At 38.1% G+C, this 144,179-nt stretch overlaps 7 protein-coding genes across 7 annotated transcripts in view; 4 read left to right on the plus strand and 3 right to left on the minus strand.

The window, feature by feature from the left end:
• The first annotated feature begins 13,487 nt into the window (after positions 1 to 13,487).
• On the plus strand, positions 13,488 to 26,438 carry LOC139715604 (uncharacterized). Its single transcript, XM_071627165.1, has 7 exons — positions 13,488 to 13,669; positions 18,274 to 18,493; positions 20,795 to 20,848; positions 21,347 to 21,499; positions 23,862 to 24,041; positions 24,638 to 24,716; positions 25,581 to 26,438. The coding sequence occupies exons 2-7, from the start codon at positions 18,302 to 18,304 to the stop codon at positions 25,586 to 25,588; spliced, it is 666 nt and encodes a 221-aa protein (XP_071483266.1). The 5' UTR covers positions 13,488 to 13,669; positions 18,274 to 18,301; the 3' UTR covers positions 25,589 to 26,438.
• A 9,484-nt stretch (positions 26,439 to 35,922) lies between these two features.
• Positions 35,923 to 45,902, minus strand: LOC139715605 (DNA-(apurinic or apyrimidinic site) endonuclease 2-like). The gene is made up of 9 exons (XM_071627166.1): positions 45,700 to 45,902; positions 42,923 to 42,931; positions 40,667 to 40,750; positions 40,047 to 40,242; positions 39,395 to 39,541; positions 38,500 to 38,572; positions 37,071 to 37,182; positions 36,374 to 36,980; positions 35,923 to 36,328 (listed from the first exon to the last, which is right to left on the minus strand). Exons 1-9 carry the CDS (start codon positions 45,812 to 45,814, stop codon positions 35,923 to 35,925), a joined length of 1,749 nt encoding a protein of 582 aa, XP_071483267.1. The 5' UTR covers positions 45,815 to 45,902.
• Positions 45,903 to 46,237: 335 nt separating this feature from the next.
• LOC139715620 (uncharacterized) lies at positions 46,238 to 65,619 on the plus strand. The gene is made up of 4 exons (XM_071627177.1): positions 46,238 to 46,597; positions 62,128 to 62,245; positions 64,981 to 65,177; positions 65,605 to 65,619. The coding sequence occupies exons 1-4, from the start codon at positions 46,346 to 46,348 to the stop codon at positions 65,617 to 65,619; spliced, it is 582 nt and encodes a 193-aa protein (XP_071483278.1). The 5' UTR covers positions 46,238 to 46,345.
• A 15,955-nt stretch (positions 65,620 to 81,574) lies between these two features.
• LOC139715606 (N-acylglucosamine 2-epimerase-like) lies at positions 81,575 to 90,040 on the minus strand. Its single transcript, XM_071627167.1, has 8 exons — positions 89,970 to 90,040; positions 89,017 to 89,092; positions 86,610 to 86,779; positions 85,473 to 85,697; positions 84,704 to 84,785; positions 83,465 to 83,772; positions 82,613 to 82,700; positions 81,575 to 81,756 (listed from the first exon to the last, which is right to left on the minus strand). The coding sequence occupies exons 2-8, from the start codon at positions 89,072 to 89,074 to the stop codon at positions 81,689 to 81,691; spliced, it is 999 nt and encodes a 332-aa protein (XP_071483268.1). The 5' UTR covers positions 89,075 to 89,092; positions 89,970 to 90,040; the 3' UTR covers positions 81,575 to 81,688.
• Positions 90,041 to 93,176: 3,136 nt separating this feature from the next.
• LOC139715621 (DCC-interacting protein 13-alpha-like) lies at positions 93,177 to 124,195 on the plus strand (the record flags this gene model as incomplete). The annotated part of the gene is made up of 16 exons (XM_071627178.1): positions 93,177 to 93,231; positions 101,761 to 101,859; positions 103,245 to 103,304; positions 107,135 to 107,206; positions 108,307 to 108,436; positions 111,680 to 111,795; positions 113,060 to 113,235; positions 114,359 to 114,529; positions 115,068 to 115,149; positions 117,853 to 117,959; positions 119,544 to 119,643; positions 120,252 to 120,382; positions 120,862 to 121,109; positions 122,228 to 122,414; positions 123,159 to 123,245; positions 123,994 to 124,195. Coding segments are annotated over exons 1-16 (2,022 nt in total), but the record flags the coding sequence as incomplete, so codon positions are not given.
• Positions 124,196 to 135,500: 11,305 nt separating this feature from the next.
• On the plus strand, positions 135,501 to 136,382 carry LOC139715622 (uncharacterized). The gene has a single exon (XM_071627180.1). The coding sequence runs from the start codon at positions 135,501 to 135,503 to the stop codon at positions 136,380 to 136,382; it is 882 nt and encodes a 293-aa protein (XP_071483281.1).
• Positions 136,383 to 141,842: 5,460 nt separating this feature from the next.
• Positions 141,843 to 144,179, minus strand: part of LOC139715607 (cytosolic Fe-S cluster assembly factor NUBP2-like) — an 8,229-nt gene continuing 5,892 nt past the window's right edge. The window contains exons 8-9 of the mRNA XM_071627168.1: positions 143,001 to 143,090; positions 141,843 to 142,018 (exon numbers count right to left, since the gene is read on the minus strand). Coding sequence (XP_071483269.1) covers positions 141,902 to 142,018; positions 143,001 to 143,090 — 207 coding nt within the window. The 3' untranslated portion in view covers positions 141,843 to 141,901. The remainder of the gene's footprint in view (positions 142,019 to 143,000; positions 143,091 to 144,179) is intronic.

A 144,179-nucleotide genomic window follows, 5' to 3' on the forward strand; every position in this document is an offset into this window, starting at 1 on the left:
AAAATGGCAAAAACCAAAGACTTTGTAAAAGATGAAGACAGTAATCCTCATGCATCAACAGTATGAATGCGTGATCGGCTTAAAAAAGACATTTTTGGCTATAACTCAGCTATTTTTTGGTCTATTGTGATGGTTTTGGTGTCTATCCCCATGTTCTAGGGTTCAAGGAAGTGGATTATAATGATAATTTTGGTGTAAAACTTAATCTTCCACATGATACTGACCTTTTTCCCATATTTAGGGTTAAATTTTTCTTGTCCTTTATCCCTACCCCACCCGCCATTTTTTGCACTTTTTTCTGTATTTTTTTAAAGTCATGTTATCTACCATACTCTTAATAGCAAGTATTATATCCCTCACAAATTGCTTCTCATCCTCTGATTGGTCGAGAGCACTGTAAACAACAAAACATAATTCTACCATACAAATGACTATACTCCCTTGGGAAATGGTAAAAACTATACCACGCTGGTGATTTTCGCGCCTTTTTTGCTTCGCATCGCGACGCGAAATATTTCACGTGTAAATGAATGGGTATCGCAGCATCTCTGCTTCGCGAGAGATTTCATGTACAAATGAATGGGTATCGCGACGCCTTAGATCACTGCACTTCTCGAGAACCACAAGGCACGCATACACTCAATGCGACACGGTTTACGTCAGAGAGACTCAGAGAGACTCTTATAAAGCCCTCATTCTACCTAAAAGAAAAAATTGTATTACGTTACAACAGAGTAGGCGATATCGTAGATCTATAATTAGACAACAATAAATAAGCAAGCTAGGGTTCTTCGACGTACCGTAGGCCTTTGGGGAGTTCATGCTTCGCCGTTTGAAAGTTGGTCTCGCAGTTCACTAACTCGAGCGACCCACCCAGAAGATGTTGACAAACGAAACTGCAGTAGATAGTAGTGTAGGCCTGCTTTAACGTTAGCGCTAGTTAAGCCTAACGTTAGTTCTACCTGTCTAACAGTAGGCCCTATTTCCCGTAATCTCATTCCTAATAATTATTTTTTACAGTGTCTAACGAGTTAGTTAGAGTCTAACTTGTTCACTGTTTACGTTAGAACACCGTACGAATCACACGAATTTACAGTGGCACTCGATGCTTTAATTGCTAGAATTTTTCCAGTGCCTAATCTAACCTAGCTTATACGCTGTTACTGAATGCTACCCAAATTTACAATGTATACTTGCATTTTAACAGGAAATGATAGTCCATATTCATGTACAGACAGCTAGGTAGAAAGACGACAGAAAACACAATCAACTGCAGCTCACAGTCACATCGTTGATCAGCTCGAGCACGCACATCACCGCACTGGCAACCGAATTAACGAACTTGTTGACAGATCGGATAGGCGTATTGCATGTATGAAGCGCGTAGGTGAGTTTGCAGTTTGCGCATGTTTACCAGTACGTTGTACAGCAATAATGCACCGAGTACACTTCAGCGGCTGAGCGCGCAGTTGTCTCTTCATAGTACGCGTACGCACTGCCCTCCTGCTGAGCTGCTTTCCCGAGTGTGAATGATTATAGTCAATCTTCTTGAAAAGTAAAGCAAGATGCCCTTAAAAAAGAGGTAAATTACAGAATACCAGTAGTCGAATACTCTTAAATTCATTGGGAGGGATATAAAACAAATATACCAGGCCAATTTTTCGAGGCACCGGTTGAAACTATGTGCCTTCGGTGACTTCAGTAGCACTATTTTCTTCGGGGCTACACCCCTCAGAAAATAGTGCTTCTGAAGTCACCTCATGCGCATAGTTTCAACCAGAGCCTCTCAGGCCTGGTATATTTGTATACTAGCTATCAATCTGGTGTTTTCTATTGACGATTCAACAAGATAGCTTACGCTATATGTATGTGTCATGCAGATACTGGTACAGCCGTATATGTGGCTGGTGCATTCAGGATGCATGGTAACTGTGAAGCCAGTGCTTATACTGTATCTGCTTTGTAGTGCTAATTAGCATTTGGTCATTAGACATGTAATCATACACTACAGTTCTACTGTAGGTGCACAAACTGAATTTTAAAATGACTTGAATAAGCCTTCTGTGATATGCCAATATTGTCCAGCACAAAGGTAATGTTTCAGCTGGATGATGCATCCCATGAGTCATAGTATAAAAACTGTGTGTATCGCAGCATGAATTGCCTTTTCTCCAGTGTAGTGTGCGCTTACATTGCTTTAAAACTCGTATGAAGATGTACATAGCGATCTAGGTTCAGCTAAGTTGATATTTGATTTTGCTGACCCCATTCAGATGCATCTTTTGTGTAAAACAAAAGAGTTTGTGAGTCCACCAGCGCATGCTCTATTCACATACTTCACGCTCTATCAATGGAATCATTGTTTGATGGAACATGATGTAGTTGACCATGGAAAGGGACCGGGGTACATGTACCACTTGACTGGTTTCGCACAGGTGGATATACCAACCTGTCTGTTCTCTGTCAACCTGCAAAAAGAATCTCGTTTGGGGGCATTGGAGGCTCTCAGAGACTTGTGTGGGAGGCACAGGTTAATCAAGGTCAAAAGATTCAAAACTTAATTGTTTGTTTCAATTTTCATCAGATAACACTTCAAAGGTCCTAGCTGAGCCGTAACTGTTAGTTAAGTCGTAAAGAGTGTTGTTGCTTGATGTAGATATGTATAATTCCAGGGTCTACATAGAAGTGAGGTAGTATGTATCACCTATGGAATAATATACTCACTGATCTGCACTCTATTACACTCTCACAGCAAACGAAGACACCCATCATTGATCATTGAATGTGATTCTGGAGTGTGGTTGTCTAGATCCCAACACCTTTTGTGTGGACCCACATTCAAATCAATAAGACAAGGTCTGTCTTTGAGTACCGGCTGGTAGATCCTATGGCTATATAGACCTACTAACTCAATAACTGTTAGTGTTATAGTTATTGAGGATGGGGTAGATCCTTCCCACCCACATCGCTTGGTCAGTGTAACATTAGTAGTGTTGTACAGGAATAGTAACGTTTAAAAATTATATACTAACGTTTTATAGACAGTGTTAGACGTCTCGCTAGATGTTGATAAATCCAACTCAGCTCAGCGGGCGCGGGCAACTGCATGTGATAGCCAAATGCTAACTAAATTTGAACTAGATAATCTACAAGAACTGACATCCATGAGAAGGCCCTAGATTTAACCATAGACCTACGACTGGATTTAATGTTCACTGGTCGTGTGTCTACCTGAACGAACCGAACGCCCTTCCATCCTGCGAATACTTACTGCGTCGCTGATGAATGAGGCCCCATGGTTCCCGTTGGTTTCTTATGCCCACTCCTGTCGTCTCCCTTCTGCCGATGCTTCGGCGGCTTACGTTTCTTCCTCGCTTGGATCGCCATGACTGAAATAGACAATGCGAAGAGACAATTGTATGGGTTTATTCTATATACCTTGCTAACTAGACCCTCGGTATGGTTATGATAGCCTTAAATCCTTGATTTCCACCCACCTTTTCTCGAACTCATTGTTTCACCTGCACACTTGTATTCCGCAACGATCCGAATTCGTAGCAAGAAATTGAAGATCCCACCACACTAGAACAGCGGTAACTGCGCCTCCTGGCAGCGAAATATTTAGCGATCAATTTAGTGTACGTACGGTACAACGTACCCGTATACAGCACGTTTTACACAGCACGCATGCGTGAACGTAGTTGACCTTTATATGAGCGGGATAATTGATTGAATTTTCCATGTGAATTATAAGTGCTGCGATGAAAATAATTTTTGATAGATTGTAAGAGGGGTCTGCTCACTATACCACGATGCGCAATAGTCCCGAAAGTACTATAATGTTTCCATATAATTTTCCTTTCTCCCGATTTGTACGCTGCCTGAGTTTCATTACTTCTATATTGTACATGTTCGCTATTCTATTTTACAGTAAATTTTAATATGAAAATGGGGAGACTAGAACTGATAGAAACAAATCATATATAATTTTGAATTTTTCCTTTTTACAAAACGCACTGCAATGCAATATCCTGAATATCTAAACATCCATTGCAACCTGCCACACTGTAGCTTCACACACAAACATACATACAACACACACTCACGCACACATATATGATATATGCATATATAATATTATAATTTTTATGCATGTTTATATGTGGGTGCGTTTGTGTTGTATGTGTGCGTTTATGGACCTGATGTGTAGCTTTTTTACGCTTCGATTTCTTAATTAATTGGCCTTTGGAAACTTCGTGGAATATACTTTCCTCATAATTGTAATAGAAAACAAATCATTGTGCATATATTTCAGTTTCATCTAAAACTGATAAAATGTCGTCATGGGATTGGATACTCAAACCAATAATATATGTATATATATATATATATATATATATATATATATATATATTATTGGTTTCCCCTTCTTTGTTTCAATATATATTGAATTAGCTGCATTGTTTCGGCGATCCCTTGCATTTATCCCAAAGTTGATATCCATCCTTTGGGTTCATGTCAGGTTAATGTGTGTGTGTGTGGTACACATACACACACTGTAGCTTCCGTGACCACACGAGCAAAGAGAATTATGGGTTATTGGACGAACACCGAAATAGGGCTTTCTGTTGGTCACCGGTCTATACGATATAGCAATCCGGAGGTCTCTGGTTCGAATCCCGATGGAAACCCATTTTCTTTGCTTAAAGTTTTCACTATTTATCATTTGTTTCTGGTCAATGTCCCCTTCTTTTCCTTCATATATATTATATATATATATATATATATATATGTATATATATATATATATATATATATATATAAGTATATATATGTATATAAGTATATATATATATATATATATATAATCATATATATGTATTATATATCAAACATACGCACATACAAACACACACACACGTACACACAACAAAGAAAACGAAAACTGTATTTATTTTATAGGCCTAGTCGTAGCGGGGATGCATTGCTTGGATAATTATTTCCATGCATTGCACACTTTTCCCTCAATATTTGTTCAATTCCATTGATATGTGTGAGATTTTTTTTTATGATTCTTTTTTGTTGGGGGGGGGGGAGTGGCATGTCAGTGTAGGCCTATCATATTTTGTGAGAACACAGTGAGAACACAGTGAGAAATGTGAAAATACATACTAAACTAAAAACTAAAACTTAAACTTGAATGATACCAGACAGTTTTTATAACTGGTATTACAGTCCGAATTTTTTTTTTAAAAGCAAATATTTGTCACAATAGACAAAATATTTGTGTTTCTTCGCAATATTTAATTTGATTTACTTTAATTCAATTCCGCCTTCAATCAAATATAAATTGAGTACATATTTCACAAGCATACAGACAAGAATAACAAGTGCAGTGATTTAAACGATAATATAACAATACACAAATAGATACACAAAAGCAATATTGCATTGAGCATTATACATTAACAGAAATATAGAATAATGTATATAATATTTTTCAGTAAATAACAAAGATAATTGAATGCCAGGGGCCACCATCGTGAGCGACTAAGCTTGAAATGGATGGAGCCTCGTAATATTTTTGCAGAGTAGAGGCATAAATCAAAAGAGATCTATGACTGAAACACACATTTGTTTTTCGTTGATAACAAATATAATAGACAAAATAGGGGGAAAACTATTTTTTGTGCAATGTTTTTGCGGAGAATAGAGGTTGTTTTCAATGTGTTTGTTTGTTTGTTTGTTTGTTTGGTTTTTGTTTTTGTTTTGTTTTGTTTTTGGTGTGTGTGTTGTTGTTGTTGTTTTTTTGTTTTTTTTGGGGGGGGGGCGGGGGATGTTACAAATTTTGAATATCAAACAAAATAAAACACCCCTCTAAAAAAAGGAGGGATTAGTAGACCCCTATAAGCCACGACAATAGTGATAACAATTACAACATCCAGGCAGAATAGAAATTTAGAAGAAGAATGATGGTACTGATTAATTTTCATAGTTTTATTTTAAAAGCTGGAGCAAACTGCATAATGGTGAACAAAAGATCTTACGCAACCCTGATGACTTGTTTGACATTGGAATCGATGATGTTGATTACGGTGATTTCAAACTTCATGTTCTTGCCTGAGAAAGCACATTAACACTGTCTTTTTACTAAGAATACACATATGTTAACATGGCCGATAACCCTCCCATTGACCACGAAAGTAATCTGAATGTTAAATCATACCGTTTAACTGCTAATAATTTTGATAATGTTTTACAGGGACATATGGCAAAATCTTTTTTCAGTAACACATGTTAATATTCGTTCTTTAAATAAAAATGTTGATGAGCTAAGAAACTTGTATGAATGTAGTTTAAGTTCAAATTTTGATATTATTGGTTTATCAGAAGTGTGGAATGTGAGTAACATATCTTTGCTGGGCATAAAGGGCTATAATCTTGAGACTGAATGCCGCCACGGAAATGTTAGGGGTGGAGGTGTAGGGGCTTACATTCACTCATCATTGAAATACAAACGGCTTGGTTTCACTGAAATAGCACATGCAGAATCCCTGTGGCTTGAACTTTTATGTGATAAAAAGAAGGTCATTGTTGGTGTTGTTTATCGTAAACCCAATACCAACATTACAGAATTCCAAGAATCTTTCTTGAATGTATTGCATTCTTTGAAATTGGATAGATATAATTGTTTGATTATGGGTGATTTTAACATCGATCTTATTGATATTGGAAAAGATTCAGAAAACTTTCTAACTGTCATGCATTGTATTGGATTGTCTCAAGTAATCTCTTTTCCAACTAGATTAACCCGAAATTCTGCTTCCTTGATTGATCATTTGTATACAAATATGGACATGTTTAATATACATGCAGGTGTTATTGAGGCTGACGTTTCAGACCATCTTCCAATCTTTACTGTCTTTGAAAGTATGTTTTGTTTTAAAAGTATCATTCAAACTTTGGGGAAAGTTGTACGATCGTATAAACATTATGATGTCGATTTATATTGTTTAGATTTAGCGAATGCAAGGTGGGATTATGTGTATAAGTGCAAAGATGTGAATGATGCATATTCTGTATTTTATGGTATATTTCGGGAAATATGTGATAAACATGCTCCATTAAGAAAGAACAATAGTACTAGTCATTCAAAATGCTTCCCTAAGAATCCATGGGTAACAAAGGCGATTTTAAAATCGATTAAAAAGAAATACAAATTGTATAAAAGGTATAGGTCATCAAATTTTGATCAAAAATATGAAAGGGAGTACAAGGTATATCGAAATATCTTAACTACTGTTTTGAAAAATGCCAAACGGGTTTATTATAGTAATATGTTTAATGATAATAAGCAAGATTCGGGTAAAACATGGAAAATAGTCAATGAGTTGTTAAATCCTGGTAAAGAACACACTGCAAGTTTAGAAATTGAAGAGTTGGTGGTGAGTAAAGTTGATGAAGTCAAATCTATTTTTTCTGCAAAAGAAATAGCAGAAGAGCTTAATGACTATTTTGTTACTGTAGGACCAAAGTTGGCCACTAAGATTCCTGAAACACAAATTAATCTAAAAGAATTCTTGGGGGGAAAGAATAATAAATCGTTATTTTGGAGGCCAGTTACAGAGCAAGAAGTGTTCGATATTTTATTCGCATTAGACTCTAAGAAATCACATGGATATGATAATTTACCAGGAAAATTATTAAAGGATGCAGCAAGTTTTGTTTGTAAGCCATTGCTTTACATTTTTAATTTGTCCTTAGAAACTGGAATCTACCCCCAAGCTTTAAAGATGGCCAAAGTAACACCAATATATAAAAAAGGACCGAAATCGGACCCTGGAAATTACCGACCTATCTCCGTTCTACCAATAATTGGGAAGGTTTTAGAGAAAATTGTTAATGATCGACTGGTTGATTTTTTTGAGTCCAATGATATTTTTTATAAACACCAGTATGGCTTTCGTAAAAGATACAGTACGAAATTGTCTTTAATTGATCTTGTAAATACACTAATGACATCACTTGATGAAGGAAAAGTAACACTTGGTATCTTTATAGATTTTAAAAAGGCTTTTGATACGATAAATCATGATATTCTTCTATGTAAACTGGGCCATTATGGTATTCGTGGAATTCCACTTCAATGGTTTGCTGATTATCTGTCCAACAGATCTCAACTGCTATCCTATAGAGGAATGGTCTCGACACCAAAGACTATAACTTGTGGTGTCCCTCAAGGGTCAGTTTTGGGGACTACACTCTTCTTGATATTTATAAATGATTTGCCACGCTCTTCCTCTTTCTTTAAATTCAGATTGTTTGCCGACGACTCAAATATTTTTCATACTTATGCTGCTCGCCAAAAAGAAATAGATGTGAATGAAGTAAATGAAAACCTGCACAAAGTTCAAACTTGGTGCAATGCCAATAAAATTACAATCAATTTAAATAAAACAAATTATATGGTAATAAGAAGAAAACGCCAGATAGTTGCAATGAGGGGTGCAATAAAACTATCTGACACAGACATTGATGAAGTGAGTGCTGCATCCTTCATCGGAACTCAGATTGACTGTCATCTTACTTGGAAACCTCACATTCAATTGGTAAATAAATGTGTTCGAAGAAAAGTAGGTGTATTGTATAAATTAAGACAGTATGTTCCGCAGCGCATTCTTGTGCTTTTGTATAAATCTTTTATACAACCACACATATTATATGGTATTGAGGTATGGGGCAGTACTTATAAATCTCACCTAAATTGTATACATATTTCTCAAAAAATGGCTCTGAGAGCTATAACATTTTCGACTTTACGAACGCATTCAGAGCCATTGTTCCAACGATTCAAACTTCTAGATGTTGTTAGGTTACATAAGTTTTCAGTTTTAACATTTATGTACGATCTCTGCAATGGAACTTTTCCGCACCCACTGTATGAATATTGCCAAATTGTGCATCATACTTACAGGACAAGAACAAATGAAAAAAGAATGTTGTACTTACCAAAATTTAGAACCACACAGGGACAATTTTCGATTTCTTACTTAGGACCAAAACTTTGGAACACATTGCCACGAGAAATGCGTGAACAAAGCAAAAGATCTACATTTCGTAAATGCCTTGTAGATTTCCTACTCTGATAGATATTATACTGTAACAAGTATGATTAGTTTTCTATGTTAGAAAATGAATGATGTACATTGTATAAATATTAACAGCCATTTCAACTAACCATGCAATAATTTTTTCTTTTGTGTTTAGCTTTTTAGTATGAAGATCAAGGTGACCAATCTCGACTAGCACTTGTGCTAACTTTTGGTTCCCTTGTTAACAACAACTTTGTAGAATTATGCTACACGTATCATATCTAAACATAAATCTCAAATGTCATCCTTTAATTATGTATTGTAAAGGAGTAATAGATAAGTATTTTTTTCACATATGTATGTAATTATACAATAATGTTATGATTGAAAATGTACATGCTCAATTGTTGTTGCTAATAAAAACTTCAAACTTCAAACTTCAAACTTCAAACTTCAAAATCTACTCCTGGGGGGGGGGGGGGGGGGGGCGGGGGATGTTACAAATTTTGAATATCAAACAAAATAAAACACCCCTCTAAAAAAGAAGGGATTAGTAGACCCCTATAAGCCACGACAATAGTGATAACAATTACAACATCCAGGCAGAATAGAAATTTAGAAGAAGAATGATGGTATTGATTAATTTTCATAGTTTTATTTTAAAAGCTGGAGCAAAATCTACTCCTGCAACGGAAAAGAAATAAGGAAGTAGCAAAGAACATTGATTCATCGCCTTTGTTGGTGACGCGAGAAATAATGTGGTCGGGTGTATATGGGTTACAGCAGATCGAGTAATTTGGTTCAGTGATTGGTGAAAGCAAATATGAGATAATTGTTTTTAGATTGATATTTCCCTCGAGAAAAAAAAAATTGAAAAGTAAGGAGCCTGAGGAAAAATATGGTTTAAGGTGATATATTATTAAGGTTGACATAGAAAATGTGTTCATAATGATTATTATTCGTCCCCGGAGCACATGAATATTTCCATCAGTGCACAGTGCGGATTTTGACGATTACATTACTTGGCTGTATAAAATGCAATCATATATACTCAGGGGCGGATCTATAGGAATTCCGTAAAGGGGCGGTGCCTTTACAAAATTAAATGGGGGTGCACGCACCCCCCCCATTTTTTTTCTTTTTATTTCTTTTGTTTCAACAAAAAATAAAGAGGGGGCGCGCACCCGGTGGACCCTCTCTGGATCCGCCACTAATACTTACCCACGATAGAATAATAAGGTTGCAGTTCGTTTTTCCAAAGATTCGTTATTCCGTATGGCGTATCGAACCTTCGCAGTACGAGTAATGAACCTATGATACGGAGTAACGAACATTATTGTTTCCACCTTTTTCCGAATAGCGAACCTTATGTTATTTTCGAATTAATGAATTAACCTTCTGAATAACAAACTTTTCCATTTTCGCCATTAAGAACCCTCGGAATAACGAACCTTCGGAACAACGCCACAAGTTAATGCTGGGGATTAACAAACCTTCATTTTCGGATTAACGAACCTTCGGAATAACGCACAGTATCATATCACTCGCTATATGCCAGAACTATTGATTGTATGTTTGTGTTTATTTATTACATAGCAGCTTAAAAGGTAATCAATGAGTGAACCGAAGTCGAATGTTTAACATTGAGCCATTGTTGTCAGATATCGTGAAAGGTATACAGACCGTATACAGGATTCATAAGTACTTTACGTATAATGTATGTATATTGAGGAGGAAATTAGGAGTTTTAAATTTCATTTTATAGTTAGACATTATATCATACTATAATGAACATGCTCGATCAACATAGATGATTTTGATTTTGATTTCAATTTATTATTTCTCACATCTACTGAGACGAAAGGAACAAAACAAGAATACAAAATTCTTGTATTTTTCTATCTATCATTATCCATAGCAATACAAGTATAGGATCATCCATATCATTAGTAAATGGCACTGGTAGTAATAGTGTGACATAATTTGAATAGGAATGGTGCATGCCCTACGGGATTATTTTGTCTGCTACTTTCATTGCTTATGCGTCTGTATTACAACTATACTTCCTTATGTTATACAGGTGACGTTAATGCCACTAGAAAAAAATACCACTGAGCAAGAAACAACAAGAACAACAACAACAACAACAACAACAAATTTTCAAGTTTTGCACATCTTCATATTAGCAATAATGATAAAGATCGTTACCAATAATTATGCCAGTTACTAATCCTGCAGTCATGTTGATGTGATGATAATCATAATTTATTCTTTTATTTCGAAATGAATATTGGTTCTGAAATTTTGCTTGAAGGTCATGAAGAGACTTATATGTGATCTTATCTACATATTTTCTAAAGTAACGTCATTTGTGAAAGTTAATATGAATGCATCGTGATACTACGAAATTTGAAGATTTCGTGACTTTCTCACAAATCATGCAATTCAATCAACTTTTACCGTTCACTGGGACATTGCTAGTAGTTGACTGTTACCGAATTTCCTATCACTTTGCTACAGATGGCGCTATACAAAATGAAATACATCACTGGTCACTGAATTTGAACGATGGTAAAGATTTCCCACTTGAATAGTCAATACCATGTGGTGCTACCGAACTGAGAACAAACAAACCCGAAAAAAATGATCACACACACACACACACACACACACACACACACACACACACACACATGCACACACACATGATGTATATAATTATGTATTGTCTATGCATGCATAAACCATGTGCGTTTACTTCTCATTTTTTCCCCACCCAACGTATTAAACGTACATCGTATTGACCATGAATGTGATTTGTTTTGTTTTTTTCACATCAAGTATGTTTATCATCTGATTATGGACCCTGATAGACGTTTAAATTTCATACGTTGTGTACTCCCGACCAATAGGCCTATACTAGTCTTGTAAAGGTTTGTGAATGATCAATGGGTCTGAGAACCGTGTAACGATGATGGTTCGGCTTCTACGAACTTTAGTCAGGAGATGGCGCTATAGTGTCATTTTTATTATCAGTAGGACAAAGTGAACGTGCCCGAAGTTTTCTATACATTCTTCTATTGCAATGTGTTTTTGAACGTCAATGCTTGCCTCATTATCTTCACCCTATATATTACCAAGAGTACAAGCAAAAAAATTAACGAGCCTTGAAATTAGGACTCAATTCAATGAGAGCGACACCCAAGAATGGGCTATATAGGTCCTGGGGTGTCGGTTTTAAAACATTGTAACTTATCCCGTCGGCTATATAATGCTATAATGAAGGGGGGGGGGTGTCTTCAAAATCAAGAAGAAAAGACGTATAAGCGGGTTGTGCAATTCTATAAGTCAGGTGTATTGCTATGCCAGTGCATAAAGCCCCCAGTCGGGCTGGAATGGACATTGAAGGCATTATATGCCATTTGATGAAACAAAAACCCAGCTTTAGTGCTTCAAAACAGTTCTAAAATTAATGTGAGTTATAGGGATTGAAACGATCAATGTAAAATGTTGATCAGTTTGATCAATGTTAAGTATTGCTAAACAAACAGAATGTAAACAATAGTTATAATAAAACTGTTTTTCACTAAACCGTCTTCAGTTATGGTTTGTTGAGAAAAATGGTGATTTATCTCCTTGTATTTTAGTCTTTATTTCAAAATTATGGTATAAAGGATGTTCTGTGATACAACTGACCTATATACATAATATGCATGAAATGTGATAACTCAAACATTTTTTTTTAAATCACTGCTCCAAATGGTAAATAGTACCTTTAACATAAAAAAGCAACATCCTAACCGATTGATTCTAGCCCTATGTGAATCTCCCTCTCTCATTCACCACCTCCTTTCTGTCTCTCTATATTGATGCTGCAGTAAAATAAAGAAAATAACGGAAGACGGGATAGACCAATACAAAACATCCATTCGCTCATCCACATACATACACGTGCGTGGCGACTAGATCAGTTTTTATACACACACACACACACACACACACACACACACACACACACACACACAAACGAGTATAGACACACACAGGCACCCTCATATCTTACACACAAAGCTCTTGCAGAGATTACGCCTTACAGACACTAGGAATAACAAACAATCTAACAAAAAACAACCACCACACTGACTTTATTCCTTTTGTCTTGTTCCGATGGCCTAAATCGGAACACACGTCGGCGTGCGGAACTTCCGTCAAGCACGAAGCACTGCAGAGGATGATACGCTTTGTTCACGTCGGACGTACGAACAGCCCAGAACGTACGCCAAAGTGAAAGGTACACTCATCAAAGGAGGCAGGCGGAAGATAAAGGACACGGATGGTATACTGGTAGCAGACTATAATTTCACACCAAGCTCAACACGCGCGAGAATACCGGCATATTCGAGACGATGTATACGGACATAAATTAGCTCAAACGAGTCACTACGTCCAAGGATTGGTAACCAGACACTTCATATTGCTGGATAAGTCTTATATCAACTTAGGAGTTCCAAGTTGAATTCTACAAGGAAACGGCCAAGGATCAGACACTCTCAGTAAAGGTTCATAACGCTGTGAAGGTAAGAAAATTGACATGATTAAATACCTGTGCGTGGTTGATGATAACAAATTGTGTACTAAGTATCCGTTTTGAAAGCGTTAATCAAAACTCCCTGACGATGTTGTATACGTTTGGATACATTATGTTAGTGCGAGAGAAATAAAAAAATACCAAAGGAATATTGATTACTATAATTGTCTTCTTATTACGTATATTCGTGTATATATTATACTTATATAAAATATAGTCATGTACCACACAAACCATCTATAGATTGTGAAAAAAAAGAACATACTGAGATGTATATTGTTGGCTTTTGCATTATCATTATTATATATTATAGTATCCACACGTTTTATTCGAAACACACAGGCCGTAAGAAAGGAGGCATGTTTGTGGAATATGCTGACTAAAATGAAATGACTAAACCCGGAACCCCAGAACCAGACTATATTATAGAAGTTTTTACTTGCACCCTACATGTATTGTGTATGTGAATAGGAAAACCTGCAAACCTATTCTGGCAGAATCTTCACGAATAAAAGAAACAAATTATGAAGAAGAAGGATACTACTTAACCACTTAAACTACTATATTACTCAAAGCGAAAATGAAAATGTGTGCCCTGTCCTTAGTCTTCCCTGTTTTGGTGATGTGCCTCTCCCTACAATAAAGATAAACACATTTCTTATAAACATAAATTATGTATATTTTTCTATCTCGTCGTGTTAGATTGATGTACATGTACTGCATTTATTGTGTTAAACCAAATACGTAAAGCGAAACTTCGCGATCATTTTCACTTTATAAAATGCGTGATAGTCCTGAATTAAAATCAGTTTACCACACTGAGTTCAGTCTTTTTTTTAAAAACTCGAATATAATCCCGAAGACGCTTTATGTCATCACCGTCTCTGTTAGTCATCAGTGTCTTCTCTTCAAGCTGCTGATTTCGTAAGACTACCAATTCTTCGGCTTTTCTTATATTATAACAGCCGCTTTTGTCATGACACAAATTCAGCCAATAACAATCATGTCAGGATTTTCCGTCACCATTATACAGAATTGGTATCAAATTAAGAAAGGGGGACGCAAGGGATGGGAAGGCTTTGCGCAAATTAGGATAAAACCACGGAGGTGAGCCTCACCTACTCCCCTATAAACGTTCAAACCCCGTTATATACTTCTGTCATCTCTTTCTCGAAACTGCTATAAATACCGTTCCTTAAGTTCAATGAAATCGACGGTATATTGATCAGCTGGAACACCGAGGACAGAAGCTTAGGAAAGACCATGGATTAGAGCAGATACAGTCGCCAGCCTGTTGTAGTGGTCTGTGCGGCCGTGATGCGTTTGATAACTCTACTCATCCTTTGTTATCATGCTCAGCTGATCCGTCCAGCATCCTTTGTTGTTGAATAAAGAAATCGCTGCCCGCATCACACAGCCGTATATAGCGCTATGCATACAAAACTGGAGATTCACACTCGTCTCAGACATCCCATACACTTTTGTACAACGTATATCTCCAGGCATACCCAAATGATATTCACTGGTATTCTGTGACTTGATCCTGTATACCACTTGAAATGACAGATAACACTCAGCTGTATACTCGTAAACCGGATTGAGGAGTTCCACCGTATAGCTGCATGCTTTTGTCAGTTGCATTTTATGTTTCTCGTGTATATATTGGTCTGGAGAATAATCCTATAGCTTATACATGTAATAGGACACAAACGTACATTATAATATATACCTTTACAATATTGTTGTTGAATAGAAGTGACAATGATGATAGTGATATCAGTAGTACTGGCAGTAATACGTAAGTACAGACAAATATATTATAATCAGATGCACATAATCATGGTTGGTTAGGCCTTCGCACGTGCATGCGTTTTTGCTTTAGATTATTGTATAAGAAGCAATTAGTTGACATCGAGGAAAAAAGAGAGAGAGATAAGTTAAAGGGAAGGAAGTCGTCAATACCAGTTTGAACTCACGTCTTGGGGTCATAGATAAGACCAGGCTATTCCAGGATATATAATTATACCACTTATCGTACTCTGAAAGGGGAGCCATGCATTCCCAGTGAGGTCTTGTTCACATCCCGCAACGTGAATTTGCCTGTGGTATAGATACTCGCAGATAATTTGGAACTTGGGAATATCCATTGCATTGTGGCTGCTATGTGTTTTGCTCAGATTTAGTGTGAAAAGATTCGTGCATACACAATGGCTCGATATGAAGACACTGACTTTGCTTGTAGCATCGCATTCGCGCAAACAAATTCGGAGCATTTGATGCATTCAAGCGTCTTTTCACCAAGGAAGTCTGACCAGGCCTCGACCATTAGCCGTCCCCGGGCCATTAAAATAGACGTCGGGCCATCCAATTCCAAAAAAGGCTATCTTTTGGTGGCCCGATTGAGACTCAAATTAGATTGTTCTGTTTCCCTTTATTTCTGGCCTCTTCATTTTTTTCTCGAATCAAAATTTCATATTTACAGATTTTATTGGTCCGCATGGGTCATAAAAATGAAAATGATAAAAAGGAAAGTTAGTGTCGAGTCGTGTCTTATTCCATATTATCCTTCCTTCCTTTCTTCTCTCCCTATCTTCATATTCCATCTATGTCTCTCCTTTTGCCTTTCTGTCGGTTCTTCTCGTATTTCTCTCTTTTATCCGGGACGTGCTATACTTTCGGGTTTTTTCCCTTCTGCATGGGTGAATGTTTCAATATTGTGAGAATCGACTATACGAATTTAACTGACTTCATCGTCAAATTCTCTTTGTTGATGTTGATGTCGATCTGACCCTAACATGAGGATCATCAATTTGTAATCACGTCTGTGTGAACCTGTACAAACATTTTCCCCTAAAAAATAGATATAGAAACTACAGGTTATGTACACAGTACTTTGACCATCAAGAATAATAATACTATGATGTAGGATACCGTTTTGTTGCAGTGGCATGATTTTCTATTTTTGAAAAATCACCTGCTGTATTTCATTGGTTTCGAATTAACCTTTGAATGCACACAATGAAGTAAGGTTATATTCATGTACTGTAGAGAGATTAGTAAATCATAACGATCATTAATATACACAATCGCGCTCTCACAATACGTTTATCCTTTACAACTTTGTATAATGTTATATTTACTGCAGCATATTTTCGCACGCTGAATCCCAGCACTCCACCGCGAGAACTTTTGTGACGGAACTTGCAATTGTGTAATATTTACTCAGGGACAGCTATAAAAATACATGAGGATCCGAAGGCAATATAGAAGATCACTACCCACCATAATACTGCGAATGAAAATACCATCAGATCCACTGCGAAAGCAATGCTGAGTGTTCTGCAAACAGACCACTCAAGACACGATCTCAAGTTTCCATACAAGTCATTTTTTTATCAGTCATGTGCGGGTATACACTTGTAATGTAAGCTTACAAGTTGTGAAGTGAATTAGGCTACCAAGTATGATATCACGGAAGAAACATACAAACGTAGAAAGGGGGGGGGGGAGGAGGTATGGACAGAGAGGGGGAGAGAACAAGGAATAGACAAAGATTTTGCCATTATACCATAAAAAAAGTACACCTGTATATAGAAAATATCCATGCATCACAACTCGTATACGTGTACATATATGCATGTGTACGATAGGATATACAATCATGTACTTTTACATCATAAAACTAGAAAATATGCTGGTTTAATTTAACGAATTAAGATATTATCACCTTCTCTATGTGTACACTGAAAAGTGTTACGACTTAAAGATGATAATATAAAAAGGAAACGTAAAGTTTATACTTTAAATCTAGATTGTATCCCTTTGCTTTGCGAAAAAATGCCCCGAATGGGCTCTTGAAACTCAGTCCTTTCTTACAAGCTTGCAATGACCTGCGTAGTTTTCGCATTGTTTGACCTTTTATTATTATCATTTTTTACATCTACATGTATACATTGTACATTCGAACCGGGTTGATCCCCGAGTAAAACATCTACTCACTGAAGTGAGTCCTGTGCAGTAATGTAATGTCAGCATCAACCAGGAAACTGAGGGCGAATAAACATGATAAAGGTTAATCGTAAAAGCTCCAACGAATGAAGGCGATAGTTTTTCTGCGATAGTCCATGTCAGCGGTGCCTCGCTCTCTACCAAATCGCGCAATGACCTACATTGTACAATGTAATTTGTATGTTGATTGGGATAATACAGTTTCACAGAAAAAACACACAATAAAGATTTGGGATCTTAAGAACTCACCGGAAGAGACAAATTAATGTAATGGTCATCAGGACAGCTCGAAGCGGAAATGAGTATCTTGGGCTGATTACGCGAGCAAAATGTTCTGATTACGAAGAACTTGAGAGGAACATTGACATTAAGAGGATCAAAACGAATGAAAAGCAATGATTACGAATGCTGTTTCACAGTAAGTGTTGATCGGGACAATAAAATACTGTCGTTTGTCAAGTTCAGATGGGAACTGCAACCCCACTTTTGAAATGACGATACCAGTTGTCTATTAATATTCTGATATCTTTTGATCCATACTCGTAAATGCATTGATTATTTTTGTTTTATCTTGTCTAAAACAAGGAATATCGCATTTCACCTGAAAGAAAACATGGGGGATGAATCTTGCTGCCGATTAGCCAGACAGCGGCGGAGTGAGTCTTATAACAATGCCGGCGCCTGTGCGGTCAGCCTGCTGCAGCTCCTCGGGGCGGCGGCCGTGGTGGGGCTTGGCGTCGCCGCGTACGTCTTGGAGGAACGGCGTCTGAAATACCACGGGATACCCATCTGGATCGGTAACCTGGTAGGATGAACTGGAAGAAGATGATGATGATGAGATGATGATGAAGATGATGATGGTGATGATGGTGGTGGTGGTGGTGGTGCATGGTGGTGATGGTGATGATGATGGTGGTGATGATAATGGGGAGGAGGAGGAAGGGGGGAAGGATAGATAGAGTTGTTATTCAGTTGAAGATAGTGGTAATGTTGATAAAAACAACAGTAATGATAATGATGATATTGAGAAGACATCTTAAGTGCATATCCAAAAAGGTAATCCAACTTTGGAGGGCTACTGTTTCATAATTTTCAGCAATGGAGAGTCACAATGTTAGTTGTGAGGAAAGAAGAACCACTCTTTCTCTATACTGTCTTTTGAAGAAAGTGCAGTTTGTCATTGTTGTCTTTGAAGTTCATGTGCTCAGTCATGCACGTCATTTTGTCAACATAATTATGCATCAATGGAAAGTGGAAGAGTTCTTCTTCCCTCACAACTAACATTGCGCTCTCCATTGCTGGCAATTATGAAATATAGTAGCCCTCCAAAGGTGGATTACCTTTTTATTTTATTTTATTTTATTATACGCACTGTATAGTGATAAGCGCTATCATTATTGTAACGGTGATAAAACGAATACTGACAAAAATAATGATAACGACAAGGACGATACCAACGGTCTTATTTACCGAAGCATAAATCATCTTCAGTGTCGTCAAATTATCTGTATTTAGCATTATCATCGCCCTCCTACATGACAAAAGCTGCGATGATTACGATGGAAACGACCTAAAAATGTTCACTTGCTCTGGAATTGGAAAGAAAACATGAATTCGGATGTGAGGTCATGACGTAGTAAACCTCCACGTCCTTCTTAAAATATTGAGCCATATTTCAGAATGATTGGTAATGGTTAAATAACGTTTATACCGACATGTACATTAACATCACCCAGCTCTGCATGGTCAGTACTGAGAAAACAAACAAATAAACGGAACATGTTGGCACTCGTGACACTTACAATAATACATCTGATCATCTCATTTTCATTATATTCAGAGTTACTTCCGTGTTTACTATTTCAATGCTATGTACGCCACGATCGAGTGCCGCACGCATGAGTGTTAAAGAGGCTGTACAGTACTGGTTGAGGTGGGGATTCATGTTGTTTACATTCCTAAGTGAGATAATGAGTTACCTCTTATGAAATAGGAAAGAGCATGTAATTTTAAGAAGGATTCAACGTTTATTTGATGAAAATTGGTTTTCAAATGGCTGAGATATCCAAAAAAGTGATAATGATAAAAGACTACAGGCCACAACTTTATTAGGATCTCTTTGTTTCACCTTGTTTTTGGATATCTCGGCCACTTCAAAACCGATTTTCATCAAATAAACTTTTTATACCCCTTAGAATATGCATGCTCTATGACAATATCTCATAGAATGGTTTCTGAATATCTCGCAAAATATCAAAAGCTAAATCCTCACCTCAACCACAACTGTACACACCCTTTAAGGAACTCTTCGACAACTGGAAAGTTACCGTTGTCGTTCTACATCGTTCTAAGCCTGTGATATCTTGATAAATCGTCTAAAATGTCACATAACAAGCTCCAGAATACTGCCTTTTGTACTTTTGCTACCAAATCATACTGTAAAGAGTGATGTCCTCTACAGACACAGGCTTGTTTTATGGGCACAAAAATATTGCTGTTACCTTGCACTATAAGTATTTTACCTCACCTATGGCGGTCTTCCCGTTGTAAAAAGTGCTTTTATTGATTTTATTTTATCAGACACTCCTCCTCTCATACGGGTTGGCTAGAACCATAACAGCGTGCAGACATTAATTTTACATTGTTTTCTTTTTTCATTTAGCATGCAGAAGTACGTATTTATGATGCTTAATCATTTAATTACAAGAAATGTGAGCAAATATCGAGTAATTTTCCCCAAAGAAAATCAATAACGTTTTTTTGAAGTAATGAGAGTGCAAACAGATTATACATGATTATGATATAACATAATATAATATATATATATGTATATATATATATATATATATATATATATATATATAATGTCACAAATTCGAATCATTGTATAAAATGGGACATTCATGGAATTTATATATAAAGTTATCCTTTTGAATAACTGAATTTGCATTGTAAGGAAGTTCTCAAACCATGCAGAAGAGTCGATCACCTTGCGAGTATAACTCAAAATATAAGATTTACCGTAGGGGTCTATACAGTATAGATAATGTTGTCATAGCTTTCACACTATCTATATTAATTATTTTTCTTTCTCGATTTTCTCCAGTTTTTCTTCACAGCAATAACGGGTTTCTTCTCAACAAGAAAGACTTTCTGTGGGGTACGTGCCATGTATAAAAACAAACAAACAAACAAACAAACAAACAAACTTTCCATCTGTCTATCTGTCTGTATCTTTTCCTCATTCTACCTGTTATGATGTCCTTTCTCTCTTTCTGTCTCTATCAGTAACAAAATGTTACAAGTTTGTATATATTTCTTATTTGATTATGATATATATTTTTGTGTATTTGGACATTGTTATTTCGAACTATACGGGTCGTCATAATATGGACACTCTTTGATAACAAAAGATTATTCTTGACTGCACCCATGCAGATAGCTTATTAGATGCTTGCCGAACATAGCACTCGTGATGCATTCAATTTGGGTTCTAAGTGTTGGAAGTGCTTTGTACATATTCAGGTGCATGGAATAGCTTGTTACTCTACATGTCCTCAGAGGAAAATATCCATACACTGTGAACGATGTTCAGCTAACCGGTCTATAATACAATGTAGTAATCTTTCTTTTTTTCCCCACGTGCCATATGTCATAGATTTCGCTTTACCTGATCATGTCGATCCTGACTACCGTCGCGGCAGCGGGTCTGCTGGTCCTTTTCGCCCGGCTCCTGTCCCTCAGCTCTCGGTACTACTACTGTGATCGATGGGACAACGGCTCTAAAATGTGCCTCAGTTACGCTTCAGAGGTAAAACCATGCAGTCAATTTTGTCGACATAACAGTCATATACACACTTTTTTGTTTAGTATTCTTTAAATTGATTTCGTCCCTAATATTTAATTAAAAAAGAAATACAATGTACTTTAAAAATGATAGCAAGATTATCTATATTCACTAATGCTACAGTTGTACTTCCAGTATAACATATTAACACACACACACACACACACACACACACACTTAAACACACAATTATGCAGGTTGTATTTATACGTACACACTTTCCCCTCATGTATTCTTTTTTTTATATGTTTTATTGATTTCAACAACTGGCATACAAACTTAAATCATTTCTAATTATTATAAATAAATAATACAAGCAAGAAAAATAATTCATTTGAATTACTGTTAAAAAGAAAACCATACTAAACAAGAAATTCACAAATTTCATTTTTAATGAAAAGTGCACAATATTAATTATTGCACTTGTTGCTGGCATAATCATGCTGACGGTAAAATAATTCTTCCTGCTTTCTGTAAGAAGTGGGTCAAGTGCTCTATCATTATGCCATGAAAGCGAAAATAATTATGTTGAATTCTCTTTATATTTTCTTTGTATCGTTGTACAGTACTTATACATGCACCATGAAATCACGTATTTATTGTTAGTTTTCTTATCCAGCGATGGCGGTACCGAAACTTTTAAATGCATAACTTTTGAATAGATTGTACGACGGTTTCCTCAAACCTCACCGACGTTTTCTACAAATATTTCTGTATTTACTCATTCAAAAATTTGTTAGGTTTCATTCTCGTTTACTAAGTTGACTGAAATGCAACACCAGAAATGGTTGGAAGTTTCATGAAAATCGCACGTAAGAGGATAAAGTTCTAAACTTTTGAAATTTCTTATAATTATGAAGTCACCACGACGAAAAAATAATCATCAGTCGCAACCACACAGATGCAAATTAGATGAGCCCATATGCAATACCTCACATCTCTGTCATTGGTTTGGTCAAAAATATCACAAAATATTCATATGTTATATGGGTTTACATTGCAACTGTCTCCACCCTTGAAAGCCTTCATCTTCAAGAGGCCCAATATACTAAAATTATTATTTATTTTGTTTACGTCACATAGTTTTGATTTGATTGATCTAATTTAGTCTTTACGTGTTATATCATGATTTATCAATCAGGGACACATTATGAAGGAGTTTTGCTTACAGGTCGATCAGTAGGAAACATGATCTTGACTCGACGAAATCGTCACCTTATCTGAAAGGGACCTGGTAACACTCTTAATTTGTTAAAATGAAAATTGAGGGGAAAAGCAAATCGAACGCAAGAAAACCCCTTTATTCCCAAGGTTTCCGCTTCAATATTCTTCCCATCGAAGGAAGGAAGGAATCGACCCTGTACACAACAATGAGCACCCTATACCATCCCCCCCCCCCCCCCCCACGATCCCTGCCTCTCGTGAACTGTATATTCTATATCTTTTGAAGGACAAGTTCACCTTCGTAGACATGTGGGTTGAGTGAATGCAGCAATATTAGTAGAACACATCAGTGAGAGTTTGAGCAAATCGGACAAGCCGTTAAAAAAGTTATGAATTTTCTGCTCAGTCACGGCTGGATGAAAAGACTACTATAGCTTGTGATGTCACATGAGTACAACGATATAAAGAAAGAATAAAGAAAATTCAACATATTTCCATTTTTCTCGCATAACGAAAGAACACTCGACTTCTCTCTTTCAGAAGGCAGGGGGAATAATATTACCCTTACACGTCAGTAGCAAGTCGAAGAACTGTGCACTTTATTCAAAAAGTATAAAGTTTTGTGAAATTCTCTTTTTATTTTCCTTATATAGTTGTACACATGTGACATCATACACTGTAGTATTCTTCTCATCCAGCAGTGACTGCGCAGATACTTAAAATATTCGTAACTTTTGAACGGATTGTCCAATTTTCCTCAAACTTTCACTGATGTGTAATATACTAATACCGCTGCATTCTCTCAATCCGTATGTATATGAAAGTGGACTTGTCTTTTAAGTCCACAACACCCGTTTTTGCTAAAACATCCATCACTTTATTCATGGCTGTACTCTGATTATCAAAGTAAACCTGGACGGAAACGGATAGTATTGCACGGTTTTCACTGCATTAGGACGTTTCTTCCACCGTTCCCGAGTTTTTTCCCCCCTCGTACAGCATTATTGTCTACTGTCGTCATCCTTTCTTGTCCTGACTCCCGTTCAGCCTTTATGTGTAACTTTTTTCCCTCAGTTCATTCTACAACATGCCACTTGATCATTCACTAATCAATTATTTCTTTGTCTCTCCCGTCCTTTGATTTATTGCTTTACAAAATCAGACCACGCTCATGATCGTCGAAGCCGCCACCTTGGGTGTGTTCGCGCTGGAGTTTACCACAGGAGCCGTGGGTCTCGGCCTCTGTGTGTGCGGCCTTTACCGGGGGAGATTTGCGCAAACTTCGGCCGAGGCGCAGCGCCCGGCGGTGACACCGAACGACATCTTCCGAACGGAGGCATCGGTAAGTACCATGTTCTCACGTCCCCCAAACAAGGCGGTTTACCACCTATTCCTACTGCGACGGAGAGATAAGACTGTGTCCGTGTGAAGAAGGTGGATGATGAATAGCAAGAAGGAGAGGATGTGAAGAACAAAATAAAAATAATCATGATGATGATGGGGAGATGGAGACGGAGATGAAGATAAAGAAACAGGAAACCAAAAAAAAAAAAAAAAAAAAAAAAAGAGAAAAAGAAGAGGTAAGAGAGATTATCATCATATCAGTGGTACAGTAGTACAAGTTGTAGTCGTAGTTGGGGTAGTAGCAGTGGTTGTGTGGTTAGAGCAATACAATGTCTACCGGACCCTGCAGTTTTGAAGGAGATGATAGTTTGAAACTGCAATTAGAATGCTTGTGTATGAGCATGCTGGGAAGTACGGTCACCGCACCGGCAACCCCAACATGTATGTGTCGTTGCTGTTACTGTTGCTGCAGCTATTGATTTTACTGGTTGCAAAGTCCCAGGTTAACTGGGAAGCAGCATTCAGTGAAAATTTATACCTGGATAATCTTTCATTATATTTCTTCCTTCCTTGCTATATCTTCCTTGTGCGCAGATGAATCTCAACTATTTCAGCCACGAGCTTGCCACACCGTCGGCTCCACCTGAATACGTCGTGGCAGAAGAGCAGATAGGTAATTGGTATAACATCCTCAGGTTTTGATCGGATTTAGCAAGTACTCAAAGATTACATGAAGCTTTTATTTTATTTTTTTTTAATATGAGCAACCAGCTGAAAGCTTTCCAAAGGATTTGTAATGCATGTAAAATTAATGCTAACTATGAAATGCATTTAATAGGAACATGAAACTTAAAGGGATGATATAGTTCGATTGAAACCTAACTTCAGGCTTCTAGCATTTTTTGATGAGATATTGAGAAACCTCTTATGAAATGTGAAAGAGGATGTAATTCCAAGAGGAATTCAACATTTATTTGATGAAAATTGGTCATGAAATGGCTGAGATATCCAAAACAGAGCAATATTTATCCTAATTAAAGGTGAGACCTGCCTTTTATTATGATTGCTTTGTTTTACTTTGTTTTTGGATGTCTCAGCCATATCAAAACCAGTTTCAACGTATAAACCTACAATTCCTTTTAGAATTCTATGCTCTGAACTATTTGGAATCAAAAGGGGCCTGAGCTATCTGTACTATTTAAGTGGTTTCTTGGTATCTTAGAAAAAGTTAAAGTCCAATCCTCATCTCCACCAATACTATACCATCCCTTTAAATAGCAAGTCCTCAGAGAAATAGTCCATTAAATCACATTATGTTGATCAAATTGGCATATTTGACTTGACTTGGGTTGAGAAGAGTTTATAATATGCATGATAACTAAAATCACAATTAGGAAAGTAACATATTAATTAAACTCATAAATCACTTTGATGTTTAAAGTAATTTTCACCCACATGCAGTTTCCTCCTTCAGAGAAATCTTGATTGTGTACAATAAGATTCTCTTTGTCATTTTTTTTTTTTTGCTTGTGTGCAGGTAATTAGATCATTAAACTTCCAAAGGCTGAAAATTGGACAACATTCCATGACCACGACGAGGTCAGTTGGAGTTCTTGTGGATGGAACAATAATCAGACGTGCCCAGGCTCTCTTGGTGCGAGCTGTAAATTCTGGTGCTGAAACTACGACTTTTGCGTGTGCGACATTCCTCTTGCCGACGATATGAACAAGGACTGCAGTACTAATTTTTGATCTTGTGATAGAATAGATGTAGACAGATCTTTGGCAGAACAGTTCCTGTTGTTTTTGTTTTAAAATGTATATATATTTTGTTTTGTTTTATTTTTCTTTTGTATGTACAATATGGGAAGAGTGCTGATGAAAAAAGAACAGCTGAACCTGAAGAACCAGTATTATAGTTTTGAAAAATATCATAACATGTGTTTTGTCTTATCCACATAATTGCAAATGAGATAAAGATAACCCGTAAACAAACAACAGAAACAAGTACAAAACAAAAACATTCCCTTTCTTTTTTCAAATGTGACTTTCATTGGTGTTTGTGACGCTTTGTCACGCTTTTCCAGCACGAATTATGTGCTAAACCATGATGCAGCTCAATTTATACTCGGCATTGCCCATGAAAGGATGCACCAGCGTTTCCCTCTTCCACATACAGGAAACATAGCAATGCATGGTGCTGCATGTCAATCAACCACTTCCCACTAATTTCCGTGAATCTATGTCACCTTCCTAATGTTAAAGAGTAGCCAACATGTAGCATTTCCTGAATGCAGAAAAAACGGTGTGGATTAGAATCTACGGAGTTAACTGTAAATGGTGGCTTATAAATCATTCTATTATTTTTTTTCTTTAAATCACTAACACTTCATGCTCTAAGGCACTTGCAACATGAGCTGGCTGAATCCTCAGATCTGTTAAAACAGTTTTTATCTTTCTATATTTAGTTCAGCATACATGACAAGTTACTGGTTACAAGTGCATCAATACATACGTCATGACATTCAATAAAATAACTCTTTCCTTGTGGTGCTTTTCAGACGTTTAACTGAGCACTTACGGTTTGTTTTTCAAAGAGCACCAAGTCACCAATATGTCTTGATTGAACCAGAAAGAGGAGAGAGACAGGGGCGGATGCAGGAATTCCGTAAAGGGGGGGGGGGGGGGGGGGGGGCGCCTTTACAAATCTTTTCTTTTTATTTCTTTTGTTTGAACAAAAAAAGGGGGCACCTGCCCGGTTCGCCCCCCTCTGGATCCGCCACTGAGAGATTTCACCAGGAACTACTAGTATCTCACCACCATGGAACTCGTACGTGCGTTTGAGTATGATACAATATTGATGAAATGTGAGTCTGCCTAACTCCGCCTTTATGCAGAACGAAACCGCCAGCTTCTTGGACATTTGAAACTTGATATGGGCGATTCGATATACATGTTGATTTTTGAAGTGCAATATTCCTACAACAGTTACGTACTTTACTTCTACATTTGAAAGTATCCTTGTACATTATGCGTGTCTAATTACAGGTCTTCCGCGATAACTAACAGGGTTGTGTGACACACACAAAGAGGCTAATGTGGTTTAAGTAAAATCATCACCAATCACAACAATTTACGTCAAAATACTAACAATATTTAATGGTTACACACAATCATTCCATTGAGATCTGGCATGATTTTTGTACATATTATACCCAATGGGGATCAATGTGGCAATTGCAACTTAGAACTTGATTGTTGGTAAACATGTACTATAGATGTACTTTACTTCTATTTACTCATATTTATTCTCTTGACACTTTAATAGAAGAATGTAGATGTATGTTGCCTGTAATATAAGCTTTGGTACATGTTGTATGCTATTATATTTACATGTTGTCTGGCTACTACTCTTTTTCATGTTTTATGTTTGTGCATACCAGGTAAGTGTTACTTCTTACAGTCTTGCAGGCTTGAAGCAAGGCTACAAAGTCTGTCACAGTCTGTGCCATGAAGTTGGCAGCCATATTACCAAGGTTAGATGAGAATTCTTGTACGCTTGTGCATTGATGCTCTCACCATGGACCTACCCACATGGTATATGTATGTCCATGGCTGCGCTCACCAAAGCACACAAACTTTGCCTCATAGTCGCAATGTGTACTGTCAATGTTTTGTTACTAATTTCAGTATATTATTCACAGTATGTTTGTAAAAGGCAATACAAAGAAGGTGCATTGCATCATAATATGTTATACATGACAGTAACAATAAATATTTAACCAAAAATGTCAAAATCATGTTCACTGTCTTGTCTTAAATGACTAGTTTTATTGTCTCATCGATATTGAATACTGGCATTTCATGGAATTGGCTTGAAATGGTCAAGGACAAATTGACATACCCACACAAATGCATATAGGTCAATAATTCAATACATGTATATTGTAATGCGATAACTCTAGAATATAGAACTAGAATGTATAATATATAATTACATTTTAAAGGGGATTATCTGGTACTCAATCTATAAGTTTGTTGGCCTCTTTCAACTGCTATATCTATCTGGTATTGCTTGAAAAAAAAAAGTGTTTGAGAGGTGCAATGGAGATCTTGACTCAAATGAATCTACAGGGTGTGATGCATGACAATGACTTGCAAATATTTACTCACAGGTGACTGGTGCATGTTTCTGAGGAGAAATTTGTGATTATGACCTGCCATAATGATAGTTTGTTAAAGTCCCCAAATGTAAATATCCTTTATTGGTGTGTTAATTTCTAAAATCGCTAGACAAATGGTAAACAAGTGTGCGACCGTATAAACACAATTATGAGAACATTGGCCATAGGATATGCAAGTGGGTGTGCAGGATATGAGACCCACACACACAAAAGCCATTTAAGTTTTTAATTTCAGGACACACTAACATTTAGGTATCCAAAAAAGATTTAGTTATGACATATGATACAGCTTTCATCTCGACTGCTCTGGATCTATGGAACAGTATCCCTTCTCATCTTAAAAATCTTCACCATACAGTCAAACAATTCAGATGCAGTTAGAGGACATATCTATTCTTGAAACCCCTTGTACTCATTGAACTTGCAATGCCACTGCCCAGTAGTTTGGACAAACAACTGTAGTTTGACTCCAATATTGTACTGACCCAGGGATGACATTTCATAGTGTTCTGCATCCAGTGAAAATGTGTTAACTCTTTATGTGCCATGGTGGAAACCCCCTGTGTGCCACATTATTCTGAGACACCAACATTGTCATGATTTGAAAAAACATTCTGTTTTTAAAATCAATGTTACTTCTATAGATTTCTGTTAAGCTGGACATATAGTGAGTAAAGTTGTAGAGAAAATGCCAAGCTTTGCTTTGATGCAAATTGTACGACAAATCTATGATTGTTTTTCTTTTAAATGACTAGAAGCTAAATTACTGTAAAGTCATCACTTTTGCACACAGAACAGTGACAGAAACTTAAGATTTACAAGCAAATCCAGTAGTGAACACTGCTTGTTTGTCAAACACAACATAAAATGTAAGCTAAACATGAGAGGAATGGAAGCAGGAGAAACGCTTCCACTGTACTGCGGCATTTGGCAATTTATCGATTTGTTTTGGTGGGTTTGTGCGTTTGAGCAGAATATGCTAAGTTGGCACGCCGTCGATTGAGTCGGATGTGCGAATGTGGCACATAAAGAGTTAAATAAACATTAAAAATTCTTACAATTATATTCACCAAAACTTCAGTTCTTAAAAAAAATGTCTGATTCCGTATTTTTAAGCTGAACAATATACACCCTACAGTTTTCCTGGGTTTGAAGATGTTTGTACTTCAGGAAATTGTGTATCAGGACACTGTGGTCATGTATGAAATTTTGTTCCCAATTTCCTTCCTGGTGCTACAACTGCTCAATGTTGTTGTTTTTTCCTTGACAGACTATCAATGACAAACATATCTCAAGGATAATGACATGTGTAGCTTGTGACCCACAGTGCCCTCATATGCACATTCAAAGAGTTTGTACAACTTTATAAAGCACCAGATGAGGGGACAAATTTGTCCCTTAAGAATCAGAATCTAAATCCTTTCTGAAATCTCTGTCAATCTAATATACACTATGTGTACACAACACAAATGCTTCAGTGTGCTTATAGATCATAATCACCATGTATTTATCACAATCATTATTCAGTCAAACAATCTTCTCTCCATATTCAAAGCACATGTATACAATGGCAGGTCAAGAGATATTTACCAATGTTGTACGTCATCTATCATTTGCCCAATTATGAAAAACAAACAGGCGACAATGCAAAAAAAAGGACATACTGATGACAAATGATAAATATACATGCACACTATTGCAAGGAAGCAACAAAGTAACTGAAGAGAATGGTAAAAACCACAAACGAATAAGGAGGCACAGAATTCACAGAAGTGACATTCTACACTAATGTCCTGATGTGCGCTGGTCCACGTATATTGTTCTTACGTGACGTAGATATCGAACGTTTGTTATCTCTCTCGATCGAGTGACTCAGTAATCTTAATGTGTCGATCATTTCCGGAAAAGATGGAGGATGTCGCAATGATGCGCACAATCTTTGTACATGTAGTTATGATTATTATCATTATCTTATCACGTGATCTGTGTCCACTCAGACTGCCAATTGATATTGTCAGAATCTGTCTTGATTTCAATTCAATTCAAAGGTTTTATTTTCACTTCTTTCAACAGAATGTACAAAAAATATAAATTCGACATACGTTTGAAGGAATGATACATAGATAGCAAAGGATAGCATTTGTCATTTGTCAATTTCTTCATTCCTATATAATCATTTTGCGGAAGAGACGGAGGATGTCGCAATGATGCGCACAATCATTATACATGCCATTATGATTATTATCATTACCTTATCACGTGATCTGTCTCCACTCGGATTACCTATCAATATCGTCAGAATCTGCATTTATTTCTTCATTTTTATATCTATTTTTATTTCTTTTCTGATACATTTTTGTGCAGAGAATATCTCAAGTATCTCTTAGTTGGAAACTTCTGTCACTTATTATTTGTGACATCTTGACGACATGGTTACAATTTCAGTGTGCTCGCTGATGCGTGATGTCTATATGTCGTCACTTTGTAAAATCACATTATTGTCTATTTATATCTCCATTATGAAACATCATTTTATAATGAAAGCTGTTAAGCACATTTTTAATACCGTTGTCAATATGCAAATTTACAAGACAAATCTGTTCTTTGATGAACATTACAAAAATTATATGGCCAATCATCCCCAATCATGGATTGAATAGATCACCTTATTTGTCAGTCTTGACAAATTTCCATGTACTATTACTATTATGATTATTACTACTACACCACTATACCATCACTGTACCAAGTACTACATGTACTTAATACTGTATACGGCAAATATTTTGCAAATTTTATATTGTCTTGAATTTTGTGAGTCAAGTGCCAATCCGCGAATTTAAACACGCAAAATGATCAACTCTGATCTCGATATCAACACTTCCTGCATGCATAAATTTCTCTGATTATTACTGTACTCTGTAGTCGCGAAATTAACCACTTGCAAACTTGTTGGGAAGTCTCGATTCGCCACAGATTAGACTCGCTAAATATATTAATGGAAAATTGAGCAAAGAAAATGGGATTCCACCGGGATTCCATTGTGGAATCCCATTTTCTTTGCTCAATTTTCCACTAATAAATAATATTCATTTCTGGTCAGTTTTTCTGTTTACGTTTGTTGCTAAATATATGGCGTATACAGGATATGTACTTGCCCACTGGTAATAGAAAAACGTCAGTGCAAAGGAAATATGACACTTACATGAATAAAAGAGAAGGAAAATACATTGGAACACCAAAGCAAAGGGTGAAAAATGTGGGCTAGGAATGAAAAAGGTCTTGTTCATCACTCTTGTCCTGGAGCATTCAGTAGCACAAATTAGTTCATTGGCCTTGAGGTAGCCATAGTCTGGCAACAACATATCAGTGACAGATCCAGGGGGGTCACACCGGATGTCCGCCCCCCCTTAAATTTTTCTCAAAATAAAAGAAATAAAAAGAAAAAATGAAAGAGGCCCGTATGTCCTTTAATTTTCGAATGTAGTGCCACCAGAATATTGTGCTGAAGCCCCCCCCCTTTTTTTTGCTCGTCTGCTGATCAAACGCGGAAGTGGCACCAGAAATATTTTTGCCCCCCCTTTACGGAATTCCTGGATCCGCCCCTGTATATAGCTATGTTCTGTTGATTGCCATTGATCACATTGAGAAACTTTGTACATATACTGTCAAACTAGAAACATTCACAGCATGAAAGGACTGCGAATTGGAGCTGATGGCCTTTTTCGTGGCATGAAACTTTCATGCATTGCCACTGGCATTCAATGTATTGAGTAGATAAGAATTTTTGCATACTATCTTATTTCATTGGCTCCTTGAGAAATTCATGAAAGTTTAATGTATGCTAAAATTTCTGGTTTTACAGCATCCTTACAAAATATCCAATAAATTTCTGGACCTTCAAAAAATCGACAGTATAAACATATTCTCCATCCTCCACACTATACATTATGTATGGGGGGGGGGGGGGATAATTTAATTGCAGATTATACAAATTGCAGTAATAAATGTGATTGCCTTCATTCAGAGTGATCAGAGACCCTCTTCTAAGATGTGATCCAGAAGTGGTTACTGGTATATATCTGCACAAGTGTCTTGTATCTCAGTCACCTATTGCATGCTGGGATAGTGTGGTTGTACACGATATGCATATAGGAATGTAAATGATGAAACTAAAACGCATCTGTACCAACCAATCACTAACAAACTTGCTGCGGTGTCAACAGTATTTCTAACATTGATGGCACTCATCACCTCCTCTGCTACTATTTGTAAAAAAAAAAAAATAATAATAATAAAAAAAAAAAAACCAAACAAATGAACAAAAATACCATAAGACAAACCAAAACAAAATAAGTATGTGGGTTGTAAGTTGGAGAGTGCAATGTCATGATTGGAATTAACCGCGGCATATATCATCTGAATCATGACACAGAACCACACTGTGTCATTGATTCTATTACCACATGGTGACGATTCAGAGTTGATCTCATTTTCCATCCTTGACTTAATTTGAACATTTCATTATAAACTTTTTAAAGTTCATTTCTGCCATTTTCTTTCTTTCTTTTTTCTAATGCAATAGATATAAATAGAAGCAGTTGTCTTAAACAGAGTAACCCCGGAATAACAGTATTCCTTGGATTTGTGTCAACACTAGTTCATGTGTGCTCTTATCAACATCCTCAGGAAGTTACACTGTGACATTCTTTTACACTTCCGATTCCACATTTTGACAAATAAAGTTTAAAAAAATGCATTCTATTGCTTTCTGTGTCTGAAAAAGGATTTTTCCACCGAGCAGTCATAAATCCCAAAGCATGGGTATCACAGGGCTACAAACTTTGAAAAACACTAGCATTCAGAACTGTTACAATTCTTTTTTTAAAAAACTACTTTAGATATTAGTATTTTGTCACTGTACCTATTTTTTACAGTCTCATGTAACACATAATGCCACATTATGCTAATACTCAGTACAATTGTGTACATCATAAAAATGTACATTCACCATGACCATGTTATTCCTTACAGACTATGACCATGATTTATAGAACATTCTTCACTTGCCATGTACATCTCTGTATGCCTTCTATGACATTCACTGTAAGTGTTCCAACATTATTTGGCAATGCATACATGATAATCATTCTGCTTATTCGTGTGACAAGAAATGTAAAATGATCTCCCCTTCTTGTCAGCAAACTGCCTTCTTTACTATTTACCTGTTAAATCATATAGTCCTACAACTGTATGTCATGAAACAGTTGCAAATGGAGCGTATACGATTTACAAAAAGAGAGAGAGAGAGAGAGAGAAAAAAAAAAATGCAAGCACTTCCTGGTATACAAACGACATCAAACCGATTAAGACCCAACAGTTAGGACTAATCTTTGCTGTTCATCATCCTGGTAAGCACATATTTTCATGTAAAGGCCACAGCTGTGGGGAATGATAAGATTTCTGTGTTTAAAAAAAAAAAGAAAGAAAGAGAGAAAAAAGGAATTTTCACATGAGATAAAGCCTTTGGGGACAGGGCAGTGTTTCAAGTTAATGACATATATAACTCTTGCAAGAGCCAAATTTGTTTTCTCTCATAATTGTTGATATTTTATTGCTTGTTCATGATGCAGTTACATGAATGTGGTGTCTGCTTGTACCAACTGCTATTAATGCATGTTCTGGTTGTACATTGCCGTTCACAGTCTAAATTTTGTCCATGAAGTGCAAGCATTCTCCACAAGCCATGTTGATTGGAAATTTAATGGCAACACAACGTACACTGTACTACACACCCAAAGGAGTTCACACAAATTATTTAATTCTATCCCATACATTAAAATGTGTGTGATGTGCACGTGTGTCACCTTGTATTTTAATCATGGATCATTACGCTTTCTCTTTACAATGCCCATTGTAGACAGTGTGCCACAAACAATGGCCTGTACAGTGGACTCCCGTTATAACGAAGTCCTTGGGACCGGCAGTTTTCTTTTGGTATATCGAAATTTCGTTAGTAACCGAACAAATAAACAATGAAGATACGTGGAGTATATAATGTTGCGACCTGAATTTTTACTTTGTTGTAACTGGAACTTTGTTATAACCGTGTTTGTTATAATGGCAGTCCACTGTACTAACAAGGCAAGTGCCATATTGTGTCCCGCCCACAAATGTACCACAACACATTTGTAAAAACCTGACTTTGATTGTTATAAAGTGGAATCAAGGCAAAGTGTTAGTACAACAAGAGCTTTGTAAAACAAGAACTATTAACAGATACCTGAGGAAATGCTAAATATACTCACGTTGTAATGTTATGGCTTTATCCACAAATATTACTCCTTGCATGACAGCATTATAACATACATCAAATGCTGCCTAAGCCATGCAGCAGGACTGACTTGTCACATACAAACGTAGCATATTGAAATGACACCCCCACAAAAACAAGGAAAATGCAATGTAGCGTTTTGTGTGGTAAACTTGGTGTGACACAAGTTTGTGTTATGACACTTATTGGCAGACTTTGCTGCTCAAATGTTAAAAGTCATCCAACTACCATAATGCTGAATATTTTGCTACAGTTTTACTTTCACAAATTTTAGGAGTAATAAAAGAAATAGGGAATTCAATAGCCCGCCAAAATATCACCCACCAGTTGAGAACCATGCAGAGAATGATGTATGTACATGCAACACGGGTAGGCAGCTGCTACAAGTGTACATGCACATTGCATGCATATATGTTTAAAATACCTGTTAAATTCTCTCACAACTCCCGATTCACAATATATTTAGTGTTCATCTAAGCCATCTGGTGAAGCAATATTTGTATTCTGACTATGTGATGACATTCTTGTGTATTCCAAATTAAGAATAGCCAAACAAAACACACAAACCAGGAACTCTCCTACAAAGACTTATTCTATATCTGACTTTGCAACTTTAGCTCAGCCAAAGTTTTTTTTTTTTAAATCAAGAATGTGAAGGAATATCCATATTTTTTTTTTTTTTTTTTTTTGGGGGGGGGGGAGGGGGTGTCAAGTGATTTTTTAATGCAGAGTTTACAATACTTTATTAGTTGTTTATCACTTACACTTTGTGTTCACTCTTTGGTACAAATACTCTTTTTAATAGCATATACGTTGTCTGTACGATTTCATTCAGTGGACTCATCCATGACAGAAAACCTGCAGGACTTATGCCAAGTCAGGTTTTTTCACTCTCTTTAATTAGTTCACTATCGGTCTCTTTCAGAATCAGTGCTGTCATAAAAGTTGAAAACTGTGATGCAATGCAAGATGTATCAGTTTGAGTGTTTATAGTTTCGACATAAAATGTGTTACGACCACAGACCGAAAGAGTTTCACAAGCTATAAAGGCACTGTAGACAAACAGAACACAGTCAATGCTTGCCTAGCTTGGCTCAACTTCAACAACTATGGTGAATTACAGTCATCATCAAATCTTTCTTGGATATTACTGCACCTATATCCTGTAATGGCAAAATACTGTAGGAAAATCCCAGCTCAAAATTTGACCACAACATTTATATTGATTGTCATATTTGTCATGCAATAATGTGAACACTTCCATACATACATGTCATAGTGCTCCCTAATGATTTCAGTCTTGCCCAAGTGCATACTTGTAAGTAGATTATACAGAGGGGTGTAAGAAAAAATATCCTATATCACCTCTTTGAGACCCACTCAAAGTGGTTGCAGCGAGCCTCGGGATTGTTCTTGTGACCCTCTGGGCGTCGACAGACAAAGAATTGCTTGTTGACATTTGGCCCCGCCTTCTTGACTGTCCTTAGCACACAGGGTTCCTTGTGTCCCTTGCACAGGGGGGCTGCTGGGGGCCCCTTGAGGAGGTTTCGCCACTGGGAGGAGAGCTGCGAGCGAGCCTTCACCTTTGCATCGGATGCCTCTCCTGTTGCGTTCTTGTCGGATCTGGCCTCTGACTTGGGTTGGCTTGTCGAATTGCATGTCGAGCCAGGCTCCTCCCTTGTGTCGCTGCTGGAGTGCAATGGGTCTGTAGACTCTGGAGTCTTGACTGAATCTTGTAAAACAGCTGCATCACTGTCAATGCCACAGCTGACAGCTTGAGTATGGCATACATCAGGCCCTACTGTTGTAGACTTGGTCACTATATTTCCTACAGAGGGAGTCCTTTGTTTGAAAAAGCTAGCTATATTGCCAGATTTGACACCCTTCTTATCTGTTTTGATTTTCTTGCTTGGCTTTCCGTTCAATGGCTGCGCGCCACGCTTTGCACTATGCATGAAACCTCCACCTTTTTGCTGGTCTGCACTGGCAAGAAGCTTCTCATGAAGTTCAAATTTCTTAGATGGAGAAACCTTCTGGAAAAAGCTGGACAGCTTCTGCTGCTTCCCAGAAAACTCCGGCATGAGCTTGGCACACAGGGGATGAAGCTGCTTGGCCGGGGAGCAGCGTCCTGCCAGGGTTGCCTTCACTGGGCAGTGGTCAGATCCCTCAAACTCTGGCATGATGTCGCAGTCTGTGAATTCCTCCACACAGAGCTTCTCGTCGGCAATGATGTAGTCGATCCTTGTCCCGTAGTTTGTCTGCCTGGCGCTGGTGACGGTAGACCAGCAGGTAAAGGCATCCTTCCGCTTTGGATGAAAGAAGCGGAAGGTGTCCACAAAGAGTTTACTCTCCTCAGGTCTCACTGCATTCCCTTCCAATAAACTGTCATCACCTCCAACAAAACTTGTATCTTCCTCATCTTGCTCTGCATCACCCTTACTCCTGGAGCACTCGCCATTCGGATGCTCTGTTTCTCCTTCATCTTCCTCACCGGAGGGTGATGCGGAACCGTTTTCCTGAGAGGACTCTGGTGTTTCTTCATCTGCGATGGCCGTGGGAGAATGGACATCTTTGAGAAAGCCATCTAGCCACCTCCTGCTTGGGTGAGACTCAAAGTGGCCCTGTTTGTTTGTTTGGTGTTTTTTTTTTAAGAGAGAGAGAAAAAATACAAAACAAAATAAAGCATAAAGGATACAATGTTACATCCAACTTTGGAGGGATAATGTTTATTGAACATTTTACACTAGCTTTGTGTCACAATTACACTGCAGGGGGTGTTAGGGTGGGGTTTACGATGTTGGCTCTCATAGAAAATTACAAACAGAGAAAACTTAAAAAAACAACAACACTCATTGAACAAGTGGACAATGTATATTTACTAGCCCATTGCTAAACAAATACTGTACCTTATACAGAAGTGACAAATATACAATTATGTTTGCATAGGTATCACAAAATTTGACTTGCATACACCAATGCAGCAAATGATTTTTATCAATTCCAAAAGGAATTATTGTAATTCCCAAATATGATAACCTAACAAAAACATACGGGGGAAAACAAAGAACTATTAACCATAAAAAAATAACAAAGGATCTCAGTTTTGCAAAAAGCCCATTAGTTCTTCCTGTATTCTAAGCACACAGTATTGTGCCCTGAATTCCAAGATATTTGAGACAACTTGTAAAATGTACATATATCACACACTCTTGAAGAAGAAAAATACATCTTGTAGACTGACATGAAGGAAACAATGATGCTGAATAACATTCAAATAGTCAAGCCTATTGCCGCTGATGATGATAAGTGTCAACTATCCCAAATATTGAATAAATCTGGCACTAGAAGATTTTAAGTGCTTTATAATATTAAGTTCTAAAATGTGAGTTAGGGATAGAAACAACCACTGTAAAAATTTGTATCAGTAAAATCGATGTTAAGTATTGTTAAATATACAAAATGTGAGCAATAGTTATAATAAAAATGTTTCCAGACAAAACCGTCTACAGTTACGGTTTATTGAGAAAAATACAGATTGTACCCTCAGTATATTCTAGGCTTTATCGTAAAGATTTTATATGATAGGATGTTTTGTGGCACAACAGCCTAGACACATATATGCATCAAATGTCATATCTTGAAAATTTTTAAAATCACTGTTCCCAAAGGTAAACAGGACCTTTAACCCCATGTGATGGGACAGATTATGATAAAGTAATATCAGTAATCATAAATCTTAGCTAATTTTTCATAGTAATCATAGCAATAATAGAATTCCATACAATCAAATATGTGCTGAATGAAGTAATGGACAGATATATATCCTCACACATACCCATGGATACACTCAGTCCTAAAGAAATAGAGAACAATCTGAAACATTCACTTCCCCATGAGAATAAATCAGTAAAACCAATACAACATGAAGCATAACCTACCTTACTCTCATCTGGATTACAGTGGTCTATGCGTCTGTGAGAAGCATTTACATCACCAACAATAATCACTGACCTACAATGTAAATTGAGAAATGAAAGCAAAATAAAACCACAAATGGATAATCAACAGCATGTTTTCATGACATGGGTAACAAATTAAATTTTCAGCTAGAACACTAGAAAGGTTATCATATATTGGATTGCCTTGGTTTCATAAAGTCATATTTCAGTTTATAATCCTGCAGCAAACTGGACAATGATAATAAATGAAATGGATGGCCTCATAGTGAGTATTGTTTGTAGGTACAAGTGTACCCATTATCATGAACATGGATACAACACAATTTCATTGTTACAAGAATATTTTTAAGGTACAGATTTTTCAACATTACTGATGTGGTACAACTCACTTGATATAGTGAGCTAATTTCAGAAGCTTGGAACGAGAATGAACATAACGGGAGAGAATGCTTGACTTCTACATACACACTAAAAGTTTCATGACCAGACTCAAATTGTGTATGTATCACACGCACAAAAACAAGTGGCGCATGTCGCACCTCATGCAGCTTGCAAATTTAATTTTACTTTCCAAGATACATTGTACTTTGCGTTTGACACAAAAATGCCAAAAGGACAGCCTACTTCTCTCTCATCTGCAAATGGGGCTCAATGTGTCATGACCATCTGTAGTCCTACTTGTGCATATTCAGGTATGGAAGCAACCTCTGAGCACCTGATCCAATGGGATTTTGTTGTACATGTAGCAAGAAAATTGTATGGTCCTGATAATCTTGTTAAAATGGGGTTTGCCTGTATCAGCACATGAATTCTAGACTCTGAAATTTTGTTCTGCACACTGTCTAAAAGTAAAGATCTGTAAACAGAAACTCACTTCCCAGCTTTGCACAAAGCCTCTGCTCTAAGCTGTAAGGCCCGATAGAATCCAAGCTTGTAGCTCACCCTCTCCTGGTTCTCGAAGTCAGCACGAGGGCAGTAGACATTGATGATGACGAGATCCCACACTTTGTCTGCTTGGTCCCTGTGAATCAGATATCAAGATCAGGTGCACTGCTAAACCTCTAGAGGGAGCTCTTCACAATGATTTTGAATTATACTACGGGAAGTGGTGCACCAATGAACTCATATTCAAGCTATCTGTGGAAATGCATTCTCTTCACAGTCTTTCATCTAATCCTTTTTTTTAAAACAGAAAATTATTACAAACACTTTCTCTCATTCTCTCATTCATTGTAAATACTTTAGAATTTGATTTTTCTTATTTTTCTCAAAGACGAATTGAAATCATCTTGCCACTGATGAAGACACAGTGAAGGCACATTAAAGTCAATGTATATATAATGACATATTTTCTTATGCTTTTACATTATATGTACATAATGTTGGCCATGAGTGTATGCATTCACCTTTTCTTTATCTGCACAAGAACAAAAGTTGCCAGTGCCGGAGCAGATAGCCATAATCATTTTCTTCAGAATTCAGAACAATTTATTCACATACAAGTGTACGACAGACAGTTGACTTACACGTAATGATGCTCTGTTATGATAGTTCGACCCTCCGCATCAAGGGCTTTGAGCTCTTCCTCCGTGAATGATGACTGGTCGCCATAGTGACCGACAACATCATGCGTCAGTTGTTTGGACTTGGAAGACAAAAGTCCGGTGATGCCTTCTTCTGCCAGAACTGGAGTGTAGTCATTACGACAGTATGTGACCACCCCTAGGTACAGTATGATAAAATAGACAAGTTATTGACACATCATCTGATATCAAATAGAGATGCTTACACATAGTGCACTAAGAATTTAGAACTCTTGGTTTGGAAAGCTGCAACAGGTTTGATCATGTGGTTCTTTGGGGAACCATTTTGCTAAATTATATTACAATATGATATCAATGACATCAAATATGAAACGGTTGCCCACAGATTACAAGGTTAAGATCGGATTGGGGGGAAGGAGCTTATGGAAGAGATGGAAGAGGACCAAGAGATTTTAAAAAAATAATAGAAATAAAACAAAACAAACATAACAAAAGTAAGAGGATGACCTACAAAGAGGGAGAAGAAAAGACAACAACAACATGATGATAAGATACCAAAAGAGACAGACACCTAAGAAACCACCAAGAATATAAGGTCTTACCTGAGTATCCACTTCTTTTCTTGGAAAAGCTGAAGTAGGCATTGTAGTTCTCAACATTCACTATGTCGTCATCTAGTTGATCACCTGTGATAAAATGAAACAAAGGAATCTCAGTCACTCATATTGTCTTGATATTTCTAGACTGTTCACTATCTACAAATTCAAGAAACTATTCAATCCCGGAGATGAGTAAATGATGGTTACGGTGAGAATATTTTTCATACAAAATACAAGCAGGGACTACATGTATAAGAGTAACTGCCGGATGAATACTTGCTGACATTCACTAAGCAGGGCAGGCCCTTCTTGGAAACACACAAAATGTACAACAATCCTAAGACTACAAAGTGCAGATCTTCCACTAAACACAAGTTTTCTGCTCTAACACTGTTACTGCTCTGATGGACTTCACACAGACTGAATGATTAAAATCAGTCATAACATTCTTAAAATTTGATTATTATTACATCCTTTTCTGCAACAGTTTTTTTTTTACATGAAGAACATGTGTAATTTATCTTGTCCTGTTTTCCGAGGTTGATGATCTATCCGCAAAAAAAAACAAAACAAAAATATTCCTTTTTACATTTACACATCACACATGTAAATAGCATACTGTACCATAAGATAGAATACTGCCTTTTCACTGGGGGAGATATAATTGAAAGGGTTGAATGATGTAGTATATCCTCACGATTGGACTTGTGGAGGAATGCATTTATCTGGAAAGTTGGAGATGATATGCATGGTTGAAAGTTAAGGAGCACTTTACAGCCAATACAGAGATGAACTTGTCGAAGAGCCTCCAAGACAATGTTGTGTTTACTTGTGTTTACTCCTGCAGGCTTTCAGGCTCTGACTTACAGCTACAAATTGTTGGAATTCTCCACATGTTATTTCTCTTTTGTGTACATTTAAACTTAACTCGCATTTGCTTCAATACTGTATGGCTCTCTGTATGACTATGATTCCTTCATGAACAAGGAAAGAGAATTCAGGATGCAAATATTAAAACAAGACCCTGATGTGAAAGCCTAAAACTGAGACCCCGTTTACAGTGCGGGGCTGGGCCGAGCCGCAGCCGAGCCCAGCCTCAATTGCGGGGCTGAGCCCCGCAATTTTGTCCATTTACACTGCCGGGCTCGGCCGCGCTTTTAATTCAAACCTTTCAATATTTTGTCGTAGTGGCGCTCTGCTTGTAAACAAACGCAATTTGGTATAGTCTGGTTTTCAGACCCTTTGCTAACTGGATTCCATGGCGACGAAGTCGCCGTTCGGGCAAAGGCCTTTGCCGAAGGATAAATCCTTTGAAGGAAAAATCCTTTGCAGGACAAAACCACCTTAAACTATACTAGCTTTCGACGTTGAGGGGGTTAATATCCTGAATAGCGAAATAGTATGGTCAGAGGGTTTGGAAGCCAGAATAAAATTGGCCACGCATTTGGCCCAATTTGCGTTTAGATTGAGAAAAGGCTGGGCTCGGCCGCGGCTCGGCCGCGGCCGAGACCACCTCCAGAGCGAGGCCAAATGCGAGGCCAATTTTCGCCCCGCATTTGGCCTTTTGCGCATTTACACTGAAGCGGGGCTGGGCCGAGCCGCGGCCGAGCCGCAGCCGAGCCTCGCACTGTAAATGGGGTCTGAGATATATCAAAAAAAAAAAGAAAAAGAAAAAGGAAGAAGTAGAAGAAGAGAAAAAAAAGGTTCAATCAAAAATTAGTTTTTAGTGACTTGGAGTTGCAGGGTTGTCAACTGTTCCTACTGAATGAGTTTTATCATTCTCAGCATGGAGCTTGGCTATTAATGCGAAGAACCAAAGTATGTACATGTTGTCTGGTGGACATGAATACCTGTTGATTTAAGGAAGCGGTGAGGGTACAGATGGAGATCAAGAACAAGATTCTCGTCATTGGATGTATCTACAGATCCCCTTCAAGTAGTAGGGAGAATGACCAGGAACTTTGAAAATTGTTGAACGGAGTTTGTGCAAGAAGATTAGACTGCCTTCATATCGTGGGAGACTTTAACTACAAGGACATTGACTGTGGGGGAGTACAAACAGGACCACTGGTGGGAATGAGGACTCTTCCAGTTTTCTTGACTGTGTGACAGTGTAGAAGATCTTGACTTGTCTCAGCATGTGCAGTCACCAACCAGATACCGAAGATGGTACACCCCCAGCTTACTTGATTTGGTCTTCACAAACGACAAAGAGTTGTTCGCTCATAAAGCTATGATGCACCTGTTGGAAAAAGTGACCATATTTCTCTATATTTTACAGCTACTGATTGGGTCAAATGAGGAAGAAGGAGAATCACTGACAGTAGAAGTTACTACCATGCAGATTATGACAACACAAGAAAATCACTGAATGGGATTAACTAGAAGAAAACACTTGGTGATCTAATCTTTCAGGAGAGGAGACCTGGTATTTCTTTGAGAAGTCACACCAGAAATGCACTAAGACCTACAATAGAGGCAGTGGGAAAACAACCTGAATGGCTAAATCATCACTGTAAGAAAGCAACGGAGCTGAAACACAACTCTAGGAATAAAGAGCAGATCTGTTACTGATTAGAACACTTGTGTTCATTCACAGGAATATTGCTTCATCAGAAGTTATATGTAATAAAGCCAAGTGGGACTTTCAAGACAAATTAGCTGATGAAGTCAAAGTAAGAACTTTTGGAGATGAAGAGTCAAACCAAAGCTAGATGTGGTATTCCAGAACTGTTGAAAACAAATGGATCATGGGCCAAAGATGATCAGGAGAAAACTGACACACTTAACTCCTTCTTTGGTAGTGTTTCCACTGAAGACGATACTATGGCATTAATCCATGATATGCCCAGGAGAACTGCTGCAATGCTCGACAATGTGGAATTTATTTACCATAACGTTAATGCTCTGCTTTCCAACCTGGACATCAAACAAATCCTCAGCACCTAATGAAATACATTCTACAGTCTTGAAAGAGCTACATGGCAAGCTGGCTGAACCTCTCCAATTTTATCTTAGAACTCTAAATTGATGAGGGAAGGAAAAGTTCCCGATGTTTTGAAAGAGGCTCATGTTGTGCCACTTCTTATGAAAGGAGAGAGAAGCGACCCGTCAAGCTGCAGACCTGTTAGTCTAACATCAATAGTGTGCAAGGTCAGAAAAGAATTGTGAGAAAAGTCCTGTTGGAACACAGTGTCTACTTGGACTATAAGAAAGCATTTGACACTGTTTCTCATAAATGCCTGCTTTGCAAGTTATAAGCCTAGATGGCATAACAAGGCATGTCCTTCGCTGGAAAGAAGTCTACACTGTACTTGACGGGAAGGTCACAGAGAGTCAATCATCAATGGCAAGCTGTTGTCGCCACAATCAGTATCCAGTGGGATCCCCCAGGGTATAAGTAGGTGTGTTGGGGCCAGTGCTCTTTCTCTGCTTCATAAATGATCTGCCAGAAGAAGCGACATCTGAAATTAAATTGTTTGTTGACAATGCCACAGTATACCATGCTGTCGATAGTCAAAGTGAGGCAGAACGCTTGTAATACAAAATGACATTCATGCTGTCTCAGCCTGGGCTGAAAAATTATGAAAATTGCAGTTCAACATCATGCAAGGTTGTTCACTATAGAAGACAGAATCAACAGTGTGACTACACAATATCATCAACTGGAGATCAAAGACAAAGTAAGAATACCTGTAGCTGAACAAGAGAAAGACCTCAAGCACAATAACCTTGGATTCTGCACTTATACAGTTTGTATATTCTCTGGCCATGTAGCTGAGATTATCATGAGATTATCCTTTTCCAGCTTGAATGAAAGAGGATGGCTCAAGCTCCACAAGTCTATCATCAGACCCACACAGACACTAGAAAAATAGCAGACTGGTGTAAAATAAAAAGAAAAGAAAAGATGAGGACTTGTTAGAGAAAGTGCAGCAAAGAGCCACAAGACAACTTCCACATCTTCACCACCTGGAGTATCCAGAAAGATTGAAAGCCGTGACAAAGAGCAGAGATTCTCTGAATCTACAACCTCATGGAGTCATGCATGGGATTGATCATCTTGATGTACGTTTTTTTTTTCTCAATTGGTAGAGGGATCCAGAACCAGAGTCCACAGCATGGAAGTTTATAGAAGACCAAGATCCAGATATAATTATATGTCACATAACAAGTCCTTCTCTGTTTATGGTTGCAACAATTGAAAGTCCTTGTCAGACACAGCAATCGTGCAATTAGAGAATCAAGTGTACATCAGTTCAAAACTTATTGTAAAAGTGCATATTTTTGCAACTAATTTTTTGCCCTCAGCCCAGTAAGAAGAGTTACGCGTGTTTAAGTATGGGAACATATGGCCAGCAAAAATTTTTCACGTGCTTTTATTTTCATAATGCTTTTTGCTTGTTGCACGAAATGCGAGAAAATTTCCACTTTTATAGTATCATATATCCTGGAACAACCATCTCCTATAACGAGGCTAAAGTACAGCCCATATCAGAGGAATGACAAAACCTGGAGAGGAAAATAAGCAATACTAGTGCTTTACATCTACATCAAGTTAACAAGTAACGTTACATTGCAAGTGCAAGCTCCAAGATCTTGATGAGCTGGAAGTGAATTTTTATAAATTAGGTTGTCAGAGCAGGGGCGGATCCAGAATTCCATAAAGGGGAGGCGCCTTTACAAAATTAAAGGGGGGGGGGGGTGCAAGCCCCCCCCCCATTTTTTTCTTTCTATTTCTTTTGTTTTGACAATAGAGGGGGCACGTGCCAGGTGTGCCCCCCTCTGCCTGGATCTGCCACTGCAGAGCTCTAGAATTTCTCTATCTTCAATAACGTGAGCCTAACAACACTGCATTTATTCACCACCATTGTACTAGTAACACTAATTTTAATTAACAGTGCAGTGACATAGACAGTCATGCTCCTACATACACTTATTATGCTTGGAGAGGGTTTGAAAGAGCAGGGCTATCAACTAAACACTATAAACAGTAAAACTGTCTGTCTTGTTGTTTGTCGACATGATTCACTCACGTGTAAGTTTAGTCTCCTGCAAGCAAATCACTTCAGCGTCCAAGGAATCAAATAGCTGTCTGAGTGGTATCTTGCATGCTCTTATTCCGTTGATATTCCATGTTAGCACTTTCATGTTGAAATATAACTGTTGAGATTTTACAGTTCAGCATAACCGAAAGATAAAACAGCGAGGGCCTCCGGTCTGCCTGATTGATGCCTTGTTGAGGCTCTACTGCGCAGCTAGGTTCGATCACACGGGACGCTACGGCGCGGCGGCGTCTGGTCAGGCCGTAGCTGAAGACTGGCCGTATGCTTGCTAGGCGCTGCCAGTGGGAAAATCCCTATCTCGTGCGTGGTAGAAGGAAGACGCAGGCACTAGGCACTGTTACAATGGATTCTGCGAGAGATCGCGCACTCTGCGCTCTCGTTTGCTGTTTTCTTTATACTATGTGCCTGATTGGACCGAACAGAAGTCGGCCGTTCTTTGTAGCCAATCGCGTACGGCGTTTTAATTCCGTGATACTGGCGTCCCCAAGCTTCGCGCGGGCCGCTCAATATTACTGCTAAGCATCCAGGTAGATTTCGGGTTTTATCTGTCATTATTTTAGAGCGATATTCAACTTGGTCACAACAGTCTCAACGCCATCCCGGCCAGAATAGAAGAATGCCACCAATCAATCGTGATCCATCAAAGCTGACGATTAGCCAGCTGAAAGCAGAGCTAAAGAAGCTAGGAGTTGAGCCTCCTGTAAACGTCAGAAAAGCTGAATATGTTCGGCTGTACACTGCCAGCATCCAAGACTCACGCAGCCAGAGAGTCGGCAGGGCCACACCAAGGATACCGATCAAAACCCAGCAGCGATCAGAGTTTTCGAGTGATGATGACGAGCCGCAGTCCACCTCTAAAATGCAAAAGGTGAGAATGCATCACTGGCAGGGATGTATACCCTAGAATACAACTTACAGATGAATATTTCAGAAAGAAAAATTATGACGAAGTTATTGTAATTTGAAGTGAAAACAGCAGTGAGCGTCGAGCGAGCATTGCCTTTACAGTGCAGTGCAGTGTCACATTGAGTGTGTGTGTGCATGCGAGTGGTAGAAGTCGTTGTTGTTGTTGTTGTTTTAGATTGTGGAGCTCTCTGCCGGGTGGGCAATTTGCTCCAAAAAATATAATTATTCAGATATGCCTGAAATTTAATTATAAAAACCTAAACTACTTTAAATTATTTACAAAAAACCAAATTACATTTATTTTCATATTTACAATGATATATATACAACGGAAGGAAGGGGACAGGGTTCCGGAAATGATGTCATCTGCCTACTCCTGCATCGAGAGAAATGCAGGGTTACGCCGTTCCCGTCGGCAAAGCAGGTATAGGACCCGCCCGCCGACGCCGGTGATGTCTTGGCCTTTCCCGGGGTCAGGCGCCTCTAGTTGCCTTATCGGCCTAGGTGTTAATTATTATTAGCCTAGTAGGCAGAGACATCGTGGAAGAGAAGTGTTGATAGAAGAATAGCGGAAAGGGTGAAGACAGAACGAGAAGACAGACAGCTAGGGGGGTGGAGGGTGCTGAGCTCCTCTCTCTGACATAGGGTCAGCCCGTTACCAAGATTTCGAATACATGCATGGGATATAAAAATGGATCACAATTGAAAGAAGCGTTACCGTCGGTCACGAGCCATTGATAATGCTAACCTTAGAGAAAATGCAGATAAGTGTAGAAGAAGAGAAAGAATAGAGATATAGAACTAAGGATGGCGTTGAATATGACGGTGGTATCGGAATAAAACAAAGGCGTATTGAGTATATCGATGGTACATGTATGCGTGTGGAGTTCTCCCTTGCAGTCGTTTGACCTCTACAAACATACCTTGGTATAATTAATGTAGGTAGTGGCATAGAGATAAAAGGGAAGAGATATCAAATTGTGAAATACTGGTTTGTGTCCTTTACATATTGAAGCAGGTGGTCCATGGACTGCTGGTTGGAGAAAAGATCAGACAGCTGCAGGGTAGATTTATGTAATCTTTGTGCTAATGCTGTACGTTGTTTTAGGAATCGTGTGCAGTATAGCAGGTAGTGTCCTACAGTTTCCGGGGAGTTGCAGGTGTGACAAAGGCCATTAGGGTGTTTGTGAATTAAGTGTAAGAAAGCAGGGAGTCGAGCACGACCCATTCTGAGTCTGTGAATGATAATTTCGTCTCGGCGGCAAGTACAATCGATGGAGAAAAGCTGTTTGACATTGCTATGAATGAAGTATAGATGACGACCATGGGTGGATGTGCGCCAGGTCTCGTTCCAGGCGTCCAGACATTTTGTCGAGATTAAATGTCTAATCTCAGAAACGGTAGGAGGGATCATGATGGTTATGTAATCTTTTTTTAGACTTTTCTTCGCGAGAGAGTCTGCACAATCATTACCTTTTAGACCACAATGTGAGGGGATCCAGACTAGGGAAAGAGAAAATCCATTAGATATTAAATGTGAACATTTCAATAAAATATCGCAAGTTAGGTCGTGTTTATTTGAGGAATAGTTTTCTAATAAAGACAGAGCGCTGAGGGAGTCTGAAAATATTGCAGCTTTCTGTGGAGAAGAAGTTTCTAGCCAGATTAGAGCTTCTAAAATTGCAGTGAGTTCAGCACGGCATATGGAAATGCGGGAGATTCTTTCGTAGATTTTTATTTCGTGGCGGGGAATATAAATCCCAATACCAACCCTGTTGCTGGTGGGGTCGTGAGAGCCGTCTGTGTAGAGATGAAGGTGTTTAGCATAGGTAGTGTTGATAATCTGGAGAGCAGTTTGTCTTTGCATTTCAGGGTGGGACGTCTTTGTGCAGTGGTCATGAATGGAGAGGTCGATTGTAGGAAATAATATTGACCATGGCGGACACGGGCAGTCAGATAGCGGGATGAGTTTGCTGAAAGTGGGAAATAAATGTGAAGTGCGGAGGGCAAACGGTTTTTTGTGTTCAGGCCATTTGACAGTGGCAAACTGCCAGCAGTCCGAGATGGCGGCCCGGGCTTGGTGAGTGGTGGAGAGAGAAAACAGATAAGCACAGTAGTTGAAAGCGGCCCTCTCACGGCGTATATCTAAGGGAGCTTCGTGGCATTCCACTTGGAGAGAGTGTAGTGGGGTGGAGGGGAGAGCACCAGTGGCTATACGTAGGGCGTGGCCTTGAACTGAGTCCAGCTTCTTGGCAAGTGTTGGGGAAATGGAATTGTAGATTTCACATGAATAATCAAGGTGGGGGCGAACTAATGAACGATATAATAATAACAAGGTTTTAGTATCAGCGCCCCAGGACGTGCCGGATACAGACCGAAGAAGGTTAAGGCGTCTATTACATTTATTCAGTATATAGTTTACATGAGATGACCACGATAGCGAGGAGTCAAAAATGACGCCGAGGTATTTGTAGTTTTGCACAATTTCTAAAGGAGTATCAGATACATGTATATTGAAATTACTGGCGGCAACTGATCGCGGATAAAAAATCATTACTTTGGATTTATTGCTTGATAAAGAAAGGCCCCATTGTTTCAGCCAAGAGGCGATGTTGTCGATGTCCACCTGTAATTTGAAATTGATGTATCGTAGGTTGGTGGAAGTGCGCCAAATCGCTATATCATCTGCGTAAAGAGATATATTGGATCTGCTGCAGTAAGAGATGTCGTTGATGTATGTGGTAGAAGTCTAGTAATGTGTCACACTTTATAGTGGTGTGTATCGGTCCTGTGTTATGTTGCAATGTTGGTAACTGTCTCTGTTGTTGTTGTTGCCCATTGTTGGTGCTTAAAGGCACTTCATTCAGTTTTGAATATTTACGGCTTTATTTAATTCTAATCTGTAGAGATTCACACTCAAACAATTATTTTCGGAACAAAAGAAAAAACAAGATCCTCTTTTCCATTGTTTAATACTAATAGACAATTGAGCCGATCTAAAATAATAATAATGATAATAATTTGGTGCGGGGAGCAATATCTGCACGCCTAACGTTAGATGCTTGATGTTCGGTTGAGACAGAGAAGAACGTGAACACCTCCTACAAAACTAGCAAAATCTGGTCAGCCCGGCTCGGTGTATGTTGAGCAGGGCTTCTCGGTCGCGGTCGTGTACACTGTAATGAATGACCTAGACCACTCATTTACCAACGAGGGCGCTATACCCAACACATTATTTGCGAAGCAGTTTCCTGATACATGTATCATAATACACCAGAACAAAACTAACTAGGCCTAATTGTATTTGTAGATACTTTGTACAAACAGATAAACCTAATACTCTATAGCAGGTATAGTGCCGTGCAGTGCAGTGCATCAAGTGATATGTACAAATTCTCCTGAGCCAACCCTCTTACCAACTCGGGGGTTGTTTCACAAAGAATTGAAGTCAATTTTTATGGTAGGCTGTCTGTGTCTTTTCAATGATATAAACTTCCTTATAAGAATAAAAATTTTGGCAACTTTTTCAAACATATCTACATCAATTAATAAAAAGTAAGGGACCATTTTGGATTTTTTTTCTGTAAATTTTGATAACAATTTGAAGTGGATTCTGAAAACATTAGATAAAGCTGAAAAGAGAAACCAACGGCATACCATAGTTTTAAGTCGATCTTAACTTTTAAGTTCGACTTTGTACACCCCCCTCAGCAACTTTCCAATACTTACATGTACATGTTTGGGCAAGTGTTCTACAACAATTTGAAAATCTGCTTGCCCAACTGGGCAAGTAGTAAAATAAATGTAGCACCTTGCTGTTGGACCAGTAACTTTTTCAGGAATGGACTCAGTAAAAAATAGAAAAACTGGGTACCTACTGGTCTAACAGACGGGTCGAACCAGTAAACAAATGGGTTAGTGTGCAGCCCTGTCTTGAGGGATTATGAAAGAAATTAGATATTTCAGCTGTTCTTAAAACAGAGGGCTGAATTTGAGACATGTGCTTCAGGGTAATTATGGCCCCCTATGAGGCTATAGAAAAGCATTATTTTACTGTGAATATCTATGGAAGAAAGATAGAAGATTTAGTTTAAAATCACAGTTAGCATGGTTCATTACCAGGATTTATCAAATAAACATACAGTATAATCAATATTATAATTTTAGCTTTGTTTTGGATATTACATGCCCTCATTCATAGCACTTGTATGGATTTTCTTCTCATACCTTTCTATAAAAGGTGGCCACAAATACCCCAACCACAAGTTTATACTTTCTTTTTGTATATAATTCAACTGTAGGTTTATTCATTGACTGTGTATTCAAATAATTAGAATATTATTTACCTTTTTGTAATATAATGGTAGCAAAGAAAACATGAAAAAGGGTGATGTAATTACCCCAATCTTTCTTATATTTTGTTGTGTCATTTGTCTCTTCTTTGTGATAGGCTTCAAAGTCCTAATATTGCCATCATATGTTACAAAGTCTAAGAAAGAATTGAAGAAACCCAGATCAGAATGAAGTCTGCTGACATCACATGGCCTTTTGACACTTGTCAGCCATGATTGAATAGCAAAGTCAAAGCAATTTAGGGGATCCACATAGACCAGATCTACAGGGTTTCCCAGACTCTCAAGTTCAGTATCTAACTGTTAGAATACCAAATGTATCTTGCACTTCTAATAGAGAAATCTCTATCCTGGAAATGTGGAGTCTAAGCTATGTAAAAAAAAAAAAAAAAAGGTTTTTATGTTCCTCTCCATGCTCCATTATGAGAAGTACTGTCTAAGCTCAAGCTCTGTGGGATCTAAATCCATTCTTGAACAAGACTTTCATTCATGTGTATTTAAGTTAATTTCAAATTTGAGGGATACCAGTAGATAAGATATTGGTGCTTCAAGAAGAAAAGTAAACAAAAATGCTTTTAATCAAGTTAATACAATAAGTTCAAGTACTGTATTTAGCAGAAGGGAAAGCTAATATTCAAATTGGGGGGTAAGATTTGTTACACTTCAAAGTGATTGTCTTCATTCTCTGTGACTAGCTGGCATTGTTGGATATGATACCACATGTTCCCAGTTTCAATATTATGTAAATAATGCATTCGGGCCTTCATACATTGAGAAAACATCATTGCAATTAAATTATTGGACATCAGCTGACACAAACTATAATAGATGACTTGCCTGTAAAGAGTGATTCTAATTGATCTGTACAGGAGTGTGTATCACACATACATCATGATTTTGATGCTATTGTGAAAGAATCTAATATTTTTCAGAGTCCATTGCTCATTCAGAAAAGATTAAGTAAGCCTTTTACATGCATGGCAAAGTAATAATTTGAGTTTCCTTTACAGACCATCCTACATGTAGTACTGTATTCAAGAAAAAAAGTGGTTCAGAAAAAAAAAAATGTCAAGGTAGGGCAATGCCTCTGAAATTCCTGTAACATTAGGTGCCTAAATGTGTTTTCTCCTATTTCCTTCATAATTTGTTCAATGCATTTTACTGTTGCCATTGGTCGTAGTCATGGGCATTTGATTTGACTACAGTAGAACTCGAACAGTTGTCGAAATATTAGCCTTGCTTCCACTGAATTACATCATGTACAAGTGCTGTAGTTACAGTGTATCAGCTGTAGTTACTGGCAGTTGCTGTTCATAACAAGTAACACTGTACATGCACTTGTTTCATTACAGTATTTTTTTTCCCCGTAGTTATCCAAGAAAGAATATCAAAATCTGGTATAAAGTGTTGGGAACTTGACATATCAAATGTTGAACAAAAAATTCAAACAATAATAAAGTTCCATCTTACTCTCTTGTGTCATGTTAACACACGGTAATGTCTGAATCATGAGTTTAGTTCAACCCCCTCCCCCTCCCCCCCCCAAAAAAAAAAACCACAACAAAAACAAACAAAAAAACAAAAAGCAATGAAATCTGAAATATGAAGCTGAAAAAGAAAATGAGATGTACAATCTTTTTTTTTTTCTAGAAGCTAAAATTCGATCATCCCCTATTTTTTTCATTTCAAGATGATATCTCACCCATAAGATTAAAGTTTTCTTAATTCAGTGTATCACTAGAATCTGTTCACTTCTTGAATTTCTCTTTCTATATGAAATAACCAAATGGCGGATCAATCCTGACAATGCAATTTGATTTCAGACCTTGAATTTTACAAAATTAAGTTCACATTCTATCATTCTCATGTCATTTCTTTTAATGTATTCCATTATTATACACTATTACATGTGCATGTACATTATATCAAGAAAATTTGATTTTTACCCATACCTTCACACTTAGGCCAGACAACTTGGGCAAAAAAGTGTATTTCATGTATTATAAATTGAGACTTGTGATAAGTGATAGTCTGATGCTGAGGTTGGACTGTAGTATACAAAATACTTTACCTTTCTGGTTAAAACTATGGGCAGAAGTGGCTCCTAAATAATATTATATCCCTCACAAATTGCTTCTCGTCCTCTGATTGGTCGAGAGCACTGTAAACAACAAAACATAATTCTACCATACAAATCCGCGTATGACTATGCTCCCTAGGGAAATTGTACAAAAACTATATCGTGCAGGTGATTTTCGCGCCTTTTTTGCTTGGTGTCGCGACGCGAAATATTTCATGTGTAAATGAATGGGTATCGCAGCACCTTCGCTTCGCGAGAGATTTCATGTACAAATGAATGGGTATCGCGGCGCCTTCACTTCGCGAGAACCACAAGGCACGCATAATGTAGACAATACACTCAATACGTGTAATGTTAGAGAAAATAAGAGACTTAGAGAGACTCTTATAAAGCCCTCATTCTACCTAAAAAGATGCTCATGACATTGTGGAATAGAATATTACGTTACAACAGAGTAGGCGATATCGTAGATCTATAAATAGACAACAACAATAAGCAAGCTAGGGCTCTTCGACCTACCGTAGGCCTAACGTTAGATCTATTCTGAATAATCTAACGTTGGTTAGGACTCGTTTGGCCCTGGTTTTGAAGATGCATGTCGTAGAGATAATGGAAGATCGTTCCAAGGTTTTGGTGCAATGTATGAGAAAGTATGATCCCCTAACTACGGTATGCTAGATTTCCTATGCCTATATCCCAGTGTAGGACTGTCTAATTTTGGGGAGTTCATGCTTCGTCGCTTGAAATTTGCTTATTTGGTCTCGCAGTTCACTAACTCGAGCGACCCACCCAAAAGATGTAGACAAACTGCAGTAGATAGTAGGCCTGCTTAATTATTTTTAGCGTAAGTTAGATCTAGTTAAGCCTAGTTCTACCTGTCTAACAGTAGTTCCCGTAATGTCATCCTAATAATCATTTTTTAGAGTGTCTAACGAGTTAGAGTCTAACTTGTTAACTGTTACGAATCACACGAATTTACAGTGGCACTCGATGCTAACTGCTTGAATTTTTCCAGTGCCTAATCTAACCTTCTAAGACTCGCTGTTACTGAATGTTCTACCCAAATTTACAACGTATACTTGCATTTTTAACAGGAAAGGATAGTCCATATTCATGTACAGACAGCTAGAAAACGCCAGAAAGACGACAGAAAACACAATCAACTGCAGCTCACAGTCACATTGTTGATCAGCTCGAGCACGCACGTCACCATACCGCACCAACGTACTTCTTGATAGATCGGATAGGCGTATTGCATGTATGAAGCGCGTAGTGAGTTTGCAGTTTGCGCATGTTTACCAGTACGTTGTACAGCAATGCACCGAGTACTTTAGCGGCTGAGCGCACAGTTGTCTCTTCATAGTACGCGTACGCGCTGCCCTCCTGCTGCTTTCCCAAGCGTGAATGACTTGTCAATCTTCTTGAAAAGAGTAAAGCAAGATGCCCTAAAAAAGGGTAAATTACAGAATACCAGCAGTCAAATACTCTTAATTAAATTCATTGGGAGGGATATCATATAAAACAAATATACCAGGCCAATTTTTCGAGGCACCGGTTGAAACTATGTGCCTTTGGTGACTTCAGTAGCACTATTTTCTTCGGGGCTGCGCCCCTCAGAAAATAGTGCTACTGAAGTCACCTCATGCACATACAAGTAGTTTCAACTAGAGCCTCTCAGGCCTGGTATATTTGTATACTATTTACTGAGGGGAGCAGCCAGTATAGTGATTAGTACTTTTGGAGGCTTATAGTTTTAACCAGAAACTAGAAATTAGGCAGAGTATGCTTGTTTTATATTTCTAATAAAAAATTAAAACAAAACAAGGAGAAAACATGTATTGAGAAGTCATGTGGTAGATGCAATGTTGTGGAGGGATCCTACACTGACCGTATGAAGCACGGCATGATGTCAAAAATGCTTTGGGACATAATCCTATACTATAATACTCGAAGTTGTTGTTGTTGTCGCGGCCTTATGTATTTCCTGTTTTATTTCGGCGTTGCTGGTTTCTCTATCTCCTCCCGAGCCGTCGGCTCCGGGCAGTTGCGACCGTTGCCGTCGGCCGCAGGAGAGTATCCTACATCGAATGGCGTGGGTTTCGTCCCCTCTCCGCCTCCGTGTCGACGTCGAGGACGAAAAAGAAAAATTAATTAGCAACATGCATAATGCATTTTTGTGCGTGACGAAAGAGCCGAGCGTTTCAATATTCACGGAACCTGCGCTGGCCTCCTGCTTTCTCGATCTTCCATCTTTTAGCTTGCAGAGACACTGGGGGATACTAAAGATGATGGTGCAGCGAAATCTCTGACATCTTCCGGCGGACGCGCACGCACACACACAATGTGCCTCGCACAAAGAGATTAATCTCTTTGACCTCGCAGAACTCTATACACACTCTACACTGTGTGTATATAGTTCTGTGATGTACCTTTGCCTCCGCCTGTTACGTGTACTGAATGTATTGACGATGGTTACACGAATCTGTGTGTGCGTGATATGGACTACAAGGGCATTTACGTACAGTTCGCCATTATTGGCGTCCCCAAATGAAAACAACGAACGTTGGTTATGTAATTGTATTTTGCACAACTGCAGAATACTATATGCAGCTCAGGTACGTCATTTAGTTTGCTCGCCGTTTGCTCTCAAGTCCGGTGTCATTGTACGCCAACTGTTTAGGACGCGGCTAAATATATTTGCCGATCGTACCCTTACATATCAGATTACACGCGCAGCTGTGTCCATTCGTTTACTGCAGAGCTGCTGTAATCATACATATTCATAAGATGAGCGGACGTAGAGGAAAACCTCGCTTTACCGACCGCCTATTTTTAAAATTGCAAGTGGAAATAGAATGTGTGGTTCTATGGTCTATCAAACCAAGTTTTGGTGACAAAAAAAAAAAAAGAGGGAGCAAATGAAGACGAATGCAGTGATGTATATATTCTTCTTTCTTCCATAACATGAAAAAAATATTAAAGAAAAAAAATACGAGGTCGTGAGAACCTACTCCCACGGGTGCCTATTAAACCTGATGACTATGATCTCCCCCTCCCCAAATAATAACAATGATGATAAAATTAATAATAATAATAATAATAATAATAATGATAAGGATAATGATAATAATGATATAATAATAACAATAATAGGAGCAATAATTGTAGGCCTAATATTAATTATGATAATGTACAATCTGAAGCAGATGTAGTTCTATATTAATATGATATATCAAGCCAAGTTTTGGTGATTAAAAACAACAAGGAGGGAGCAAAATTATGAAGACGAAAATATCTTATTTTTCTCTCATAACGTGGGGAAAAGAAACATGAAAAAAAAAAAACACACATAAAAAACCGAGGCCTTGAGACCAGCCGTGGATTCCCGCGGGTGCCCGCGTGGATGCAAGAGCAGGGGGTAATCAAAGTCATAGTGTTAATATCTTCCTGTGGGCAGAACTTTCGGGGAATCTCATTTGCGTTTTTGGTAATTTTTCCCTGAATGTTTTTGTTTTTTGCCCTGCGGAGGTGGAAATGTGTGTGTGCGTGAGGGGGGGGGGGGAGGGGTGAGGGGCAACAAGACAACTGTTGGACTTCAACGGGTGCAAATAACCCCTCGAAACTCAAGTTCTATAATAAAAGCAAGTAGTGGCGGGAATGATCCCTACCAATGGACCGGATCGCCTGGCATATACTACAAAAATGTATTATAAAATTTCTGGGAAGGGTGGTCATTTAGAAGACAGCACAATTAACGAAAGAATGAGAAGACTTTTCTTTTTATTTCTTCAATAAAAATGTGCAAAATCGTATTATGAGAAAAAAAAAAAACCCTCAGACCCGTGGATTTCCACGGGTGCTGCTAGTTTTACATATAATACAATACGTAGTTTACTACATGTATTTGGAAAATGTTGTCTTAAAAAGTGACATCATTTTGCAAATAGTATGCCATGGAGGCTCAAACATGCCAACATTAGGATATACGCATAGACTGAAAATACCTATAATCACATGAAGCTTTTTTAACCTATCAGTAGTGGGTAAATTTTTGGTCAAAAATATACAAATAAATACTTACAATTTAAACCGACTTTCACAAGATCACCATTTGATGTTACTGAGTAGTGTCAGGGGTGATGGTCTAGCTCATACATGACAACAAAGACTTCAAATACAAATGTATGAATTAGAAGTGACAGTAGGGCCTACTTTTGTTGTTGTTCCATATTTGCTCTTCATGCTGTTATGGGACATTCCCACTACACTGAAGCATTGATTATTCATTTGAGCTCACAACATGTGTATCATTGTGCATGGGATTTACTGTATATGATAAATTTTCCAAATTTAGTCATTTTTTTTTTTGTTTTTTATTCTTTCATTTTACAATGCTGCATGTACACACATGTTTACTGCATATCATCATTTATTACTGCTGAGGTTTTTTGTTTTTTGTTTTTTGTTTTTTGTTTTTTTTTTTATAAAGGGATGGGTGTGCATGCACCTCCCAAAATTTTTGAGAAGAGATAAATAAAAGTGCCAATTGTATTTACCTTTTCTGCAAAATGCAATGTAAGATCTACATTGTATTCGCTAAAGACCTCTAAACTTACTTGAGTTCAGGCATTTCTGAATCAGTAGAATTTTAAATGAATTGCATGTGAAATAATGAAGCTACAGCCTTTTGAAAGAAAAAAAGATAAAGCAGTTAAAAAAAAAACAATATATGCAGGGCTCAACATTAATCTCTTTCTATTGTGGCTTGTTCGGGCTCTTTAGACCTTTAAATTTGACATTTTGGTGGCCGAAAATAAAAGGAAATCTAAATATTGGAATCGTAGTTGCCCTTTCAGACTACCAAAAGGTATAACTTTTAGTGGCCCAACATCAATTTTTAGTGGCCCTGGACCACCAGGCTGCCACTAAATGTTGAGCCCTGGAACTTCATGTGTCCCAGGCTTGAGGAATTCAAACAATAGATTTAGTGAAAATGCTTTTTAAAGCACTTTGTACTGTGCTCAGCTGGGTAAGATGAATTTTACGTATTCTTGATTCCGCAGAATCAGGACATTGATTACTGGAACATACTGCATGCAAATTTATTTGTGTGCTTTTATTTTTGTGCTTGCTTCTGTTACTCGAAATGTGCGAAAATTTCCACAGTGTCATAGACTGCGGTGTTGCCATGCCATTCATTCTCCTTCTACTCTATACAAAAACACTTTTTTTTTTGCCTTTCTTGCCATCAATAAATCACTATTGCCATCATCAGAATCACAATTATTGTTAGAAAATTCTTTCCAGCGAAATTGAATATTAGAGTATGGATAATACTGATTAGAAGAAAGCACCACAAATTTGTTACTAAAAGAAATTACAATGTACAAAGGCAAGCAGAAGGAAACTGACCAGAAATGAATATGATTTAATAGTGGAAAATGAGCAAAGAAATGGATCCCATTTTCTTTGCTCATTTTTCCACTAAACGAAATTCCATCATCTGATGGTATATTCAGAATTATGATATTGTAGTTTGTGTGTGTGTGTGTGTGTGTGTGTGTGTGTGTGTGTGTGTGTGTGTGTGTGTGTGTGTGTGTGTATGTGTGTGTGATTGTATGAGGGGCTGAATTGAAGGGCTTTGGCATTTCAGCCTACCGCCCAAGTTTGTAGTGATAGTAGTCTAGTTACCATTTCATGCACAGATTTACAACTTTACATGTATATTCTAACTTGCTGATTCTAGTTGCACACTCTCAAGTATAGGCCTACAATAAATACATACCGGTAATAACCAGACAAAATGTGTAAAGATGATTATGAAAACAGAGATGTATGGAGAAGCTTTGAGGATATCCCCATGCCATGGATATATGCAGTGTACATACTTTTTTGTGTAGCCTTTGACAGGTTGTTTTCATTGAACGTAGTAAATGGCTGTACATACATTTGTAATGCAACAGAGCCTATGGTGGAAGATTCATCTATGGTGTCTAGTTTTGTAGACTATTAGAATAATCACTGGGTTTTCCCTCTTCCTGTGCGGCTGGGCTTGGAGTTTCCCCACTGAAGGGCAGAGCACCACTGCTTGGCTATAGGTCCATTGGTTTGAGAGACCTGCTTTCATTTTCTTTTCTGCGTACGCTCTCAGCAGTCGCTGGCAGCCATGTGGGGAGTATCGTCGTAGTATTTTTAATATCCTAGGCACTCTCGGTCTGCCTCTTCTCAGTAAAGGGAAACACAGATACTGGAGGCCGCATTCACAAGAACAAAATTCTGTCGGTGTGATTTGTGACTTGACACTTCAGTGCAATGTAAGTATGATATTAAGTACTTTGTATAGTGGGACGTTTCATTCTTGCCTCAGGGTATGATTCACATCACATGCAGAAACACAGATGTTGGATACACATCAGTGTTTCAAAGAGTATTTTTTTTTTCTTAGATTTATACTTTTGTCATGGGAGCTTGGACCAGTTCTGTATGGTTAGTTAGATGGCAAGGAAGCTTTGTATTGAAGGATTTTAAGTGACTGATGCTCCCAGAGAATCATGTCACATGCACAAGTTTGATGCATATTTGATTTATTGGATGTAGGGTGCAAAATGTTCTTTCAGCCCTACAGAGACTCCAACCCCAAGCACCTTCTGATCTGGAGATTCTTCCGCCCGAAACCCCTAGCAAACGGGAGAGTCCGAGTTGATGTGTGCGAAGCGCGAAGCTCCTAGGGTTCTAGATGTTCTCTGGTGCTATCTAAGGCTTATTTTTTCAACATACGATAGCAATAAGTAAGAAATCCTCTCCACCAGGAGACACAGAGCCAGGGCGGGAGAAATCAAATCTCCAGCGGGAGAACGGGAGATTTTGCAAAACTGGGTTTTCGGCGGGAGATCTCCCGTCGAAAACGGGAGAGTTGGAGTCTCTGGCCATACCTGGGTAAATGGTTATGTGACACATTGTACAGTTGGTATTACCTTGTACACTGTATGTTGTTTGTGTTTTCCCATTGACACGATGTCTCTCTCAAGTGCTTGCGCACTCCAATAGTCTCATCCTACTTTTATACCTCACCATTCACACTGTACACTCTAGATACTGATGTGTGATAGCTGTATACAGCAAAAAGACATTCCAGGGAAGTTTTGATATCTGCGGTTTAACAGACCAATCACACATACCCATACGGTAGACTGCGCGAAACAGAACACAAGCCCTGTTTTGTTCTGTTCACGTTCAAGGATAGTGAACCGTGATAATTCTCAATGGCACACATTCATATGCCACATGGTACAGAGAGAAAGAGAGGGAAAGAGAGAGAGAAGATCATACAGAGTGTGAGCCTGTGAATATTGGGACCACAGTACAATGTATATTGGAGATATTCTTAGTACGATATGTTGACAATTAAGATTGCGTCGGTGAAGAGTTTTGTATAAATTTGCGCCAAATGATAGTCCTCAAAAAAGGACTGTCAGGATAGAAAAGGAAAACTGAGCAGGATTTGGGTGGTGAGAAAAGTGTTATCTTATTGCCGAAAATTATTTTCGAGTTGATCTAACATAAGTGAATGGGGGGGGGGGGGGGGGGGGGGAGGATGGGAGATCAGCTAGAGTTCTCTCTGTTATATAGTCTTTTATGTCTCTCCACCTCCTTCCGTCATTTTAGTTCTTCTGCAGAACTGATTTCCAGCTCTAAAGAATAACCCTGTTTCTAATCTCACCCCCTAACTCATTGATCCTCTTCCCATAAGAACAGCTGTATTTTTGAAGATTACTACTGCATGATGAAGTGACTAGAATTTCTCAAATGCAGAGCCGTTTTCAATTTCAAAATACACCATGACAAATTCTGACAATTGTGATAACATTCTATGCTATTTTTATTCTTTGTGCATTTTCGTCTTATCCCCTGCAATTCACAGGTTTTCACCAAACCTGGCATATTAGAGAGGAAAGGATACAAAGTTGTCAAACTGTTTCAGTTTGGTTGAATTAGGGGACAGGGACAGAGCCTAAAAAGGTCCTAAAGGGTGTAAATGTCAAACAGACATTCTTTCTCAAATTCAGAAATATGTGTAGATTTGCAAAACAACCAAGACATATTGCAGATTTTGATAATTATTGTCTGAAAAAAAAAAGAGATCATTATGCAAGTACAACAGTGCATTGGTGGCCTAGTTTGGCCACAGAGGATTTCCTTGTTTGGAGAGAGGAAAAAATGTTGTTAGTTATTTACATTTTCATCTCGGAAGAAATGAAAAACAGCAACAAAGACGTATGGTAACTGTAAAATGAGGAATGTTCATGTGCATTTTAATTTCGCAAATTTTGCGAGAGCCAAGATTCATGATACTAAAATGCACGCAAAAGTTCTTGTCTACACTATATGCATTCAATGGTAGAGGCAACTTGTGAAAATGTCATGCCGCGAAAATATCGCACTTACTACAAGGGACTACGCTTGGGTGCTTGGATATATACAGAAGTATCAATTTACCAAGTATGTACTTGAATTGTATGTGTCAAGCATAGTATTTTGGTACAAAAGTAGAAGAGCTAATATCGTAGTATGTACAATTCAGTAGTGATCCTGTAGTGAGTAAGTGGATAAGAGTGTCCATTACAGGATGGTGGGTTTGAGCTTTTATTATGGGCAGAGCATGTTATTCTCATTGCTTTGACCTTGTGAAAGGATCCTAAGCCACCATTCTAGCGGCTGCTGGATTGCAAGCATCCATTGCTCATTAGGAAACAAATCAATTCAAATTAAATTCACTTTAAGTAACAAACCATCAAGGGGTGCCACAGAGAAGTCACATAAAAGTTGAATCTGTCTCCTACAGGTGATTGTCAAGCCTCATGGTCTCATGTGCTTATCTTGGTAGCTAGTAGCCAAGCCTTCCATTTTCCCCTTTTTAACCTGTTGAGGATGAGTCCCGAGTATACTTGGGCAAGTGCCCATGGGAAATGCGTGTTGAAGCAAAATCAGCCCGTCCTCAACAGGTTAATGTGTTCAGGGGGTTGCACTTGTTTACAGCATGATTCTTTTTGTAATTGACAGATGCCCAGCCGAGGGAAAGGAAAGGTCGAAGACAAGCAGCTGGCGTTTGTGAGAACTCTCACAGACAGCGAGCTACGAGAGGAGTTGAAGTGCTACAAGGTGTCTGCTGCCATCACGGGTGAGTAATAGAGAACATCAGAAAAGAAAAAAAAATATAGATATGGATTGAGTGAAGGCAGCGATATTAGTAGGATGCATCAATGAAAGTTTTAGAAAAATCATACAATTGACCAAACAGTTACAAATTTTTAAAGTTTCAGTGTCACCACCGCTAGACAAGGAGACTAATACAGTTCACAGGGATGCCAGTTTTCCGGCAATAGCCGGAATTCCGGCTTTTTCATATTTTGGTGTCCAATTTCCAGCTTCGTGATATTATTTCCGTCTGTGTGGGAAAGCCGGAAAACACGAGAAAGAAACAAAGAAAGAAAGAAAGAAAAACGAAAAAATATGATCATCTAAACTTACGGGACATTCACTTTCACGATTTCCGTAGTATGTTCCGCATATACTTGGGCATGAGAATATCACAAAACGACTGTCATGCAAAACTAGCGTGATGTTGCTGCTGCTAGCTAGGACTTGCAACACGTGCGATGATAGCGATCGAACAGTGTGTGGTGTTTCTATGCGATGTACTATGTGCAGTCGCGGCCGCGGTGCATGAATCATACTACGCTCTTGCTATAGCTACAGCGCTGAGACGGTGTGGTGAGTCGATTGAGTCAGCTGAACAAAGCAAAACTACGGATTTTACGGCACTAGGACTTCTTTATTTTTGCTACAAATTCCTTTTTTTTTTCTAGAATACGACCACATTATTATCTGGAAAGCGTTATACCAGCACGTGCGATCGCGATCGAACAATATGTGGTGTTTCTAGGCGATGTACTATAGTATATGTGCGGTGCATGGATCATGCTGCGCTCTCGCTATTGAGCTACAGCGCTGAGAGAGTATGGTGAGTCGATCGAGTCAGCTGAACGAAGTAAAACTACGGAGTTTAGGGCACTAGGACTTCTTTATTTTTGCTACAAATTCATTTCTCTGGATTAGATTGAGGGAAAAAGAGCCCTCAGAAATGCTCAGATTGCACCAGAGAGCATCTAAGAACCCCAGAGCTTCCAGGGCCCTTGAGCGGGCCCTGGACCCCGGCCAAAGGGACTTCGCACTTTGCGCTCGTGATGTGCGCTTTGCGCACATCAATTTCGTTCACAAAAAAAATTTCCGGCCCAAGAGCAATTTGCCACTGGCATCCCTGAGTTCATGATGCCATCTGGACAACAATGTAAAACAAATTTTAAGAAAATTCAACATACGTTCAGTTTTCTAGCATTATGAAAGAGCTGTTGACCTTCCTCTTTCACAAAGCATGGGGAATGATGTTCTCTTGTAATATGTATGTCTGTAACAATTGATGAAAGTTAACTTTTTATAAAAGATAAAGTTTGTGGCATTTTGCTTATATTTTTATTAAATTGTCCAGAATGACATCGTGAACTGCGGCAGTCTTCTTATCCAGCAATGACAGCATCAAAACTCATGTCTTTTGAATCAATTGTCCGATTTTCCTCAAACTTTCACTAATGCATTCTTCTAAGATGGCTGCTTTCATTCAATCCACATTTATGTTTAGGCTTTGGTTTCCTTTAAAGGCATCGCATCTAAATATGCTTGAGTTCTAATGGTTTTTGTGGTGAATGCATGGTTTACATTCTATCTCCAATTTCTTTGCTGCCCTGTCGATTCACAGAATTCAAATAATTCTTGCATGACCCATCTTTGATGGTGGAAGCTGAAATGCAAATTGTATGTTCATGGATATTGTTCAGGTATGCTGTATGTTGTTCTAGCGATGAATATCTTTCTTCTTTCTGTGATTTTATTAAAGATGATAACATTCAGGCAAATTATCCCTCTTTGCACCTCTTCAGGTATCCTGGGGAAATTTATGATTGTTGAATTAAGAGCCAATCAAGCTCTTTGGCTCAGCCCAAATCTAGGACAGACAGGTCATGAAAATAAAAGACCTAAAAAAGCTGGTTCCCTCACCTTGTACAAAGAAAAGAACAACTCGCTCTTGTGTATCAACTCCGAGACATGCTCTCGTGGAACCCAAATCCAGAACACACTCAACTGGCAGGAGCTTTGTACACACTGCAGTCAGAGTCTGGAACAGCTTACTGGAAGACATTGTAGGCATGATTAGTGACAGAGTCACAGAGGTGCTCTGTCCTTCAAGATTCGCATCCATAACCACCTTCTGCAGATTGTAAATTGTATATTTATCAGGCCCCACTATTTTCTTTTTGTCATTATTCTTCTCTTAAGCTGCTGTGAACCCTTGATTAGACCATGAGGTTGTCATGTATAGTGCACAGCATTGTATGCATGATTTTGATACTTAGTGTCATGCCTTGTTGACTATTGTTCACAGTAGCATTATATATGTATTTGCATATAAATGGGCTCCCATGATGCAATTTCCTATCAAGTTGAGTGGCAGACTGCAAAGTGTAATCAGTATCAAATTGGGAACTGATGGAAATATGTCATAAGATGATTAGTATTCATGAATATCCCATGTTAAACATAGTTTAATGTATGCCATATATCAGGGCTCGACACTAACGGTGGCCCGGTGCCCCGGGGCCGCCAAATACGCACGTCGGGCCACCAAAATTTCAGAAATGAAGAATTTCGTGACCTGATCGGGCCACCAAAAAAGGTAGGATGTTTGCCTTTGGGCCACCAAAAATAAAAGTTAGTGTGGAGCCTTGCATATAGAATATGCAAATGTATGAAATATATACAAATATGTAAAACATATATTTCCTATGTTATTTGTGCCAGGTACAACAAGGGGAGCATATGAAAAGAAACTGGTAGCCCTGATGAGAAATCCACCACCAGCAGAAGAGGACACAGAGGAAGAAGAAGAAGAGGAAGAGGAGGAGGAAGAGGAGGAGGAAGAGGAGGAGGAGGAGGAACCAGAAGACGATGCTGGAGAGTACAGTGCATCAGATTATGAAGGTAGTGGAGTGTGGAGTGTAAAAGACCGTCTTTACAATCAGTTGTATGTTCATGCACATGTGTTCAGAAGTAATTGGATACTGCAGACCTGCAAAGTCTCCAGAGGCTCCACCTCCGCAACCCCCCTTCCCCCCCCCCCCCCCCCCCCCCCCCAATCACGCCCAATATTCCCCTTCACATCCTGACAAGAGGATAGAAACCCCTCCCTGATTTTGGAAATATTTTCGGGCCTGTTGAGATGCATTAACAAGCTACACGTAGTATCCCCCAGATTTTGATGTGTAAATGTTGGCAACCTTGGGATCATCTTACAAGATGATGATGCAAGATTAAAACATGTCTTCTACAAACATGGCTAATGGTGGTTGCTTGCGTCACTTGAAATTTTAGTTATTTTAAAGTGACTCTTTTTGTGGTAAAAGTCTTCATTCATTACTGCCACAGCAGCCCATAGCATAGCAGAATTGAAACAATAGGAAGTAGCATAAGACATGTACACAAATGTAGACAGTGGCAAATGCAAAACAGGTCACATGGTTGTGTGTTAAATTTCTTGCGGCATGCGCTCATTGCATTTGTTGGACAACATACGAAACAGTGAAATTGTCAGCATGCTTGGTAATGAGCACATCAGAGTGTGCAAGTTGATCAGAACATGTTGCCTTGGCTTAGAGGTGTGTTCGATTTTCTTCCAACAAGTGGAAAGATGATTATAAAGCATTTTGTGTTAGCACTGAGCAAACTTCTCTTCAAGAAAGTGAAGGATTTTATTAATTCTTACAGCACTATGGTAACAAATGATTCTCAGAGTGGTTCAAATAATTTCCCTTCCATAAGGATGTCTGTTATACCAGTATGTCAGGTGTTTGTGATGAGTTAAAAGTGCAGTAACTGTTTAAAGAGTTGATTTTACCATCTGTTGGTCCTTTTCTTTCAGATAACGTGACACCAAGGATATCGGCTCGAGGAGATGCCACCAGCAGGTGAGTTATTGTGTAGCTAGCATTCTAGTTGCCATAACAACAGAAGCCATGGATTCATGCGGGGGTAGTGTTGGCAAGTGCTCACATGATGGCTTTAATTGTATGAATTGTGTAAGTCAGCTGATGTTCATAAGATTCAATTCAATTCAATTCAATAATGGTTTTATTAAAATCGCATTGCAGTCAGAGACCGAATTGCACGATGTTACAAAAAGTATAACACATACACAATATAGATAAAATGATTAGAAAATTACAAAAAGAAAACCATTTCCATTATGAACACATCATATTTAGCCAGGATATGGACTCGAGAGGAAGTGAGGAAGGGAAGAAAGACAGTGGTACAGATAGGGATTATAGAGGCAGAAATTAGGGTGGGAGAGAAAGGGAAAGAGGGAGTTCGCGTAAGAAAAAAAAAGAACATATACGTCATCAATTAAGATACATAGAACAATTAACAGAATTACCAATATACATATTTTTATAAAATAAATCAAATTCCTCTATAAAATTTTACACTCTTTCATATTAAATAAAATATTTCGCATTATCTCGAAATCATCGTAAAAAAAAAAAAAACAAAACACACACACACACATTGGAATCCATGCATAAGCCGGATTGGAAACGGTAACAGTACCATCTTGGAAACAAAAGATACAACCGTAAGGGTATTTAGTAAGAAGAGAGAGAGAGAGCGAGAGAGAGCGAGAGAGAGCGATCGCAAAAGAACGGAGGGATAACTATGCAAGGGAGAAAGAAGGTGAGAAGAAGAGGAGTGTTACAGTCTAGTGAAGAGTAAGAGGAATTCATGTAACAAAAAACTATAGCGGATGCGAGGGAAGATATGAGAGACTTATAAAAATACCCCGAAAACAGAAACATAGCAGTCTGCCTTGTAACCATGCACATAATACCAACATGAGTTTCAAACATCAGTATTGACATAGGGGAAAAAAACAACAACGGACCGTGCATATATGGAAAGAAAAAAAAAAAATTCCACGTATACATACATATACATTACATATTCAAACGGACGTATTGCTCAAAAGACATTGATAAACCTCAAATGAGAAAAAAATGCAAAAATGTTGCAGGTTAAGTACAATGTACAATAAGTACAAGTATTTGTCACGAGGACAAGAAGGAGAGAGAGAGAGAGAGAGAGAGTGAAGAAAAAATAACAGCTTGATCATAGACGATTCCATGTTGGAAGCGCAACGTGAATGCATTGTAATACAGCACAATACAACACAATGCAACACTTAAGAAATGAATATTGCACATTTATATCTATAGAAAAAAAAATAACATAAGCATAGTGTGACCAATAAACCATTGGGATTTTTATGCTAAGGCTTTACTGTGAATTGTGTAATCGGACCATGTAAGGAGGAGGGGAGAAGGAGAAGGAGAGGGAAAAGAAAGAGAGAAACAAACAAACAAGACGGTCAATTGGCAACACACAAAGAAGCGAATGATTGAAGTCCATACTATAATATTAAGAAAAAAAAATATTGCACATCTACTTCTTGGAATAGATTAACATAAGCAAGGTCGTAGCATTAAGACCAAACAATTAATATGAAGCTTTACTGAGAGTTGTATAGCCGAACCAGGTATGGAATAGGACTTTGCTTCATTCTGTTGGTTTTGCATGTTATCTCTTGAAAACTACGAGTGTGTCGTAAATGACGTACAGTTTGACGGGTTGGTGGGATAAGGTCTCTGAATTGCTGAGCGTTTCTCATAGACTTTTTGAAAAAGGACAAACAAAGCAGCTTTCTCCTTTCTTCCAAGTATTGAAGATCATGCTCGAGCAGTATTTGGTCGTAGGTTGTGTAATCACTTCCAAAGATAATACGAAGGGCGCATTTCTCGATTCGCTCCAGTGTCGCGATTTGCTCTTTGTTAATGGCACCACTCCAATACGGGAACTCCATATTCTAATATAGGCCTGATGTAACCGTGGAATATTGCGATCATGTCAGGGATTGGAAGATGATGTCGCTTCAATAGACGTAGCATGTAAAGCTTTCTGTTGGCACGTTTCACAAGGTCTGCAATGTGAGAATCCCACTTAAGATCTTTTTGTATGATGATACCGAGAAGCTTAGTTGTGTCTACACAGTCAAGGACACAGTTTTCAAGTCGAATAGGAACAATTGTCAGGGGGTCACGCCTGAAAAAGATTTCCATTCTGGTACATTTAACAGGGTTGAGTTTCATTCCATTCATTTGAGACCATTCAGAGAACCGAGTAACCGCTAGTTGCATGTTGGATAGTTGATTTTGGGAGCGGCATTCAACGAGGGACACATCATCAACATACTTATACGCTTGAATACCGGGAGGTGGTTGGTAGTCATTGATCATTGCGAGGAAGATAATAGGACCTAATCGAGTACCTTGGGGGACACCTGCGTGTATACTTGACCAGTCGGAGAGTGTGCTTTTATAACGTACACATTGTTGACGTGAGGAAAAAAATCAGCGATCCATGGAATCACAGAAGGGCGAACTCCAAGTTTGAGAAGTTTAGTTATCGCTACAGAATGGTCGATTCAGTCGAAGGCTTTTGTAAAATCAGTCAGAACCAGCGTGGAAGACGATTTCGACTTCTCTGCATTCACGTACAGATGGTGCAAGATGTTAATGATGCAATGTGATGTAGACAAAAACTTCCGATTCCCGAATTGATGTGGATCTAGTTTTGGCAGCATGTCGTTGAAAGTCCACTTGGATACAAAGCCTTCAGCGACCTTTGCAAAATGATCAGTAAGCGAGACGGGGCGTAGTTTGTCCAGCCTAGGTGGGGAGGTTTTTGGGATCGGGATTATGATAGCACGTTTCCACATATCCGGAACGACACAGTGCTTAAGTGAAGAGTTAATGATATGTGCGAGTGGAGTGGCTAATTCGAATGAATATTCACGTATAATCCGTTCTGAAATCTCATCCGGTCCGCATGCTGTTTTTAGTTTGACTTTTTGCAGGGCTTTCTGAACTTCCCATGGGTAAATTGTCGGGCAGGGGCATGGGTGAGGGAGAAAGGCGGGAAGAAGAACCAGATCTAATGGAGGTAAATCCTCTGAAATCGCGACGAAATATTCATTTATCGCGTCGGCAGTCGCCTTGAAATCAGAGGGCTCTATTCCGTCGATCACAAAGGGAGGAGGTTCATTTCTACTGCCAGTTAAGACACGGATTTCACGGTAATATGCGGTTGGATTTTCTCGCTTTAAGCGCTGAATTCGAGAAGAGTAGTATTCTTTCTTTGCTTTCCTGATTTCATTTTTGACACGGTTTCGGAGACATTTCCATTCGTTAGACCACTTGTTGTGGAACGCCACCTGACGACGTTTAATGAGTAACTTAATTTCGGCGGACATCTAGGGCTTGTCACGAGAGTGCAATTTTGCATGGCGTTTCGGGAAGTGTAGATCTATAGCGTCGTGAAGAGTCTGGTAGAACGATTCGCACTGGGCATTGACGCTGTTGGCCGTTGTAACTTCTGACCAATCATGAGAGCTTATCCACCTGCCGAACGAGCGTTTGGCGCTGTCGGGCATAGGCCGGTTCACGCGCAGACTGGATATGTTGCTTGTCTTTTGCCATGGGGAGTGAGGTTGCCAAAGTATTGTCGCGTGGTCAGATGCTCCAGTCGGAGACAAGATTTGAACACTGTAGTAATATTGGCTCACGTTGCTGATAATTTTGTCCAATATGCGGTCACCTCTGGTAGGTTGATTAACCACTTGAATGAATCGGTTATCTGTCAGAAGATGTCGCACGTCTAGCTGGTTGAAATCGTGTGATAGAATGAAAGCGGCATCGGGATGGGATGTCGACAGCGTGTCGATACTGGTTAGAAGGTGTTCAGTCAGTCTGTTCGCTGTCGTTGTATCAGGCTGTGCGTAGTAAATAACAGTGCAGAATATACAAGAAACATCCCGGGGTAAACGAGTAGGGCTAAAACGAATCCAGGTTACCTCTAAGTCATCAGGCACAACTATGTCACTGGGATAAGAAGGGTACAGGTCATGTGTAACATAAAAGGCTACCCCTCCTCCGACACGATTCACTCTTGATTTAACAAACACAGAGTAGCCATGAATCGACACAAGTTCAGTGGGTAAATCATGCTGAAACCAAGTTTCAGTGACTGCACAGAGATCGATGTTGTGTTCGAGAATGGTGGATTCGAGTTCGTCAAATTTGTTAGTTAGTGAACGTGCATTGAGCAGTAGGAGAGACGGTAACGATAACTTACAATGATCACCACTGCTTGAAAGACGAGATGAGTGGACTCGAATTAGGTTTTGTGCATTCGATGTTCTGTTCGAGACGTCTCTTTTCTGCCTGTAGACTCCATTGACCGTTGGTATATGGTTGCGAAAATGCTTGCTTTTCCTTCTCCCTGCACGAGTACCACGATGAGTTGGTAATTTCTTTCTAATGCCAAGTTCTTTAATGGTGTTCAAGGTTTTCTCGGAGAGGTACGGGTTAGGTAAATGTGCCAAGCTATACAGTTTGGTCGAGTTGTATGTGTATCCATTACTCGCAGGTAATTCATCGTGACGATGTGAGGTACACGGAGCTCGATACATGGGCCCGGGGTTCGATTTGATATCACCACAGCATATCAAAGGAAGGTTGAATATGGCACATGAATTCGCATCATATCTTACCGGGGCGTTGAAGTACCTTTTCAGAGCGTAACAGTTAGCTGTCTTTGCACAGAAGAATGGATAGAGCGAATGGTCATCATGGCGGACACAAACAGTACTTTCGCATTCGCTTACCAGGAGTATCGTGTAGACAAGAATCAATGTCTTGAAGAAACCCATCGGTGCGGTTCGTTCATTGTCACAATCTTTAGAAGAGGGTTGAGTTCTTTTGCTTCTTAAGAAAAGGGCTGATAATCCAATGCCCGGTGTTGTATGACACGTAAAGCGAACAAACGTGTAGAAACAGATGGCAAATCAAATTGAGCTTGGAGATAGTGAGAACAAGTATTTGAAGAAACGTTGATTCAAAGAAAATGGGACTCCAAAGTGCCACGAATAAGATCCAAGGGGGTCACGATACATTAACGAACACATTGATCCTTGATTCAAGTAGGTTGACACAAGAATAATGTCGATATGAAGTGATTTTGGGAGACAAAGTTCGTAAGACGGCTGCCTGTCAGGCGCGCGCCCTCTATATATCTATAAGATGCCAACTTACCAAATGCCTCCTCCCATAACCTGTTCAGGACAAGTCCCAAGTATACTCAGGCAGGGGTCTATGGGAAATGCGTGCTGTAGCAAAATCAGTCCATCCTCATCGGGTTACCAGAAACACAATGTTGTTGTTGTTTTTTTTCCCAGGGTGGGAAATCGCTAACTTTTCTCCTTGAAAAAAAAAAAAGAATGATTCTCATTTCTTGTTCTGTTACTGATGTTCTTGCAAAGATTCTTCTTTATTCTGTGCATAAGTGACCAAAATGTGCTACTTCTTTATTTTAAAAGAATGATACTCATTTCTTGTTCTGTTACTGTTCTTGCCAAGATTCTTCTTTATTCTATGCTGAAGTGACTAGAATGTGCTACTTCTTTAGTTTCTTTAGCACAGAATCAGTGAATCAATCAATCTGTCTTTTATATTGTGTTCTGATATATTAGATCCTACAACTGTATTCTGTAAGCCATTTATAGGGTCACAAGGAAAGAATTCCACTTTGTGGTATTACGTAAATGAATAGGACACTCATGATATTATGTGGCTCAGTCAGTGAAATGTGATACATTGCAGTTTCCGAAAAAGAGCTGTTGCAATGTATAACAGTTCCTTTGTTCAAGACAGGACCCATTACTCGTGCCCTCTGTTCCTCACACTCCTAATTTCCCCATTCCCTCCTCTCCCGCCAGGTCACAACTGCATCGTCGAGCGCAGGCCGTGGAGCTGACGAACCAGGGGCAGCAGACGAGTCCAAGGAAGGTGGTGGTGGAGGATGCTGATAGGGATGGCATCCCATTCTGGGTCCAGGTCCTCATCATCCTCCTCGTCGGTCTCATCATCTTTGCCGTCTGGTACTTCAACCAACAGCAGGATGTTGCAGAGAAACCAAAGCTGACCCAAAATGTATAATATCCAACACATGCAAAAAAGATTATTATCATTATTTTTTGCATTCCTTCACATTCTGTTATCATTAATATCATTACTGTTGTAAATATCTCAGGTGATTCATCTTACAACATTATGTTGGATATCAAAGGTCAAAGGTATTCCTTCTTGTGACTGTTAGTGACTGGTGCCTCATAAGAGACTTTCTAGTGATGAAAACACTTTGTTTGCTTATGCAGACAGAAAGTATTAAATCCCATAACCCCCAAAATTGCTTTGACAATTATGAGAACTGACATTTCATATCCTTTAACATTGACTAGCCCCTCTATGAATCACAGGGCTCTTTCCATGATACGGACACTTATTTTTAGGGATAGAGTTCTGCATGAGAAATCTCATCCAGTCTGTCCTGTGATTCCGGAAGAGGCATGAGATTGCTATCATAACTTGTCACACCAATGTTGAGTACTTCTGCTTGAATTTGAACACTTAGGAGGTAAAGTGCCAATGTGTAGTTGATTAGTGCTGAATACATCACCTAGATTTTTAAGAGTAAATCAAAATTGGCATATGACATCAACTTTTTACAATTTTAATAGCTGTACATAACATTGGAGAGAAGAGATTCGGTGATTGTATCTTTTTGTCACTGGGACGTACTGTATTATTTGTGTATCAAACAAATTACGACAAATAGCAAACATGTGATATCATTGATGATCACTGGAAGCAGGGAAATGTTTTGAGGCAACAGTTGCTCCACAAGGTTTTTGTATATATTCTTAATCGACGGTCCATTGGTAGGTGATCTGCAATAAAAATTCTGCTGTTGAGATAGAGTTTTCTCTTCTTTTTTTTTTAAATGTACTGTTTGAGAATTTTTCTTGTACAATGAATTTTGAATATCCATTTTTATCACAATCTTTATTTCTCAGTTTTATGCAGTGCTGTGATTTCTTTTGTTTTTGTGAATGTTTTATTTTGGGGGCATTTCTTTTTTGTAAGTTTAGTTCATCACCCAATATGTCAATTGTTCTGAATATTAGTGTGTTTGGGCACTCACCTCATTGTCTAAATGAATTTCAGAGCTTCCTTGATAAGAAAAGAGATCAGAACATATAGGATGTGTTTGAGAAGGGAGTTAGTGGCAAGGAGTGTTGTTAGATATTTTTAATTTAGATTTTCTTTTCAGAAGTCATCATTTTTAGGGCTTTCTCGTGCCCCCCCCCCCCCCCCCCCCCCCCAAGTAATTACTCTTGATTTAACTGGCATGTAGACAGGTGCTGAATTGCAATGAGCCTCTGTTTCCATATTGAGCATCAACTTAACTCCACTGCCAACTATGTAGTGAGACATTCAATTCATGGGAAGAATTTTGAAATGGGACTAATTTCTACAATGCACGGCTATGTTATAAAAAAAGAGAGAATTAAATTTGATGTTTGAAAATAAGGTAAGAGTTTTTGTACAAGGCACCCGTTTTAAAATCCCATCATCAAACTTCAAAGTAAAAAGTTCATTATGTACATGTTCCTGCTTATTCAATGAAATGTCTTTATAGAGAAATGAACAGATATGTGGTGCGTCATCATGTTACCTGTATAAAGTCGGAAATCATGCCAGGCAGAAAAATGCTTGCAAAGCCTACTTTGGCAATATAAATGTCACAGTTTTCTGATTTTAATTCTTTTTAAAAGTATCTTCTGTATAATGAAGTAGGGCAAATTATATATTAATTTGAAGCTTAGCATCTAAGGAATTCATATCTCCCAAAGACAAATAAAAAGAAAAAAGTACATATATGTCTATTTTCGCGACATTATAAGGCTTTTGTGATGACGCATCACATATGACCTTAGATTCCAAATGGTCGTGACTGTCATTGACAAATAAGTGGCAGTGTGAATTAGATATAATGATACCTGTTACACCAGTGCAGGACTTCATATGATTAAATTCATTGTTTCTGATTGTGTTTCCATCGCTGAACCAGAATCCCCCCAGTAAGAAAACAAAATTGATTTGAGACATTGTCGAAGATATATGAAATGGACCAAGAGAATTGGAATGTCCACATTTAGCCATTGGGAATCAATCAAAAGTAGGACATTAAGTAGTGTGCTTTGAAGACATTTGGGCATCTATGTTGTCATCATTGAGGCTTGGATAATAATTAAGTATTCAAGGCTTGCTGAAAATAGTGTAAGCTTGCCTCACGTATATGGCAGTAAATTCTATAATTGTCATGTTTGCCAAATTTGTGAATATGAAGTATTACTTTTCCAGTCAGCAGTAACTATGGCAAAATGGCAACGTACAAGAACATCGTGAGACAGCTACCATGTCCTGGTAATGGTAGAATCTTATCATTTTATCACTTCACAGCACTGTGCATGCATGTTTTGGTTAAGCTGGGAAACTGGTTACCTAGCTGACTCATGGGCGACTTGTGCTGTTTGTGCAGTGTATCAATCTCCTGTCTTTATCATTGATATCACAGCTAAAGAATGTGTACATTTACATGAAGTAATTTCTGTCAGATTAACATGTTCATTTTTATTCAAGGGACCAGTAAAATTTTAGCACTACATTGCCAAGTACTGAATGCTTCACAGCCATTCAGATTGATTAGTGGTACAAGTGCAGTCCCACCTATGCATATATCTGTGGGTGTGCTTGATTAAAAAACTAGAGAATTGGAAGACTGCAAAACTTTCCCCAAGGATGTACCAAAATATTCAATACCGGTAGTGGGGGTGGAAAGTGGGGTGGGGGGGGGGGGGGGGGGGGGGAGGGGAGTATTGAGCTTGCTTCAAGCTCTGAGTATATGGTTAAATATCTGGTGGTCATGAAAGCGGGCTTGTATTCGCAGCTTTGGCTCACAAGCATAGTGCGAAATTTGGTGCGTTCCAGTGTGCTGTTCAAATTGTGCTGTTAAGATCAGATGAAAATCAGATTCTTTATTGTGTTGTCAGGTTGCAGAGCATTCCAGACATTGTTCTATTTTGTTCATTTTGTCTCTGCCTCCTCAATCACTCATTAAAGACCTTGATAATGAGAATTTAATTGAACAGAACTTTCCGAATGTACATTGTACAGTCCGACCTCTCTTATCCAGCCTTTCTTTATACGGATCTTTCTATTATCCGGACATGATCTTGCCGTGATTGAAAAAAATAATAAATGAATAAATAAAAATGTTCAATCTAATAATAACAGGGAAAGGGGGGGGGGGGTTTCAAAAAAAAAATTCCTACAAAAACTCACATGAATTTAAGTATTGTTCCCAATTATTAATGTATACGATAGGAGTTGATGTGTGAAGCTTTTGTGCTGGAGCAAATACTAGATGCCAATAAAAATGCAGTACTGTGTAATAGTTGCCTAATTAAGTATATAAATTGGAATGTCGTGCCAGTATTCAGTCACAATTTATGATTCGATAAAAACTCAATGAATTGGAAAAAGTTTGATTTCAGTCACAGTTAGTAATATTCAGGTGGCTGTCATATTGTGAAAAGAGCATAGCTTTCAATTTGATTAATGTCCAAAATGAAAATATCAAGTGAGATCCAAGACTTTGGAGATTTGAAATATGCAATAAATCACCTTGGATGTGATTTTAATCATACTTTTTTTTTTTTTAATGCAGTAATTATATGTAATTTTCATAGTGGTAGTAGTTATGGTCTCTTTTTAAATCTTTATATCAAGCAATTTTCATAGCATTTGGCAATCAGTGATTATCTCTCCGCAGTATGCCGTACCGCACAGTTTAGGTTGACCGTCACATTGTTTTGAGACTGTGTTTTGGCAGTGCAATGTTTTGTATACTGGCAAAAGTTTTCACAAGCCAAATATGGGGGAGCTCAACGTGGGCCCCTGTGAAAATGCCATTCCAGAAGTTAACCTTCCCAGGAACAATTGCCACATGGTTCCATTGCTGGCCCACATTATGGCTGTCCCTTGAAACTTGATAGGACTTATGACACGGTGGACTGCATGTTGACTTTCAGCTCAAGCCAAATTGCACAATCCATATCGGTAGTATTTCTGCAGTTGATATAATTTATTGCCTGTTGTGCCTCCAGTACAAAAATTTGCCAGTTTGAACTGTCAGTATGTGTATACCTGGCTGATGGAAGGTGCATGGGACAAGTTACAGGGAAACGTTTCAGATTTTGAATTACGGTGTTAGAGTACCTTGATTGTTCTGTGATTGTTCCTTCCCCATTCTCCAAGAAACTTGTAATCATTACACATTATTTGCCAGTTTTGAATGATGTGAATAGACAGGATATATTAATAAAACTGTACATACTGCTTGTTTTTTCTGAAACCTCATCTTCATTGCATTTTCTATTTGTGTATAGATTTGATAGTCACCACATTAGCTTTATCTTCAAGTGTTGTATCTTAAAGATGTTTAATTGATCAAATTCAAATGTTCCTACTTTTTTTGCCAGGTATATGTAAGAGTGTAATGCCAAATGTTCTTGAGGTATGAGCAGTCATTTCTGTAATCAGTGTATGTGTAATACTACATGTGGTAATAGTAGTAATGATGAGAATGGTAACAGTAGTAGTAGAAGTTATGTGGTGGTAATTACTAGCTTTGTAATGATGGTGGTGATAATAAAAATAGTAATGATTATGATAACAATAACATTGTTATCATCACTACTATCATCATCATCATCATCATCATCACCATTGCTACTGTTATTGTCACAACCATGATATCACCTCACTGGGCTCCAATTGGCCTGTACGTAGATCTCCACTACATCTTTATATTCAGACATGAAATCATTTTCTATGACGACTTGGGGAAAGGGGTTGTAGCTGCTAAATCAGTGATCATAATACTGTACCATAATATGTACATTTTTGTGTGAAAAGCTATTGGAGAGTTACAAGTGATCAACATCATCTCTGCCAAATTTTCCTGTGTGGTTGCAACCAATACCACAACATTGTATTTGGTGAAACTTTAAAATTCCATCAATTTCTTTATTTCTTGTCCGGTTCACATGAACTTCCCATTGTACATGAATTTGATTTTTGCCAACCAGACAAGAAACTAGTTCATATCTGAGTGAAGGAAAGAGTAGTAAAACTTTTGAACTCTGCTTTTTAACTGATAAGTTGTAAACAACCATCCAGCATAACAAAGGAGGTGAGGAAAAATATTACACAGTAACATCAGTCTTTTTTTTTTTCACTTCTTTGGGTCAGTCATTTATTGAGTCAGTGTCACAGATATACATTTTACCAGTCAACATCCATGTCACTCTGTCTAAGTATTAATTAAATCTGCTCCAAGAACTTGGTAGAAAGGCACTGTGGTCACAAGGCAATAGGCCAGTACAGTATAAGCCCTGTGTAAAGTTATTGGAAAATCATTTGCAAGAAAGGGTAATACTCACAAACTGGAGATTTAGTGGCTTCTTGTTAGGTCTTAAAACTGAAAAAAAGGAAAGTTATTCAGATACGAATACATCAGCACATGAGCCTATTTGAAAGGAAACATGTATCCTACAGCTGAAAACCCCCAATTCCACCATTACATGGCAAGTTCTGTGGTCCATAATGCACTTACAGCACGCCTCCAAAGGACTCAATTGAGTTGTCTGTTCTAGATAGAGCATTCTACTGAAAACATTATTTTTTTCACAATATATAGATACACGTTGTGCTGATTGTATATACGCATGTTTTCTCTTCTTTCTCTTCACATCCACACTGGCAGTTGTTAAACTTCCTCATGATGCACTGACATTATGTGATGTACATGTACTAGTAGGTTGTATGTACACACTGTACTAAACTCAAATGGTGTTGGCACTTCCAGTACAGTACAAGGCAGCATCTTCACAGAAGCTATGCACATGGACTTGTACATTCCTGTCAAATAATTTTGGAAAAATACAACAGTGGAGTGATGACAGCAACAATTTTGAAAATCTTAAAGGGAAATGGACCAAGGATTCAAGAGGGCGCTATTGCATGGATCCATCCTTAGGCCTACGCACCTGCTATATGTTATGAATGTCATAATAAAACCATTTTTGCGTTGACGATACCAAAATCGTCAAAACAATGTCAAGCTCAGATCGTATCTTGATTCGGTCATTGTTCCCGGCTGGTTCTGCCTACTTCATACCGGATACGGATCCTTTAAAGACAAAAGTTTGCTTTCTAGCTAGCCACGGAAACTTGTGTGTGAATGTGCGAGCTACTTTGATTGATCTTCGTAATGAATATGACAGTGATTATCACATCATCCAACAGTGCTCTCTTGAATCCTGGCTCTATGTACCTAAAGGCTTACATGTCTGCTATAAGATAGGGCAGTCTTTTAGGCACTAAGAATAAAAATGGAATGATCACACTCAAAAAGGGGTATGCTGTCCTTTGAGCATGCATAATCAGCCATCATCACTTTGGAATGTTCATCTATTTCGATATTAACTTCTTCTTTTTTTTAATGTCATAACAGTAAAAGTATAGAAATTTCACAGGTTATTGCAGGCAAGCAGTGTGATGAAAGTGTTAAAAATCGAACAACCTCTGCAGCCTTCTGTCACAACTACAATATATTTACCCATTACCTAAATAGATTCTCACTTTTCATCTTTCATGGAAAGTAACATATTACTGTTACACAACATAAAAACATCACCAAATGGGTGCAAAGTAAAGTCTGTATTAAAGTCTTATTAAAAGTGAGCTGCACTGTTGACTTGTACAATGTCAAAGCCAAATACAGTTTGTCTGATTTCTGCTCACACAGACATGAACAATCTTTGCTAAGTTTCCAGTCACCATGAGTAAATATCAAAACTTTTTTTATACGCTACACTATATGAATTACAACCTGGGTCATAGGTTAGAGGTCAATGATTGGTTCATCGTCGAACTTTCAAGCACAGTATTTCCACATCTTCCAATTAGACCTCACTGTATCTACTGATCCATACACTGGAATTGACTTTCAGTACATGTATGTGTAGAGTATTTGAAAATGATTAGCTCCCAATATAATACATGTAAGTACAAACTACTGCACCTCTAAGTGAAAAACAAATATACATATTAATATTTGTAATCAACTGGTTATTGTAAAAACAAATTACAAGTACTTTGCTATACACACATAATCACTAAATCGCCTCTTCTTCACAGTTATAATCAGAAACTATTTCATCCCTTCACGACGATTGAAAGACGGACAAGAACGCACTCCACTCTGTGAATCAATGCGATGAACATGTCATGACAATTTCAGTAAAAATATAATGATGTTTAACAGCATACTACATTTGTTACTTGCGTAGAATCAAAGCAGGGTGTATTCCATTTTGTTTTTGTTTTTTTAAACCCAGTAAAAGACTTATATAATAATACAGGTGAATCCCGTCATGACAAGATAGCCAAGACCGCAAGAATTTTCTCTTTGTAATGTAATAAAATCTCAGTTAAACGGACAAAGTAAAAAAGAGGAATATCCCCTTTTACTAATGAAATCTCACATCCATGTCGGTTATAATGAGGTTCACCTGTAGCTGGCCTGTAGTACACTGTAACACTTACAGACAGCCTAGCAACATGGATTTTCGCACTAACAACCTTTCAACAACCACCAACCCACAAAGTTGACCCACCAGAGAATGGCTTGATGCATGTATAGTAAAGTGGAACCTCATTATAAAGCGGTCTAATAGAACAAAATCCTCCTATAACAAAGTGAATCAGCATGTTCCAACTCTTTATATTGCTTTGTTTTTTTACCCTGATAGTGATATAGTGAGAAACCTGATATAACAAGGTAACTGCCATGGTTTTTAGGTCCTTCTTTTTAACTAGGTTTCCCTGTCCATAGAAAAATGCAGAAAAAACAAGCAAACCATAAACATAATAACAAAATTACAGATACCGTGTATGCTGCTTTTCCATCATTTGCACTGCCACTCATAACTAGTGGTGTTACTAGGTATACATCTCTCTCTCTGAAAACAAGTACCTCATACCCTGCAAAAGAATGACTTACAATCTTACCTACACGTTACACGTACGTAAAAAACATACCATTAAAGTACCTTGTCTTGACTACAGAAAAGAAAGGAAAAGAAAACAAAAAAGAGCATGCACACAAAATGTAACACAATGGACAATTGTAACCATACTCTATGCACAGCACAGGACTAAATTACAAATTGCAAATAAAAATATCTTGGTATGGTAAAGGTACAGAAAGACCATTTCAAACAATAAATCCTCTTCAAATGAGAAAATGTTTGTTACTGATCCTTCCTTGAAATCTGCACAGCCTTTGCCAGACTTTAAGTACAGAACAGAATGCAGAAGGGGATGACATGATCTCATTATAATTGTTTGAACAATACAGTCAAGTGTCAAATATTTTGAGCAACATCGCACAAACGTAGTACTCGCGGTTGCATAGTGCTGTTCATTGATGTTATGAATATCCCAGCCTCGTGATCAAATATTCTAAATATTTCCTTAACTTAAACAGTTGTACCAATGCCACATCTCGGTGACATTTTAAGTCACAAAATACAAGGCGTGAAAATACAATTCACATTATCCACATATTTCCAGAAGAAATGTGTACATTCAGACCATCTGCATGTGTATATATATCAACACGAATTAGACTTCAGCCACATCAAAATTCAGTCTCACATTCAAGGATTTTAAAACTTTTGCTCTCTGGGTTGAAAAATATTTGTATTTGTAATAAGGAACATGTCAAAACAATCAACTAAAGATTTTTTTGTTGTTGCTGTGACAATTGCAGTTGGACTATGGTAAAGGGCAAAACATATAAACAAAATCATAAAATGACAGTGCACATTGTCGTTCACCTCATTTAATTATCAATCTGATGAAACTTAGAACACCTTTATAAATTTAGTCCATGATAAAGAGTAGATTAGAATGCAATTTCTAAGAAGTACACAAATACTTTATCTGCACAAAAATGATCAAAAATTGAATTACAAAATCCTCATGTGCAGTAAATTACATGTGTGTACTTACACACTATCATTCATTGTTTTCTCAAATGTGACAAAAAAAAATAACTATGAAAACTACTTCATAGCTTCTCATTTGGGTAAAAATAATGAATATAAATCCATTCTCTTGAATTGACTGTGCAATCAAAAGATCTATTAAATGATAAGCATTAGCCATCATGTTAGACTGTTACACCTTCCTCATGTCGACACTGCCTAATTAAAAAATCGGGGAGGTCGACACTAATAAAAGGTCCTGATTTTTGTTTTCTTTATTAATGTTACTTTTCATGAATTCTTCATGTAGGTCCACATTTGCACAAGCTGGCAGATTTTACCCTGGTCCCATACATGCATACTGTGTGAGGGATACTACAGTCACTGCTCCAAAATCTCCCGGATGATCTCGGCACACATCAATAGGCATCGTGGAACATGAAAACAGCCTGTAACACAACATGTGGATCAGAACACATTATTTGCAATCTGAGAGAGACAGCACTCTTTTATTTTTTCAGTTAGCGAATATTTCATCACTTAACCGCTAACTTGTATGAACAGAATTCTAGATTTCTCAATACAGCATTACTATACTTGCCCTTTAGAGGCAAAACAATTTTTTTTTTTTTTTTTTTTGGGGGGGGGGGGGGGGGGTGGCAGTGTTGAAATCTATTCAGTGTAGTAAGCAGCAAACCCCACACAATTTTGTACGGGGGTAGACATATAATTGACTCAAAGATTACATAGTAGAGAAGGTTGATACACAGATGATATACGAACCAGCCCATGATCCCAATACATTTTTTACACTCAGCATCCCATACACACTCTCTAACCTACACAAACACAAACACACATGCTCACAAGTGCAACAACTGGTGGTTCAATTATTTTCCAATGATGTGACTGTGGGTGGTTCAAGGACTAACAGGTTACACAAACCATGGAGAAAAGCACAGTACGACATATGTGGCTCAATCTTGTTCATTGAAGAGTAAGATCAAGAGCACACATGGCCATGGAAACTTTAGATTCTCATTTCCCACTTTGGAGCTGGGGGTACACTTAAGATATTGGTGACAAAGCTCCTGACAGTTCCATAACTTCATATCAATGGATGAGTAACTTTGATGGTTTATGTCCAGAGGTTGCAATTCTTAGAAATGATCATTATTGTATTAAAAAACAAACAGCAACAACAACAACAACAACAAAAATTGCTTGGACAAAACAGATTTTCATATCACACATAAAATTCATAAAATAGAGCAAATACAGCTCTCCACACTTTCCTCAACCCACCTTTGAAAGGACCTCCTTTGAAGTTCTGCTTGACTCTGCCTTCCTGCGTCAGATAGCCAAACCACTCACCATGTTTGGGGTCAACAAACTATCAGCAGTAAAAACCACAGAAAGAAGTTGATTGGTCATTGAAAAGGGCTCACTTTCATCAGAGTCCAAACCTTACTTTGATAGATAGATTTGATACATAAGTGTTCTGAGTTCTCCAAAAATTGTGGTAAAATAATGCAAAACAATTTAAAGTAATGATAAAATGTTGTTAGGATTTTCACATCACTTCATGTTTTTCATTAACTAAAATCAATTCTGCTATGAAGGAGGTGAAAATCCAACGAGAAATTTTGAAAATGCTTCTTGACTTTATTTTGTACTATAACCTATTTTTGCTTCAGAATTTTACAATGCAGACACTATCATTACAGCTGAATGTAAAGGTGAAGCATAATTCAGATAGTTCCGATGAAAATTAACCCGTTGAGGACGAGTCTCGAGTATACTCGGGCAGGTGTCTATGGGAAATGTGTGTTGTAGCAAAATCAGTCTGTCCTCAATGGGTTAACTGTTGACTTTGTATTCCTTTGATTGCCATCTAATGCAAGATATTCAAAGTAAGTGATTACTTTCAATAAAACCAGTGCCGGAAAGTTCCTTTTGGATGGCTCAACTGTATTTTAAAAACCTTGTGCAAATCGAAATCACTTATGAGCACACATGACATTAGAAGAGGAGATTTAAGAACATATTCATATCATACTGAAGTGCTTTTAAGGCCACAGGAGCACTGCAAAGAATCACAGAATCCCTGATGGGTAAATGAAGAAGGGATAGAGTGAATAAGTTTGAATATCTCACATGCTTGAAGGTATAGTCCCACACTTGCTTGAAGAAATCCAGGTATCTCTCTTCTTTGGTCTCACGGTATACCATGATAAACGCTATGAGGGCCTCGCAGTGGGGCCACCACAACTTCATGTCCCATTCCAGCTGCGTGGGCGACAAGCCGTCTGCGTCCAAGAAGTAGAAGATGCCTCCGTGCTCCTTGTCCCAGCCGGTCTGGAAGGGGTCGACGATGAAGCCCTGGATGATCGTGTCATAAAGGTCGCGTCGGTCATGTCTCTTGGCATACTGCAGCAGGAACCAGCCTGTCTCGATTGCATGACCTGCGAACAATTTTCAAACTATGAATACAACAGATATTGTACAAGGAGACAGTATTTCTAGAATAACATCATATTATTACAATTGCATCACACAGGCAAGTTACACTGTGAGTCATACAATATTTTAATTGAGCAAAATTGTTTTCATACTAGCAGAAGTATAAACAGCAGGTCTGTGCTGTCTTACTTGTATAAATAAACTTGCATTTGTCACATTTCTGTAGAAATGAGTGAGAATGAGGAATACAATCAGCTAATTAGTCAGAGAGTGAACCCAATTTTTTAAGTACCTTTATCTCAGTGCTAAGACATATTAGCATTATTTTGCATTTTCGGAGAGATACATTTGTACACACTTACAAAAATGAGAAATTGATATCAGACATTTTTGAGTCAACCTTTTCAGTAGTCAACTCTTTGAAAATAGAATAGAACTGGCATGATATTCACATTCATCACCTCACACCACATAAAAGCACTTTGAAAATGAGACAATAGAAATGTACAAAGAATCTAACTAGCTTCACAAATCACCTCGAACTGATCAATTAGACTTATATTATTCTGCTGTTGGTGCTCATACACTGTATACACAATATATTTAGTGAGTCTAATTTTTCACGAATCAGGACTTTCTGACGATTTCGCGAGTGATTACATTCACGATCGTGCACTACCGTACCGAACTGAGAAATGCATGTGTGCACCTCACATTCATATTGGTATTAGAGTCAATATTTTCACACGTCTTTAACTTCACGAATAGTCCCTGACTCGTGAAATTTGCACAAACAAAAAAACTGAGAAATATTCAGTGTACACAGTACACAGAGCATATTCAGCTCTCTTTTATGATGGATTATTTTTCCATTTGGCAATGAAGAACACAAGCAATGCTTCAGACAGAAGAAGCTACTGTGCAGCTATTTACCTGGATTCATAAGTCGTCCTTGAGAGCCTGGTAATTCTTTTCCATCAGCGCTGACAATTTCCAGCACAGCTTTGCCATTCCTCTGAAGAAAGGAGTTAAAAAAACCAAACACACAAAAGTAAAACATCTTTCTTGATAAAAGATTAATTGAGCAAACCGCTAGTGATTACAGTTCTTATTTCCAAACATTTTGGCAATTGTTAAAACATACAGGCCCGCTGTATAATGTGGTGTCATTGGATGATTCTTACAATAAGTCTGTTTAATTGTGATGGATGATGGAAAATAAGTTATGTCTTTTTTTTTTCTTTTTTTTTTTGCAAGCAAGTTAACCCAGGCATTCAGTACAATACCATAGTTCTCAAGGAAGATTTGAATTTCTTGAAACAGAACTGCAGCAAGTTTGCCATCTACTGATGGAAATAAAATCAGGTGAGGAATTTGAATCTAAAAAAAAAAAATATTATGACAAGTATCAGAAGCTGAATGAATATCTTTGCATTAAGGACATTTTGTTCACGAAGAAACTAAGGTAATCTGAATAATTTCTACTTCAATCGCACATCATTCCCTTATTGACAAGATTTGTGCTGATCTATATTAGACTATGCAAGGATTATAATTCAGCAAATGCCATCTCATGAGAAGAGATAAATCACAAGCTTATTTACCTCGACCGTCAAGAACAAAATTGTAAAATCTAGGAAGTCATCCTTATCACAGCCATATTTGGCAGACAGAAGTGAGTTGGGTGTGCAAAGGTACATGCCTGTAGATGCTGCATTGACTGTTTTAAGCTCCACTCCTCCAGGGGGGCGTACTTTGCCCGGAGCGCATCGTCGTCGTGAGCCAGCTCTTCCACGAGGATGATGAAGATCATGGCCACGGCCAATGAGTTGACGGGTGGCGACCCCGCCAGTTGAGGGCGCCCCAACGCCGAGTCGTCCACCATCACCCAGTGTTGGAGCTGGTCCATCATGGCCACTGCCTCTGTCTGAAGGCATGGAGGAAGGAAAGATGGAAAAAGTGGAGAACATTGTAAATAGCTGCCTCCCTGGATACAATAGTAACAAATAGCAAAACTTACTGTTGTAAAAGTCATTTAGCATAGTCCTTGGGTAAAAGCATTAGCCATACTTATTTCATCAGTGTGAGAAGGGGCATAGTTACCTTGATCAAAGTATTGACTAATGACTTAAGACTATTATAGTCTCCTCTAAAAACTATTGCCTTTATGGCAAGATCTTTATCTGACAACTAACCATCAAAACTTAAAAGTCAACGCACTTTTGCTGTCCATCAGAGGATTGAAGCCTTTGTCTGCTATACCAAATTGCAAAGCAACAGGGTCAAAGAGCATGAAATGCAACTTAAATAACTTTGTAGGTTTGATCTGGTCATATATGCAATCTTTCTTTTTTTTCATTTTCATTTTCATTCAACCACTGTTTCATACTGGAGGTATGATTCTTATTGCTCCCGAGTCACACCACATACAATGTGTGATCACATTTTTTTTTCTTCTGATCAAAACTGGAGGAAAAAGTGATGTAATTATGTTTATCAGCATAGTCCTCATCAATCTGGTCTGTACAGAAAAAAACAACAACTTCAAACTCTGTATAAAAGATGTGAAGAAATACACAAAATTTGGGTCAACTGAATTAGTGTATACTTCAGAATGATTTGAATTTTAAGTTCTTGCTTTCCTTTATAGACAACGTTCATGTTATCATCACAATAATCCCCTCCAAAACCACAACCATCATCCGAATAACATCAACAATATTGCCAACTATCACTCTAACACCGCTACCATTACCACCATGAGGAGAGCAACTAACAGACTTTTTTTATTACCGTCATTACATCTAAATTCTGACAGGTTTCAGATGCTGATCCAAACCTTGTATTTTGTCTCCCCCGTGGCTCTGGCCAACTCTGCCATTGCGATAGTGTAGAAGCACTCGCTGAATATCGTCCTCTGGATCTTGATGGGCTCCCCCGACCTGGTCACCGCAAAGTGGCACTTGTTGTTTGGCGGATTCTTGACATGCTTTATAAGAAACTCACCACCTTATCAGCAAAACACGCATGCAAGAAAGGCCAAATCACTTCACGTCACATGAAATCCGGGGCATATTACTGTCACTTTATATCCTGACCATTCATAACATAAACTGTATGTGAACATATTTATGAACAAAAGACAGAGATAGAAATAGATAGATATACAGATTAAGAGAGAGAGAGAGAGAGAGAGAGAGAGAGAGAGGAAAATAGCGTCAAATGTTCATGCATGATGATATGAGTGGTATGGGTCGTAATGCACATGAGCATGGAAATGATATCAATAATGATAGACTCCTTCCACCTAAAAAAATATACTCATGATTAAGATATTAAACGAGATGGAGACAAGTCAGAAAAAAACAAGAACAAAAACTGACGATTTTGCAAGTGGTTAAATACGTGATTGTGGAGTACAGTACCGAATGGACAAATGTATGCATGCACGTCACATTCATTTTGGGATCAGTCAATATTTTCATATGTCTTTAAATTTGCGAATAGAACCTGACTTGCAAAACTCATAAAAATAAAAACCTCATGAAATATTTGGCATATAAAGCAGCAGACTTGCCCGACACTGAGCTGTAAAGATAACATATGATATCAAAGTGTGTACGGGTTTACATCTTATCATTTCACAAAATTTACTATACTATATCAATAAAGAATTGCATTCCTACAGCCATAGCTTTGGGAATGTGGAAATACTTGAAGCAGAACAGCTAAAGGTGTGTTTGATCAGGAAGTTGATTTAAATGATTATATACCGTATGTCCAAAAAAAAAAATTACAATGGGACCCTCCGCAATGATATCTTTGAAAATAGTGAATCAATCGAAATACAAATTCAGGGTATGAAACTATAACTCAATGCCCACATCTTACAGAAAACCCCATTCGATTTGCTCCAGTGCTCAAAGAGAAATGAGGAATTTTGTAGAGGATGTCAAGAATCTCTTCCCTTCAAGTTCTGTCTATTGTATTCACACACAAAATTAACGAAGCTTGCTAAACTTGGAAGAATCAGACTCATGACATGCTTTACAACTTTTCACATTTTTCTGCGACCGCTTAACCAAATTAAATGGAGTTTTCTGCAAAATAGAGCTAAGATGTTATATTTTAAGACCCTGAACTAGCATTTAGACAGTTTGATCAGATTGGGTGTTATCAATGCCAAAATTTGATTGTAATTTTTTTGGGACATACTGTACAGTATGAAATTTGATTAAGAACATTTGTAGTCACTGGAAACCAACAAAGCCAAAACTTGAAGGAAATTGCATACTTTAAACATTTGTAACATTTGTATCATAGAAGGAAGTAGATAATAAGAGGATAAGAAAGCTACAACAATTTAAAGTCAGTAGTGGAGCAATAAAATATTACCAGGTAAAAAGATTTCAATCTATTTTGGATTTTCTATCATAATGAAAGAGCATTTGACTTTCCTCCTTCAAAAGGCACTGGGAATTTTAACGCCACATGTATGGCAATGATAAGTTGAGGGAAAGTAGCCCCCCCCCCCCCCCCCCCCCCCCAAAAAAAAAAAAAAAAAAAAAAAAAGGAGAGATTTTCATTTTATTGTTCCACTACTCTGATATTATAAATCATTTCAGCCTTTCAGAGATGCTGGCAGAAGGATTTGATAAAAATTGGAAAATTCATAACTTTTGAATGGACTGTATGATTTTTCTGAAACTTCATAACTATTTCTGCATTTACTGAATCCGCATATCTTTTTGGGTAAATTTCCCTTTAAACACTGAAAGAAAAAGAGTTAAATGATCAGAGAAAGAGACAGAGAGAGTGGGAGAGAGCACAGCAGAGGAAGACAGGATATCCTTGTACCACAACAGGATACAGGGAACAGGAAAATGACAGGCAAGAAAAAAATATCCAACTACTTTCACCAACAACCATTTGCTTCAGTCAAACACTATTTTTTACTGCAATTACAGAGGAATGAAGGTCAGAAGAAATTTTGTCTGGCTGAAAAGTGCATTGTGTTCTTGAATTGCTTCTGATATCATTGACATGATGTGCTGAGATCTAAAAACAAATAAGATTATAGAGAGTTAGATACACTATCATCGAGTTTTCCCTGACATAGATTAATATCTTTCTGATACAAAAGGGGGAAGGGGTTGGGTGGGAAGACACTTTATCCTTTTATTACGTTAACTGAAGTCAGAGACTCTCATTTTATAATGCGTGAAAACAATCCTGCCAGAACTTACCCTTTTTTGCAGCATTCAAGATTTGGTCTGTGTGGTATCTGGGAATACTGTTGTACATCTTTGAGTAGGTCCATACCTGCAGATGACAAATCAGTTGATGAAATACTGTAATAATTCTTTTTAGATGTCAAGAGCAGGAATAGCTAATGCTCACACTCTTCTTGATGAGATGGTTCATTTGCTAATCTCTGAAATGGGGTTCCATGTTCTACAATGGCACATTGATTTGATACAGTCTGCACTCCACAGGTTCTCCATGAACTGCCCCCTTTTGTGCAATGATACAAAATCAATCTAAAAACTCCCTGCATCCAGCCAGTGATCAAGACCACCAATAAAATCTTGTAATTTGTTACGCCTGGCACCAAACCCACAAAAAATTCTCTGTAATGGATCAAAATGTCATTTCGGTTTACCGACTCAAATTGTGAAGATGTTTGTCTTACCTGGGAGAATAATCTTATCTCTCTCTACTGTCAAAATGTGGCAGTGTAATACAAAACCGAAATGTGAGATCACATTTTTTTTTCCAACGGGACAGGTGCTGCTCTCACTGGGAAATAGAATGTATTTTTACTGATACTTCTTCACAGAATGCCTGAGTGACCCAATCTTTAATCTTCTCTCCCCCCCCCCCCTCTCCTTCTCTTTGAAACTGTATCTCCTAACTCTCTCTTATTTCAATCACTTTGTGAATGGGTTAGGATAGTCCAATTTTAACCAGTCACATATCATTCTTAAGCTAACAGAGCTTACTCTTTTAAACTATGTGGAAAAGTAAAAAAAAAAATTTGGACTATTTTGTGGGTTTTGAGCTAGCCAATTTCAAACCATCCCTGAATATTTCATAGATATCTCCATTCCAATCTCTTTGCATAAAGTGACCAGCAGACAACAAAGAAACAACTGTTTGTAAAAAATAACCTCCTAGCTACAGATGTGAAAGAACTTACTTGTCTTCCCTGAAGCCAGCAATACTTCGTTTCATCGTATACCTTTCCATCTTGTCCCAGGCAAACGAAGAAGCCGCTGTGCAAATAAAATGTTTAAAAGAGGACACTGAATTGTTAATTTTAGACTTTAGAAAAAAGAAAGAAGATACTTGTTTCTTAATGTGATGACATCAAAAGCCTATGTGCTCATAATCTATAATACTTCAGACTTAACATTTACAGTGTAAATGCCATCAATGAAAGTTAAACACGGGTTGGCTGTAAGGTCAAAGGTTAAAATAAACTTATAATTGGATAATGAATCAAAACAGCTATCTCTGAAGTGAGATAGCATGCCATTAAAAAAAAAAAAAAAAAACCTGTTAAACAATTACAAATGCTTTACTTTTAATCACTGGGATAAAGGGATCTGACCAAATCTCCAATTCAATTCCTGAGAAAGAAATGCCAACACTGGCTGACTTGCTCATGCCTTATGCAGCATTTATTGCAACAATAAAGACTCTCTGGTCTCATCTACAATATCGATCATGAGATGTTATAGTTTCAAGACACAATTGATAATAAAACTGAAGAATTCATTCCCAATCTTGAAGACAATGCATGACTTTGATTCTTGCAATATTGTTCTACTGGAAAAAATGACAAAAAGTAAAAGAAAAAATGTTATAAATGGGTTGAACAATGACATGTCAAAGTGTAAAAGTCTTGGGGGTGGGGTGGGGGAGAGAGGCTGGGAGAGCACAGATGCAATAGAGTGCTCCACTTGTGCCCTCCTTCAACCCCTTAGCCCATGTCATCCAGGCATTGGAAGCGCACTCACCCAAACTCTTCGTCATGGGAATGCTTCAGCCAGAAATCCATCACTCTGACCAGCTCAGACTCGCACTTCTCTAGGTAGTGTTCCAGCTGGTCAGCTACTGCCTGGCTTGTCATGGTGTCTGTCCAGTGGTATGACAGGTCAAGGGGTATGGCAACTCAAATCAGGTAGTCAGGTATCCTGTCTGTGGCAAGTGGTGCTATTAAATTTGGGACATGGGATGAGCATAGAAGGACAGTGAGAACTGAAAAGGTGACCGACCACACAAGTACAACGACAACAAGATCTTAAAGTACAAGTCCACCTTCATATACATTAATATTGAGAGAATGCAGCAATATTAGTAGAACACGTCAGTGAAAGCTTGAGGAAAATCGGACAATCTGTTCAAAAGTTATGAATATTTTAAGTATCTGCGAAGTCACTGCTGGATGACAAGACTACTACAGTGTATGATGTCACATGCGTACAACTATATAAGGAAAATAAAAAGAGAATTTCACAAAACTCTACTTTTTGAATAAAGTGCACATTTCTTCGACTTGCTACTGACGTATGTTAAGGGTAATATTATTCCCCCTGCCTTCTGAAAGAGAGAAGTCGAGTGTTCTTTTGTTATGCGAGAAAAATGGAAATATGTTGAATTTTCTTTGTTCTTTCTTTATATCGTTGTACTCATGTGACATCACAAGCTTACTTAGTCTTTTCATCCAGCAGTGACTGAGCAGAAACTTCAAAAATTCATAACTATTGAACGGATTGTCCGACTTTCCTCAAACTCTCACTGATGTGTTCTACTATTATTGCTGCATTCACTCAACCCACATGTCTACGAAGGTGAACTTGTCCTTTAAAGATGTTGATAGATTTTGCATAGTAACCACTGTTGCTACTTAATTACTTTATGGTATATCACAATTTATGGTCTAATGTTTCTGTAAAATCAGAAATGTTCACATGCATAATGTTTATTTCATCAATTTTGCAAGAGCCTAGATTTGTGAAATTAGAACGCACATGAAAATTCTTGTCTACAATATGACTAGGGTCTAAAAACTAACAGTGAGGCAACAGTTACACTGCCGCATTGGATGTACAAGTGGCAGGTTCTCGAAAAATTAATGCCACTAAAAAGGCCATCAGCACCAATTCATGAAAATTTCGTGCCATGCCCATGCAAAGATGCGTAAAAACTTTATTTCTTGCTACACATTTTTGGAGGTGCAAGAGGCACAATTGATAATTTTGTTTTTGTTTAACGTTAGTTAGATGTCTATATAAATTACAGAGACTTCACATCGATTACCACAATAAATTACAAGATTCTACAGTCATGGCAAATGGCAAAATTAGCAATACCACGGAACATTTAACGACAGCCACTAACTGCTAGAAATCTCTCGAGCACTCCTTAGACTCCGTGAGCATTAGTGAAAGAACGTCGCGTCGACGGTGCGTGCATCACAGCCGCCCTTAGCCAGCCAGCCTGGCCCTGCCCTGTCCTGTCGCACGCCTCGAAGGTGGGACCTGCCTCGGGAGCGGGAGCAGATCGCATCAGCCAATGCAGTGTTAGTGGTAATTCACAATTTCGAGGAGTACCGTACCTGTATTTTTCGTCCTTGGACTACCGGTACTACTAACTGTTAGAGAGTAAAGTTTTTTGTTGTACATGTACGACTGTTCGTCAGTAACTGCTCTTCACTTCATGCCACGCATACAATTTTACACGCGGCGATCGACAACAACTAAACTCTGCAGTCGAGGTTAGCATTGTTGTTTTCCTGAAAATGCAAATACGTTTGACCTTGCATGACCTGCCCGATCCCTAGCTCCTCCTCCCATACAGTCTACAGGTACAGTACCCTGTGTGTGTGTGTGTGTGTACCTAAAAAGGACCACTGACTCTGGTACACACTGTACTGCGAGCGCTTGCACCTGTACCTACCCGTACCCGATCGAGTCTATCATCGATTACACTGATTACACCAGTAGGAGATAGGAACGAACTTTTCAGTGAGTGCTTATAATATACACGAACATACCCACACACACACCCAGTAAATGTACGTAAGTGCCATAACATTTCAAGTGCACTACACGAAACGAACACTCGTACTCAAGCAAACAAAACTCGGGGGAATGTCAAATGGTGTTTAGTTCACTCCACACACGCAGTGGGATCGGTTAATCAGCACCGTTTGTTCTACACTAAATCTAGGCCTAACTCGCCGCGGTGGTGTTCGTTGATGAAGCCATCGGAACGGATTGGAAGCTCGAAGGCAGGGAGGAGTGGCCGATGAATGACACAGTCACCAGAGTTGACGTCGCGTCTCAGTGTTTGGACTATCAACTCGCCATTTGGACGATAGTGAATCGAAGGGGACAAAAATGCCGGGAATTCAGCTTCTTCGCTTAGAAGACGCCCAAGATGACTCCCCTCAGGTGAGTGACAGTCAACGATACCAGTGTAAAATTAATCGGGGTTGTTTACAACTGGAGTGTTGTTTTGCCTTGACTGTTGTTCCTTGCTACTAACTGCTGTACTGTGTAGATACGTGCTAGAAGAATTTACAAGAGTGTTGGTGCTTCCTACTTGTAGGCCCATGCATTGAAACATTTGTTAGTTGGTACTGCTTAAACTCTGGGAGCGGGAGTGCAGTTGTCAATGCACAGACCAATCGCAATGTCTGCAGATTTCATCAGATCCAATGAGGTTCAGATGTTGAAGCTGCTTACATTGCATTGCATTGATGGTTCACAGTCACACACAATGAAATTCTCTGAGACAGTTGTTAACTATTGAAAGCAAAACTATAAAGTGCCAAGGTTAGACCTCCCATGCCAAAATTTGACCACACGCAAATGCATCGAACAAGCTAGGATACGGATGGGTAGGGCCTAACTATAGGCAGCCCAGTTGCACAGCGTACTAACATCGTCTGGTTGGGCTACTAAACCACACTAAACAGTTAGTAATGCCGTACGTGGTTGGACTGGACAAGTTGTGGGACCGGACTAAAAAATTTCTTCCACAAACACAATAAAATCCCATAAAATAAGCATAAAATACAAATTACAATGGCTTTTGAATAAATATTTTATACCAATTTTTGAGGTTACTTCTCGAAAGCAGAATTCGGCAATTTGTTTCACGATTTGTCAACCAGAAGAAGCGCGCAATATTCTATCACACGCGCCGGGCGATGTGAAACTTGTGCACGTGTTTAAGTCAGAAACAACAAACTTCAGTGTTACCAGTATTCGTAATCCATTCCCATAGACAATACACGGAGGCTGGCTACAACGTTCAAAATATATTTGCAAGGGTTTCAGTTATGTTCTCTAATTATGACATAAATTGATTTTGTTCGCTTTGCTTTGGAAGAACTGTTAAAGATAATATAAAGTTTTGGTACCTTAAAAGTTTCCCTGAATTTCCTTCTCTTAGTTTGTGTTTCAGGTTAAAGTACCTTTCATATGGTGACATGACATTTGCTCCTGCGAAAATTGCTCCTGTCTTATTTTCTCCAAGGATTTAGGGTTAGGGGTTAAGGTTGTGATAGGGTTGTAGGTCTAGTTTGATGTTAGGATTAGGATTATGGTAAGAGTTATATTTGTGGGTAGGTTTTATGTTTGGCTTAACGTGCAGATACTTCGTGGGAGCATTTGTCGCGGGAGCAAATGTCATGGAACCCTTTCATATACAGCTTGTAACTAACACTGTGAGACTTACTCGCCCCAAAGTGCTCTCATGTCTTAGTAATCATGCAATTAACTGCGACCAGCAGCCCCATACGCATAGCGTAATGGGGCTTCGCATTGTAGCTTTCAGGATCATGACAGATTTAGTATCGCGGGTAAATATCAACTTAAAATTCAAAAATTTCTTCACTTTGAAGACTTACCAATTAAGTTGAAGTATTGAAAACAGGCTTCGGGCAACGTTTGGTTCTGCCAATAGTCCCTTTCTGTTCGAATTGATGACTGAATGTGACTCGGTCGAGAGGACCTTGGGAGAGCTACATACACTGAATACTACGGCCAGCGCATGTGCACACATCACATGCGCACAAATTTCAAATCCATGAACGGATAAGATGTTTGTGTGCGCATGCGCTGGCCGTAGTATTGGGGATATTTACCCACGATAATAAATCTGTCATGATCCTGAATGCTACAATGCGAAGCCCCATTACGCTATGCGTATTGGGCTGCTGGTCGCAGTTAGCTATGCGTATGGGGCTGCACGCTGCTGGTCGCAGTTATCATGCAATAATGGTTTCGTACAATACGTGTACTACCTCGCCGTCGAACGGCAGCGGCTCTGGTACGAAACCATTAGTGCATGATTACTAAGACATGAGAGCACTTTGGGGCGAGTAAGGCTGCGTTTATCTAAAAATTTTCTGAGGCAGAATCACGATCCTAAACGCGTTTGGGGAATTTTCAGGGTTAGATAAACGCAACCGTGTTTTCAAACGCATTTAGGAACGCCGTTTTGAAACGCCTTTCAAAGGGCGTTTTGAAACACGTTTGAGACCACGATCGCCGTTCTGTGAGTAGATAAACGCAATGCCGTTTTGAAACGCGTTTATATCTCAAGGTCAAATCCCAGCTGTTTCCGGTTGTGCTCTCAACCCATTATTTGTGTGTGACTGATGAGGCAGGTTTGGTGGTATGCAGTTGACCTTTACTTCCTGGGTCGAACGGCACAAAGCAGCTGCCCAGTGACAACACTTGAATCGCGATTGTATGATGGTTAGATAAACACGGCACCCCGAGAATCGCGTTTCAAACCACGTTTGCAAACACCTTTCCAAATGCGTTTGGAAACTTGATTCTCTCTCTAAAGTTAAAACTTGATTCTCTCTCTAAAGTTAGATAAACACAGCCTTAGTCTCACAGTGTTAGTTATATGAAAGGTACTTTAAAGATAATAAAAAGTTTTGGTACCTCAAAAGTGTCCTTGAATTTCCTTGTCTTAGTTTGTGTTTCAGGTTAAAGTACCTTTCATATAACTAACACTGTGAGACTTACTCGCCCCAAAGTGCTCTCATGTCTTAGTAATCATGCAATTAACTGCGACCAGCAGCCCCATACGCATAGCGACCAGCAGTCCCATACGCATAGCGTAATCGGGCTTCGCATTGTAGCATTCAGGATCATGACAGATTTAGTATCGCAGGGTATATGTCAATTTAAAATCCCATAAATTCTTCAATTTGAAGACTTACCAATTAAGTTGAAGTATTGAAAACAGGCTTCGGGCAACGTTTGGTTCTGCCTATAGTCCCTTTCTGTTCGAATTGATGACTGAATGTGACTCGGTCGACAGGACCTTAGGAGAGCTACATACAGTACACTGAATACTACAGCCAGTGCATGCGAACACATCACATGCACACAAATTTCAAATCCATGAACGGATAAGATGTTTGTGTGCGCATGCGCTGGCCATGGTATCCAGTGTATGTACAATGTAGCTCTCCGAAGGTCCTCTCGACCGAGTCACATTCAGTCATCAATTCGAACAGAAAGGGACTATTGGCAGAACCAAACGTTGTTCGAAGCCTGTTTTCAATACTTCAACTTAATTGGTAAGTCTTCAAATCGAAGAAATTTTTGGATTTTAAGTTGACATTTACCCGCGATACTACTTCTGTCATGATCCTGAATGCTACAATGCGAAGCCCCATTACGCTATGCGTATGTGGCTGCTGGTCGCAGAATAGCTATGCGTACAATGGGCTGCACGCTGCTGGTCGCAGTCAGTGGTTTCGTACAATATTTATCGACGCTGTACAGCGTTGGCTCTGGTACGAAACCATTATTGCATGATTACTAAGACATGAGAGCACTTTGGGGCGAGTAATTCTCACAGACAACGTACTTTAACCTGAAACACAAACCAAGACAAGGAAATTCAGGGAAGCTTTTGAGGTACCAAAACTTTTTATTATCTTTAACCTGAAACACAAACTAAGACAAGGAAATTCAGGGAAACTTTTGAGGTACCAAAACTTTATATTATCTTTAAGTATCATTTTCAGAACCTCATCATTGTGTATTGGAATCTTTTTATTGAGAATGGCAATGTGAAAAATTCATCTAAATCTCAACTTCTTAAGTGTCCGGGTACACGGGTGCTGTTCGTTATTCCGAAGGTTCGCTATTCCGAAGGGTCGTTATTCCGAAGGGTCGTTAATCCGAAACACACAAATTCCCTATACCTAGAGGTTCGTTAATCCGAAAATGGAAAAGGGTTCGTTAATCCGAACATTTGTGGCGTTATTCCGAAGGTTCGTTATTCCGAAGAATCGTTAATCCGAAAATGAAATTCGGAACAATGAACCAATGAACAAAGAGCCTTCGGAATAACGAACATTCGGAATAACGAGCTGTAACTGGGTACACAACCCCCCATCATACCACTTTACGTTTTTTTAATACATAATGTAGCAGGCAATTGAATTTTGGATGCCATTATATTTATGGTTGAATCATGGGCGGCTTGCTTTATATCATTATCAGTTCATTAAGACATTTAGTCTTTGTGCGTGTTCATGCGTACCCCCACACTGCCAACCACGCACAGAGCTACCAAGTCTCACACATTGTGAGTGAGACTCAAGCATTTAGGGTCTGTCTCACGATCTCACACATGACACCCATTTTTCTCACGCATTAGGAGCATAGCTTAAAGGATTAAAGTGAGAGTTAAAATTGAAGGCATATTTCCCTTTTGTCTTTCAAAATAAGTAATAAATAGTTATGGGTACTTAAGTACATGCACCAGCTTGCACCATTAAGAGCTAAAAATTGAAAAAGCTCCCTACCGTGGGAGGGCGGACACCCAACTCCCACACCCTCCCCTCGCTCAGTCGCTTCGCTCCCTCGCTCACACACATGCGCGCGCGCCGGGATGCTGAGTCATGAAAATCTTACTCATAAAAATGTTTTGAACTTGGCATCTATGCACGCATGGCACATACATATGTAGCGCACAGCCGGCAGCCACAGGCCGGGGGTCCATCCATTCCATATGTCAGTGATGTATGAGTTTGACTTGCAAATGCTAGCATATATACCTGTTATCTGGCTTCACACCAATGTCCAAACCAAAAAAATTTTCAAGTTTCTTGAACATTTTTATGCGTGCAGCATTAATATTATTTTTCCAATTTTTTTTTTCTATCGCTTTCACAACACAGTTTTTGACATTTTCACCAGCAGTCTAATGACATACTAACAGTAAATTTGAGACTGAAAGATCAGTCTGTATTTTATAGCCAGGGATATGTTCTATCTATAGAGACTATCTATGTCTTCATGGAATCCCTTTCCTATACAGACTGAAGGCTCTGATAAATGCGATGCTGTTGTAGCACAGAAACAATGTAATTGCCTATTAATGGCTGCATTTATCGGTGATCAGTTATCACCAGCATACAATAGCATGTCAACAAGCTGGTAGCTGTGTCTTTCCATGAAAATTATCAAAATTTTTGATATGTAAAACAGCTGGTGAGTCCAATGTATTTATCAAAGGTTGTTTATTACTATTTACTTTGTAAGTGCCATCAGGGAATTCTTTGTTCATGAATGAATAGGTTAGGTTCATTTGTTTGTGTGTTGTACTGTGTTGTGACGATTTTTATTGTGTTTATTACCTCCACCAAGGGAGGAGGTTATGTTTTCGTTACCGTTGGTTTGTGTGATTGTTTGTTCGTTTGCTTGTTTTTACAGACTGTATGTCCGTGTGCAAAATAACTAAAAAAATAGTTAACAGATCGTGATGAAACTTGCAGGAAAGGTTGAAAATGACACAAGTAACAAACGATTAACTTTTGGTGGTGATCCAAGAATTTTGGGGGAACTTATGAAGGATTTTTTATATTCTGGCAGGTAGGGTCAATGAACTTGGAAGTTCAGGCTGCGCGTATTTGAGGTTTGCATGCACGCACTAAAGTGCGTGCTCTAATTCTGCTAGGGCGAGGCGCACCCCGCAGCTGAGGGTTTATGACGTAACAAAGGCTTCTATATTGGGGAATTGGGCTACTTTCAGCACACAATGCTATTTATGAGTGGAAATCACTGCATCTCTATGGAAGAACAAGATCAGTGGTGAAAATGATTTGCATGCTTGGCGGAGGTCTGCGCTCTCAGAGCGCTTCTCTAGTTGTATTGTTTATTGTATATTGTAGATTTGATAGTGCAATTCCAGCTTGTAAGTTTTTTTTTTTTTTGTACTTTGTTTTTATATTCCCTTAGTGAGTACTATTCATTAAATGATGGTGCCAACCAATCCAATTTATATTATAAGCAAGTATGGGCCATGTTTGTTTCATACCTTCTGGGATTTCCTTTTATTTTCAATTTTAAAAGAGATCATGACATGAGAAGATTCATTATGCCTCATATGAAGGTATGTTTCTTTTTTTTCATCATGTAGATTAACAGGCTTTATCATATTTATATGTTTAATAAGTCAGGATCAATTAAGAAAGATGATGGGTGCATGGGAAGTGTACTCTATGATAGCCTCAAGAGTGTATAATTTGTATATAAGTATAAAACAAGTCCCAAAGCTGAATAACTCTTCCCCTTATGGTTACAGACACCACACGTTAGACAAAGTGGAATAATTATAAAATTCCAGGTCTAAGTAATGATGAATCACTTTCTTTAGCCACTTTTCAAGCAAGAAGGTTTGAATGTTTTATTGAGCGTACACATGATACTTCTCTTCTTCAGTGAAAGATGGTATAAATCCTTTACCTGTATATGTATTTCACCTGCAAAATGTCTTCCTAGACACATCACAGTAGTGTACAGGCACACGTCATACATTCTGTATGTGGGATTATTGGTAGAACACTGATTACTAAAGCTGTAAAGGTGTACTATTTGACTATAGCAGTGAGCACTCTTAGCGCCCGCTGACCATTGCTTTATTGTATAGCTCCTCATGATTGACACAAACACAAAAAAGGAGGCTGGAGTAGAAGGGCTTTGCTCTGTGGCATATTTCTTTGGATAATATCTGCCCCTTGTGTGTGTGTCCTTAAAACTGTTGAATGTAATTTTATCTTTCTTTTTGTATTTTTGTAAAAATCTAAAGTTTATTGATAATGTTACCACAATACCTTCAACTTGCAATGATTACAAACATATTGTACAATTGCAGTTAATAGGGGTCTACTAAACCAGCAAACTGGGCCTGTTGATACTGCCCAGTTAGATTTTGCTCTTTTGAGCTCAGCTGTATTCACTGTAGCCAGTCTGAGGGAAGCATCTTTGTATCAATAAATGTTAGAATGACCATTTCTGTTGAGTTAATACTCTGCTTTTAGAAGAAGGTGTAGTGGTATTTTAAAGTATGAATCAGAATAGTGTAGGGTGTTGTATCTCCCATAAGTAACACTGACATCTTTTTGATGCCCCATGTGAAAGACATACGTATGTAGGATAAGAATGTTTTTAAATGCAGTAGTTTGGTGCATCTTGTTGGTTGTTGAACCACAGCCATCCCATATGTGAAACAGACCTGCACTATTAACTATGACGTTACAATGATGTAGCTTAATACCCAAGTTACAATTAATGCTTACATGTACAGCTGTACGTGTATACCTGTATAATATTCAGATCCATGTAGTCGTATGATTCTTTGCTGGTAAGGGTAACCAAAAATAGTTGGAATAGGGGAAAGTTGTGGGTCAGTTAAAGTACTCAGGGTAAAGTACATTGTACATGTTGTCTTTATAGTCAGGTGTTTGACCATGTTGGAGGTTAGAACTGAGCTTTACTATGAATACCTGCTTTAAAGGTCCAGTTTATCATTGGGAGCAGTCATTTGAAAAATGTTCAAGATATCGCCTTTCATGCATATATATGTGTAGGTCTGTTGTACCACAAAACACCCTCCCATATAAGAGTTTTGCAATAAAGCCTAAGATATCAGGAGATGTCAGTATTTTTCTCAATAAACCGTCAGTATACGGTTGAGTCTGGAAACATTTTTATCAACTCTTTATGTGCCACATTCGCACGTCCGACTCAGTCGACGGCGTGCCAACTTCGCATATTCTGCTCAACAAACAAAGCCGCCAAAACCGATCGATAAATCACTAATCACTGCTAATCCCGCGGCACAATGAAAGCGTCTCTCGTGCTTTTGTTCATCTCATATACGGCTTGCATTCTATCTGGTGATTGACTATCAAGCGGCGTTCCCAACTAGATTTGCTCGTACATTCCAAGTTTTTTTCACGGTTTTACGAGCAAAAGTCATGCCTTTACAGTAATGTAGCAACTGGTCATTCAAAAGAAAAAATGAGAATAGATTCGTCATACAATTTATATCGAAACAAAGCTTGGCATTCCTCTTTAACTTTGCCTACTAGTATGCCCGTCTTAACAGAAATTTGTAGGAGTTATACAAATTGGAAAAACAAAATTCTTTCTCGGAGCATGACTACCTTCCTGTCTCAGAATAACGTGGCACACAGGGGGTTTCCAACATGGCACATAAAGAGTTAAAGCTATTGTTTACATTTTCTATACTTAACAATACTTAGCATCCATTGTACTAATATTCAAATTTTCACAGTGGTTGTTTCTACCCCTGACTCACATTTTAGAACTATTTTAAAGCACTAATGCTGGGTTTTTGTTTCATCTGCAAATGGTAAATTATGCCTTTAATGTTGTTTGCTGTATGCTGTCAGGAACTGGTACTTGCTGATTTGTGTATTATGCGTGTCCTAAACTTTATGTAAGATGTGGGTAATAAGTTATACAATGTAGTTTCGTACCCTAAAATTTTATTCAGATTGATTTTCTATTTTTAAAGTTATCATTGCAGTGGTTCCCACTGTAATTTTTTTTTTTTGGACATGTGGTATAATATGGACAACCACGCTTACCTGGTATTTCTGTTTCAATATTTGCTTCTTCTTCTTTTTTCAGGCAAGATCTCTGCTGAATATTTTTGAAACAGATGCTCTCCAGCTAAACAAGTACATGCAGAGTCTTCTAGAAGTCTGCAAGAATGTTGTTGACTGTGAGGTAAGCTGTACAATGGTCTGAGTACTGTTATATCAAAGATAACTTTGGGGTTTGTGACTTAAAGGACAAGTTCACCTTCATAAACATAAGGATTGAGAAAATGCAACAATGTTAGTAGAACACATCAGTGAAAGTTTGAGGAAAATTGGACAATCGATGCAAAAGTTATGAATTTTTTAAATTTTTGTCTTGGAACCGCTGGATGAGGAGACTACTACAGCTTGTGAGTCATATGCGTACAACAGTATAAAGAAAATGTAAAAGAAAATTCAACATATTTTCACTTTTTTCGCATAATAAAAGAGCACTTGACTTGCCTCTTTCTAAAGGCAGGGGGAATAATATTACCCATAACATTTGTCGGTAACGAGTCAGGGGAATGTATACTTTTTTCAACAGATGGAATTTTGTGAAATTCTCTTTATATTTTCCTTATATTGTTGTACGCATGTGACATCTAAGTTATTCATACACTGCAGTAGTCTTCTCATCCAGCGGGTACTGCACAAAAACTTCAAAAATTCATAACTTTTGAACGGATTGTCTGATTTTCCTCAAACTTTCAATGATGTGTTCTACTAATATTGCTACATTCTCTTAATCCTTATGTTTATGAAGGTGAACTTGTCCTTTAATAGACACACAACAGAATTGTTGAACATGGTCCCTTATGCCACCATAATAATCACTGCACTTTTATGAAATTCTTACCCATTCAAATGCCTTGTATGCAGTTCGAAAATGTCAAACTTGTTTAGAACATGATTGATACGGGAAAATTAAGGAAAAGGAATTTACACTTGTATAACATTCATTTTAAAATCATATCAAAGCTTTCTTTAAATTATTGATGCACAATGTAATGTATAACCAGTGGATGCCAAGTCCATGCCTAACTTGCCACCCTCCTCCAAAAAAGAAAGAAAGAAAGAAAGAAACAAAAGAACAGATTGTCCCATTCACCAATATCAAGAGTATTCAGCATGTCACCTACCAAGGACATATGAATGTATTTAGGGAACAGAATTGACACATTAATGTAAAAAATGAGGTCCTCCAATACAGGTTTGTTACTTTTTTTTTTAAGCTTGCATTTTAAAGTGTATTTCTTTTATTTTTCTGTAAAGCAAGACTACAAAAATCCATTACTGCAGCATATTTGAACTCATATTAGGTTAGATATGTTCAAGACAGATATGGATTGATTGATTGACTCGGTGAGTAGTTGAGAATTGATGGATGGTCTGATTATTTTTATAAGCAATGTACTTTTATACCAGTTCAGATATAAATGTAATACATGTAGTTACTGTATGTGGTAAATCTTTAATCACTGGTAATTACCAGGTATTGAATGTGTTTTTTGTCCCTTCTCTGTTCCACAGAATGCACTGACAAAAGCTACACAATCTCTTTCAGAGAAACTTGGAGAGTTTGAAAATTGGGTAAGTGGTGTGTGATATTTCCACATGATACTTGCATTCAGCTTAATTATTGGCAACACGGCAGAACTACCAATTATTTGTTGTATAGTTCCATTTGGATACACTTGCAGACTTTTAAGATCTATAGGTTGATGTACTTTACAGTGCCAAAGTACTGCACACTTCACATCACATTCTTGCAAAGAAAGAAAAATGTTACGCATTGCTGTGCAATACTTTTATCATCTACATCCATCATACTGAGGGAAGGTTGGGACTGGTGAAGAATTGTAGGGATTAACTTTGTAGAGATTGCCAAACAAACCAATTATAAAAGAAGTGATAGAAAATCACAAGAGCATATATGAATAACATACCCAGGAAAGAAGTACTGCTCATTGGTAGTGAATAAAAGTGTTTTTTAATCATTTAAAGTAAAAAAAAAAATGATAAATTCATATCACGAAGCATCAGTGACAAATGTTCCATTTCTGTTGTATTTTCCTTTAAGATGTTAAGACATTAATTGAAAAATGATAACCAAAAATGTTTCAATCAGAGGTAGAATATTTCAGCCCATGTAAAGCTCCTGAGTGTGTGAAATGACAAAAGAAGTTGCATGCTACTCTTATCTGTAACTTTCCAAGTTTGAAAGATTGTACATGTGTATTTTAACATGAATCAGATATTAGTTTTAAAATCTGGAAACATATATGATTCCGTGTAGGCCGTGGTTGTATTTTCTGTCTTTCCTTTGTGTGTTTGTGTGTTTGTGTGTGTGTGTTTTACTTGATCGTCAGTGTGTAGTAGCCTCCATATTCATTTTTGTTAGGCTCTTTTTTTTTTTATTATTATAAAACGTTAAAACCCTATATGCACAATTGAGTAATATGTATTCTGTCTCACTTCTGTCAACTGGTGCTGTGTAAAAAAGACAGTGTTAAGTCCTAACAAGCATCTTGTGGCTTAAAAGGTGTGTACAGTTCAGGTTGAGGTGAGGATTTAGCTTTTGACGTTTTGCGAGATATTCAGAAACCACTCTATGAGATGTCAAAGAGCATGCAATTCTAAGGGGTATCAAAAGTTTATTTGATGAAAATCGGTTTTGAAATGGCTGAGATATCCAAAAACAAGGTGAAACAAAGAGATCCGAATAAAAGGCGTGGCCTGTCGCCTTTTATTATTATTACTTTTTTGGATATCTCAACCATGTGAAAACCAATTTTCATCAAATAAACGTTGAATCCTTCTTAAAATTACATGCTCTTTCATATTTCATAAGAGGTTTCTCATTATCTCACTTAGGAATGTTCAAAACATGAATCCCCACCTCAACCAGTACTGTACAGTCCCTTTAATCTCAGACCACATGTGGGTATGAAGTGTGTTCTGTAAAGAATGCAGTAGTCACATGCGGGATTAGCAAAATGCACAGGGAGACATAGAACCCCTTTGTGGGATTACGGCTCCTTGGATGAGTGGATATGCAGTGAATGGCTGTGAAATCTCTGTGATGTCTGTTGAAAATCACCAACAATCACACTAATTTTTGCTGTGATTTCGTAGTTGTGTGAAATGAAAGTCTACAAGACATACAATTTGTCGTCACCCATCATAATGTGAAAATGAAAAATAAGAGACATGTACACTGTAGGTAAAGAATTTGTGCAGGGAACAAGAATCATCGAACACAGATTTTATGAAGTGGAAATAGATGTAATGTAGTGTGACTGCTACATTTGTAAGTAGTGTATACTTCCTTTGTCCTTATCAAGTGTCCCCTCTCTGTTCTATATTCAAGGTATAATGTGTACTACAGATCCTTTGACGAAATGAAACTGTAGGATACTACAAACTGGGAATTTCAAGGAAAGTGTGTGATCACTTTAAACTGTGCCTGCACACTTTGTCATTTGGTGTATCTTCTGCAAGGAATAGAGCTGTTGCTATTTATGTGCTGAGTGAAATGAGGCCCAGTGTATCTATGTCATACCAGGGTTTGAGAGGAGCTGAAATGAACCTGAGCAGATAGGATGCTGTTGTAATTGATAATGGGTACATTTACACCCCAAATGGGGAGCAGAGATTAAGAGAATTCTCAAGAATGTATCAAGCTGCCTGACTAATAGCTCTGTGTCCAATTTTCTCTAATTTACAGTTGTACTAGAATAGTCTTAAAGAGTGTTTTTAGTGCATAAATTTGTAAGGAGATGAGCATTCCGCTCCTTTTTTTTTTTTTTTTCGTGGAAGTAGTTTTGCTGTTTTGTATAAAATTTTATAATGAAACCTAGTGTATCACATTAAAATTAAATTTTTGTAGTCAGACAATGATGTCTTAGCTTTAGATTCTTAGTGTCAACATATGAAACAATTTCTTGTCATAAAGTCATAAGCCTTATGGAAGTATTCCTGATAATCTGAGATTATCAGGAATACTTCCAATTCATCCACAGACATACAGATTGTACACAAAGCATTTCCTAAAGATATTGTTTGATGGTGTAGCTCATGACATTACATACATGGAAGAAAGTGCCAGGAATAACAAAGATTGTAAAATTGTCCAAGTTCTAATACTACTTTATGGATGCAAGTATTGCAACCGTAATCCTTTACATGCCTAGGCACATGATACAACTGTAGTCTACAAGGTAGTTGCAACTGGCAGAGCATTTTTATAAGCATTTTAATAGTTGATTCACCACTCAAACCTGACCTTCTTGTTAGGTAGCCAGCCCATTTTGGGTGTAACACTGCCCTCTGTCCAACAGGAAGGCCATGGTCACGCAATAGGGATTGGGGGAATTAGATAATCTCTTTTCATAAATGGTTAATTTCTAGATAATTGTATTTGTCACTTGGCGAGGAAAGCAGTAAGTGGCATCATACGTTGTATGTGCCATGCAGTGTATGAAGCACAGTAAGGGTTGAGCAATATGCGGCAGAGAGGAATGTATTGATGTTTTTTATTGAAGTATTTGAACAGGCAAGGCAGGCTGCGGTGACTAGTGTGTGTCTGGCTGTGTCATAAGGCGGTTGCCTAGCACTCAGGGGGTAGGGGTGGGGATGGTTTTCTTGTATCTACACCTGTCTCCCCCCCCCCCCTTCTCTTTTTGTTTTTAGTAATGAGCTTCTATTGCCATAATGGTGATGTGGAGCTGTGTGAGAAAGTCATTTCCACAACCTTTACATATAGGCAATGCTGCACACTAGCACTGGTCCAATGGTCCAGGACCAGTAAAAATCACTGTCGGACCAGTAACTTTTTCAGGAATGGACCAGTAAGAACTGGAAAAACAGTGTAACTACTGGTCTGACAGACAGTTTGGACCAGTTAAAAAAAAAGTGAGTTAGTGTGCAGCCCTGATGTAGGTGAATAGATTATTCAGAGTGAGTACAAATGCTCACATTCATTTTGGGTTGCATACTAAAACTATTATGAACACATAAGTCTTTGAAAATTATCAAAATGACATACAAGATGTATCTAGCAATCAGTAATGACTGCATGTGCAATAATGATTGGATTCATCTGTCATTGTCTGGCAAAGATTAGTGATTGAGAATCTCTCCATATTGTCATTTAAACATGCCGTGCGAACATTGCATGTCAGAGATATGATTCTTAAATAATAGGTCTTTAGGTACATTCTTTCTGTAGGTATTCCTTTACACCTGTCATGTCAAGACCTGTCAAGCCGGCAATCCTTTAAAAATGTATGATGTGTCAACTACCAATGCTTTTCAATTCATTCTTGTATTCTCAATGTTAGCATTTTGTAAAGGGAAATATCTTCCATAATGCCCTGCCTTCTTTTCATTCTTTGGGTGTATCTTTCTTTTTTCTTCAGAGGTTTGAGCTTGGAAGAGATGACAGCATCCTGGTGTCCACCCTCAGGCAGTTTGCTGGCAACGTTGATCAGGTAATATACTGTTACATGTTTCAATGCAGAGTTCTGTTCATATAATACACAAGATGCATTGTTTATATTCAGGTATTAAAGGTCCTGTTTACTTTTGGGAGCAGTGATTTAAAAAAATTCAATAAATCACAGTTGATGCATATGTGTAGGTCTGCTGTATCACAAAACATCCTGCCATATCGAATTTTTGCAATAAAGCCTGAAATATATATAGGGAGATATCAGTATTTTTCTCAATAAACCATAACTGTAGACAGTTTAGTCTGGAAACATATGTATTATAACTATTGTTCACATTTTGTGTATTTAACAATACTTAACATCAATTATACGGATTCAAATTTTTACAGTGGTTGTTTCTATCCCTAACTCCCATTTTAGAACTACTTTAAAGCATTAATGCTGGGTTTTTGTTTCATCTGCAAATGGTAAATTATGCCTTTAAGTTCAAAGTGTCAGGAATGAATCATCCACAACTGGAGATACTTTGAAACTCTACAACGTAAAAAGTAAAGATTACAACAACAACCAAATTCGTGAGCAAACTTGTTGAAATTTTTGAGAGGTAGATTGATACCAAGAAAGTTATGTTGTATGATGATATGAGGCTAGTCGTAAGTAATTAAGGCTTCATATGGATGCTATAAAAGGCCTTTGTTGCAAGGATGTGATATCAGTGGATATATATACATGATGTTGAAATTCATGTAGACTTTCTATATTCCATGCAATTCTTTTAATATGCGCAGTCAGACAAACAGTATCATCATAATATCGTAATATTTTGACATCAAGAATTCATTATCTATTAAACATATATTTGACAAAAATACTAGAATGTTTTGGAATTTTGAACGGATACTCGCTAGAACATCTCACTGCCCTAATTAGTTCCCTGGCATTACAAAGGTGGGAACAACGAGTGAATGCAGTTTGGATTAAGGAAACATAATTCTGCCGGCCTAAAGAATAAATTTTTATTGATAGAGCTGTAACATATGACCCTGTCCTGAATGGGCATTCCCAGTGTTTCAGGTCCTGTTAGTACCAAGGTAAGTCAACCTTGAATTTATTTCCTTTGTTGGTTTGCTGAAATCCAGGTCAGCACCATGCACACAACTTTGGCCAGTTCACTGGAAGACACATTGCTCCAGCCACTGTCCAGGTTTGTCAACGGAGACCTGGCCGAAATTATGAGCATGCAGGCCCTGTATAAGGCCAACGAACAAGGTAAGCCTGGCTTTTAGAAAAAAATGAATAGATAAAAATAAAAGAAAATTGGAAGAAAATAGCTTACTGGAATGTTCACTTTGCATAGTAAAGAAGCAGCAAAATGGTTGACTTTCAGAGAAGAGAAAGAAAAAAAGATTGATCCTGTGGTGATCAAATTTAACTATTTTGACTTTATGTTGGTATTTGCATGCATAACTAGAGAAGCACTCTGAGAGCGCAGACCTCTGCCAAGCAGCTATATTAATTTCCACCAAAGATCTTGTTCTCCTATAGAGATCAGTGATTTCCACCCATACGTATGCATGCTGAAAATCGCCCAATTTCCCAGTATAGAAGACTTTTGTTATGTCATCAACCCTCAGCTGCGCCGCACACCTCGCCCTAACAGAAACTAGAGCACACACTTAAGTGCGTGTTTAAAAACCTCAAAAATTTGCAGCTTGAACTCCCAAGTTCATTGACCCTACCTGCCAAAATATCAAAAATCCTTCATAAAATCCATTTAAAATTTCTTGATCACTACTAAATTTTAATCATCTGTTCCTTGTGTCATTCTCAACCTTTCCTGCAAGTTTCATCTAAAAATCCATGCACAGCTTTTTGAGTTATTTTGCACACGGACAAACAAATTGACAAACCAACGGTAATGAAAACATAACCTCCTCCCTTGGCGGAGGTAATAAACTTTTACTGCTAGTCTTATGGCTGGAAATGAAGTTTTATCTCCCTTCCAGACCTTGAACCCTACAATCACACAGGTACTTTTGTAGCTCACACTGCCAGAGTTATGTCAATTCTCTTGATGTCATTTTTTTTTTTTAAAGACTGTATAAAGTTAGAATGTTTTGGTCCAGTTCTACACAAATGGAGAAATTCTCAGTGTCCCTGTGGTTCCAATGTTTGAGAAGCACACTGCTGTGCCAATTCAATCAAGATGTATGAAAAAAAAACACCTCACAACTTCATCATTAGTAAGATAGTTTAAAGAATAATCATTTATGTAATGGTGTGCTTTCTTGTTGGCTGATGACTCACTGTGCATTGTAGGCATTCAAGATGTAACCTCTTGAATGCCTGTCCCAATTTTTATTACTATTTCATATTAACTGCTTAAATAAGTATAAATACAATGTAGAACAACTTTCAGGGAATTGCCGTCATAAAAGAGTGGGTCCAGTCTGTATTTGTCTAGACAAGACTGAGAGAGTTTCAAAATACCACGTGAAGTATTGACATTGTGATGAATTGGTTTGATAACGGGTGCCAGAAAAAAAAAAAAGGAAACCCAAACATATGTGTAGGTTGTAATTACACGAATATGGACACTGTGTTACTGATAAAGAATTCAAAGTCAAATAGACCTTTGATATGAACTCCAAGGGTTCATACTGACTAATAGATATATAAAATAATGAATAATATAATGTCATCTCCACACCTAGAAGACACTCGCACAGACTATGTGGGCCCACAGACATACGGATACAAGTCCACACGAAAGCCCAGACATATGGATACATATCCACCAAAATTTCATTCATGTCTAGAATATAGAGCTTATAAATTGTTTTCTACATGAAAGGATCTGTCTTGGACATCTTGTCCAGTAATACAAAGAGATCATGTCCGCAACTATTGAAATTGTGATTCACATTTCTCTGTTCATGCAGATCATTGTTATACCAGGGACAGTGATTTCATTTTTTTATGCAACAAGTTTAATGCCGTCATTGTTAGGATCTGTATTTACTTCATATACTCGAGAGTTTTTGGATATCTCTTTTGAGTATCTATTATGAGGGTTATTATAAACTTTCCAGTCTTGTTTGCAACATATCTTGATCACTCAGCCAATGATACTGCAATGATTCAGCCAGTCACCTTTTTAGCATTTGTGGCAAAATGTGCATGGTGTGTCTTTTGGAAGAAATGTTGGACTGTGTCAACTGAACTGCCCAGTCAAATTCAATGAAATATGAATGCAAAGTTTCACTGCAAATCCTTATATCCCGAGATTTCTGGTGAAAGGAAGTGCTATTTTGAATTCAAGGGATGTCACATCAGGAAGGAAAAATAACTTCGTGTTAACAAGATTTTTTTTTCTTTCCTTTTTTTTTTTGGCTGATATTTGCTCAGGTTTGCCAGCAGAAGGGCAAATACTGTACTAGCATATTTAGAGATTGTGTGAGGCCTGATATTTTAGAAGACCCACTAAATGCTTGCACATGGGTCAATATACAGTATGTGGGGCTCTATGTGAGATGGATTACTGACACAGTATTTTGTCTTGATCTCTTGATGCTTTCCAATGATATTTAAGAAGGGTGAAATGCCTTGATAATGTGTGTATGTCTGTAAGCAAACTTGCAGGGGTAATATTGCAGTTCTGGATGTGAAGAAGTGTATATACTTATAGGTACATGTACATGTAACTGTAAGAATTTCATATTATTGAAAATTTGATGAAAACTTCTGAGATATCACCCCAGGTATAGATAAGTTATGTGTTAATGGACTTTAGTAGGATGAAAAATCATGAAACAGACAGCAAAATTTGATAACTTATGTAATACAAATTAGAAATGACCAAATCTTACAACTTTAAATTGAATATGTCAGAAGTAACTTTTACAATTATGACATGTTCACCAACAGTTCTTTCAAGTTGGATTTTTTTCCAAGTCAGAACACACGTACAGAGTCTGTTCCAGCAAGAAGTGTTGAAAAGGAATGAGAAGACTTCCTTTAGCAACTTAAATTGCTTTGTGCTGGTTATATAAAAACAAAAATTAAACACGAAAAAATGAAGATGGGTGAATTGTACACCAGGAATTACTGATGCTCTTGGTCTTACACTATGCTGGAGATACTGTATACATGGTGTATTTCATAGGGTTCTTGTTTTTGCAAATTTCACATGTGGACAGATATTGGTGACATTAACAAGTTGAAAAATTACAATGTATCACTCCATGTAACAGAAGTGTATTTCATATCATCTGCATCATAGGAAATCCCTACTTTTCCTCGTAGAAAGTGATTAACTTCTTTCTCATTCTGTCAAGTGGTTTGATCACAAGTTCCACCACTCACGACGTCATCCGCCAAGTTCCAATTCACTAGATATATACTTGCAAAATATATTGGGTATGCAGGATAACAGGGAAGCAGAGTATGCCTTGAAACTTACTTTGCAGTCATAGTCTGTTGCCACATCCCTTTCTCTCTCCTACATTGCAGATCATGAAAATGTTCTATCAAAGTACAGCAAAGTTTCTAAGAAGAGGGAGCATGACACAAAACAGTGTATTGAAGTCAACGACGAACTCTACTCATGTCGGAAGAAGCTTCAACAGGTATGTAGTTTAGCGTGGCATTCTGCGCAATGCCCAAACTTTCACTTTTTGTCATATTTTTGCCATGTATGTATTAACGAAAGAGAACATCACACAGCAACAACATACTTTGCAAGGGCTATTTACACATACAACTAGTAAGATATATGAAGTGATTAAGCAAATCCTAATCAAATGATTATGTCAGAGCATACACCTGACCAGACATTTGCCTATTAAACACATTAAATTTTGCTTCTGAGCAGTCATAAGTAGAGTCTAATGACTGGTCATTAATGATAGATCTAAGTTAGATGTAGATCTAGTAACATATTGACCTTTTTTTGAAAGGTGAGGGTGATTTATCAAATCACAACGATTTGCTTCATGATTCTATAAAACAAATGATTTATTGGTATATACAATGATACACATTTTGTTCCGACATTAGTATAATTATCTGCACTCAGTAAAGAGCAACATCCTCAAACACCCTCAGCTATCGCTGCAAGCGGGTTAGACTCTTCCAGAGGTACCTTGTGTAAGCATTTTTTTTTATTTGCTAATGCCCGCACTGATGTGTATTATTTGTTTATATTTAATCATGACACAAAACCTATTGTTTGCTTGTGGCTTTCACTCGTCATGCAAATTAATCCCACAAGTCTGGAAGCATAGTGCCCTTGTGTCTGAATGACATGCTATGACTAATGCATACAGGGATACTATAGAGCGTTACTCAAAGCCAACTCACTCTATCCTTGGTTCCAGACCTGCATCTTATCAAGCCCAGAGGCTTTCTTAATGAGAGCGCAAGATGTGCACGTTTTTCCTGATGGTTTAACTTTTGTTTTTTTTTCAGGATAGCCTCAAATATAACTATTGCTGTTTAGTTTGGAATATGATAAGATTTTTAGACATGTATGCATTCATTTCTAGGTAATGGTAAGTAGCAATCAGTTATGTTTTCAATTAAACTCCGAGTTGCTTTGTTGGCTTACATTATATGGATAAAGTGGGATTTATACACTGCATTAGAAAAATATGGATGTGCATTCTTAGACTCAAATCTATCAGATGTTTGTTCATCAAGTCCAAAGGGTTCTTCAGGCTTCCAGTCCTTCGGGTCATTACACTTAATTGATGGCTGTGCATTTTTGTACTGTAGTATTGTCATGTTAGGCAATCCAATGGTAGGCTTTGCTATTATCGGTAGTGAACTTCATGAGCAGAGTGGGCATGGAATATTCATGATTATATGCGCATTTTGGAACTCCCACCACAGACGGCCATGAACTACTACACGGCACTCAACCTGCTGCAATACAAGCGGACCACGGGCCTGCTGGAGCCCATGATTGGTTACCTCCAGGCCCACATGGCCTTCGTCAAGATGGGACCCCAGATGTTCACCCGGCAGACGGAGGAGTACCTCTCTGACATCAACATCAGCGTTCAGGGGTAATAAACCCAAACTTGCCATCATACGCATTGCTCTTACGAAATAAACGTGCCGTAGTGTGTGTGTGAAGATGAAATCAAGTGGTTAATCACCAAAGAGGTTGTGTATGAGTAGGGCACTGTAAAACAAGGAATGTGGCATGCTTTTGAATTCCGTGAATTTCGCGAGAGTTAGGATTCACGAAATTAAAATGCACACAAAAGTTCTCATCTACACTATATGCATTGAATGCTAGAGGCAACTCGTGAAATTTTTATGCCACGAAAAAGGCCATCGGCTCCAATTCATGAAAATTTCATGCCGCAAATATATAATGTTTTACAGTACTTGAGTGCATACTCGCAATATGCCCTTTATGATTGCTCTGTGAGTGGGTGGAGCAAAATGCTAGGCTAGCTCCTCATGACGGACAGTACTCCTTGCTAGCATTCTAGCATCCAAGGAGCAACCAAGGATTGTGGACTTACATAAGATTTCAAAGGTTTAACTTTTCCTCGTACAATTGTTCTGTTAGTGTGCGGGCAAATGCGTGCTGAGCAAAGTCTGCCATTGCTGAATAGGGCACGCCAACCCTCCATGTGATCACAGACATTTTACATAGTCTGCCCTCTGTAGCTAGTGAGTATATAACCTCTTTGTTGATCACTGACTGGCAATATTGCTGTATGCTGCCCTCTGTTGTCTTCTGTAAGCATTTATAACATTTGCTGGACATACACTGTAGTTTGTGGTTGATTGTTTGAAACGTATCATGGTATTTTACATTTTGTTGAAAGATTTTGTTCTCTAAGCTTAAAAGAGCAGAGCATTGACATTATAAGGCTACAAACTTCTGAAAATACAACAGACGCATTGTATTGCATAATTGAAGAAACCTACGTTGTACACTTTGCTAGGTTGCTAGGAACTGTCTTAATTAGTGTTCCTGCTCTCGAATACTAATGTGTGAAGCAAAATTATTGAAAGCTATACATTAATTATAATGATAGTAAATTTCATCTTCAGTTGCAGTTACGCGGTAGTTTTCATCTTAAACCAAATTGTTTTGGAAGAGGGATTGGATGTTGCAGCTTGGTTTATGTGCAGCCCTGTTTTTTCCCGTCCCGTCCCATCTCCCTACAGAGTGATGACAGAAATGGGCGTCACATGCGAGAGGGCACGAGAGCGGGTACGAGAGCTGGACGCCAACAACCCCCACTACTACGTACCCGAGCCAACCCCCGACCTCCAGATGCCTCCACGCATCATCAACAGGCGACGGCACCAGATTGGTGGATACCTGTGGATCAGAACGTATGAATGCAAATCCCTTAAATAGCTCTCATTGGAAGGGGTTCTCTTTGTTTGAGTGTCTGTGTACATGTATGTACATGTATGTGTGTGTTTCTGTTTGGTTTTTTTTTTGTTTTTTTTCTTGCTGCAATACGAGCTAAAGTCTTTAGTAGTCTTTTACGAAAGAATACTCGCCTACCTTGTTGCATACTCCCTCTTTTACTGTTCACCATCTGCTGTACTGTTTTTCTCTTACTTTCCATGCAATCTTTTTATGTGATTCAGAACGTGGGAAAAGCCTTTACACCTCCGATAATTATACCATTTTCTGAAATGTTTTAGTATGTTTTCATTACCATTTGTTGTTTTTGTTTTTACTTTGTCGAAAAACATGGAAGAAAGCAAAGAATAGAGCATGGGCCAAGTTTTGTGCATACAGCAGTGGAAAGTAAGGAGAAAGGAACAATGGTTTGATATGGTTTTGGATGAGTTACTAGTATTTTTCCTACTTTAGGCCCATTGTACCTTTTCCCCTTTTTTACCTGTTTTTGATTTCTAGGAAATCGGGCCTGACACATAAATGGGACAGACAGTACTTTTTCATCCAAGGGAGCAACTTGATGAGCCAGGCTAAAACTGAAGTTAGTATTATTAAACTTTTTTATGCTTTTCTTTCTTTCTGATGTTTGCAAGCATGATGTGTTCTTGCTTTTGTTGTGTTTGTATGTATATGTATCTGTGTATCTGTGTGTGTTGATGGTGTGTGTTTGTGACCCTTGCCCCTGTATGTATGGAGTTACAGTTCTTGGGAGATCCAATGGTGTGTCAGTTCTTGTCGCAATCAACCCTTCAATCATAGCTGGGAAATGAATTTATGAAGGTTCTCTGTACCAAAAAGGGCACCTTGTCATCATTACAATACTACCAGAGGTATCATGAATGCATGCATTCAAACTGCCAAAGCACATGACTACAACTGAAACAACCATGGAAGTCTCCCAGGTGTATTCATGTACTGATGATAATAATAAAAATAATAATAATGATGATGATGATGATGATGATGATGATGATGATGATGATGATGATGATGATGATGATAATAATAATAATAATAATAACAATAGTTGATATTTATAGAGCGCCTTTTCCACTGGATACAAAGCGCTCTGAGATGTCATCCCTGGTCGCCATTTTCTTCACTTATTGGATTTCTCATGTATCAATACTGTTGAGACATCTCAGTATATGTTCTGCGTATTAAAATTGTGTGTTTATCCACGATTTGGTGCAAAAGTACACCGACATGTGTGAATTCAATTTCTGAGAAACTTGCTGCTGACTAGGAAAACAAATAATCAGGACTTCTGTGGAATGTTGACAGGTATTTGTCAGTTACCTATTCATGGGTTGCTGACTTTGTGGAATTCAAATGTGATTGTATGAATCATTTTTTTTAATGTGGCAGTTTTGACTAACCCAGCTTTTCAAATGCTTCATTAGAGAAGAGGAACTGAATCGGCTATAAAAAAAGCTAAGAAGCATAACAAAAAGATGAAGAAAAAAGTTGAAAGATGGATAGATAGAGAAAGAGAGGAGAGAGAGAAAAAGATAGAAAGATAGATACATGCAGATGAAGAGAGAAAAAGAGGAAGAGATAGATAGATAGATAGATAGATAGAGAGAGAGAGAGGTTAGGTGACAAGTGACCAGTGTGTGTTTACATCACCGTGAAGCGTGGCCTTCGTAATGTGGATATCCTGCTAATCCCCGCTTCCTGTCACCCCTGGCAACCGCCCCGCAGTGACGGAGCTCCCAACTCCCGTCTCTCACTAATCACAGAAACCACTTCCAGTAGCGGGTGTCGAGGGGATGCAAAGGCAAGGGCATGAACCCGTCGGGGTGACCATTTTATGGTAAATAGACTAGAGCGCTGCAAAAAGAAAAAAAAAAAGAGAAAGAAAAAAAGTGACTGTTGATGTTTTGAGTTAGGCAGTGCACGTTTTTTTTTGCTGATGTTTCACACGGATGCGATGTGCCAAGTGGGTGTGAGTGAAAACTTAATCAGTAGACTGGAGTTCATTTCTGGCACAGACAGGTATGCCTGTTTCTTGCTCATACGTTTGGTGGTGCGTCAGTTTGATCTGATCAGTTTGACTGCTTTGTGTGTGCCTGTGTACTCTTTGGTGAGTGAATACATTACTCTGAGCAGTGAGAGTATATTATGTACTACTTGCATTGGCAGTTGAACTTTTTCATGGTACCATTAGTATTGAATGTGCATCTGTAAAGTTGCTTGTTGTGTCTTACAGGCTGTGTTTAATTTCTGGTCTACATTTCCAACCATTAGCACTTCAAGTTTTGACGCTGTGGTTCGTCTTTGGCGCAGTGTTTAAACTATTTGGTAACCTTTGAGTGACTCATTGATTGAATTAGATCAAGCTGTTGGTGTGGTTTGTACTGTTTTCTATTTATTTTCTGATGGTAGTGTAATACACATTCCTCATCTGCTTATCCATGTGTGGGCAGTTATGATGTTGGTAATGTACATTTTAAAGGACCTGATGTATTGTGTGTGTTTTTTTTTTTGTGGGTTTCTTCTTTAGTGAAATATTAGTTTAGTTATTGACTACATTTTGAGTACTCTAATCATCGTGCAAAATGTTTCTCTGCATGGAGAGCATCCCATGTATTTATAAAACATTCTTGGTAATCTTTATGGTACCAATTTCTATTCCTGGTTAGAGGTCAGGGATTAAGATCCATTATCTGCTGAATGATAATATCAAGAAAGGGAAAAAATCTTTCTGTAAACTTTAATTTGTAACTTTCAGGTTAAAAGTTAAGCATCCAATTTAATGAGCCATGACACGTTAGTGTGAATTTCTTTCCACTCATTAAATGCACAGGATAGAAGCTTTAGTCATAAGACAGTGGCTTTTCAGAGAAGAGAATACCAGAATCCAAATTGTGCATTGAATGGATGATCATGGTCACTGAGTATTCCTGTGTACTCTGGATTGTGAGGACGAGGGGAGATTTAACTCATTGCCAGTATGGATCTGATGAGTCCCAGGCAAAGTATATTGCAATTTTAGGGAGGGAACAGGTTTAACCATTAGTACTGCTCCAGACAAAATATGCTGATGGCTTTATCAACAAAATGGAATAATGAACCAGCAATGATGAGTGTCACAATGATTTGGGGGTCATAAATTGCTGGAAGTTTTGTCATGTTTTGAGTTTCTTGTGTGTGTTATTGTGGTACTTGGTGGTGCTAGGAAATCAAGCTCTGTGATTTTGTGTAAAATTTGGCGCTTTTTTTTTTCTGTCTGTTTGCACAGATTGGTGGAAGTCTCGTTGTTGACCTAGAAGGGTGCATGGTTCAGGCAGCAGATGTCGATGACAGAAGGTTTGTCTTCCAGATACAACACATCAAGGACAGCAAAAAGTGAGTTCTCCTACTCCTCAATAAAGAGAGAAGCTTCCATCGATCATCTCATTCATTGCCTTTATCAGACTTTAGCAGGGTGCATCAGGATTTACTTTAGTAGGAACAAAGTCTGCTCATTGTAGAGTTTTTTTGTTATTCATGAAACAGAATGTAAAGTACATTTTTGGTTTTTTTGTTTTTGTTTTTATCCATCACTGATAGCTAACATGTTTGTGGCATATTCATAGCATTCATGCTGTATCAGGGCTTTAAACCATTGACATTATTCTTCAAAACTGCCAGTGATCTTTTCTTTTGTGTGCATTTGAAAGGAGGATTGTATGAAGTGCAGTACCTGTCAATGTTGTTTTTGAGAACCATGCTTTTTTTTCTGTTTTTTTATATTTCCAACTCAAAGCAGACTTCCTATATAATATTATTGAAGGTTATATGTAACGATGTTAACAACTTTTGATGGCATCTAACATCAAGGTTATGTGTGGGTTTTTTTTTGTAGTATGAGTATTAGAAAGACAATGTTGTTCATAATGGCTTAAGAGGCAATCAAACGTAATGTACGAGCTGAAATTTTTGTGGTGGTTTTATTTTTGCAAATGTAAAGGACAAGTCCACCTTCATATACATGTGGATTAGGTGAATGCAGCAGTATTAGTAGAACACATCAGTGAAAGTTTGTGGAATATCGGACAGTTCGTTCAAAAGTTATGTATTTTTAAAGTATCTGCACAGTCACTGCTGGATGAGAAGACTACTACAGTGTATGATGTCACATGCGTACAATGCTACAAAGAAAATATAAAGAGAATTTCACAAAATTTTGCTCTTTGAAAAAAGTGCACATTTCCTCGACTCGTCACAGACGTATGTTAAGGGTAATATTATTTCCCCTTGACTTCTGAAAGAGGGAAGTCAAGCGTTCTTTTATTATACAAGAAAAGTGAAAATATGTTGAATTTTCTTTATATTTTCTTTATATCGTTGTACACATGTGACATCACAAGCTGTAGTAGTCTTCTCATCCAGCAGTGACTGAGCAGAAATTTTTGAAATTCATAACTTTTAAACGGATTGTCCGATTTTCCTCAAACTTTTGCTGATGTGTTCTATTAATATTGCTGCATTCATAAAATCCACATGTCTTTGAAGGTGAACTTGTCCTTGAAGAATCAGCTTTGAAAAATAACAATGCACTTATATTAAAACACCCCATAAAACAACAATGTGCAAAAATATAATTTCTTAACAAAAAATTCAGGCCATGCCTGCATGGGATCAAAAGTGACTTGTAACTACTGTAGGTCTAACATGTTGTAGGGCTATGATGTTGGGCGCACAATACTTGTTTGTGTACAGGGAATCACAGAGTAAAAACATTCAGTACGAGATTCGTTGCTTGTTATCAATTTCCTGTTAATTTTGTGAAAGATAAGGTAGATGATTTCTAAACCCCTGGCAACTACAAAATAAACAACATGCAAAAAATACATGTATCTGTATCCCAAAATTTCAGCTCGTACACTACTGCATTAAATGTGTGTTTTGTTTTTGTTTTGCTTTGTTTTGTTTTATTTTCCGACCCAGGATAGTAATCCTGCAAGCCATGAGTACCCTGGACCGTGAGGAATGGATTTGTACCATCAGGAACATCTACTCAGACTACAGTGGGTCAGGAAGTAATCGGGTGAGTGAACACACATGTATCAAATAAAAGACCAGATCTCTGTGTCCTACCATCTAATGTGTTCGGGTGCTGCTGGTTAAGTCTACATATATGCATGTTATGCGGCTGCTTCTAGTATTTGCTTCCGTGCACATAGAAAAGAATGAAGTACTGTGTCATGCCAGACAAGTACACTGCTGTGTCGAGACTGTGGATAGGAAAGCTACTCAAGGGTTGTGTGATGACGACATTTTTCATTTTGATTGCTCTGCATTTTGAAGTTGAAAATGCTTATCAAAGTTTCAGGCCTACTTATTGTACTCTGAAATTTTGAATCATAGGGTCTATTCAGTCATAAGAAAGTAGGAGGTGCTTTGTATCGCCTGTGTAACAACTAACAAAGCTTTTGAGGTGTGTCTAAATGGACACCTACCATACCCTTTCCCATGGCAATCGTAAGGAGCAAATTACTCAAAAAATTTATAGGACTGTAGTGAATTTATCCTTTTGCACATTTGTAATTGTACAGTCGTTGCTGGTATATGGAAAAGGCCATCAACTAACATGCCATGGAAAGTCCTCAGTAAAGAGATCTTAACAGGTAAATATTTCTTTGTGCCTCTGTGCAGGGAAGCATCGTCAGTGAGGACTCAGCCTCAGGCCAGACAGCGGGCTCTGGAAGTAGCTCCCCGTCAGGCAGCTTTGCTGGGACCAAGCCCAAGCAGTCAGGACAGGCCCAGAGACCAACATCACTTAACAAGTATAAATGTCTTACTGACTTCACTGTTCTGAAAGCAGTTATTGATCACTGTATATCTTGTCTATCATTACACTTTGAAAACATTTTATTTTCTGGTCCTTTTGTTTTTTTGATAAAGATACATGAATGCAGTTTGTTTTGTTTTTTTCCTAACATAAATTACTCAACATTTCTACCACCATACGGTGCACTCCTGTTATAATGAACATGGTTATAACGAAATTCCGGTTACAACGAAGTGAAAATTCAGGCCGCATTATTGTCCGCTCTATGTATTTCTATTGTTTATTTGTTCGGTCATAATGAAATTTCGATATAACGAAAGAAAACTGCCAGTCCCGAGGACTTCGTTATAACAGTAGTCCACTGTACTGCATTCATCCGATTTTCAAAAAAGTTGTGAATGTGGGAAAATGTCTGTGTGTATAATTCAGCCATGCTTGATACCTTCTCTCCATTTGAATTACTTCACTATTAAGCTCCAAGGGTATGAGCGGAATGGACGGCCACAGACCACGATCGGGGAGCAAAGATGTTCCAGCCACCCCTCCCCCATCGCCATTTGAGAGCATGCTGCCCGACACTCCCATCTCGTTTGACATGATATCGCCAGGGGAGGTACCCCCTCCCACCTCCCACGTGAAGGCTAGCCCCACCCAGAGGGACGCCCCACCCAGGCGGATAAATCCTTTCAGCGAGCCAGCCGGACAGATCAGAGTAGAGCAGAGTAAGTTGGTACTGATCACATTACCACATCAATCTGACCAGACCAGTCCTATACAAATTTAGCCACTCTTATTCAGTCCAGTTTGAAATGTACAGATATTTGCATTTACTGGGTGATGAGCTCTACAGAACAAATATTGGACACTTACAGTCGAAATTGCATTGCCAAAATATGCGTGGGATGACATGTGAATTCCAAATGAACTTCCATGCTCGGCCCTTGTCATAAACAGTTTTGCTATTATTGTATGCTACAACTAGAAAAGCACTCTGAGAGCGCAGACCTCCGCCAAGGGGCTACTTTCCACCAATGATCTTGCTCTTCCATAGAGATCAGTGATTTCCACCCACTGAAAAATCACTTGATTTCCCAATATAGAAGCCTTTGTTACGTCGTAAACCTTCAGCTGTGCGGCGCACCTCGCCCAGCAGAAACTAGAGCAAACACTTTAGTGTGCGTATGAAAACCTCAAAAATGCGCAGCTTGAACTCCAGAGTTCATTGACCCTACCTGCCAAAATATAAAAAATCCTTCATAAAATCCATAAAAATTTCTGGATCAGTACCAACATTTAATTATCTGTTCCTTGTGTCATTCTCAAACTTTCCTGCAAGTTTCATCTGAATCTGTGCACAGTTTTTTGAGTTATTTTGCACACGGACAAACAAACCAACAAACCAACAGTAATGAAAACATAGCCTCCTCTCTTGCTGGAGGTAATAATGCATAATTGCAGTCATTGTGGTGACGTTGTGACACTTGTAAATCAGCTGTGAGCATTTCAATAGTTGCTACTATGGAGAGTGCAATCAATTTACCTTTTATGAAGGCAAAAGTTTCCAGTAAGACTGGGCCCTAATATTCAGTAGAGAAACACACGGTCAGTTGTGATGAATTCGGGCACTGTTGCATAGTGGATAAGACTCTCCACTCCCGATTGGAGGACCCGAGTTCAAATTCCGCCCAGCGCTTACATCCTTGGATCGACCCAGGTGTATAAATGGGTGCAATTTGTAATGATGGCAGGCCCCTCTGGTAGAGCAGTGACAATACTGAAGAGGTTACCCTGGGTAAATAAGACTGTATTAGTATATATTATTATTTTTGTCATTGTTCAGGCAAGTCCCATATTCCCGGCTTCATGCAGCAGTACGATGTTCGCTTCCTGGGGTCAATGGAGGTCAACCGTGACAAGGGCCTGGAGATCATCATGCAGACGATCCGACACATCATGGCTGCCAGGGCGATACACAACGTATTCAGAATGACGGAGTGTAACCTCATCATCACAAGCGATAGTATAAGGTCAGGGGAAAAGGCAAAGTAAAAACACTCATTTCTTTTATTGAAGTGCATTTTCTCTCGTACATTATTAACTTAATATGCCTAGTTTACCATTCCTCATTTATTACATGCCTAGTTTACCATTTTTCATTTATTACATGCCTAGTTTACCATTCCTCATTTATTACATGCCTAGTTTACTATTCCTCATTTATTACATAATTACTCTTTATGATTCACAAACACTTTTGACCTTGTCATTTTTTATGAAAGTTGTGGGTGATCTGAGGGTGAAGTCATTGTGTTTTTTTTTTAATCTTAATCCATGTCAGATGCTAATACAACCGCAAAGGTGCAAACTATTAATTATGCTCCTTGATGCTAAGTCTTGACTACTGCAATTTGTACAGATGTACAGTGTGCAGCTTTCTATGTTCTTTCTAGAATAGAACAACAGATAAGGCTCACAAATTTGAATGACTGATTATCATAATATGTGATGTTGCCACTCTGTGATTTTTTTTTTCTGTCTCTGTGAATCCTAGTATGTTTTTGATTTTGCAACTTAATGTGACTTCTGTAGCGAGCAGTTGTGCATCAATTGACAGTTGCATAGCCTATAAATTGTTGAAAAATTCAATCTTTTGATATCTATGACATAACTTCAATATCAATTGCAATCTTTCCCTTAATATATTGTCATGTTGGTCACAAATTCATTTGATGCACAGCTGGATAGTTTTCGTTTGTCTGCTATTTTTGTAGACTTGAAGATCCAGGCAGCAACACCCTGAGGGCGTACTTCCAGTTAAAGAACATTTCATTTTGGGCTGCTCATCAAGAAAACAAGAGGTAGAATAAGTGACTGAATATTGTACTGTAATCGCCAAGTTCCTTTGCTGGAACTGAGATTCACATGTCATTACCCAAACCTCACAAAAGTCATTAAATCTGTATATCTTTGATGAACTTTTTAAATGTTGTGTACATGTTGTGCTACAACAAGGGTATTAAGTGGACAGAAAACTTTATATTCCTTCAACATACATGTACAGTTAACTCTGCTTAAGTTGAATCTCCTGGGAAGGAAGAAAAATTTTAGACCTAGAGAAAGCTTGACTTATGCAGGATGAAAAACATAAGAAAATATGGTAGAGGAATGGGTCTTGGAAAATATGTTCAACCTAGGTGATATTTACCTTACCTGGTATGCAACCTTTACTTAATATGCAGAGTCTACTTTATGTTTAATGTATAACACTGAACTTCAGTGTAAGGATACTCGGAGCAGTTATTCTGTGCTCAGTACAGTGAAGTGCCTGAATGTATTATTTGTTTATTTGTTAATTTTAATTCTGTGCTGGCTAATGCTAAGTGTTTATTCTATGTTTATAAGTTGCTTCTTGATTGCATTGTGATGCAGATTGTTTCTATGAAGACTGCTTGTATGGTGCTATGTGTAGACAAACAATGATCATAATTTTTACTGGTTCGGTGATTGTCTTCTAAAATGTTCATGTTACTTTCTATAAATCAATAAAAAAGTTTATTATTGTACTGTCAGTGAATTAGAAACTCATCCTCCTTTCAATCTCGTCAGGTTACTGGCATTCATCACCATCTCCCGCCCTTCAGACAGCTCGGGGCGCCCAACCTACACCTGCCACGTCTTTGAGACAGACATCGCCGCCGAGGAGATCTGCCAGTCGCTGAGCCTGGCGGCCGAGATCTCCTTCCAGGCGATGCTGAAGATCAGAACGGGCGTGGTCGATGGAGCCGGAGCCGGGAGCGGCGGCGGGGGCGCTTTGGTGGGTGGTGGGGGCGGTGGTGGTGGTGCCGGGAGTGTGCCTACCGGTCAGGTAGCCGGTGGTTACGGTTACTTTGCCTCATGACGGGTTCCTGCTGCCTCCTTCCCTCTTCCTCCTTTTTCTTGTGCATTGCCTGCATGAGTGTGCCGAGCAAGCTAGATCAAATTAGTAAGCATGTCGTGCATCTCTTCTCACACATTTGATTTTCATGTCTGTATTTTGATGCCTCGTGTTAGCACTGTTTTTCATTTCTTTTAAAATTCACGTTCGCAAATGTTTTTTGAAGTTTGTGTATCCCTTTTGCAACCCTTAAACTTTGTAGATTTTTCATAAGCTGGTATATTGTAAGTGTAGGTAATTCAGTCCTTTTTTTCAGAATGATAGGACTGAAAACTCCTTTCTGATGGAGGGGGAAAACAATACTATAGATTGCCAGTAAATTTATGTGGACCTAGGAAATATTCCCGCTGATATTCTTGGTACAAGAGGGGAGTGTATTCTTTAGTAAAATGGGGTTAGTTTTTCACTGAAAAAAACACAAACTCTGGGGTGTCTAACTGTAAGATTTCATAAACGATGTTGGGAGACATTCTGCACCTTGCAAAATTTTGTGATGTTTGCAAAAGGGATATACGACCTTTAAGGCCTCAGTCTAGGTTTGTTATCTAAAATTATCATGAAAAAAATCAGCTCATCTTTATCGAGAATGATAGCACTTTCCAAATTCCTTTGTCCTGATCATTTACCAGTAAATATGTAGCTAAGAAATATTTGCAAGAAACTGTTAAGTGTAACAAAATTAATTCAAGTAGATATGTTTGACTCCTGTTCTATCATCTTTTGTGGAAGAGGGGTATGTTGTTGGAAATTGGTTGTTGGAAGTACCTGTTTTGTATCAATATTTTTCTTGATATGTACATGTGCACAAGTGTGTGCCTTGATAAATACGGTATTACAGTGAAAATAGAGATAATCAAATGAGTGTTTTATGCCATAATTTGTTTTTTTAATATCCCAAACTGTTAAATGGTGTCAAAGTTGTTAGATAACCTTCCAATAAAAGCACACCCATCTTCCAAACTTGACTTTCAATTGTTGTTTGACATTTAAAGGGCACGTGCCACATTACAGATGAAACTAGTGGTCTGTCTACCAGAGGGAAATGCAGACATTGGGGACACCTTTCTCTTAATGTTTCTGATGTATTTTAGGTGCTTTTATAGAATGCAGATGTATATTCTTTGATATTGCCACAACGGATTGATCACTGATTTATGACAGTGGAATCTATGTCAAGAAGGTCATTTTCTTACACTATCGCACAGCATTTGTTTTCCTTTTGAAACTTCCAGCATTGCTTTGCGAATGAGATGCACTCACCGCAACAGCGTTAATTTTAATGTGAAGTTCGGTTGGCTTTCTGATCTGGTCAGTGTTGAATTTTGATCATTGTCCTTCCATGTCCATTGATAATGGCATTATCATATAGGTACAGGGGACAGGACATCTTTTGAGAGTGATTTGAGTTCATTATTACCTCTGTCTTTCAAGTTGTGGGAATGAAAACCATGTTGAATATGCAATGTGTAATCATTTTATTATCTGGATGGAAGTCCAATTTCTACCCATTGTGCCAAACTGAAAATGTACTATAGCATTTATTGTAAAAGATATTGGAATCAAAACATATTGAATTGGAAACTTAGGACTATGTTCAATATTCTTACATCTTTCTTCAAATGGTATGATCAAAACTCATATCTGCATTAGTGAGAAAGCCATGTTGTGCTCGCATGTACTTGTAAATAGCATCTTCTTGAAACATGGATCCTTTGGTATAGTTATGTATGCATTGTTTTTATCCTTCAGTTAAAATCTCCTTTTGTTTGATTTTTTTTCACCCTTCTGTTTGTTTTACTTTGGGTAAGACCAAACCCTGACAAAGGTATCAACATTATGAGCTAGAGTCGAGGTAAACTGATTTTCCCCCAAAGTTATGAAACCGTTGTGTGCTGCAGTACAGTCACTCAGTGGCAGATTAAGTTCCCTAGGCAATGAAGACACAACTGTCAATATTGTATCTTCTTGCAGCAGATGCAGTAGAGATTTAAGAAACACATAGTTATATACATATTTTGTCTCTTTTTCAGGGAGGGGTGGTGGTGGGGGTTTGGACTTGGTGTGAGAGTAGAGTCGATGTGACGGGAAACCACGTATTGGGATGATAAGGACTGACACTCCAACTCCAGAGTGCATAGCCATGTGCTAGTACTACTGCACTGTTTTAGCAACATATCAATTCAGTAGCTATCAAATAGCAGAAGTCTTGAGCTAGCATTGAATTACTGTTAAGCAAAATACTTTTTGCTTTCTCTTTGTCACAAGTGCTAAATAGATAGACTTGTCTTCTTTTTTTTCTATACAAGTGAAAGGTCTAGAAACACAAATTACTTTGTCAATTATTGAAGCAGTTCAAAAAAATTACTTTGAGTCGGAGTTATTATGTGTATTTAGTGATTATTGAGATATGATATGACACAGCCATTGAAAAGACAGCCATTTCTCTAACACATTTGTCAAGTCGGGAAAATTCTCTGACCGCGTTGATCTTCTGCCATTTGGTTGCAGTGTAGTGTGTTTCCAAATTCTGTAGTGCAAAGCAGAAATTAGTGGTAGTTTCAGAAAGTATTAGGGATCCCTGTTACAACAAGCTTTGTGTCACCGAGGTACTGCTTTCAACCCGTTGAGGACGGACAGATTTTGCTATAACACACATTTCCCTTAGACACCTGCTGGAGTATACTCAGGACTCGTCCTCAACGGGTTAAGGAGGTGAAGTCAGCGGACCTCAGTTGTCAAGCACACAATTGTCATTGCATTTTCAGTGAGAAATCTTACTATTCAATTGGCCAAGGTTGCACTGTGTGTTCAAAGAATGAGCACTGAAGATGGACCTCTATTGCTACACTTTCCGTCACAATTCATAACTACTCATTGAAAAACAAAACAAAAACATATACACATTTTGTGTAAGTAGTGTGCTGTGGCGAGCAACACATGTCACATTAGATGTTTCTACATCCCATCTGCATGTCAAAAAGTTCATCTTTCCATTTGGGGTCATCAGAATTTTGGCTCTTGTTAATCCCGGAGTGTTGGAGCATGTCATAAATTTAAACGCACCATTATGAAAGTAGGTCCTGAACCATATGAATCATAGCTTAAAGAGGAAATTCAGTCCATGCTCGAATTGAAGAGAACAGAAAGAAATTGAACACTAACTTTGAAGGTTTCAGGAAACTCCCACAAAAGGTGAAAACATGAAATTTTGAAGCTTCTTATGTAAAGCAGAATCATTTTTCACTACATATGTGCAGATAAATTTCATAGATGTTGTATTTGGCAGCTATTTGGCAGCACCAACTTCATTTCAGCTCCCCAAAATGATATGGTGCAGAGGCTGTAATTTCTTCTTCTAAATTCCTTTAACCCATTGAGAACGGGCTGATTTTGTCACAACAACGCACATTTCCCATAGACACCTGTCCGAGTGTACTCGGGACTCGTCCTCAGTGGGTTAAGAATGGAAATATCATACCGCAGATTTGTGTGTGAAAGCCAGTGTGTTTCTTAAAGGCTTATAACACCATCATCTCATATGTTTTGCACTTGTGATCTTATATCTTGTGCAAATGAACTTTTACTGCACTGTTTGCCTGATTTTACTCGTGGAAGTCAACTCAAACATGGAGTGGGTTTCCTTGTAAGGCCAGTGGTCATCTCCTGCTCAGTCATGTGCGGTCATCTCAGACAGGCAGTCTGAGAGATGGTGACGGGACTCAAACGTCTACTCTGAAGTCATTCCTCGTTTTTTACATTCTCATGAAAGAACTTCTCATGAAAGAACTTCTCTGCCACAGCAGGAACTCACTGACCATGTAGCGCTTTGAGTGATCAAACCCACATTCTTCTGAACCTGGCTTAGCTACGACCTGATGGTTGCATGTACAACATGTAGAGATAGCTTGAGATAGATAGGAGAAATTTTATACCTATCTCTGTAGAGGTAGAGAACAGAAATTTTCTTGATTTTGTGGAAATGAATGAAAAACTTTTGATTGCCTTTAAAAGAAATGCTCCAGAAAGCTCATTTGTTATTTTCTACACAAAACATCCCATATGCTTTCATCACCTGTAGGGTTGGTTTATCTCTCTTCGCATTTCAGTTTCTGAGACGTTTCTGTTTTCTTTTCAATTCCTATGTCCCATCATCATCTCAGCGGGTCATGAGTACCTTTTTCTTTATGAAAAGAGAACTTTTATGAGCATTGTGAGATGCCATGGGTTTTTCACGAAGGTCTAAAGGGCTATCCATAATATTGAAGCGTATTTATCATAATTGATAAGGGTAATATTTCTAAACAGATTCACAAAATCGCAGCTACCCTAGCATGTTTATTGATTGTAACTAGCTGCTACAATGGGTACCGCAAATTTATTAAGTCACCACTGTTAAAAAAAAGAACATCTGAAGCAATAAAACACTAGGTTAAGCTTTCCAAAAGGCGTCTGCATATTGATGAATTCTTAAAGGGTGTTTACAGTTCTGGTTGAGGTGAGGATTTAGCTTTTAACATTTTGCGAGATATTCAGAAACCACTCGATGAGATGTCAAAGAGCATGCAATTTTAAGGGGTATCAAAAGTTTATTTGATGAAAATCGGTTTTGAAATGGCTAAGATATCCAAAAACAAAGTGAAACAAAGAGATCCTAATAAAAGGCGTGGCCTGTGGCCTTTTATTATTATCACTTTTTTTGATATCTCAGCCATTTGAAAACCAATTTTCATCAAATAAATGTTGAATTCTTCTTAAAATTGCACGCTCTTTCATATTTCATAGGAGATTTCTCATTATATCACTGAGGAATGTTCAAAGCATGAATCCCCACCTCAACCAGTACTGTACAGTCCCTTTAAAGATTATTCTTTGCCAATTTTGCATCTTTTCTTTCATTTTTGTTGTCTTGTTTTGTGCGGAGTCATGTCTTGCATCACTTTACACTGCATTCTTGCAAGATGTCCTACAAAAGATGATTTGTGTATTTTCCCCTTAAAGTTGACTGCTTTATCATTTTTTAAAACACTTTTGCACCACTCTTCTTGTTCTTAAAAAATGAAAACCCGCTTTAGCCAAACTTTGGTTTAGAAAATATCTGTAGAAGGCCTTTAGCGTCAAGACAGTGATAAATGAAAAATTAATTCTCAAATCTTCTAACAAACAGCTTCCTATGTAGTTCAGCAATAGGACAACTAGTGTGCCTCCAAATTTTCTCTTTATTCTGTCGTGTAGTTCAAATATGAGATTATATACGTATATTACAAGTTTTGCCAGGATGTAATTATCATTTTAAGTCCTTGTTTCAAGTTCCATTGAGCTGAGATTAGATTTTAAACCTTTGTAATGTCAGGTATTTGAGGGATTATGTTCTAAATCTTTTGATAATGAAAAGTAAAAGCAAAACAATCATATTCTTTGCTGTGGGATGATAGGCCTTGATACAGCTTTGTTATTATTTTACAATTTTTAAACTGACTTTGAATTACACCGCGAGGTAAATTTTTTATAGAAGCAAATAACACTCTTAATGTTACAGGTGGATGTAATGTTAACCATTTCACAGGAACAAAAGTTGGGAAATAATTGTTTTTGATTTAATGAGAAAATAGAACAGGAGATTGTGGAATCTGATGTACAAGTTTTTTAGGAGCCAAAATTCAAATTGTGAAATTATGTCTTCATTGCATGCTAAACTCTGAAAGCCTGTAATTCTCTTCATTCTGTCTTGTCTCCCCACCCTGATTAAATATTTTGTTTCAACATGTCATCTTCTGATCCTCCATCCATCATTCAGGACATTATAAACAGCAATGATAGTAGCCTGCCATCAGAGTCAACAGATGTAGAATCTTCTCAACCAACTCACACGGGCCCCCCGCCCCCGATCTCACTGGATAACGAAGGTGTACCCTCTGTGTGTGGACTTAGCCTCAACGACGGCCAGACAGCAGACTTTCCACAAAACATCGTACTGACTTTGGGCGGAACCACAGGGAAGGAATCACAAGCTTGATGAATTTTTTTTATTCCGTGTTATCACCAGTCCTTGGTCAAAATAGGAAGCATGGTACTTTCTCTTTTTTGTAATAAAAACAATCCTTGTTGCTTTTGTTGTTTTTTGGTATCAATACTGTCCTATATTCTTTGTATTTTGTGCTGAAGATAAATGTGACTGCTCAGCTCAAACTCACATAAAGTAGGACAAAATGAATTTCTGCTTTACTATATAGTTTAAAAGAGTAAGCTCTAAGCTTGAAAATGATATTCAACTTGTTAAAATTGGACCATCCTAACCCATTCAAAAAGTGACTGGAATAAGAGAGTTAGGAGGTGCAGTCTCATAGAAAAGATAATTTATCAAAACAGAAGAGTGCAAAAAGTTACAAGTCGGAAAGGTGATTTCAGGGAGATATTTGAAAAGGTTCCTTGTTTAAAAAGAGATGTCTTGTTGACACTGTTTCTGACAGCAGATTGTGTTTATAGACATTGATTTGTTTGGAGGTGATTGTACTTAAAGTGCACAAATATGCAATCGCTTTACAGAGCAAATTGAGATGATGTGTGTTGCTTTCAGTTACTGTGAGATTTTTCTGGAGTTGATTTGTGTTTTTATTTCAAATTTCCTGGTGTGCAAAGTGCTCTTGCATATCTGACACAATTTGCTGCCAACCATGATATTTCTAATATATGTTTTACAAAGAAATACTGTTCTTCAGTAGGTACAAATGATAAAGGGCATTTCATTTACTGTCCATGCATTAGAAACAATGTACCTGGTACATTTTATTGATTAGGGAGTTAGTTTGACTCAGGCAATCTGTACTTAAAGTGTAATTAGACTTTTTCTTCTTTCTATTGTGCCTTTGTGAAACAAAGAAATACTTCTCTTTTTCTCTGTAAGTTGGAAGTGATAGTTAGTTGCACACTGTGTGCTGAAATTGAATATTTTGAAGAAAAAAAAATTGTGTGTGTGTCTCTCTCTCTGTTAATGTGATGTAAATAAAGTGTAAAATATATCCACATATATATGATTATACATGATAGAAAAAATGATATCATTTGAAAGCAACTCTCAGTAACTGAGTAAATTAAAGTGAAGATTTCATTATCATTTATAGAAATCCTAGCTTTAGGAGAAATAAGTGCACTCCTAGAATGTGAAAGGGAAAACAGTAATAATCAGCGTTCTCTACAATTTTAGAAAAAGTTATAAAGTCGATACATTATCTTGTGGTGGGTTAACATATAATAATTACTTCCAATATAGTCTCAATTTTGCAGAAACCTGTAGTTGCTGTCAGTTACAATAGAAAGTGCAGTGATACATAGTCAAACTTGAAAAGATGCACGCCTACAAAATAGTATTTTGCAGTACATGAAATGAACATATGTTTTATGACTTATGTGTGCAAATTCACTTCCAATCAAGATCTCTTTCTCACTCTTAGTGGCAAATCACTAGACTGCCACAACATTTTCATCATAAATATACAGTACCACTACAGAATAACACTTGCCGGTAGCCTTTATTTCCTGGTTGGTTAAAAGAACACCCACTTTCTTGTGGGAAAAATATCAGAGTACTTAATTCCTTTCTTTTCTCTTTATTCGTTATTATCAATAATATCTTTTGTTGCTCCTTCAGCTGCTGTGATATCGTCGTATTAATTATTCCCACGTAGCCCAATGCTTGTCAAGTGATTTAGATGCATAACGTTTGTTATACATGCTGCATAAAAGAATACTGCACTACATGAGAAATAAGAACTTCGGTTGACTCTGATGGGATGTGGCACACGTGTGTGAGTATGCGAGTAGGTTTGAAATCTCGTCACATCTTAACTCCACTTTTGGAGTCAAAACATTGTTGAATAAATACTGAATAACTCTGCAAATCTGCGATGTATCTATTTGTGAGCCAGCAGTGTGCTTCATGTTATCTAGCCAGTGTTAGTAATCTGTAGATATTTTGATTTTTCTTTTCTTTTCCTGCAGAGACAGTTATGGATGATATAATGTCTGTTTTTGAGACAGTAAATTTGGAATCATATTTTTGTAGTGGCGTCATCTGCAAAATGAGGGAGAGATACGTGTATTTATAAGGGAGCGAGATCAAGAATGACCAAAGTTTTCGTCTTGCATGTGTAAAAAGTGATATTAATGTGAAAGTCGTTAATAATGGAGATCAATCATACCAAAATTCTGTATTTTCATATATACTGAAAACTCTCTGCTTTGTTCATGTTTACCTGTTGCTTTGAAGAGAAATAACTTGACTACCTGTACAGTTTTGTTTTGAGCCAGTAATTGGCATAGGAGATTGCAGTTTCACGGCAGACTCTAATTCTCTGTACTGTAGTATTTAAAATACTAGTGTTATATTGTTGAGCTAGTATGGCAGAATATAGTGTGCAGTTGAGTTTATTAGTAAGTACAAATGCAGTCCAGCAAAAGACACGAGCAGACTCTTTGGTGCATTTATACTTCACCCGTTCCATACGGAAACCTAGTGGCCTGCATATTAAGTCTTTGGGCATTTCAAAATCCAGTATGGAATAGGTTAGATGGCTACCTTGGAGGGCCAAGGGTCTTCTGCGATTTGATGATTGACTGCCAGTGGTATGATTTCAAGTCAAGATAAGTCTGTAAGTCCATGCTTGTGTATGAGATACGTGGAGTTTTCATCTGTCTTTCTGTTTTTGTTTTTTTTCACACAAGGGTGCAGTCTTATCCACCTGCTTATGAGGTAACTAAATCAGGTCATAGCTGATACCTGAGGGGATGGGTATCCCACTTAAGACTTTCAGGTGCTTGTATACACTCGTTGTCATTTGGCATGTTATATGCTTGTTAAACCAGTGATGAAAAGTCAGGATCAAGAATTCTTGTGGGCATTTATCATTGCATCCTGTTGGTTTCCATGTCTTAATAAAATAAAGATATAGATGTATTTTATAAGACTGTAAATCATGCACAATCCCTCGCTCCCCTCATTCTTTAGAATGAAGCACATTTGGGTTTTCCAAAACATCCTACACAATATTCTTTGTGCAGTTCAAAATCCATTTGAGCATGGTAACTTATGCCTGCAGCTAATCATGAAGTCAGAGGTTCTGTGAGTGGAGTAGACACAAGATCTTGATTACCAGTAGTCTAACCAATAGCATAAGAACACAATTTCAGGTAGCTCTCTATGTACAGTCCACTAAAGGAAAATGTTCTTGCTGAAATATATACTGAATGTTACATCTGGTTCTTTCTCTAACACCGAAACTGCCTGTCATTCGACCTTCAACTAAACTGCCTTATTAAAAGCTAGAGTCTATCATTGAAAAGGATACAACATTTCATCTTTGTTACATACAGTTCAGATACATACATAGCCTTGGATGTGTGGACTTGCCTGCCGTCAGGTGCATAGTCAGATATGCCATAGAGTGCGGAGTGTGCTCTGCGCTTTAAATCAGTACGGTAGTACAATATGTGATGCAAGCAAGCACTACTGGCCAAAATTTACTTCATTCTGGATTTGTGTTCTTCATTGAAACAGGATTCAGTGTTTTACTTGGTTGACTGGATGCTGTGCAAAGAGATCTGGGTCCCGTTTCATAAAACTTGTTATCAGAAACGACTGCCACATTTCCATGACAAATTTGCTCTCAGCTAATTAGATGCAAGGATTTCAGTAGCTTGTAACAGCTATCGTAACTTGTTATTGACAACAAGTTTCATGGAACAGGGCCCTGAAGTAAAGCTTTTCCTTGAGAAGAGGAATTGATAATCTATGATATACTGTACACTTTACTTACTTTCATCAATAATGAGCTGCCTTTACAAGACACTATGTACAATATCTCATGTGGAGATATGGAGATCAATTCGTGTATGTGATATCTAAATGTGTAATTTTGCTATGAGCCATTGACAGCTTTCACACTACACATTATAGTCAATTATGTACGTCCATATATGAACTGACCTATGGTTTATCCAATACCAGTCATACATATTTTATGGCTTTTGGAAATTTGGGTAGAAGTTAATGTGCAATTCATTTCTATTGAGAGTAGATGTCACATACAGGTGTAGACAGTATTTTTCTTTGTATATCTGTAGCTTGTATAGTGCTTTGATTTGTATGTTTCTGAACGAAAAGTTTCAATACCTTATTTTGACAACTGTCATACTTTGTCTTTTCAAAGCAAGTCAATTATGTACTGTCAAAGTCCAATGTATTTTATTCAAGATTAAATTTATAAGGGTAAGTCAGCACTAGTCTGTTCTTCTGTGCTTACTGTACATGTACTGTATTTCTTTTGAGTGTGGTTGCATGTATGATTACTGTAAATGCCAAAAAGGGGTACTGGACAATATAAGCATAAAATACAATTTACATTGTTTTAAAATCAAAGTTTCCTTTTCATTTTTATTTTTCAAAGCTAAACATCCTAATGCAGAATTAGCTGAAGGAAATGTTTTTAGTTGGTTTTCATGTGTTCCATGGACATAATACATTATAATGACTTAAGAACATTCACAATCATGACAAGATTTAGTACACGTTGTATGTGTTTAAAAAAAACGGCTTCAGATTCAAATACTTTGTACAGTAGGGCTACAGTTGAATATGATTTATTTCTCCCTGGTGAGATTTCCGATACAGTTGTACAGGTATTCAGTATTATGCACCAATGATTATATCCACAATTTGATTCTTCTTTTTTTTTTTTTAGGGCTGTGAGGTGACTGAACTTTAAGGAGTAGAGGGAGTTCAGGTGCCATAATTTTATCTGTACATTGTTTGCACACTACTGTATTTTTTCCACCATACCCTTTACTTTGCATTTGTATATTAAGTGTTTACAATGACCGGTATACCATATTGCACTCCATTATTTACACTGAGACCTACATTATGATTTTTAGGGCATATAACTGAATTGCACAAGCTTGAGAACCATCACTCTGACTTTATGAATAGGTGAAGCATTGAGTCCACTGGATTTCAGGGTACAAAGTCCAAAGAGCACTTCTGTTAGGATCAGTCATTATACATGTAGCCGACAATAGAAGAACCGACTTATACATAGTAAAGGACCTCCAAGCCAAACCCCAGCTCTGCTTGAAATAGCAGATCTATTCCCAAGCCTTAGTGGTACTAACTCTCGACTCTAGGATCATGTCTCTAGAAATACAACATGAGGATACATGTACAAACCTTGGAAGTCTCCTACCAGTTCCATGTGTGCGGGTTGCCCTGTGGTGCTGCCAGAGATCGCTTTCGACACTCTTCGAGAGGTGTGTAGCAGCTGGTGGTGGCGTGGAGGTCTTTCATGAAGTCTACCTGGCCGCCTTCCGTTACGGCCCCCAGCATACCAGGGAGAGTCGGAATTACGAGATCGACGATGACTTCACGTTTGAGAACATCGGCACGATGCTCTGCAGCAGTTACCGGACCAAAGAAGCAGTGTTTCTCAAGGACATGGCATATGCCGTGGAAGGAAGATTTGCGGAAATTCCTGCAACTTTCCATCATACTTTCCTGATACGTTCGCCTGCCAAGGTGGTGCGGTCGTACCTCAAACTCTTAAACAGGTGCGCCTTTGATGACAGGTACCGTGCAGAATTGAGGCACAAATTACCGAACAGCTTCAGACAACAGTGCGCTCTCTACGACTTCTTCTCTGCCTCTGAGGACAATCGACCTTTACTTGTCATCGACGCAGACGACTTCGCGACGTCGCCCGAAACCATCCTGAGGCGATACTGCCACGAGACCAAAATCCCATTTCAAGAAACGATGTTGAAGTGGGAGAGTCGGCAAACCATTCCAGAGGAATGGCATGCCTCTGTGATTCTCAAGAAGCAAACCCAAGATGTTGGTAGCTACGAGAGAGCTCTTAGCAGCACTGGAGTTCAAGCACCGTCATGTCAGGCTGACACATTAGAAGACATATTACCTGATGACTGGCTTCAATGTGTGAACGAATGTCAGCCATTCTATGACCGTCTTTACGCCAAGAGAATGTGTATCCCTCAGGTTTTATTACATGATTCCTAATGATGAATAATTTTCTGATGGTGGCACTGAACAGTATCAAGATGTACAGTTTATAAAACGAAAGAAAATATACCAGTTGTACAGCATATTACTGCATGCTGATAGGCTTGGCTGGACGAAATAACAAAAAGAAAAGAAAACTAGATATATCGCTACAGCGACTGATATGCCTCCGCCATAATGCATGGCTCTCCTAATAGGTCTATAGTACAATGTCTTGACAATGTGTGATGACAGTTTCACACAACTGGCAAAATATTAAAAGGACAGGTTTGACACAAATGTGCTGAATGTTCACTTTCCTAGAACTAGGTTCAATTGGATGAATGATTAAAATGTCAGAGTGCAGGTATTTGGGGAAGTGATGATTTTTACTTGACTTTTGACCCTTTCATAAGTTTATGCATTGAGTAATTTTCAAGGTACATGTATTGAGAAAAAGGATAATTTCAGTATCAAATGGGAAAACAGCATTATCTAAACCTGGCCTTTGACCTTTGACCTCACAGTTCCAAAGAGAATCACTGTTAGGTTGAACATGCATAGATATGTAAGTTTCATGATGATACCTTGAGTTACTTTTGAGATATGGAGGAAAAAGTGCAATTCAGCACTTTCACTTGACCTTTGACCTTTTGGCAAGAAACTTCCCGCAGAATATATATTGGGTAATACATGTATACATCAAGTTAAAAAAAAAAAAAAAACCTTCAGGCATTGCATAAATATAAGGAAAGTAGTGATATTTTGAGGAGTTGACCTTGACCTTTGACCCCCTGACCTTTGAACCATGACCCCCAACTTCCCTAGATAATCACTGCCCATTGGAACAAGCATATATACTAAGTTCCATGAAGATACCTTGAACCATTTGCGAGATATGGAGAAAAACATGAATTTTCAACCTTTTTTTTCACAAAATAACCTGTGACCTTTGACCTTTGACCCCGTGACCCGAAAATCCAAACAAAGTATTATCCCCCCAGGATATACCCTCATACCAACTTTGATGTAAAACCACCACACGGTTCTTGAGATATCGACAAAAACAAAACGGGACGGACGTACGGACGGACGGACGACCCGAAAACATAATGCCTCCGGCCACTTCGTTGGCGTAGGCATAAAAATGACGAGTATACTCCTCCAGAACTGTCGACATTGAAAATTTATACCCGAAGCCGCAATTTTCTGGGAATATCAGTATTGTAAACCTTGCATACGCCTACGTTGACATGGACATCGCGAAAGTCAACAAATGATCTTGCAAACACAATTTTATCAGGAGGAGCATCTGACGCAAAATATATGCCACATTGTAGACATAACTGAGTGCTATCTGGGCATGCAACATAAGTATAAATTTGAATCTTGAATCTTGAATAAGAATCTTTATTTATATTCACATATTCTCCACCGAAGGGACAGAATGCCCTTTCAAACATATGTGACTATAGCTAGGGCATATTTTCAAAGGAGTCCTCAACATACACTTAAAACACCTTCAATGTTGTTTTTGTCAACAATATGTATGGTATAAAAGTTAAAATACAAATTAAATCAGCACACAAAAGTCACCTTTGCAGTGTACAATATAGATCTACCAATACACGTAGTATGCCTACCATAGATGGTGTGATCAGCATAAAGTTCTCTTCCAGTGTGTGAATTGTGTAGTTATCATGAGCTGCCTTTTGTAATGCCTCTGTTGACCAGTGTCCACTGAATACACTAATGTCAAAATTTGTACTCCAGTAGTAAAGTCTGTTGTTTGTATGTGTGTTTATGTGTGTGTGTGTGTGTGTGTGTGTGTGTGTGTGTGTGTGTGTGTGTGTGTGTGTGTGTGTGTGTATGCGGTGGTTATGCATGAGCTTCATTTTGCTTTATTATACATGTACTGACACTGGGGGGATGAATTTCCAAAGGTTTCATTCTCCCTGTCTAAGTGGGGGTTAACCTTGGCCCCATCCCCACCCCCAAATTGCCTGGAAAAACATTCTATGGCCCCTGAAATGTACTACAGTGGAAACTCAGTATAGCGAGATCTTTGGGACCAAGACAATTTGTTCTTTATATCAGATATTTTGTTATATCGGAGGTCAATGAATAATACAAAACAAAGGAAATAAATTCGTTGGGCACGGAGTAATTAGTTTGTTATACAGTGTATTAGGTAATTTGTTATATCAGATCTCTTCATATCGAGTTTCCACTGTACTGAAGATTTCTGTCTTCATCACAGGATAGTAAAGGGAACACTAGTAGACTAATTCTTTTTCCGATTTAATTCTTTTATTCCAAAAATATATATCCAAATATGGTATTTGCAAACATGACTTATGTAATGTATCATTGAAAATATAGAGGTAAGTATCTTTGCATAAAATAATGTCATCTTTCCATAAAATAATGTCATCTTTCCATAAAATAATGTCATCTTTAATCTTCACATATCATAGAAATGGTTAAGAAAAACTGGAAGGAAGTACCTGCACCACAAATGTAAAGGATAATATATCCATTTCACATGTTATTTTTGACAGGAATATTCACAAAGTACAGTTTATATCAGGGATGATATTAAGGTTAAAAAAACACCCAGGAATTCAAAATTTTCTAGTGATTTTCATACATGAAAATATCAATAAGTACCAACTGGAAAAGAAAAGAAAATCTATTTATATCTATGTCTGTCTACATATCTCTATAAACCATACTTGGAGTAATGCAATGGAATGGAAACAGATATTGCATATATATATGACAAAATGTGTACCCGGTACATCTTTGCCAAAACTACGTATTTAACATACAAAATGATACTAGTCTCATGCAAAGAACAATTGGGATGCATTTTGACACAAGTTCAAATATTGTATGTGCTCCATACGCAATCTTGCCTAAGGTTAGCAATGAAGTGCACAACAGTCAGTCCGCAGCACGTATGCTAATGAGCTAATCCGGCAAGATTTATTCAGCACTCGCGTTGACGATCTTTGCGTTCGAAAGGTGTCTTGGTGCGAGATTTTGCGAGACTTTGATAGGGCTATGGTTTTCACAGTTTAGCGACTTGTACATATACATTCGTCATGGCTACAAGTCACGGTAAATTGTTCTCCAGACTTTGATCTTTATTTTGATACTAAATTTGCGTATGACATCGGATCTTGTCATGACTATATAATCAGTTGAATTTGTGTAAATTTTACCTGCTTTTAACAGAAGATTCTGTCGTCTAAAGTTCGTTTTTGGTTCCTGACCGGATTAAGAAACTGTTGTTTCTGATTTTGGCTTTTTCGTAGAGAGGAAACTTAGATGCTCATCAAATATTGGAGTCCAGGAGACGCAAGCATGATTTATACATGTACTAGTTTTTCCGTTTTGAAATGTCTGTAAAATTCACTCCAAAGCCAGAAGTATGCTCCACACAAAGTGTACAGTGGAGCGAAAGAGCTCTCTCATTGGACAGTGCTTGCATTCAGCGCTTGAACTACACGCGTGCCAAGAAACCGCAAGTGGCATGAAACCGTTATGTGGCAGCGTAATGACGTAATGCAAGTGCTGAATGCAAGCGCTGTCCAATGAGAGAGCTTACTCTTGAGATTGCACGGTTTCAAGCTGATCAGCACTGACATCGATGTATATTTTTCTGGTTCCTGACCGGATTAAGCAACAAATTGTCAAGATATTTACATGGATACAAAGATTAGGAGATGGACTACCAAATAAAGCATTTTCATTGAGACGCAAGGTGAATTTGGTATTTTTTTGACGTCTTGAACGTGTACTGCACAAATTACTTTTTTCATCATTTTTCAAGCTCAAATTACGCTACGATATTTTTCATTTACAATAATTTGAGTAACATGTGACGATAGTTTACATATTTTCCTTGAATTTGATACCAAATTTGTGAATTTGAAGTGTATTTTTGTTGCCAAAGGACAAAATCCCCTTACGCAGCTCATTACGTATGCGAGCCTCGAGCAGGCTTGCATACGAGTTGAATAAATACGAGCGAATTATCGGGTGCTGCGGACTGACTGACAATGCCTTGAGGTAGATTAACGCCTATTAATATTCATCACAATATCCTTGCTCACTGCGCATCAATGTATTGCATGACATGATCAATATACTTTGGTTATCTCAAAATATTTGCACACTGTATGAAATCACAGGCATTTTATCTTTGTACAAATTCTTAATCTACAAGAATATGTATCATATAAAGATGTTTTATCAAATACAAACTATGCATGGCACACCAAAGTCTTCTGAAACAATAAGGAAAAAAAACTTGAAAATTTAATGGAGTTAGGACATGGTAAAATATAGCACTGCTACAAATATTGTTTATCTCTCTTCATAACACATGCATCCATGAGACTGATCTATCATTCAGAATCACAGTACTTGTACTTCATTAAAGGGAATGTCTATCCTGACATTTTACTGCTTTGTATAAAAACTGAAAAATCAGACAAAAAGTCATGAACTGAAAACTGGCAACTCTCTATGATGTAGGTGTTGAGCAGCTCTCTATTTTTTATTTTTTTTTTTGGAATTGGACACATAATTTCACTACTTTTCTTCTTCTTTTTCTTTTTGTATTTTGGCACAGACATAACTTATCCACTGAAGAGGACATGCAAAAACATACTTCTCTTATTACATATGATACAAGAAAAATTTGAAGAAAGTTTTTCTTGTAAGAAGAGAGAAAATTTGTGACTTTTTGTGTACAAGCAGAATAGAGGGCTACTCAACATCTACCTATTAAACAAAAAGTTGCCATTGACTTTTTTTTTGGGTGTGTGTGTGTGTGTGTGTGTGTGTGTGTGTGTGTGTGTATGTCTAGAAAGAAATGCACCAGGATACTTTGCTGACCTGGTTGGGACCCCATTACCCCTTTCAGTAACTCATGCATTTTTGGCCAGCTCCTGGCAAGAGCTAATTTGGCCCTTGCCAAGCAGTAAAAATTGCGTTCAGTAACTATAGCAGAGCCACGCTACTTTAACAATGACGTATTCACGAGCTTGGCCATGTAAGCGATAACTACCATGGCAACTGAACGCGCGCTCTGGTGGAGAGCATGGCCAGGTAATTGTGACCTTTGACCGTGCGAGGAATTGTGGCCTGAGCCTGGCGCTGCTATCGTTCATAAACTCTTCGATCGGCACCAGGCCCGAGCCTGGCCTGTGCCTGGTGCTAGATTCAGCAGCGCCAAAATAGCCCGCTCCTGGCACGGGCCACTTTGACCCGACCCATTCATAAACTCAACATTTTACGACTTAGCTCAGGCCTGGCCCGAGCCAGAGGAGTTACTGAAAGGGGTTTATGGCTAGTGTTCATGCACAGCCGACTTGTCCCTGCTTGGTCAACACACAACAATGTTAACACATATGTGCTGTAAGCACACATCCAATTGTAGCACCCTTTAAATGGCCGATACCACGCTCATTTGCCATTTTGGTTGGAAATGACATATGTTGCCTCCTTCAAAGCCTTGACAAATGTCACCTCCTGGGAAGCTTGAGAATCTCCAGGGCTAGGTTTGTGAAAGACTCCACAATTTTGGATTCAGGGTGGCATGCAAAGATGTCTTCTCCTTCCTCACAGCATAATGTCAGGGCCTGATGTCAGAAAATTGATAGAGGAGAGGAACAAAGAAAGGAGGAAAATATGACAGGTTAGTGTCGACCAGACCATGTCTGTGTGTGGGGACCGGGAGTAAAGTGATTTTTCAAACTTCATGTACATTTAAAAATGTATTTCTTGTCTTATTTCATGTCATCCTTGTGCATATACCTACAATCATTACCAAAACATCTGATTGGTGAGGGGTACAGCAAAATCATACATCTGTAAGAATAAAAAAGAATGCAGTTGCCCACATGCAGCAACATTGTGCGATTGGGTAAATAATGGTTATATCAGCATGATACACTGGCATCTCTGACATGGTACACAGTTTGTATATCATATTTGTTTTATTTTTGTATTTACTTTTTTTAACAAGATATTAATTTCCTTTGTGGCTCAGGAATATAATGTGAGTTATATTAATTTCCCTGTCTCCTGGTGACATGTGAATACAACACTTGACAAAACTTGCGATACTATGGTAACCATTTCTCAATCAAGACAATCAAAGGAAAAAAAAAAGTAAAAAAAAAAAGAAATACACTAAAAAATCTGAAAACAATAACATACATAAAAATTTAAAAGACTTTGGGAAGTTTTCTGATGTACAATTGTTGAATATGTTAAAACAGATATACAAACCAACAACAACAACAACAAAGAAAATAGACTCTCAATACTTTTGATTAGTGCTTAACTGGTTAAAATAAGATGTTGGACTTAATTTGCATAATTAATTGATTAAAATTAGAAATTGATAATTACATAGAAAAATTAAATCAGCCCCCACCCTCAAACCCAACCCCCCCCCCCCAAAAAAAAAAAAAAAAAAAGCCCAGCCTGTTTAATGTTAAGGGTAATCATGATGTGTGAACATGCAAAATTTGCTACATGTACAGTGTACAGGCTGCTGACAGAAATGCTGATGCCAATAAAAGACTAACAATGACTTTAACACACCCATAAACACACCTGATCAATGGGGAGTTTTCCCACAATCTGTAGACTGCAGTCCTCTGCCATCTTTTCTGCTCCTTCTCTGGGGAATAGATCTGTCACCTCCTGCAAAGTTGGACAAGATTGGAAATGCTGAGACACAAGGGGTATAATGCACCAAGAATGTCATTCCATAAAAATGTGCGCATTGATGAAAGCTCTTTTTCTGTACAACCGACAGCGAAGTAACACAAATGCATTTTAAACTAAGATTAAAATTTTTTGAAGTCAGTAAGTTAATGTTTGCAACAAATGACTGATAGTGCATCTTCAGTTTTCTGTATCATTCTGTTCATCATTCTCTAAGTTTTAAAGTTATAGTTTTGTGACAACTATCTTTTTGTTCTTACTTCATCATAGATTTCATGACACATCCTTGAAACATTCTGTGATACAGCTACTACTATGTGCATAATAATCACACTATCAGATGTGAGAACGCTGGCTTTTAAGGGTACAGAGAATCCATACATAGTAACTCCTGCATAACAAATTTGGGTTTGGAAAAAAAAAGAAAGAAGAAATGTAGTGGGACTGGCTTTCCCTGAAAAGTCCAGGGCTCTGTTTCATAAAGTTGTTCATAAAGTTATGCATGATTTTACAAACAACTTACATATGGCAAGCCAAGTGGGTTTCTAAATTACAGTTGAACCTCTATTATCCGGCCTCCCTTTATCCGGATCTCTCTATTATCCGGACGCAATCTCGCCGTGATTTTTTTTTAATAATTACGGGAAGAAAGGGGGATTCCCAACTCCTTGAGAACTCCTACCCAAACACACATGAATTACATATTACTTCCAATATGATTAACATACATTGCATCAAATTTCCTTCCAAATTGCTTACTTTCAGACATTTCAACATCCCGAAACATCCCCAAATGTAACAATGAAAAGGTTGCAGTATACACATTACCACAAATGGTACTACAATGGGCTACATCAGTACATGTGTATGTATATGTACATGTATAAAGCATTGAGTCTCCCGTATCCGGCCAAATCCCTTATCCGGATGAGCCCCGGTCCCGACTTGTCCGGATACGAGAGGTTCAACTGTACTGTTAAATTCAATAGCTAAAGTTGAAATTTGCATGTGATAATGATTATTCTTACATTTAACACACATTTTTAGTTGAAAGTGTATTTTTGC

The sequence above is a fragment of the Diadema antillarum genome, unplaced genomic scaffold (genome assembly GCF_040938485.1).
Source record: "Diadema antillarum isolate AM-2024a unplaced genomic scaffold, OU_Dant_1.0 scf00000052, whole genome shotgun sequence".
NCBI lineage: Eukaryota > Metazoa > Echinodermata > Echinoidea > Diadematoida > Diadematidae > Diadema > Diadema antillarum.

Coding starts and splice junctions, on each gene's coding strand:
- LOC139715604 (XM_071627165.1), top strand. CDS start 18,302: ATGGGGGATGAATCTTGCTGCCGATTAGCCAGACAGCGGCGGAGTGAG. Junction 18,494..20,794: donor CCATCTGGATCGGTAACCTG/GTAGGATGAACT, acceptor GATTTTCTCCAG/TTTTTCTTCACAGCAATAAC. Junction 24,042..24,637: donor TCTTCCGAACGGAGGCATCG/GTAAGTACCATG, acceptor CCTTGTGCGCAG/ATGAATCTCAACTATTTCAG.
- LOC139715605 (XM_071627166.1), bottom strand. CDS start 45,814: ATGAAAGTGCTAACATGGAATATCAACGGAATAAGAGCATGCAAGATA. Junction 39,542..40,046: donor ATAACAGAGCATCATTACGT/GTAAGTCAACTG, acceptor TCTGATTCACAG/GGACCAAGCAGACAAAGTGT. Junction 37,183..38,499: donor GTAATCCAGATGAGAGTAAG/GTAGGTTATGCT, acceptor ACAAACAAACAG/GGCCACTTTGAGTCTCACCC.
- LOC139715620 (XM_071627177.1), top strand. CDS start 46,346: ATGCCACCAATCAATCGTGATCCATCAAAGCTGACGATTAGCCAGCTG. Junction 46,598..62,127: donor CCACCTCTAAAATGCAAAAG/GTGAGAATGCAT, acceptor TGTAATTGACAG/ATGCCCAGCCGAGGGAAAGG. Junction 62,246..64,980: donor GGTGTCTGCTGCCATCACGG/GTGAGTAATAGA, acceptor TATTTGTGCCAG/GTACAACAAGGGGAGCATAT.
- LOC139715606 (XM_071627167.1), bottom strand. CDS start 89,074: ATGTACAACAGTATTCCCAGATACCACACAGACCAAATCTTGAATGCT. Junction 82,701..83,464: donor GGGACTATACCTTCAAGCAT/GTGAGATATTCA, acceptor TACTGCTGATAG/TTTGTTGACCCCAAACATGG. Junction 81,757..82,612: donor CAAAGGAGGTCCTTTCAAAG/GTGGGTTGAGGA, acceptor GTTGTGTTACAG/GCTGTTTTCATGTTCCACGA.
- LOC139715622 (XM_071627180.1), top strand. CDS start 135,501: ATGTCTCTAGAAATACAACATGAGGATACATGTACAAACCTTGGAAGT.